The sequence below is a fragment of the Salvelinus fontinalis genome, chromosome 24 (genome assembly GCF_029448725.1).
Source record: "Salvelinus fontinalis isolate EN_2023a chromosome 24, ASM2944872v1, whole genome shotgun sequence".
NCBI lineage: Eukaryota > Metazoa > Chordata > Actinopteri > Salmoniformes > Salmonidae > Salvelinus > Salvelinus fontinalis.
Window position 1 is genome coordinate 15629044 of NC_074688.1, and position 143070 is coordinate 15772113.

The following is a 143070-nucleotide window of genomic DNA, read 5'->3' on the forward strand; positions in this document are numbered from 1 at the left end:
CTGCCCTGGCCTGTCTCCCCCTGTCTGGTACAGGTACCTCCACCACACTCACCCCTCTCTCCCGAGCTTTCGCTCACCTCCAGCACACATGCACTGTTTGGGCGAGTGACTCTGAACTTACAATGGCTAGCCCCACATATTTTTTTTTTTCTTGTGCATCTTGCTATTTTGCTATTTGCCTCATGACTACTGTATACTTTGTTGACTACAAACTTTCTTTACCCCACTGTGGGACAGACTGTTTGTTCTCACACTCAGGACTCTGACTCTCTATTGGCTTTGTATTCATGTTACCTGATGAAATTGCTGTACAATATGATCTCGTTGCCATCTGATGCACATTCAGATGTCATACATCAGCATTGCAGAGCTGTCCCTGTCCTCTGCCTTGATTGTATTACTGTTGATGATATCTGGAAATGTGGATGTACTCCCTGGCACATCTACTGTTGCTAGCCCCAATTCTGTCTTGTGCTCTGATATCTGCTTCACTAACATGGATCAATTGAAAATGTGGGTTCATAACGCCAATCCAGATGTGTTGGTCATTACTGAGACGTGGTTAAGGAAGAGGGTTTTGAATACTGATGTTATCCTTTATGGTTATAAGCTTTTTCGGCAAGACAGATCTTCCAAAGGTGGGGGAGTGGCAATCTTTACCAAGGATCACCTTCAGTGCTTGGTTGTCTCTACCAAGTCTGTCCCCAAACAATTTGATTTGCTGGTTTTAAGTATTAAACTTTCAAATAGCTCTTTGTTGACTGTTGCTGGATGCTATCGTCCTCCATCAGCACCGGTCTGTACCCTACCTGCCCTAAGCTCTCTCCTGGCCCCTTACACTAAGTCTGAATTTGTCCTGCTAGGTGACCTAAACTGGGACACGCTTAAACCACCTGACCAAGTCCTAAAGCAATGGGACTCCCTAAATCTTTATCAGATTATCACCAATCCCACAAGGTATGACTCCAAAGGCTATTTTCCTCGATGTTATCCTCACAAATAGTCCTGATAGGTGTCAGTCCCGATGTTTTCTGTAATGACCTTAGTGATCACTGTTTTACAGCCTGTGTTCGTAATGGCTGCTCAGTGAAACGACCTGTCCTGATTTGTCATAGACGCTTGCTAAAAAATTTGAATGAGCAAGCCTTCCTTCATGAAGTGGCCTCTGTAAAATGGTATAGAATCAGGTTGATCCCCTCTGTCGAAGAAGCTTGGACCTTCGTTTTTGATTTTTTTCAGTGGTATTGTTAACAAACACGCCCCCATAAAGAAAATTAGAATTAAAAACAGGTTCAGCCCCTGGTATTACCGTGATCTTGCAGAATTACTCCACCTCAAGAATTGCACTTGGCGAAAGGCTCGGCACACGCATACTCAGGCTGACTGGCTATCGTTCAGGCAAATGAGAAATAAGTGCACTCAGGCTATCCGGAAGGCCAAAGTTAGTTACTTTAAGGAGCAGTTCTCTCTCTGTGGGTCTAACCCCAAGAAGTTCTGGAAAACGGTTAAAGACCTGAACAATAAAACTTCCTCCTCACAGCTGCCCATGTCCCTTAATGTTGATGATGTGTTTTTTACTGGCAAGAAGCACATGGCTGAGCTCTTTAATCACCACTTCATTAAGTTAGGATTCCTATTTGACTCAGCCATGCCTCATTGCCTGTCCAACATTTCCTCATCTCCCACCCCTTCTAATGCAACTATCCCTGATGCTTCTCCCTCTTTTTCCCCTGCCCCGCTACAAGGTTTCTCCCTTTGGACAGTCACTGAGTCCAAGGTGCTAAAGGAGCTCCTTAAACTTGACCCCAAAAAACCATCTGGGTCAGATGGTTTAGACCCTTTCTTCTTTAAGGTTGCTGCCCCTATCATCGCCACGCCTACATTCTCTACAAAAAAGCTTTCTTAGTGTCAAACAAGCTTTCTCTACCCTTAACCTTGTTCTGAACACCTCCAAAACAAAGGTCATGTGGTTTGGTAAGAAGAATGCCCCTCTTCCCACAGGTATTATTACTACCTCTGAGGGTTTTGAGCTTGAGGTAGTCACCTCATACAAGTACTTGGGAGTATGGCTAGACAGTGCACTGTCCTTCTCTCAGCACATATCAAAGCTGCAGGCTAGAGTTAAATCTAGACTTCATTTCCTCTATCGTAATTGCTCCTCTTTCACCCCAGCTGCCAAACTAACCCTGATTCAGATGACCATCACCATGCTAGATTACGGAGACATCATTTATAGATCGGCAGGTAAGGGTGCTCTCGGGCAGCTAGATGTTCTTTACCATTTGGCCATCAGATTTGCCACAAATGCTCCTAATAGGACACATCACTGCACTCTATACCCCTCTGTAAACTGGTCATCTCTGTATACCCGTCGCAAGACCCACTGGTTGATGCTTATTTATAAAACCCTCTTAGGCCTCACTCCCCCCATCTGAGATATCTACTGCAGCCCTCATTCGCCACATATGTCCATCAGCCATTCCTTGGGCTACAATATCTATTTTGCCAATTGGCCTCACCCCTTTTACTACATGAAGCCCAGCTAATTCATCACGACTGGACTACCGATGTAATCTGCCCAAGGGTTCTTTTTGCAACAGCCCCCTCCGTCGCGACGTCACCCTGAATGCCCATCTGCTAGCTGTCTAGAGCATATCGGACTGTTAACTGTTAGCTATACCTATTTTGCCAATTGGACTGGGTACCTTTATTACACGGAACACTACTAATCGATCACGGCTGGTCTGCAGACGGATCTGCACGAGGAGGCTACAACAGACTTCTTCTGTCGCAACGTAACTCTAAGGCCCTTCTGCTAGCTTGCTAGCCCCGGCCCGCTAGCTGTCTAAATCGCCGTGTCTCCAGCCAGCTTAACTACTCACTGGACCCCTATGATCACTCGGCTACGCATGCCTCTCCCTAAAGTCAATAGGCCTTGTCCATTGCTGTTCTGGTTAGTGATTATTGTCTTATTTCACTGTAGAGCCTCTAGCCCTGCTCAATATGCCTTAGCTACCCCTTCAGTTCCACCTCCCACACATGCAGTGACATCACCTGGTTTAAATTATGTTTCTCGAGACAATATCTCTCTCGTCGTCACTCTATGCCTAGGTTTACCTCCACTGTATTCACATCCTACCATACCTTTGTCTGTACATTATGCCTTGAATTTATTGTATCGCGCCCAGAAACCTGCTCCTTTTACTCTCTGTACCGATAGCCTTTAGCCGTACCCTTATCCTACTCCTCCTCTGTTCCTCTGGTGATGTAGAGGTTAATCCAGGCCCAGCAGTGCCTAGCTCCACTCCCATTCCCCTTGGCGCTCTCATTTTTTGACTTCTGTAATCGTAAAAGCCTTGGTTTCATGGATGTTAACGTTAGAAGCCTACTCAACCAAGTTTGTTTTATTCACTGCCTTAGCACACTGCCAACCCGGATGTCCTAGCCGTGTCTGAATCCTAATTTAGGAAGACCACCAAAAACCCTGAAATTTCCATCCCTAACTATAACATTTTACGACAAGATAGAACTGCCAAAGGGGGCGGAGTGGCAACCTACTGCAGAGATAGCCTGCAGAGTTCTGTCATACTATCCAGGTCTGTGCCTAAACAATTCGAGCTTTACTTCTAAAAATCTACCTTTCCAGAAAGCCCCCAGCTGTGCCCTGGACACCATATGTGAATTGATTGCCCCCCATCTATCTTCAGAGCTCGTGCTGCTAGGTGACCTAAACTGGGACATGCTTAACACCCCGGCCATCCTACAATCTAAGCTCGATGCCCTCAATCTCACACAAATTATCAATGAACCTACCAGGTACAACCCCAAACCTGTAAACACGGGCACCCTCGTAGATATCATCCTAACCAACTTGCCCTCCAAATACACCACTGCTGTCTTCAACAAAGATCTCAGCGATCACTGCCTCATTGCCTGCATCCGTAATGGGTTTGCGGTTAAATGACCACCCCTCATCCCTGTCAAACGCTCCCTGTGTTACGTCCGTCGTCGGAAGGAGACCAAAGCGCAGCGTGGAAAGTATACATATTCATTTATTTTAGAATGAACACCAAAAACAACAAAAGATCAACGAACGTAAAGTTCTGCAGGGCTATACAGCTACTGTGAAAAAACAAGATCCCACAAACTCAGGTGGAAAACAGGCTGCCTAAGTATGATTCCCAATCAGAGACAACGAAAGACAGCTGCCTCTGATTGGGAATCATACCCGGCCAACAAAGAAATAGAAAACTAGAATGCCCACCCAAATCACACCCTGACCTAACCAAATAGAGAAATAAACAGTCTCTCTAAGGTCAGGGCGTGACACCCTGAAACGCTTCAGCGAGCAGGCCTTTCTAATCGACCTGGCCCGGGTATCATGGAAGGATATTGACCTCATCCCGTCAGTAGAGGATTCCTTGTTATTCTTTAAAAGTGCCTTCCTCACCATCATAAATAAGCATACCCCATTCAAAAAATGTAGAACCAGGAACCCTTGACCAGCACAAAAACATCCTGTGGCGTACTGCATTAGCATCAAATAGCCCCTGTGATATGCAACTTTTCAGGAAAGTTAGGAACCAATATATACAGGCAGTTAGGAAAGCTAAGGCTAGCTTTTTCAATCAGAAATTTGCATCCTGTAGTACAAACTCAAAAAAGTTCTGGGACACTGTAAAGTCCATGGAGAATAAGAGCACCTCCTCCCAGCTGCCCACTGCACTGAGACTAGGAAACACTGTCACCGCCGATAAATCCACGATAATTGAGAATTTCAATAAGCATTTTTCTACGGCTGGCCATGCTTTCCACCTGGCTACCCCTACCCCGGTCAACTGCCCCACACCCCCCACAGCAACTCGCCCAAGCCTCCCCCATTTCGCCTTCACCCAAATCCAGATAGCTGATGATCTTAAAGAGCTGCAAAATCTGGACCCCTACAAATCAGCCAGGCTAGACAATCTGGATCCTCTCTTTCTAAAATTATCTGCCGAAATTGTTGCAACCCCTATTACTAGCCAACCTCTCTTTCGTATCATCTGAGATCCCCAAAGATTGGAAAGCTGCCGCGGTCATCCCCCTCTTCAAAGGGGGAGACATTCTCGACCCAAACAGCTACAGACCAATATCTATCCTACCCTGCCTTTCTAAGGTCTTCGAAAGCCAAGTTAACAAACAGATCACCGACCATTTCGAATCCCATGTACCTTCTCCTGACTTCCGAGCTGGTCATAGGTGCACCTCAGCCACGCTCAAGGTCCCAAACAATATCATAACTGCCATCGATAAGAGACAATACTGTACAGCCGTATTCATCGACCTGGCCAAGGCTTTCGACTCTGTCAATCACCACATTCTTATTGGCAGACTCAACAGCCTTGGTTTCTCAAATTACTGACTGGTTCACCAACTACTTCTCTGATAGAGTTCAGTGTGTCAAATTGGAGGGCCTGTTGTCCGGACCTCTGGCAGTCTCTATGGGGGTGCTACACGGTTCAATTCTCGGGCCGACTCTCTTCTCTGTATACATCAATGATGTCGCTCTTGCTGCTGGTGATTCTCTAATCCACCTCTACGCAGACGACACCATTCTGTATACTTCTGGCCCTTCTTTGGACACTGTGCTAACTAACCTCCAGACGAGCTTCAATGCCATACAACTCTCTTTCCGTGGCCTCCAACTGCTCTTAAATGCAAGTAAAACGAAATGCATGCTCTTCAACCGATCGCTGCCCGCACCTGCCCTCCCATCCAGCATCACTACTCTGGACGGTTCTGACCTAGAATATGTGGACAACTACAAATACCTAGGTGTCTGGTTAGACTGTAAACTCTCCTTCCAGACCCACATTAAGCATCTCCAATACAAAATTAAATCTAGAATCGGCTTCCTATTTCACAACAAAGCATCCTTCACTCATGCTGCCAAACATACCCTCGTAAAACTGACTATCCTACCGATCCTCGACTTCGGCGATGTCATTTACAAAATCACCTCCAACAATCTACTCAACAAATTGGATGCTGTCTATCACAGTGCCATCCGTTTTGTCACCAAAGTCCCATATACTACGATCTATACACTCTCGTTGGCTGGCCCTCGCTTCATACTTGTCACCAAACCCACTGGCTCCAGGTCATCTACAAATATTTGCTAGGTAAAGCCCTGCCTTATCTCAGTTCACTGGTCACCATAGCAGCACCCACCTGCAGCACGCGCTCCAGCAGGTATATTTCACTGGTCACCCCCAAAGCCAATTCCAGCCACCCCCAAAGCCAATTCCTTCTTTGGCCGCCTTTCCTTCCAGTTCTCTGCTGCCAATGACTGGAACAAACTGCAAAAATTGCTGAAGCTGGAGACTCTTATCTCCCTCACTAACTTCAAGCACCAGCTGTCTGAGCAGCTCACAGATCATTGCACCTGTACATAGCCATCTGTAAATAGCCCATCCAACTACCTCATCCCCATACTGTATTTATTTATTTTGCTCCTTTGTACCCCAGTATCTCTACTTGCACATTCATCTTCTGCACATCGAATCACCCCAGTGTTTAATTGCTATATTGTAATTACCTAGCCACTATGGCCTATTTTATTGCCTTACCAACAAAGGTTTTGTTGGGCTTTTTTTTAATATAGAAAAAATTAACCTTATCTTACCTCATTTGCACACACTGTATATATACTTTTTTTCTACTGTATTATTGACTGTATGTTTGTTTATTTCATGTGTAACTCTGTGTTGTTGTATGTGTAGTAGGATGTCCCTTGGGGGTATCCGTACCTATGTATGACATGCGAGGGTTAGGTTAATAAACAGGCTGGAGCTAGAACCACGTCGTCGCGCGTCCTTATTTTAGATCATACTACAGTATGTGTCGAACTGCTTTGCTTTATCTTGGCCAGGTCGCAGTTGTAATTGAGAACTTGTTCTCAACTGGCCTACCTGGTTAAATAAAGGTGAATCAAAAAATATATATAAATAAAAAATACAACACCCGTTCTGCCAGTCACATTCTGTTAAAGGTCCCCAAAGCGCACACGTCCCTGGGTCGCTCCTCTTTTCAGGTCGCTGCAGCTAGTGACTGGAACGGGCTGCAACAAACACTCAAACTGGAAAGTTCTATCTCAATCTCTTCATTCAAAGTCTCAATCATGGACACTTACTGACAGTTGTGGCTGCTTTGTAGGGTGTATTGTTGTCTATACCTTTGTGCTGTTGACTTTCCCCAATAATGTATGAACCATGTTTTTGTGCTGCTACCATGTTGTGTTGCTACCATGTTGTTGTCATGCGTTGCTGCCTTGTTATGTTGTTGTCTTAGGTCTCTCTTTATGTAGTGTTGTGTCTATCTTGTTGTGATGTATGTTTTGTCCTATATGTATATTGTATTTATTTTTTAAATCCCAGGCAGGAGGCATTTTGGTAGGCCGTCATTGTAAATAAGAATTTGTTTTTAAATGACTTGCCTAGTTAAATAAAGGTTAAATAAGAACTAAATAAATATGCATTATAGTTCTATGTTTGGGCCGTAAAGAATGACCTCATTACGCCGTTCTTGGATTGTTTTCTGCGTGCGAAGGGAGGGAGTGGGTGACACCGATTTAACCCCTCGAACGTGGTCAGTGGATTCAACAGATGCAAACAACGTTCACTTTACGATACTTCATATGATCAACACTATACAGGCATATGTCAACCTAAATGATAAAATGCGGATGACACTAGCTGTAAAAACCGCGGATATTAAATCATTCGGGATCTAGCTAGTGAGTAGTAGCTGTGTTGTTATCGTATAGCTAACGTTAGTTTACGTCGCAGTACCGAGGAGTGGTTAGCTTGCCAGTTGGTGATGGTGAAACAGGAGGAGCGGTGTGAATGTAATACATTAATCATTAGCAAGCAAATGTAGCTAGCTGGCTAGATTATCTCACTAGCTAGTCGTTCGCTATCAACTGTCCTGTTGTTGTGAATGATACATTACAACTGAGCTCTCTAGTCTAGTTAGCTAGGTAGGTTTGCCATTCATTGCTATTATTATCATCCAACGTGTCAGTAAGTGCATTTAGGTCGTTTTGATCAGCTAGCACAGCTATTGTTGACAAATCGCAAGGAAATGGTTTTGAGGAGCTGTTGTAAATTTGGCCCCGTTTTAGTCTTGTTCCAGCTTGGTTATGTGGCCCTGTTGTTGTTATGTGTGACCCACTTGCGGTGCGCACGGGCAGAAACTAAAACGGTGGTCCAAAAGGATGCAGAGTTTGACGTTACCTACAACGATACAGTTACGAGTGACAACCAAACCATCTACGCCTTCAATCACACCGTCTCCCGAAATAAGGTGAGTACATAGTTCAGGTCACAAATCCCACTTTGTTCTTCGAAACTGCTTTTGCACAGACCCCCACATTATGGTGTTTGTTGCTGCCTATTGCTAACACACCTGTTTCATCTAATCATGTTCGTACTGGGCTGGAATTAAACGTGCGCATTCCGTCCCCAGTACTAGGATTGAAGAACACTGAACAACTGTCTTGCTATGAGTAGCCTAATTTGGTTTGATGGTAAAATAGGATTGCAAAAAGTGATCAATACAAAACCTGAGTGTGCAGGTTTATGCTTGTGATGGGTGTGTGCGTATGTATGTACTGTATGTCGTTTTACTTAGATTCTGTGAGTTTCTCTAACCCTCTCCCCCTCTCTCTCCCTGCCCTGGCAGACGGAGGGGGTCCGTGTGACTGTGGACGTACTGTCGGAGGGGGCAGAGAGCAGTCCCATCCTGTTTGTGGTCAGACAGAAGCAGGCCGTGCTGTCCTTCCAGGTCCCCCTCATACTGCGTGGACTGTGAGTAGCCTACCCTACTGGCACACCTGGGGGCGCGTTCAGTAGGACACAATGTTGTGGAACGTTCAGACAGAAGCCATGTGTTATGTAGAACAAACATGCATCGTTGACATGCAGAATAAGGACTCAAGTCGGCTCTATACAGGACATTTCTATCTACAACGTTGTGCCCTACTGAACGCAACCCTGGCACATCCTGGTCCTGTCCCTGTATTATGTCACCACATTTTATTATGTCAATATACAGCTGGCCATATTCATCTAGAGTGGAAGGGAAGCGTGATACGTGGTTATGCTTTGGTATTAAATTGTTCATTCAAAGAAAACAACTGAAGTTGTGTAGCCTAGATGTTGTAGAGGTTTTGTTTCTCCTTGGGTCTGTTTTTGCTGTGTTTCTCTTCATTATGTAGGCTAGATATTGGCTTGGTCACGGGTGAAGATACAATGAGCTCCAAAAGTATTGGGACAGTGACACATTTTTTGTTTGTTTTGGCTCTCTTCTCCAGCACTTTGGATTTGAAATGATACATGAAGTTCAGACTGTCAGCTTTCATTTGAGTGTATTTTCATCCATATCAGGTGAACCGTTTAGAAAAATGACAGCACTTGTTGTACATAGTCCCCCCTTTTTAAGTATTGAGATAAATTCACTTATGTCTATTAAAGTAGTCAAAAGTTTAGTATTTGTTCCCATTTTCCTAGCACGCAATGATTACATCCAGCTTGTGACTCTATAAACTTGTTGAATGCATTTGCTGTTTGTTTTGGTTTCAGATTATTTTGTGGCCAAGAAATGAATGGTAAATAATGTATTGTGTCATTTTCAAGTCAGTTTTATTGTAAATAAGAATAGAATATGTTTCTAAACACTACATTAGTGTGGCTGATACCATGATTACGGATCATCTTGAATGAATTGTGAATAATGATGAGTGAGAAAGTTACAGATGCACAAATATCACCCCCCCCCCACAAAAACGCTAACCTCCCCTGTTATTATAATGATGAGAGGTTATCATGTCTTGGGAGTATGGTATTTGTGTGTCGCACTCATCAGTATTCACGATTCATCTGTAATCGTAGTCGCATTCACATTAACGTAGGTGTTTAAAAACATATTATATTCTTAAAAGTGACTCCAAAATAACACAGTACATTATTAACATTAAATTCTATTGGGCAGAAAATAATCTGAAACACAACCAACACAAACCGCAAATGCATCCAACAAGTTTGTAGAGTCACAAGCTTGATGTAATCATTGTATGCTAGGAATATGGCACCAAATACTAAACTTTTGACTTCTTTAATACATTAGTGAATTTGTACCAATACTTTTGGTCCCCTCAAATGAGGAGACTATGTACAAAAAGTGCCTTCATTTCTAAACTGTTCACCCAATATGGATGAAAATACCCTACAATTAAAGCTGACAGTCTGCACTTTAACCTCATAGTCAATGTATCATTTCCACATTGCTGGAGTACTGAGCCAAAACAAAAAAGTGTCACTGTCCCTAAACTTTTGGAGCTCACTGTATTATAAACAGTACAGAGAGATGTGCAGTAGAAGTACTGAATGGGTTAACTGAAGGGAGTGGTGGCAGGGCAATAAGACATGAAAAGAAAACCGCAAATCCTGTTTCGGCCAGTAACTGAAAGGCTGCTGTTTGAATCCCCGAGCCGACAAGGTAAAATCTGCCATTCTTCCCTTGAGCAAGGCAATTAGCCCTAATTACTCCAAAGTTGCCGTCAATAATGGCTGATCCCTGGCCGTGACCCCACTCTCCGTGAGTGTCTCAGTGGGATATGCAAAAAAAAAAACTTTTCTACTTCACACCTGTACAGGTTACCCACTTGTACATACAGTCAAACAGGACTATATAAGCATTCCCTAATTATTATATGATATAGCCTGGGTCTAAGTGTTTAGCCTGCATGCAGAACCTACCTGTTGGATCAGTGTATCATGTGTTCTATTATACAGTAGCCCAGGGTTTTTCCAAACTCGGTACTCTGGACCTCAAGTGGTGCACGTTTTGTTTTTGTTTTTAAACGTAACATGCATCCCTTTGGGGTCGCGAGGACCGTGTTTGGGGAATAACACAGTAGCCTGTCTTTCATGGCGTAACATAATCCACGGACTTGCGCAATACCAGAACACCTGTGTCAGGTGGAAAAGCCATCTAGTTGAGAGTGAGTCATCATTGAACCTTGAGCTTTCACTTCCACATAAAGCATAGGCCTAATTTCCCATAGACACTAGCCAGAATTACAGTACTAGCTAGGTCGTTGTGTTTTGGGAAGTTGTTGGTTTTTCTGTCATTAACACCGTTTTTTGTGGGACTGTAGTTGACACAATTCAACAGGCCAATTCAGTCCCCTTTTTAGCAGTGGTTCTTCTTATCATCCTGTTCTAATACAGGCCTTTTCTGTTCTATGAGCCCAAGTATGTGATCATGATTTGATACTGAGCTACCCTCTGGGGTAGGTCTCCCTTATAAAAGACCTCAATGAAAATGAGTGGAGAAGTGATACCCCCCCCTCCCCCGCCACAGGTACCAGAGGAAGTACCCCTATGCCCATGTGGGCCGAACGCTTTGCCAGCCCCCCACCCGCACCCTCATCGAGACCCAGTACTTCTTTGTGGACGTGTCCACCCTGTCCAGCTTGGGCACCCACTACCAGCTGAGGATCAGCCGCGTGGACAGCTTCACCCTGCAGTGAGTCATCTTCATCAGGGATCATTACCTTCATGCTAGTTAGCCGAGCGAATACATGATATCTGGTTGTAGAGCTACATGCCTTACACAGCCTCCCACAGCAGTACGTATTCAATACTCTGAGTCATCATATTTTATATCACTATTATGCAACTGTGTAGAGCTTGTCTAATTTGCATTGAATGCGGCCTTTTTGCATACACACAATCGTGACTGCCTATTTCTACAGCAAGCCAAGACACACCCTGTGTAGCAGCATCACTCATACAGTACGCCATCTCTACTCTATATGTGACCTGACTGGCTAATGTGGCTGTTGTATTTGTTGAGTGTTTCTTGTCTTCTTCATTACAGTACAGACAAAAAGTTCAGCTTCACTGCCTCACCATCCCAACCCCAGGTAAGAAACATAGCCACTCACACCGATGCACACGTGCGTACATACGCACATAGCATATTTCCCGTGAAACCCTTATACTGTACGTGACCATGAGAGGGTGGAGAAGACGGTTGGGTACTACCTCTTTACTGTGCCTATGTGTAAAGGCCAGGGCCAAGAAGGGGATTGATATTAAAGAACAAATGTGTGTGCCTGATCTTTTGAGCTGTTGCGTGAAAGAGACGGAGAGAAAGAGACGGGAGAAAATGTATATTGTTACGGCATACATTTTGTGTGTGCACATGTTGGGCATTTGTATTCGACGCAAGATTTGCCCTTTCAAAACGGTAGATCTATCAACGTAATAGAATAGTATTGTTAGGAAGATTGCTTGAATTTTTTAAAATATTTTTACAATATTTCTTTCACTCCACTGATTTAGGACTTAGTTCCAATAAATGTGATCCTTTTTGTTACTCTAACTCTGTTTTTCTCTCTCAGTACTTCAAATATGTGTTCCCTGACGGAGTGGACACGGCCATCGTCAAGGTCAACTCTGAGATGACCTTCCCGTGCTCTGTCATGTCCATCCAGGACATCCAGGTAAACTAACTTGACCAAACCTGTTCATTAGGCACCAGAGGTGGGACCAAGTCACAAGCAAGTCACAAGGTCCGAGTCTCAAGTCGAGTCCCAAGTAGAACAGGTCAAGTCCAAGTTGTGCGTTCTAAGAGCAAGTCATACATTTTCAAGTCAAGTAAAAAAAAATCTATACATGCAATGACTTGTTCAGCTACAAATATTTGTATATTTATTGAGGCTACCAGACAACCATTTTCATTATTTAGTCTACGACACGTTTTAATTATCCCATGTCATTGCAAAATAGAGACCTTGTAGCAGTCGTGAGGGCATGCCATCATCAGAAGGCAAGGCAGGTTGACGTGTTCAGAGTGTACATTTATTAACAGGTCTTGGTGATCCTGTGGTGAAAGTGCCATATCATACAAAATATACAAGTAGATTGACCAAATATACATGGGCAATAGTCCAAAAGAAATAGCCTCAGGACAGGTTAAGCCTGATACAATCTGAATGGACACAGGTAGAGGGCAAGACTGTACCCCTTGAGAAACCAAGTAAATTCTGTCTAACAGGAGCTCACAGGTAGGCCTGCATAAATAATATAAGCACTTGGCCCCCAGGACCATACAATTACCCAATTGGCAATTACAACCAGTAAACTGGTTCTACAATGTAAAAGGCAATTTCCACATCCATTTCCACATTACTACATTCCTCTTACTCAGAATTAATGATATTCCAACAGCATGCATACATGGAACAGTCATTTGATCTTATTCAACGTTCTGACTCCAAAGCCTATTTTATGAGGCCTGCACGCTCCTATTAGGCACAACCAGAATGACAGAGAATAATGGTGCTTTCAAGACAACTGGGAACTCAAAAAAATCTGAGGTCAAATCATGATGTCAGTGAAAGAGGCCCGAGTTCCCAATTGTCTTGAACGCACTGAAGTCGGAGAGTTCCGAGTTCCCAGTTGTTTTGAACGAGGCCATAGGACACAGATACGGAACTCCGACATAACCGGGAAAATATGAACCAAGGAAACCATACATTGACTTAAATTAACATCACTCCGCTGAGGGTAAGAAATGGTTGGCTAAATGAAAATGTATCGTAGTCCTATCAAACATAGGCCGTCATTATAAGTAAATAAGAATTTGTTCTTAACTGACTTGCCTAGTTAAATAAAGGTTAAATTATAAATGAAAATAAATAAACATGAAAAAATGTCTACGTGTTGTAACGTTGAAGAAACGCTAGCAATTATTGTTGGGCCGATGCATTTAGACGTGTGAAAGGCAGAGGAAACATTTCAATAATGGGGGAAAAAAGCACTCTCCATTGGCGTGAGTTTGGAGAGCCGCGCCTATGGTGCGTCTTCGCCACAGTAATAGTTAATTTTAACAACAAATTCCAAATGCAAACTTCATAAGTTAAAGCAATTGTTCCATACCTAAAGACCTGTAGGCTTATGCTAGTAATTGTTGCCCCATTACTGATTAGCTTGCGATATAAACAGTTCATATTCTTGATCACCGAACAATTTTTGGAGCTGCAGATTTATTTATTTACAGTTTGATGTTTGCGCTGCACCCGGTCCTATAGCTTGTACAGCAAATCAGCAATATGTTTGCTAGCTCACCCAACCTGTGTTGATTGACAGTTTACTGATCCAGTCAGAGTGTCGAGTGTGCGTTTCACTAGCCAATCTGAGGCAGGGTTTTTTGCAAGGGCGATGCTGCGGGTACTGTCTCTGCCTGCATGTGGAATAATCGACGTAGACTCTCTTCCACAAAATGAGTGACAGACAAGTCAGTCTCAAGTCAAAGTTGAGTCCCGAGTCTTGAGGCTCCAAGTCAAGTCTCAAGTTATTTTACTTTATATAGTCTCAAGTCATGTGACTTCGAGTCCACAACTCTGTTAGACACCAATCGGAAGTAAGCAAACTGAAACGGGGAGGGACTGTTCAGAAACGCTAAAATAAACAGTACATTTTCTGTTGCAAAACGTTTTGCTATGGTGTACCCTAATGAATACGTCCATGACGTAACATCTACCTGCATCCACTGACCTCACATGACATCACTGAACTGTGGTTCCCTCAGCCTGTCTCCAATGGCTAGCGTCCGATTCACCACACAAGGGCAGTGTTGAGTTCATTCTGAGCACCCCAGCAACCACTAGACAGCTGTGAATGAACTTGGGAAATGCACAGGATTTACCCTAAAGCAGCTTAAAGCTGTGAAAGAGAGGTGTTACTAAAACGCTATGTAAAGCTCTGTCTGGTGTGTAATAGCTCACATTGGGGGTGTCCCTGAAATGTAGGCCAATATAGAAATCTCCATTCCACACACTTGATGGGTAGTGCAGAGGTGCCTGTTGCCGTGGAAACCACATTAGCCATGGTTGCACCTGTTCTTTCCACAGACAGACAGGCAGACACACACACACACACACACACACACACTGACAGACACTCGTTCCTCTCTGATTGCTAAATGCTGTGTTCTACCTTATCAGTGCCCAGTGTATGACTTGGATAACAACGTCGCCTTCATTGGAATGTATCAAACCATGACCAAGACAGCTGCCATCACTGTCCAGGTAAAATACACACACACACACACACACACACACACACACACACACACACACACACACACACTGGAGAGATCAGGTAATTGATCAATAAATACATATTTTACAACTCACTTGCCACAATCGGCAACCATTTCATCTACTCTCTCTCTCTCTCTCGTTCCCCTTCTCCCCTTTTCTCTCGTGGCTCTCAGAGGAAGGACTTCCCCAGTAACAGTTTCTATGTGGTGGTGGTGGTGAAGACGGAGGACGAGGCATGTGGGGGTCCCCTGCGCTTTTACCCCCTCCGTCCAGATGAACTCATTGATGCCGGCAACCGCAGTAAAACTCTGGACGTGGTCGTCTCGCCCGCCATCAGCTGTGAGTCACTCAGCCAGGCGGGCCAAACAGTACATCATTCCCAATGTAGCAGAGAGAAGTGTTCATGTCTCTCTCTCTTTCCCTTTCTATTTCTCTCTGTTTCTCTCTAACATCTCTTCCTCTCTCCTTCCTTTATCCCTCCTCTCCCTCTTTCCCCTCTCTCTACACCCCCTCTCTCCGTCTCAGCGGATGTGTACGTGATGGGCATGCTGTTCTGCCTGGGCATCTTCCTCTCCTTCTACCTGCTCACCTTCCTGGTGGCCTGTGTGGAGAACAAGAGGTCTGTCGATCGCTTCACTGTCGTATACAGTAAGTACATTATTTCATACACTGTCATATAGAAGCTTTGGAACTCAAGTGTCTCTCTCTCTGGGTCTTTTCTCTGGTCAGGATGCACAGGAGGAGGGAGGGGCTTCTGAACCCAGCGGACATGTCGCCCGCGGAGACAGGTATCCCAGCAACCCACTACAACGGCACACTCCGTTGTATTTTTTTTTCCAGAGAGGTGTACAGTGAAGAACTGTGTATTTAAGATTTAAAACGAGTTTAAGATGGATGCGAAACATTAACAGTTGCCGCATCGGATGTAGGAATACTGATCTATTCCTCTAGGTTTTCTATGTCTTTGTGTGTTGAATTTGTCTCGCTTTCTCCTCATGCTTTCTCCCCATGCTACTCTTTGGCTCAGCCTCTCTACTGGGTAAGAATGGAGTTGGAGTAGTGAGATGTTGCCTGTGTCTGAGCTTCTCTCACAATGTCACACTACTTATTACCCTTCGTGCACGCTATATAAATAGTTACACCCATCTCACAGTCATTATCACCAGTATGATCTGGGTGGATGAGGAATCATCAACATGCATGTCTAATGAATGGCCTTCACCACGGTTGGGTGTCAATTTGAAATCGGGAAGTGATTTCAATTTAAAATATGGGAAAACATTTGAAATAAATGTATTCTCCTTCGCAGTTTTATTGAGGAGTCATTGAAAATAGAACCCACTTTTTCAATTATTGAATTGGAATTTCAGTTTACTTCCTGAGTTGGCTGACTTCACAGCATTGTCCAGTCACAAACACTTGTCATGGTGGGGGATGCCTAATATGATTCAACCATGCCCATGGCCATGCATTGGATGATATTATGGTTACTGTGGTTTGGTTCCAATGGGAGTTTGACTGAAATTGACTTATTTTTCTCCCATTGGACTCACACCCTAGGGTACTGATTAGCACCCGTGCATTAACCCTTGCCTCACTTTCAACATTGTCTCTGAACCCACAGGGCATGGTGTGTCCTCTCTGACTAACCATTCATCTAGATGCTGTGGTTGTGTGTAGACTACTAACTGTTATGGTGGCATGTGTCTGGTGTGTGTTTGTGACATTATCTCTACCTGTTACCACAGGAAAGCCAGGTGTGACTCCAGTCTCCCCCTATGAATATGGCTCCTTTGGTGAGTGTGTGTGTGTGTGTGCTCATGTACATTACAAGTGTGACTAAGTTTGAAAGGTTTTGAGTTAAATATTGACAACCAATGTAGCTAACTGGGTAAGACAGGGTTTTCAATGTTCCAGTTCTGTCGTTTGTCTCATTGACTTGTTTCTGCACATGAGTCTCCTCGTGAATGTGCACTCCTTCACTACTTCCCACAATTCTAAAAGCATTGGATTGGGGGAGTCATGGACTAGTTGCACTTTTCACCATATTTATTTTACCAGTCATTTCCGTTAAATCAGTGAAGGGAAGTGAACACTTTGGGAGGAAGGAGAGAGAATTGGGACACAGCCAAAGTGAATACGTACACCACTTCAAGCACTCTTTTTAATGTTGTTTCTCTCTGCTATTGTTTCTACAGCGGACAACGCCAGCACGTTGAGCTCAGAGGCCATAACAGACAGCATAGCATCAGATACCAACTACGGATACATGGGTATGGAGCAAGATGACCAAATACAGACGCATAATTACACACATACACTCTAATACTGTACACACACAGATGTGCAAATACACACAATGGGGTCCACATGGCACAAAATCTGTCTTCAAGTAATGTTGCACAGCATTTCACCACCAAACTAGCTCTTGATTGGAGGGCTGCAGAGTGCTCTTGTTTCTTATTGGTTTATCTGTGTTTGTTTATCAGGACAGGAGACTTTGAAACGCAGACCATTCCTAACTGCCATCCACCACGTAGCCATCTGCATTGGTGACACTCACTGCCTTAATCAGCCAGCCAATCGCATCGCTTCACTGTATAAATCAGCACCATGTCAATCAATTCGGAATGTGTTCAAGATCTATCTGCCTTTTGATGTAATTTAATGCTCTGATGACCACAGACGGAGACCAAAACGATCACGTGGTCAACAATCCTGTTTGACTGTACGCAGAGATAATGATGGAATGTCGAGAACAATTTCAATTATAGATTTTGTGATTATCAGGAATGCGTCATTGGCCAGAACCACCAATCTATTGAATACGTCCCAAATCATATAAAAACAAATCCAAGCTGTAAAACCAACAAAAACGATCAAATCGAGAAATATAACCCTCAGTCACTGACATACTGTAAAGGTAGTTACTGTTCTCTCTGTCCTCCTCTCAGAGCGTTCGTTGGAGAGCGTTACGGGTCGTAGTCGACAGGAGTCTCTGAGCTCTATAGAGGAGGATGACTATGACACGTTGGCCGACATTGACTCAGACAAGAACATCGTCCGTACCAAGGTCTAGCCCATCCGTCCTCCATCCCTCCCCCTCTACCTCTCATCCATCCCTTCCCCCTCTACCTCTCCTCCCCTGTGCATCACTCAATATTATCCTTATTCTCTGTTGTTTTTATTTAGTTTTTGCCTCCCTATGAAACTCATGTGGTCGCTTGTCCTTTTGCAGAAGTACCTGTGTGTGTCGGACCTCGCTCGCAAGGACAAGAGGGTTCTGAGTAAAAAGTACCAGATCTATTTCTGGTGAGTGGGACGGAGAGTTGCCTTAAAATCTGTACACCAATGCTGTGGGCTATAACCCTATGGCACCCTCCACTCTAGCAGTACTTTAGTCAAATGCATGATAACAATTGCTTCTTTGGATAGGGTGTAGGTTTGTTTTGCAGCATACCACCCTGCATACCACTGCTGGCTTGCTTCTGAAGCTAAGCAGGGTTGGTCCTGGTCAGTCCCTGGATGGGAGACCAGATGCTGCTGGAAGTGGTGTTGGAGGGCCAGTAGGAGGCACTCTTTTCTCTGGTCTAAAAAATATCCCAATGCCCCAGGGCAGTGAATGACACTGCCCTGTGTAGGGTGCCGTCTTTCGGGTGGGACGTTAAATGGGTGTCCTGACTCTCTGAGGTCATTAAAGATCCCATGGCACTTATCGTAAGAGTAGGGGTGTTAACCCCGGTGTCCTGGCTAAATTCCCAATCTGGCCCTCAAACCATCACGGTCACCTAATAATCCCCAGTTTACGATTGGCTCAGTCATCCCCCTCCTCTCCCCTGTAACTATTCCCCAGGTCGTTGCTGTAAATGAGAACGTGTTCTCAGTCAACTTACCTGGTAAAATAACGGATAAATAAAATTAAAAAATCAGTCTGATTGTACAGTAATCATACAACTGTCAGTGTCATGGCAGTTAATGTCAGTGTTCCTCTCCTCAGGAATATTGCCACCATAGGTGTGTTCTACGCCCTCCCTGTCATCCAGCTGGTCATCACTTATCAAACGGTACTGTGTGCTACCCTCACTCACAATCCAACTGCGGATTTACTACATTATTACAGAATTATAACGAGCGCATTTGTAAGGAATTGGCTTCGAGTGAGTAGATATGACTAGAATCCACACGTGGTGGGTGGGTGGGTGGGTGGGTAGTGGGCTGTTGTTGACATTCTCCTCTCTCCTCCAGGTTGTCAACGTGACAGGAAATCAGGACATCTGCTACTACAACTTCCTGTGTGCACACCCCCTGGGGAATCTGAGGTGTGTGTGTGTGGGTGATAAGGGGAAACACCTATGGCTGTGCATGTAATGTATGACTTGTATCATTCATGACATCCATTCTCTACCCTCTGGTGTGCAGTGCCTTCAACAACATACTGAGTAACCTTGGTTACGTGATGCTGGGCCTCCTCTTCTTGCTCATCGTGCTGCAGAGAGACATCATCCACAGCAGAGCGTTGGACCGCAACGACCTCAACGCACTGGTGAGAGATCAAACTGAGATGGTGCTTTTGTTTTTACATATTTTGGGGGGATATTTTGTTTTTTTGGATGACGGAGGGCGTAGAACACACCTATGGTGGCAATAATCCTAGGTTTTTTTATTGACAGGTGTAGATTAGAGTATGTGATGTGTAGAAAGATGACGGGGATGAAGTGCAGAGTGTGAGTGGCGGAACTGGGGGATCGAACCGCTACCTCCAGGGGAAATATGTGTTCCAGGGGTGGCAACACAACCTCTAAACCAACCCCTGGTACAGATAGGGTATTATATCAGTGGGAGAAACAATAGAACATGAAATGCTCATATTGGTATTTCCATGTATGGAATTCATATCACCACCCATGATGTTGACGCGAGGGTTTTGTCCAAAATGATATTTACTATACACTAAGGAACGTTCCGTACCAGTAAGAAGGTTTCCATCCAAACTTAAGTACATGTGGTAGAAAACATTTCATGACATGCCTGATGTAAACTGAACATTTGTCAAACTTTCCAAACGTCGACAAAACTACAGTTGAAGTCGGGAAGTTTACATACACTTAGGTTGGATTTATTAAAACGTTGTCTTTCAACAATTCCACAAATTTCTTGTTAACAAACCATAGTTTTGGCAAGTCGGTTAGGACATCTGCTTTGTGCATGACAAGTAATTTTTCAAACAATTGTTTACAAACAGATTACTTGATTTATAATTCACTGTATCACAATTCCAGTGGGTCAGAAGTTTACATACACTAAGTTGACTGTGCCTTCAAACAGCTTGGAAAATTCCCTAAAAATGATGGCATGGCTTTAGGAGCTTCTGATAGTCTAATTGACATAATTTGAGTCAATTGGAGGTGTACCTGAGGATGTATTTAAAGGCCTACCTTCAAACTCAGTGCCTCTTTGCTTGACATCATGGGGAAATCAAAAGAAATCAGCCCAGACCTCAGTCTGATTCATCCTTGGGAGCAATTTCCAAACGCCTGAAGGTACCACGTTCATTTGTACAAACAATAGTACGTAAGTATAAACACCATGGGACCACGCAGCCGTCATACCGCTCAGGAAGGAGACGCGTTCTGTCTCCTAGAGATGAACGGACTTTGGTGCGAAAATTGCAAATCAATCCCAGAACAACAGCAAAGGACCTATTGAAGATGCTGGAGGAAACAGGTACCAAAGTATCTATATCCACAGTTAAACAAGTCCTATATCAGCTTAACCTGAAAGGCCACTCAGCAAGGAAGAAGCCACTGCTCCAAAAACGCCATAAAAAAAAGTCGGTTTGCAACTGCACATGGGACAAAGATCGTACTTTATGGAGAAATGTCCTCTGGTCTGATGAAACAAAAATAGAACTGTTTGGCCATAATGACCATCATTATGTTTGGAGGAAAAAGGGGGACGGCTTGCAAGCCAAAGAACACTATCCCAACCGTGAAGCACAGGGGTGGCAGCATCATGTTGTGGGGGTGCTTTGCTGCAGGAGGGACTGGTGCACTTCACAAAATAGATGGCCTCATGAGGAAAGAAAATTATGTGGATATATTGAAGCAACATCTCAAGACATCGGTCAGGAAGTTAAAGCTTGGTCGCAAATGGGTCTTCCAAATGGACAATGACCCCAAGCATACTTCCAAAGTTGTGGCAAAATGGCTTAAGGACAACAAAGTCAAGATATTGGAGTGGCCATCATAAAGCCCTGACCTCAATCCTATAGAAAATCTGTGGGCAGAACTGAAAAAGTGTGTGCGAGCAAGGAGGCCTATACAAACCTGACTCAGTTACACCAGCTCTGTCAGGAGGAATGGGCCAAAATTCACCCAACTTATTGTGGGAAGCTTGTGAAAGGCTACCCGAAACGTTTGACCCAGGTTAAACTATTTAAAGGCAATGCTACCAAATACTAATTGAGTGTATGTAAACTTCTGACCCACTGGGAATGTGATGAAAGAAATAAAAGCTGAAATAAATAATTCTCTCTACTATTATTCTGACATTTCACATTCTTAAAATAAAGTGGTGATCGTAACTGACCTAAGACAGGGAATTTTTACTCGGATTAAATGTCAGGAATTGTGAAACTGAGCTTAAATGTATTTGGCTAAGGTGTATGTAAACTTCTGACTTCAACTGTAAATACACTAGATAAGGTGAATTTTGTGGTAATTTTGTGTAGGTAAAATTAATTATGCAGGAAAAATTGCGGTAGAAGTTCACATCATATCGAAGTAAACTTGGAGTCATGCAATGATATATTGTGTGCTCCTCCCACTATGATTAAGGAAAGCATGTGGTTTATTAGGCTACGGGTTAAATAAGTTATGAACTTCACAGGGTAGTGAAAGTGCACGGTGATGAGCTTGAGGCTCTTTTCCAATAAATATCTTATTCTGGTGACATGATGATCGATGTGTGGCTGCCATTTGACAAATACAAATGATCACTCTTTTGTCCACAAAATCTCATGTAGGTTATGCCCGCACTGTATCTGCAAGCTGTTGGCTACAGCACTCGTGCCAAGACCGGAGTGGGCACATTCGCTATATAACGCAAACATTTTTTGTGACAAAACCATCAGTAGGGTTGAAAATGCAATAGAAAGTCATTTTAACTTGGATTTTTTATTCCGAACATGGGAATTTAACCGCAAAATACTTATTTTTATGTGTACTACATTATCAAAGAAAAAAAGAATGTCCAGAACTCTGGTATGCTCCTAGGGTGAGTTAATCAGACGCTCAATAAAGAATGTCCAGAACTCTGGTATGCTCCTAGGGTGAGTTAATCAGACACTCAATAAAGAATGTCCAGAACTCTGATATGCTCCTAGGGTGAGTTAATCAGACGCTCAATAAAGACAACGTTTCGATCCGAGTTGGATCTTTGTCAGGCCATACACCACGTTGAAACACACCTACTTAAATAACCTCTAGAGGCATGAACATTGGATGTGAATATTTTTCTCTTTTCACTACATTATCATACAAAAGCCTTTTATATCCGCAACAAGTCAGTTTGATGGAAACTGATCTCTGGTGGGAAAATGCACATATTGAATATTTGCATGAACATTTTTGAATATTTGCATGAAAATCTGTCGCCATTTGGATGGGAACCTAGCTAGTGACAATTTATTTATAGAATTTTGAGCCTCTGTCTCTCCCTCTCTGCCGGTCTCCAGGAGTGTGGCATCCCTAAGCACTTTGGGCTGTTCTACGCCATGGGCACAGCTCTGATGATGGAGGGGCTGCTGAGTGCCTGCTACCACGTTTGCCCCAACTACACCAACTTCCAGTTCGGTGAGACTAATGTCATGGTTGGCTAATTGGGAGATCCTGAAGATACTGTAACACAGAGCCTCAATAGATGGGTTTCTCAATCAGTCCCAGATCGGTTCTTATTGTCATGCCAACTGCATTGCTGTGACTGCAGGACGGCACAAACAGATCTGGGACTCTGGCTACTTCCCAATAACTGTACTGGAAGATATTCTGTACTGTAAGAAATGTCATTAATGTCACCCTTTCCTCCTCGATCTCCCTGTCGGTCAGACACCTCCTTCATGTATATGATCGCTGGGCTGTGTGTGTTAAAACTGTACCAGAAGAGACACCCAGATATCAATGCCAGCGCTTACACTGCCTACGCCTGTCTGGCTGCTGTCATCTTCTTCTCTGTGCTAGGAGTGGTGAGTGACTAGGGACATACTCACCACTCATCACACACCACACAGAGACCAAGACAGAAACACAACAAACACCCAGCAGTAGACTGACGTACACAACCTATAGGGTGGGTTGCACCAACATGGATTAACTCTTAAACTGGGCTAAATCAAGGTTTATCTATTAATCTTGTTGCACCCAATTTTAAACCTAGTTTTAAATTAATCCTAGTTAAATTAAATCCTTCCTCTAATCTAAGTTTAGTTTTCACTTTAAACCTAGATTAATTTTAAGTCTGTTGTTCAATTAATAAAAAAAAACATTTCGATTGGAGATGAATTCTAAACTGCAACGGTAACGTTGTAGTGAAGTAGCATTTGTCGCATGAAATGGCCCAGGTGTCTTCCTTCTTTTTGACATTCGTGTTGTATGTCTTTTTATCCTCCAGTACGTTACTAAATTCCTCCATCAGCCCCGACAACTTAATTTTTTCATAAGCGGAGAAATTAGATCATCTTTGACGTGCCATGATCAGTTGGCTAGCGGACAAATAATAAATGGCTAAATAACGTTAAGTAATGGCAATAATAAATAATATTGTATGCTAGCTAGCTTGGTTTATAAACTAGCTAGCTACAGTAGCTAACGTTAGCTAACTAATTAATTTTCTGTCTAGTACTGGCAAATAACAGATTTTATTTCAAATCAGCCAAACCATGAGAACCTTTCACGATGGAGTTGCAGTAGTTCTAACGTCACATTGTTATTATTTTATCAAGGAACAGCAACTTTGTGGTCTCATTTGACAAGTAGGCTAGCTACTTCGTTTCAATTCACGAAATACCTCATATATTAGTGTAACATGTCACTAATCATAGTTTAAAACTGTTAATCATAGATTTACTGATCCAGATAAATTAAGTGGTACAACACTTCTCTGATTTAATTATAAACCTAGATTTACAAAACCTAGATTAGCTCTAATCCTAGATTAATTTAAACCATGTTGGTGCAACCTACCCATAGAATCATCATTCAGCAAGTGTAAAATTCCTGATGTATCCTGATGGGTGTGTCTACCTGTGTGTCTACCTGTGTGTCTACCTGTGTCTCTGTGTGTGTGTGTGTGTGTGTGTGTGTGTGTGTGTGTGTGTGTGTGTGTGTGTGTGTGTGTGTGTGTGTGTCTACCTGTGTCCAGGTGTTTGGGAAGGGCAACATGGTGTTCTGGATCGTCTTCTCTGTCCTCCACATCCTGGCCACCATGCTGCTCAGCACCCAGCTCTACTACATGGGTCGCTGGAGACTGGGTAAGGAGTCAATCAATCACATTTGTTATTTTTAAAAGCCCTTTTTTTTTTTTACATTGGCAGTTGTCACAAAGTCCTTTACAGATACCAACCCAAAACCCCAAGAGCTAGCACAGTAGCTAGGAAAAACAACCTAGAAGGAAGAAACCTAGGAGTAAGGGCTAGGAACAGGCCTGGGGTCAGGGTTAGCTTTTACCTTGTAATGTTACAGGGGCTATGGACAGGTGTCAGTCTATTCTACTTGTCTGTGTTTCAGATTCTGGCATCCTGCGCAGGATTGTGTATGTCATCTACACTGACTGTATCCGCCAGTGCAGTGGCCCCATGTATATTGTGAGTATACATCAGGGGAGAACTACTGCCCACTTATTGAAACCACGAAGGTTCAAGGCTGACCGTGGTACTGCAGGCATTGTTTGCATAAACAGGATCCCCCATTGTAGTAAATGGAAAAATAGCATTCTTTGTGTAAATAAAATAACAAAATGTTTAGAAGGCAATCATGGTACCAATAATTGCTTCTAATACACCCGATGTACAGTATGTCCTTGAACCAATTATTTTAAAATCGCACACATAAGAAGTTAAGGATAATTTAGTTGCTAATGGCAGCCTGCAGTACCACGGTCGGCCTTCCACTTGATTTACTCAATTTGAGGGGGGAGTACTGAGCTAGGCTGCAATGTCACTTCATAAAGCTCAAATTGCGTATTTTATGTCTCCATGAGACGCCATCTTAACAGCCTTCATTTGGCTTCAATACGCGATTGAGTCTTCACAGAAATGAATGGTGTCACGTGATCGATGGCTTTGTCCATTCATATATACAGTCATTGGTAGACTATACATACACATACTGTATGGAGACTCACTCTAATGTCGCGAAAGATTCATAAATCCACAAGTAAATGTTTCTCTCTCTGTTAGGACCGAATGGTTCTGCTAGTGATGGGAAACATAGTGAACTGGTCTCTGTGAGTATTTCCTTCATTCACTCACTATCTTATTCAGACTGGACTGCCCTTGCTGCAGTGTTCTATATATGTGATATCTGATATCTTAATTTGATCACTCTGTTGTCGCAGAGAATTTTCCTGCGCAGCATGAAATGCTAACTGTAGTGTATTAGGGTTTAAAAAGGCTTTAAAGTTTGTCATTTCCATTTTTAAATATCAGACTTGATTTGCCCTAACGAAAAATGTATCAACCCCTACAAAAATGTCCATTTAATATAATCCACGTAATAATTCACATTTCCTGTTGCTACAGGATTTTTTTCCTGCTGTGAGAAACGGGGTCAAATTAAGATGGCAGATCTGTACCTTGTTTGACATCATCATGCAGTGTTTAAAAATATATATTCTTTACCAAAGGTCTTTCACACCTACTTTAAGTGATTAATGTAAGTCCCTTTCTGTCAATGTGATTTATTGCGACCCACTCAGCCTGATGAGGCAAGGTATCCATTTAGTCTGTAGAATAGTCATTACTCAACCACAACCATGGGTGGAGAGTAGACAACTCATCACTGACAAACATTGTGTGGTTGTTGTTTGGTCTGTCCAGGGCTGCCTATGGGCTATTAAAGACACCCAATGACTTTGCCTCTTACCTGCTGGCCATCGCCATCTGCAACCTGCTACTCTACTTTGCCTTCTACATCATCATGAAGGTGTGTGTGTGTGTGTGTGTGTGTGTGTGTGTGTTTATTCACTTTCCATAGACAATTCTCACTCAAAAAAGACATGCAACAATATATTTTAAGTCATTAACCCGAGTCTAAACCCTGTCTAAGCTGGGGGAGTGAGTCTAAGCTAACATATGGAATTGTTTTAAGATGGTCATACCAAGAATCATTTAGCTATTTCATTTTGAACTTTAATACCACGGATAGTCCCCCAAAAAAATCTAAATAGAAGTTTGTTCTGAAGTGTCTGTCCCTATATCTGAGAGATATAAGTAAGATCAGGAAACTATTTTTTTTTTTTAAAGGCATGTATTTATCCCCATATTTTAGGCGCTAAACTATCCCGATACTGTATGTACCTCCATTATTGTTTTTTAACTGGTACCAGGGACCTTCAGGCCGTCTTGTGAGGCTTGTGGGCACCCTAGAGCAAAACGGAGAACACCATTGTGTTTGTGAGAGTTGTCTATAGAGTAGTCATAATACGTTCGGACACCACATACTTTTTTGTGAGAAGACCGATTTTTGGGATGTCAAATGGTCTGACTAACACCGCTCTAGCTCTGCCACCTTTCACCGCAGATGTGGAAGCGTGATATTGGCAGATGCAGTGGATTGAGACGCAGCCCATGCAAAAAAACAATATCTCTATCTTAAACAGATTATGTTAATTCTATTTTCGTGGGGGTGCGGAAATTGTAGGCTAATGGTTAAAAAATAGATAATAAATCGTATTTTAAACCCACTACAAAATAAAGATCTGTCAATCCGTGTGATTCGGAGGCAGACAAGAAGCCCTTCTCTGCAGTTCCAACACCCTCAGAATAGCTTCCAATTTCCTCCATCTCCTCATCAAAGAGCCACTGCTCGTCACTCCTCCCACACCAAAGCCTTAGTCCTCTCATGGTGTATGATGTTCAGGGTCTCTCTCACTGTCACTCTGTAAAAGATAAAACCTCACCTCCCTGTACAAGTCGAACAGGCTGCTCGCCTCCTGCTCAGGCAGGTGCTGGCTGTTCTCAAGGAACATGGCCATGTGTCTGAGCTGGTTTGTCCAGTACTGCTCGTACTCCCACAGACCCAGGCTGACCGCCTCCACCTGTGCTCTCCATGATGCCATCCATGGTACACCCCGGACAAGTCGCTGGATGTTGTCGCTCATTATTGAGAAATGGATCAATCTTTCAAAAGCAGGAGCAAGTCACACTTCTAGTATTGAGGTTCTTACCACCAAAACTGAGTTCCAAATCAACATTGGCACCTAACAACCGAACATTCTAAATTCACAACAGTTGCTCTATTCAATTGTGATATCATCATATTAAAATGTCAATGTATTCTTATGATTTAGAATCACCATGGGAATGAAAGAAGGATTTCAAATCATGAATGACTTTAACTCTTAGCAACAGACATTCTAATTCAAACATTCTACCAAATGTGCTTTGTTTGATTGTTGCCATATTCTAACAGTATTGGATATAGAAAGTGCACATCGGACACGTAAAATGATGTAGAACATGTTCCGCGTGTACAATCACAGATGATGTTGTGTTTCTGTGAATGTGTGTGTAGCTCCGCAGTGGTGAGAGGATCCAGTGCATGGCCATGTTGTGTATCCTCTTCACGGCCGTGGTGTGGGGCTTCGCTCTCTTCTTCTTCTTCCAGGGCCTCAGTACCTGGCAGGTCAGCACAACACAAACACAATGACCTAACAGATCAGTGGCTTCCACCACACGTCAGCCTTACACACCCCCATGGCAGGATGTTTTCAGACCTCTCCTCGGGGGACCCTCAGCCATTCCATGTATTCAAACTGTTCCAGAGCTAGTACACCTGATTCAACTAGTCATCAAGCCCTTGTCTGTGTAGGTAAGTTGATTCAGGTATGCTAGTTCAGGTCTACAACAAAATAGTTAAAGTTCTAGGGGTCTCTGACGAGAGGTTTGGGAACTCCTGCCCCAATGGGATTCATGGTATCTGTAGTACCACATTGAAAACATCATATGCTCACACACCACATGTCATGGTCACATAACCCCAACATTCTCACGTCCTCTTCCCCTGCCGTAGAAAACCCCTGCCGAGTCCCGGGAACACAACCGTGATTGCATCGTGCTCTCCTTCTTCGACGACCACGACATCTGGCACTTCCTGTCCTCCATTGCCATGTTTGGTTCCTTCCTGGTGAGTGTGTGTGTGCACGCCTCTGGGGAGGGCCATGTGACACTCATTTCATAGTATTATAAATTGGAGGGGAATACACAGATTTCACACCGTGGACATGGTTACTGCCCACGTCATTCAGCAATAGATCATATGTGGCTGAGCTTTGATGAAGACCTCCCATTCCTGACCCATACATACTCAGATAGTGACTGATTCCTCTGCGTTCTCTGCCAGGTTCTCCTCACCATGGATGATGACTTGGACGACGTCCAGAGAGACAAGATTTTCGTCTTCTGAAAAAGCAACTCTCTGGCTCTGCCTTAACGTTTCTTGCTGGCCAGTAGTGACACAGTGGCAACTGAGACACCCAATGGCATGTCTCCCTGACTGCAGGCGGGCTGGGCATCTCTCAGCCAATCAAAGAGCTGGGAAAGGACGGTGCACCCTCCCCAGAGTTGGAATCTGTATGGACACTTGGCGTGCCAATCAATGAGTCTTGTTCACCAGTACATGCTGACATTTCTCCTTACTGCCATCCAATATTACTGTGGTCGTTGTGTTTTCTTATTGCATTTAAACTTGTATAGTGTGTGTGCGCCTGTGTATATATGATTGTGTGGGGGAGAGTGAGAACACTCTATGTCCAGTCTGTCTGTGGCCTTTAATGTTCTGATCACGTGCGTGGTTTGTATTTCTATGGCTGTCTGATACTGGATGCATCTGTCCCAGAGAGATATCAACGATTGTATTTTAATTACTAACTACGTCCTTAGCTGGTGAGGATAATTTGCACTGTAGGATAAGAACTTGGGACTATGTGACTACTGAATAAAGTTTGTGTCCACGATGATAAAGGTGTAGTCTTAGCATTAGTACAATCTGTCTCTAGGTTTTACATTTTAAATAACTGACAAGAAGGATGAAGAGGAAATCCAGAACTGGGTTGTGTTCATTAGGCACCGAAACAGAAGGTAACTGACAACCTGAACTTGTCCAAGAAATTTTAGTTGCAAAAAGTCACAACACATTCTGTTGGGTGTCCCAATGAATACAACCCTGGTGATTCATTAAAAAGTAATATTTGACATTGGCATTATGAATATACACCACTTTACATTTATTAAAATGTTTCTTATAAAAAAATATGGTAAACATTACACGTCTAGCTGCACAGTAAAACACACTGGAAGAGTCCCTCTTACCAGAATTTCATAGACTGTGAATCCCTCAAGTCATTGTCTTGCTCTTGTAGTGGTTATGGTATGGCTTGAACTTCTCATACAGCGGAATGAGTGATATGTCTCTTATACAACCTGATACCATGACAATGATCTTTAGTCACTTATCACATCAGTTATGAGGCTTATGTCAGCTATCAACAGTATCTCACTCCAACCTCAAGATGTCTCTCCTAATAAGGTGAAGCACCTACTGTATATGTAACAACTATGCAATCTGCTTTTGAAACATTTAAATAGCTAGAGGCCAAAAAATTGGGAAACAAACTGATTTGTTGACTACGGGACTATTGTCTCCATACTCCCAAGCTATTCACCCTTGCATGCCAATGGAATAAAATGACAGAGTCCACTGAAACAGTCCCGTGTCCGCTCACTCTTCTGTAACACAATCACAGCTAAAGCGGAGTTCACCAGAGGACAGACGTCTTAAAAATATTTCTTACTGTAGTCTGATATGGAAATCTGGTTGTAGAGGAATCCTAGCTCTGGTCCAGGGTGTTCCTTTGGTCCACACATAGTCGAGGGGGTTCCTCTAATAACTCCCTGGACCAGAGCTAGAGGGATCCCTGCATTACTCAAAGTTAATTTTAAAAACCCACCCCTGTCCTTAGCCCTTTTTCAGTAACAGTACATCTTTATCTGCTTGTGTTGATCCTTGCGCCATATGTAACTTCACCCACCCCCCTTTAGTAATGGTACACTTTAATCTGGTTGTTGTCATCCAGGCTCAGCTGGACCAGTCCACTAATAGTTGGGGGGGTCCGATAACGCGTGAACAGAGGTCTGATGAAAACCTGTTAAGGACATTTACAAGACTGAACCAAGCTCCATTATAAGTTGTGCAATGTGGTAATGTGTGAGCATTTTTACAGAAGGATACACACTGGGGTCTTTCCTGCGTGTCTCCAGCCATCTCTTGTTGCCGTCGATCAGACCCTGTAGCCTCTGGCCATCCATCTCCACTGCCTTAGGCTGCATGGAGGACAGATTACGAGCCTGCTCACTAACACACACAAACACACATTTCTTTAGTACCTTCCTTCAACAAGACAGACTACTGTGAAAGGGATGAGTGACGGTTATAACAAATAATTTTCATATTTACCTTGCAGGACTGTACCCTGAATAAAGCGCATGTGTCCTCAAGGAACTGGTGGCTATGGACTCAATAGGAGCCCCTATGGAAGAAGGGACAAAGAGAAGTGAAGTCTTGTTAAACCAATAAACTAACAACTCACCCTGAACAGAGTTCTTCAGACCACATAATTAAATAGAACGCATATTTAATAAAACATATATGATATTGAATCTCTTTGGCTGAGATGTACCAGGGAAGAGCTTGGCCCAGCGGCTGTTGAGCAGGTCCTCAGAACCCCGTGGCTGGATGGAGGTGCTGTGAGGAGCCCACGCCCAGGAGGGCCCAGACAGAGGCATGGAGAGCTGTGAAAGAGGCATTGAGGTGGGGGTTCGTGGCTGGGAGAGGGGCAGGGGTAGGGGGAGAGGCTGGTAAGGGGTCTGGCGTTGGGTCAGGGAGCCCAGGGCCCCCAGGACTGTGCTGAGCTGGCCAGAGATGTGCTGGAGCGACTCGGCTAAGTGCTGCACCTTAGCTGGCACTGTGGGCTCCTCACCTGGAGAGGAGAGATAGAGAAGGAAAGACAGAGGGAGAGACAGCGCAAGAGAGAAAGGGAGGCAATGTCAGAAAACATGAAGAACAAGGGATGAGGTGTGAAAGAGAGAAAGGAGTGGGTGAAAGGGGGAGGAATGATAAAGAGGGAGAGAGAGTATGATAATAATTTGGCAGAGGAGGAGTACAGGCCTGCTATGAATATTCCAGTATGTCTGTCTCTCTCACCGGGGCCATCCAGGCCATTGCTGACGCTGCTCATATCTGATTCAGTCACATCGAAGGCCACCTTCCTATCAGTCGCCAGTCTGTCCTGGTCATCATAGTAGTGATGAGGGGAGACCTGGGCAAGATAAAGCAAGAGAAAAAACGAATTCCATACTTTTGTACTTGCCTCTAACTCTAACACTTGTTTTCTCTTACTATCATTGATTTCACTGATCATTGCTTAATTGAGGAAAGTTCTACTTACAATGACTGTGGTTTGCGATTGTCTTACCTAACTACCTTAAGTTGAATGCACTGACTAAGTTTCTCTGGATAGGAGTGTCTGCTAAATGACCAAAATGTTACGAAAAAATGTAAAAGCATACATACAGTGAGTGTTACAAAACATTAGGAACACCTTCCTAATAGCCCTCAGAATAGCCTCAATTCGTCAGGGCATGGATTCTACAAGGTGCTGAAAACGTTCCACAGGGATGCTGGCCCATGTTGACTCCAGGGCTTCGCACAGTTCTGTCAAGTTGGCGGGATGTCCTTTGAGTGGTGGACCATTCTTGATACACACAGGAAATTGTTGAGTGTGAAAAATTGCAGTTCTTGGCACACTTAAACCGGTGCGCCCGGCCCCTACTACCACACCCTGTTCAAAAGCACCTAAATATTTGTCTTGCCCAGCAACCCCGGGAGTGGCACACATACACAATCCATGTCTCAATTGTCTAAAGGCTTAAAAATCCTTCTTTAACCTGTCTCCTCCCCTTCATCTACACTGATTGAAGAGGATTTAACAGTCTCTCTTTTGGAGAGACTGGAAACCCAAATTGGTCTACACGGACAAGTTCTGGCCTGGTTTAGATCTTACCTGTCGGAAAGATATCAGTTTGTCTCTGTGAATGGTCTGTCCTCTGACAAATCAACTGTACATTTCGGTGTTCCTCAAGGTTCCGTTTTAGGACCACTATTGTTTTCACTATATATTTTACCTCTTGGGGATGTTATTCGAAAACATAATGTTAACTTTCACTGCTATGCGGATGACACACAGCTGTACATTTCAATGAAACATGGTGAAGCCCCAAAATTGCCCTCGCTAGAAGCCTGTGTTTCAGACATAAGGAAGTGGATGGCTGAAAACGTTCTACTTTTAAACTCGGACAAAACAGAGATGCTTGTTCTAGGTCCCAAGAAACAAAGAGATCTTCTGTTAAATCTGACAATTCATCTTGATGGTTGTAAAGTCGTCTCAAATAAAACTGTGAAGGACCTCGGCGTTACTCTTGACCCTGATCTCTCTTTTGACAAACATATCAAGACTGTTTCAAGGACAGCTTTTTTCCATCTACGTAACATTGCAAAAATCAGAAATTTTCTGTCCAAAAATGATGCAGAAAAATTAATCCATGCATTTGTTACTTCTAGGTTAGACTACTGCAATGCTCTACTTTCTGGCTACCCGGATAAAGCACTAAATAAACTTCAGTTAGTGCTAAATACGGCTGCTAGAATCCTGACTAGAACCAAGAAATTTGATCATATTACTCCAGTGCTAGCTTCCCTACACTGGCTTCCCGTTAAGGCAAGGGCTGATTTCAAGGTTTTACTGTTAACCTATAAAGCGTTACATGGGCTTGCTCCTACCTATCTTTCCGAGTTGGTCCTGCCGTACATACCTACACGTACGCTACGGTCACAAGACGCAGGCCTCCTAATTGTCCCTAAAATTTCTAAGCAAACAGCTGGAGGCAGGGCTTTCTCCTATAGATCTCCATTTTTATGGAACAGTCTGCCTACCCATGTGAGAGACGCAGACTCGGTCTCAACCTTTAAGTCCTTACTGAAGACTTATCTCTTCAGTAGGTCATATGATTGAGTGTAGTCTGGCCCAGGAGTGTGAAGGTGAACGGAAAGGCTCTGGAGCAACGAACCGCCCTTGCTGTCTCTCCAGGGCCGGTTCCCCTCTCTCCACTGGGATTCTCTGCCTCTAACCCTGTTACTGGGGCTGAGTCACTGGCTTGCTGGTGCTCTTTCATGCCGTCCCTAGGAGGGGTGCGTCACTTGAGTGGGTTGAGTTACTGACGTGAACTTCCTGTCTGGGTTGGCGCCCCCCCTTGGTTGTGCTGTGGTGGAGACCTTTGTGGGCTATACTCGGCCTTGTCTCAGGATTGTAAGTTGGTGGTTGAGGATTTCCCTCTAGTGGTGTGGGGGCTGTGCTTTGGCAGAGTGGGTGGGGTTATATCCTTCCTGTTTGGCCCTGTCCGGGGGTTCCTTCGGATGGGGCCACAGTGTCTCCTGACCGCTCCTGTCTCAGCCTCCAGTATTTATGCTGCAGTAGTTTATGTGTCGGGGGGCTAGGGTCAGTTGGTTATACCTGGAGTACTTCTCCTGTCTTATCCAGTGTCCTGTGTGAATTTAAGTATGCTCTCTCTAATTCTCTCGTTCTCTCTTTCTCTCTGAGAACCTGAGCCCTAGGACCATACGTCAGGACTACCGGGCATGCTGACACCTTGCTGTCCCCAGTCCGCCCGGCCTTGCTGCTATTCCAGTTTCAACTGTTTCTGCCTGCGGTTACGAAACCCCTACCTGTCCCAGACCTGCTGTTTTCAACTCTTAATGATCGGCTATGAAAAGCCAACTGAGATTTATTCCTGATTATTATTTGACCATGCTTGTCATTTATGAACATTTTGAAAATCTTGGCTCTCTCTAATTTTCTCCTTCTCTCTTTCTCTCGGAGGACCTGAGCCCTAGGACCATACGTCGGGACTACCGGCCGTGGTGACTCCTTGCTGCCCCCAGTCCGCCTGGCCTTGCTGCTATTCCAGTTTCAACTCTTCTGCCTGCGGTTATGGAACCCCTACCTGTCCCAGACCTGCTGTTTTCAACTCTTAATGATCGGCTATGAAAAGCCAACTGAGATTTATTCCTGATTATTATTTGACCATGCTTGTCATTTATGAACATTTTGAAAATCTTGGCTCTCTCTAATTTTCTCCTTCTCTCTTTCTTTCTCTCGGAGGACCTGGGCCCTAGGACCATGCGTCGGGACTGCCGCCCGTGGTGACTCCTTGCTGTCCCCAGTCCGCCTGGCCTTGCTGCTATTCCAGTTTCAGCTGTTCTGCCTGCGGTTATGGAACCGCCACCTGTCCCAGACCTGTTGTTTTTCAACTCTTAATGATCAGCTATGAAAAGCCAACTGAAAATTATTCATGATTATTATTTGACCATGCTTGTCACTTATGAACATTTTTGAACATCTTGGCATAGTTCTGTTATAATCTCCACCCGGCACAGCCAGAAGCGGACTGGCCACCCCTCATAGCCTGGTTCCTCTCTAGGTTTCTTCCTAGGTTTTGGCCTTTCTAGGGAGTTTTTCCTAGCCACCGTGCTTCTACACCTGCATTCTAGCTGTTTGGGGTTTTAGGCTGGGTTTCTGTACAGCACTTCAAGATATTATCTGATGTACGAAGGGCTATATAAAATAAAATTGATTGATTGATTGAACAAGTGACATCAATAAGGGATCATAGCTTTCACCTGGATTCACTTGGTCAGTCTATGTCATGGAAAGAGCAGGTGTTCTTAATGTTTTGTCCACTCAGTGTATAGTGTGTTTATTAGCTATTCCAGTATGTCTAACATTCTGGGCATGGTATGTAGTACAAGTGGTGTACAGGGGGCAGGATATGTGGTATATAAACGTGTTATGGTGTAGTACAACGGCACCTCTTCAGCTACGGAGCTCTCTAGCTGTTGCAGTCGCTCCTCCTTCCTGCGTAGCAGCGAGTTCCCCCTCTGCACAGTCACCCTCAACTCCTCCACATCACTGGCCTCCTGAGGAAGAGAAGAGGAAATGAGAGACAGAGTGGGGGAAAGAGAGAGAGAAAGATGATCCAGGGACAGTTACATACGGAGGTCATGCATACTCTCTCACTTCAAGAATGTTCAACACAAGGGCACTAGGGCCGAGTGTAGGAGTCTATAAGGGATAAGGAAGGGAGTCACACTTACACGTACCTGCTGCAGGTTCCTGTACATCTCCTGTGTGGCCTGGGCGTGGCTGGTGGTGCTGGGGTACTGAGAGGAGCTGGACTGGGCCTGAGCTGCCTGCAGCACTGCCTGTCTCTCACTCAGACGACCACTCTCCCTCTCCAGGAAGCGCCGGGCTTTCTGCAGGGACAGCCCCTCAGAGGAGATATACTGACGCAAGCTGGGAGAGGGAAGAGAGAGACACACACACACACATAGAAGTTAGTCAGGATAGAAGGGTGCAACATGCATGCTCTCACACACACACACACACACACACACACACACACACACACACACACATACTCGTCTAAGACAGGAGGTTCTTTCAGATCTTCCACATGCAGCACTTTCTCCCGTCCAGCAGTAGAGGGCGGTGCCTCGCTATCCTTCTCCTCCTTCCTCTCCTCTTTTGTTCTGTCCAGTCTAGTAGTAGGCCTCTTGATCTCACTCTGCTCTAGATCACTGCAATAAAATCATATGTTAGTAACTGAAATAGTACTGGCATTGGAATAACATTGAACCATTAGTATGACTAAGGTGACCTGCCTAAATGACTACCGACTCGTAGCAATCACGTCTGTAGCCATGAAGTGCTTTGAAAGGATGGTCATGGCTCACACCAACACCATTATCCCAGAAACCCTAGACCCACTCCAATTTGCATACTGTCCTAACAGATCCACAGATGATGCACTCTCTATTACACTAAACACTGCTCTTTCCCATCTGGACAAAAGGAACACCTTTGTAAGAATGCTATTCATTGACTACAGCTCAGCGTTCAACACCATAGTGCCCTCAAAGCTAATCCATAAACTAAGGACCCTGGGACTAGAGGTCAACCGATTATGATTTTTCAACGCCGACACAGATTATTGGAGGACCAAAAAAAGACAATACCAATTAATTGGACAATTTATATATATATATATATTTGTAATAATGACAATTACAACAATACTGAATGAACACTTTGTTAATATATAAGTTAATATAATACATGAATAAAATCTATTTTGTCTCAAATAAATAATGAAACATGCTCAATTTGGTTTAAATAATGCAAAAACACAGTGTTGGAGAAGAAAGTAAAAGTGCAATATGTGCCATGTAAAAAAGCTAACGTTTAAGTTCCTTGCTCAGAACATATGAAAGCTGGTGGTTCAATATTCCCAGTTCTTCAATATTCCCAGTTAAGAAGTTTTAGGTTGTAGTTGTTATGGGACTATTTCTCTCTATACCATTTGTATTTCATTGACCTTTGACTATTGGATTTTCTAATAGGCACTATATAGTATTGCCAGCCTAATCTCAGGAGTTGATAGGCTTGATAAACAGCGCTGTGTGTCAAGCATCGCTAAGAGCTGCTGGCAAACACAGTAAAGTGTGAATGAATGCTTACGAGCCTGCTGCTGCCTACCACCGCTCAGTCAGACTGCTCTATCAAATATCAAATCATAGACTTAATTATAATAAACACAGAAATACGAGCCTTTGGTCATTAATATGGTCAAATCCGGAAACTATCATTTTGAAAACAAAACGTTTATTCTTTCAGTGAAATACGGAACCGCTCTGTATTTTATCGAACGGGTGGTATCCCTAAGTCTAAATATTGCTGTTACACTGCACAACCTTCAATGTTATATCATAATGACACAAAATTCTGGCAAATTTGTTCGCAATGAGCCAGTCGGCCCAAACTGTTGCATATACCCTGACTCTGTGTGCAATGAACGCAAGAGAAATGACACAATTTCCCTAGTTAATATTGCCTGCTAACATGAATTTCTTTTAACTAAATATGCAGGTTTAAAAATATATACTTCTGTGTATTGATTTTATGAAAGGCATTGATGTTGATGGTTAGGTACATTCGTGCAACGATTGTGCTTTTGTTAAATCATCCCCTGTTTGGTGAAGTAGGCTGTGATTCGATGATAAATTAACAGGCACCACATTGATTATATGCAACGCAGGACAAGCTCAGTCCCCTCCTATACTCCCTGTTCACTCATGACTGCATGGCCAGGCACGACTCCAACACCGTCCACATCAACAACAAACTAACATGGTCCAAACACACTAAGACACTTGTGAAGAGGGCACAACAAAAACCTATTCCCCCCCAGGAGACTGAAAATATTTGTCATGGGTCCTCAGATCCTCAAAAGGTTTAACAGCTGCACCATCGAGAGCATTCTGACGGGTTGCATCACTGCCTGGCATGGCAACTGCTCGGCCTCCGACCGCAAGGCACTACAGAGGGTGGTGCGTACAGACCAGTACATCACTGGGGCCAAGCTTCCTGCCATCCAGGACCTTTATACCAGGCGGTGTCAGAGGAAGGCCCTAAAAAGTGTCAGAGACTCCAGCCACCCTAGTCATAGACTGTTCTCTCTGCTACCACACAGCAAGCAGTACCGGAGCGCCAAGTCTAGGTCCAAGAGGCTTCTAAACAGCTTCTACCCCCAAGCCATAAGACTCCTGAACATCTAATCAAATGGCTACATTTGGCTACATTGCCCCCCCCAAATGGCTACATTGCCCCCCCCCCACCCCCTCTTTTACACCGCTGCTACTCTCTGTTATTATCTATGCATACTCACTTGAATAACTCTACCTACATGTACAAATTACCTCAATTACCCGGAGCCCCCAAACATTGACTCTGTACCGGTACCACCTGTTTATAGTCTCTCTATTGTTATTTTACTGCTGCTCTGTAATTACTTGTTCCTTTTATTTCTTATTCTTATTCATATTTTTTGAACTACATTGTTGGTTAGGGGCTTGGAAGTAAGCATTTCACTGAAAGGTCTACACATGTATTCGGCGCATGTGACTAGTCGCTCTGGATAAGAGCGTCTGCTAAATGACTTAAATGTAATGTAATGTAAATGTAACACAGTTTGATTTGATGACTAGATCAACCGCTTGACAAAGAGCTCAGTAGTCTGGCAAGCTAGACATGAAGTCTCCCAATAAGTCTGAAAGACATGCTACTGTCAGCTGCAAGTTGACAATAAAACAGGAATGAACGGAGGTTGACCCCAACTAACAGGCCAGGTGTGTGTGTGTGTGTACCTGACTCTGCGGCACAGCCGATCACAGCGCTCCTGCAGCAGCTCCACCTTGCTCTCCAGCCGGTCCCGCTCCTCCTTCATCCTCCTGCTCTCCTCCTTCGCTTTGTCCCTCTCCCCCCTAATTCTCTCCAACTCGTCTCTCACTTTGGTCATCTCCTCCCTCGTTCTCTCCGCCTCCTGCCTCGCCCTGTCCCTCTGTCCTTCCACCCTCTCCAGATCCTCTCGCAGTCCATCTCTCTCCTGCATGACTCCAGGCAGAGCCTGAAAACATCACAGGCTTAACATCTACAGCATGACGAAGACAGAGGTGATGACGATGATGATGAATCCTCACCTCTATTCCTCTGTCTATCTCATCCTCTTCCTCCCCAAGCTGCTGCCGCCTCTTCTTCAAATTCGCTGCCTGAAAAGTGGCAAACGTGTATGTCCGTTAATCAACAGCGCCCAACCACACACATACAGTTCATTCCATTCCATTCCATAGCCTAGGCCATCCCTACGTCTCCCAGGTAGTCATGAATACACATATCATTGCAACAGTGATTGATTGACTACCTGGGTCTTCAGTATTGCCTCCTGGGTCTTCAGTTCTCTGGCCCTCAGCTCCAGCTTGTCCCCCAGCTCCTGAATCTCTACCTCCTAAGGGATGACATAGGTGTTTGGAGATGATACACGGTGTGTGTGTGTGTGTTCGTGCCGCACGTGTGTGTCTCTCTGTCCTCACCTTGCGCGTGTGTGTCTGGCGGGTCTTGGAGAGCTGGGAGTCTAGCTGTGTACGGAGTCTCTCCAGCTGGGCGCTGTGGGTGGCCAGCAGGCGATCTCTCTCCTCCTGCAGGGCACACAGCAACTGCTCCCTTTGGACAGCCTCCTGGAGGACAAACACACACACATCCAGACGCACAGACACACACACACACACACACAAATAGATAATGAGTTAGCAGCAGGCCTGTTACAAGAAGCTGTGACCTTTGAACTGTGTCTCACCTGGTCCAGATGATTGTCTCTGATTGAGTTGAGTTCTCTGCGGTGGGCGTCTTTGAGCTGCTCCAGCTTCCTGCCGTGGTCACGCTGCACTTCCTCCCTCACTTCCTGGAGCACGTCTCCCAACTGGACCAAGACAGTGAGTGGGAGGGATACATAATGCCACAACACTCTATAGGGTTTAGACTGACATACTGTTTGGGTAATATGTGTATATGCAGTCAGTGAGAAGAGGGGCTAAGGTTTTGTGTACCAAAGGTGGGAAGTAGTGTGTGTGTGTGTGTGTGTGTGTGTGTGTGTGTGTGTGTGTGTGTGTGTGTGTGTGTGTGTGTGTGTGTGTGTGTGTGTGTGTGTGTGTGTGTTCTATCACCTCTTTTTGGTACTCTGCTAGATGCTGCTCTGGGCTACGAGGGCTCTTAGACTCCCTCCGCCTCTCACTGGCACTGCTTCTCCCCTAAGACAACAACACATTGTCTTCAACCATCATCTGTGTGACACACACACCACACTATCCTAGACTCCCTCCACGTATTCCCCAAACAAAAACCCAAACACATGAGTCCAGACAGTACACATGTGTATTGGAAGGCCCCTCTCCTATACCTCCACCCCTCCCTTCTCCGATCCCCATCGCCACTCTCCCACCTCCCCTTCCCCCACCTCCTGTTTGAGGGAGTCGAGTTGCTCCTCCCGCTCCCCAAGCAGTCTCCGCTTCTCCGCATGTAGCTCCTCCTCTGACTCCTCCCTCAGTCGCTCTAGGTCCCGCCTCCTCTGGGCCTCTATCCTCTCTCGCTCCGCCTCCAGGGTGGCACACAGCTGCCTTAGCATCGCCTCGCCCTCCTCCCTGATAAAAACAACACACACACACGCGAACGTAGCAAGCACGCACACACAATCATTTCTAGCTCAAATATTTTTTTGTCTTGTTTTTCTCCAGTGGCCAAGCGGTATGGTATACCTACTGTATGTGTAGTGAGAATAGTATTGCCTTAGCACAGAAAAGTTCTGTGAAGTAGTGTCATATTAATACGGCTATGGTCGCTGGGCATGTGATCTAAGGGTCACTGGAGCACTCCAGGGCGATTGCTGTCATGCGAATAAGTGTGTGCGTGTGTGTGTGTGTGCTTAAGCAGATGGATGAATTGTAGAGAGAGATGAGTCACCTGACGTTGCGTTGCTGGTTCTCTCTCTCCCTCCGGGCCATCTCCCTCAGCTCCAGTAGCCTGCTTTCAGACTCCACACTCAGCCTGCTCTCCTCTTCCCTCCCCTTACTCTGGAGCCTCTCCCTCAGGCTCCTGGAAGACCGGTCAGGACCAGAACACACACACAGCAGCGGGTGAGATAACCAGCACTGTCACACAGCCCTAAGTGTCAACACTGAGTCATATCCTCTCACAATCACAGGGAGCATCACAGCTCACAAATACTACTATAAAAGTGGACATTAGTGGAGATTGAGGGAGGTTGACCACTCCATGGCCTGCTGCTTAGATGCCTACCTGACCCTCTCCTCGCTCTCCTCCTTCAGCCTCTGTTCCTCCTCTTCCTCCTCCCGCCTCAGCTCCTCCTGAAGTAGGCGCACCTTCTCCTGCCTCTCCCGCAGTGCACGCTCCTTCTCCTCCTCCATCTCCCTCTCAGTCTCCCTCCTCTCCTTGTCCCTCTCCTCCTCCTGGGCCCTTCTGCTGTCCTCCCCCTGTCTGGGGGCTTCCTCCTTGTAGTGGGCGTGGGGGCTCCTAACCAGGCGGCCTCTGGTGGTGTCAGGCCGCTTGACCCCCTGGACCCCCGGCACCCCTAGGCTGGCGCTGGTGCTGACCCCCTCGGCCCGCGGCCGGGGCTCCGGCTCAGAATGGGAGGATCCTGTGTCCTGTTGGGATTCACTGGACTGGCTGAGGTGCCTGTCCTCCATTGCTGGATCCTCCCTGCCTGCAGCTTGAAGACGCCTGCAGAGTGGGGGCCGGGAGAGAGAGAGAGAGAGAGAGAGAGAGAGAGAGGGAGGGAGGGAGGGAGGGAGGGAGGGAGGGAGGGAGGTCAGATAAATGATTTGGCTCAGCTCTAGACTGCAGATCTGCGAGAGACATACTACTGCACCAGTGACAGTGACAATAGGCTTGTATCACAATGTGTGTTTCAAATTCAGAGAGGACATTCCACTGAAGTATGGGCATTTATCAGAATCAGAAAGTCTTGACTGCCAACCTCTCTGCAGCTTCTGCCCTCTTCCTCCGTTCCTTCTCCTCTGCCACACAGACTTTCACTTTGCCCTCTTTTCCCTGCGGAAAATAGATACTTTTTTAGATGAATAGCAAATGCTAACAGCAAATGCTAACATCTAACTCTACGTGGCATGATGTGAGTGTTACTCTCAAAATAAAACAACGGTACTAACTGTGCCTACAGACTCTACAGAAAACCACCGTGACTGAGAACATCCAAGTGAGGAAGGAGAGACTGTAGCTGAAGAGGAAGGAGGTGAAGAGAGCCAGGGTGAAGAGGGGCGAGCGAGGGAGAAAAAGGAGAGGAAGAGGAGGAGAGAGTGTGGTACCTGCAAGAGTGGACTAACAGCAGGGGAGAGATCCTTCAGGTCCAGGACGTTCTCTGACAACTTGGAGCCAAAACCAGACTAAAGGGAAAATGGAACACAACACTGTTAGTCTTTACTAAACACACCCCTTGATAATATCTGTTTAAATGTTACATTATAAAGCATGTTGTCAAGCCATAAAAAGTACCCTGAGGTCCTTGGTGGAGGATGATGCCACCTCCATGTGCTCGCTGGCCTCGGACTGCTGATGTAAACACACACTCAGTCACTGACAGGAAGCATAGTGCCACCGTATCACCTCAACACTGTACATACAGACAGACAGACAGACAGACAGACAGACAGACAGACAGACAGACAGACAGACAGACAGACAGACACAGACAGACAGACAACATGGATGTATGCTGCCATTCTCAGCAATGCACACCCAGTCACACAGGAGGACACACAGCAACTATGAAGGCTCTCGTAGTAGGGCAAAGCAAGTACAGCAGCAAAGGGACAAAACACTAGTCAACAGCACAGAGCAGACATTCCATGGCTTGATGAGCAAATCTTTGGCAGACAAGAGGCAAAGAGTTAGACAAAATTCCCATACCACGCAAACACATGGCTGGTCAAGCAGGTAGTAGAGACAGAGAAACAAAGGCTACAGTACTGCAAGTTTGGAATGAGAGGACGGGGCTGCCTTGCGGGCTGTCTGAGAGGGTAGGGGTGCCTTGGGGGCTGTCTGAGAGGGTGGGGGTGCCTTGGGGGCTGTCTGAGAGGGTAGGGGTGCCTTGGGGGCTATCTGAGAGGGTGGGGGTGCCATCTGAAAGGGTGGTGGTGCCTTGGGGGCTATCTGAGAGGGTAGGTGTGCCTTGGGGGCTATCTGAGAGGGTGGGGGTGCCTTGGGGGCTGGATGAAAGGATGAGTGCCTTGGTGGTAGACTTAGAGGATGGGGCTACATAGGGGGCTGTTTGAGACGATAGGGCTTGCTAGGGGGCTGACTGAGAGGATGGGGCTGCCTAGAGGTTTGTCTGAGAGGATAGGGCTGCCTAGAGGTTTGTCTGAGAGGATAGCGCTGCCTTTGGGGCTGGAGAAGAGGATGGGCCTGCCTTTGGGGCTGGCTGACAGGATGGGGCTGCAGTGCTCAGCTCTGGAGGAAGAGGGATGGAGGCAAAACTGGCAACAGGGGGCCAGACTATTCCAGTCCTCAGGGGCTGAAGTGTTAGAAGCCCAACGGCTGGAGGTTTACTGGACTGGAAAAAAATGTGTGTAAAGACCAAAGACCAATGTGATGTGCGAGGGAGACCATGGGGGGCTGGATTCACCAGGGTTGGGACGTGGGACAGACACAGCCCCTCAGGGAGTGGATCGGTGTCTCCTTTGGCTGAGAGAGGGGCGGAGGTGCATGCAGAGGGGGAGCACACAGGGCAGGGGCCACGACATGGTCAAAGCACACCAAACCCCTACCTCTGCTGGTAGAGGGCTTTGTTTGGGCACATTCTTCTTCTTCCCCACATACACCTCCATGTTGTCACTTCGTTTAAGGTCCGCTATCTTCTTTTTCAGCCCCAGTGACCCAACTTGAACCGTTTGTGGTTCAAATCTCTCGATTTCTTCGTCTGAGCTTGTGGATGTTTTAGGTTTCGGTGAGGCTTGCACTTCTTCCACCACCTCATCGCTGTCTTCTTCAAGTTTATCTCCTTCCTTTTCTTTTCGTTCGCTTTTGACGCACCCCTCCACCTCTTCCTCACTGCTCTTCACTCCTTCACTAGCTCGTTTCTCACTCAGCAAGCATCTCTCGAAGACCTTGTCACTTTCCTCCACTTCCTCGCTTTTCACACACCTCTCTACCGCCTCCTCACTCTCCAGCTCCTCAGGTTCATCTTTACCCTCCTCCACTTCCTCGCTTTTCACACACCTCTCTACCGCCTCCTCACTCTCCAGCTCCTCAGGTTCATCTTTACCCTCCTCCACTTCCTCGCTTTTCACACACCTCTCTACCGCCTCCTCACTCTCCAGCTCCTCAGGTTCATCTTTACCCTCCTCCACTTCCTCGCTTTTCACACACCTCTCTACCACCTCACTCTCACCGTCCTCTTTACCCTCTTCCTCACTTTTCACACACCTCTCTACCACCTCCCTCTCATCCTCCTCGTCCACCACTTCTTCACTTTTCACACACCTCTCTACCACCTCACTGTCACCCTCCTCTTTGCCTTCCTCCTCTTTCAACCACCTCTCAAACACTTCATCACTATCCTCATCTCCCTTCTCTTTCTTCTCCTCTACACTGTCTCTGACAGTCTCTTCCTTCCTTTCCACATGCTTGCTTTTCAAATATCTCTCCCCCACTATCTCACTTTCCTCTTCATCGCCTCCTTCCATCTCTTTCATATATCTCTCTACTACCTCATCACTCTCTTCCTCCTGTTCCCACTCTTTTTCCTCTCCTTCTTCCTCACTTGTATTGCGTCTGTCAACTCCCTCATCACTCTCTTCTGCTTTTTGTTCTCCCTCACTTTTAACACAGCTCTCAACCAGCTCATTTCTTTCCTCTACCTGTTTATCAAGTTCTTCATTTAACACATTAACACATTTCTCTACTACCTCATCCCTCTCTTCTTGCTCTCCAAGATGTCTCTCTATCTTTTCATCACTTCCTTGTTCTTCCTCCTTTTTATTGACATTTTCCACACTTTTCTCAACTACGTCACCAGTCCCCTCTTCCTTCCCTTCCTCACTTTTTACACACCTCTTTATGACCTCATCACTTTGCTCCTCTCCCTCCTCCAACTTTTCTACACACTCTACCTCCTCATTGACCTCAGCCTCAACGTCCTTGCCCTCCTCCTCCTCCTCCTCTCCTTTCTTCTTCTCACTCGCTTGTCCCTCTTCTCCCTGGTTCTCCTCTTCACCTCCTTCCTCCTCAACCACACTATCTCCGTCCTCTCCCCACCCCTCCTCATAATCTTCCTCCTCCTCCTCTCCACTGTCTCTAGTTTTAGCATGCTGGGGGTCTGGGGTAGGGGGGCAGACCTCAGCACTACTGCAGTCCCTGCTGCCTCCGCATGGTGGGCAGGAGGGGAGGTGGCGTCCACGAAGGGAGTCCTTGGTTAGAAGAGGAGGATGGTGGCACCCGGAGAGAAAGAGAGGGAAGGCGTGCATAGACAAACACAAAAAGAAAGTAGGGGGGGACAAAATATTGTGACAAGGAGAAGACACAGGGACCTGAGCATCATGCAAACCACTCACGCATTCCGTAGGTAGAGGTAATCGAAAGAGAACAGTCATCTCAACAACAACAAACAACACAGAGAAGTGTGACAAAATCAGAGGAAGTACACAGTTAAAGACACACATACACAGAAAGACCTAAGACCAAAGGGGAGGTGTGATCAAATGAACGACTCAGACGGCAAAGCAATAACAGTGACAGTATGAGGACAAGAGGACCAACAGAAAGAAACAGTGGCAGCCGTGACCATAGCACAGCTCCCACTGACACAGCAGCTACACAACCAGGAAGAGATCGAGACAAGAACCAAAACACGTGTTTAGAGTCACACACCCACACACTTATGAGAGTTGATAAATGACAAAGATGTTATGTCTCAATGAATGAACAGGCCTACATCGTTTCCCAATGATAGCTTACACTTTCCATCCCTCAAGTGTTGGTTTTGGTTCAAGGCAATCAATCTAGTACACAAGAGCAGTTCTATCTAGGTCTGCATCTTGTGATCTGATAGCATAGTCATGAGTTTGAGACGGTTCAATATATCTAAGTGTGTAGTTTAAACTGCTTGAAAGTCCTACAACGGACATACACCACAGGATTGACAGTGGGACGAAAAGAGAGAAAGAGACAGCGAGAGACGTAATAGATTGAGCCACATCAGTAGTGTTGGTGTTACCTGTTGAGGGTGGGGCTCAGGGCTGTGCTCCCCAGACAGGGCCAGGTCCCGTAGCTCTGCTTCTGTCCTCTCCTCTGGTGGGGCCACTCCACTGGCCTCGCTGTCCTGTTAGCCACACAACACACACAGAGAGGTTTTCTAATGTAATAATGACACGGGCTTGTCTGCACTGGTATCCCTGATGGAGTTGAAAGTAGGTGAAATGTCCTAAGGGGGTTATGCTATAAAATAGACATTTTCAGTGAAATGGTTCACAGTTGAAGGTGAGTGGTAGGTGCGCTATGTAACGTTCTGAGCATGGTGTGTGTTCTGTTATAAGTGTGGAATGACCCCTATTTGATGTTCTTGTGCTGTGTTGTTGTGCATGGTGAAGGTGGTGGTGTACCTCATACTGCAGCCCTCCTCCCAACGCATCCAAGTCCAGGTGCAAGTTCTGTAACAGTCTGGCCGAGCCAAGAGGACTCTGCAAACAGCGCCAACAAAATAGGAAAAACGCCAAGGGGGATGAATACTTTTGCAAGGCACCGTATACTCCACAAATGAAACACTTTTGTTATCCAAACATTCTGCTTCACAGTGCCCTGAACGGGCTGGTATGCACATTGCCAGTTGAAAGACGTACCAGCTGCTCATCCTCTGAGATGTTACCCTCATCATCCTCAAACCCAGGCAGAGAGAAAGACACGCGCTCCTCCTGTCGCCCTCCCAGTAGGCTGGACCCCAGGCTTGAGAGAGGACCCTTGGGGGAGGGAGGGAGGAAGTGGAGAGAGATAGCTAAAAGGTTAAGGACTCTGAACAGCACACTATAAACATAAAGGTAATACAGTACATAACTATCATTATTTTTCGTCAAGGTGAAAGCTCTTACCCCAAGCGGACTCTTCAGGGACTCCAGCCCTCCAGAGCTGCCCAGGGACCCCCTCAAGGCTGTGCCATCAAGACCTCGTAGAGGAGCAAGGCTCCCCAGGCTCCCCAATGGGGCCTGCAGAGGCCCAAGGGCCAAGCTCAACGGCTGAGAGAGACAGAGAGAGACACACCTGAACAAATCTGTTGTATAGAGAGTGGTCAGGTTCATAGTAATCATCATGATATTCAAGGATCATGGAGTCAAATTTGGTATACTGCTTCCATCATTCACCTGCTTCTACCAATCCTTCTCCTATGACCACAACAGTTCCTTTACGCTCTGAGCCTGTTTTACTATTGCCTGTCTGTAATCTGTGGTCCTACCTGCCGACTCCCTGCACTGCCCTGCCCTGCGGGATCAGCCATGCTCTCTCCCATCCCCTGTCTCTTGGCTGAGAGGTAGGGGGACATGGGCCCCGGGGAGAGACAGAGAGGGGCCAGGTAGGTAATGAGGCCCTGCTCACTGTCCCTGGCATCAAATAAGTGAACTCCTGGGATGAACTTTCCCTTCTGCTTGGCTTGGCTTTCTCTTCCCTCATATGTTTCGGTCATCACTGCCACAGGTGTAGAATGACCACATGAAGGCAATTGGGGTTCAATAGCCTTTCCTTCCTCTACCTCCACTTCCAAACAGACCACCTTGTCACTGAAATCACTACTGCTCTCCCTGCCCTCTTCTGCTGCCTCCCTCCATTCCACCACCTCCTCAGTGACAAAGCCCTCTGCTCCCCCCTCGATACTACCATGACTAACTGCATCAGCTTGGCTCTGCGTGTCATCAGTGGGCCCTAGGCCAAACCCCACTGCCCTGTCCCATTCCTCATCGTATGGCGCTAACCCCCAAGTCAGTTCGAACCCCCTCCCAGGGGTGTTGGGAGGGTGTGAGGAGGTAGGTGGAGGCTGAGTCTCTGGGACTGGGTCAGAGAAAGCTCTGGAGAAGCCAGGAGAAAGGCCAAGGATCTCTTGGGCGTCCGCTAGGGCCTTACTGCAGCGGACAGACCCACCCAGTGGGGAGAGAGGAGATACAGCCCAGGTGAGAGGAGGGAGGGTGGACAGGTGGGATAGTGGAGCCAAGCTGGGGGGTGCTGTATTAGAGAGGGCGTTCAGGGGGGAGAGAGGGGACTGGGTGGGTGCAGAGGGTCCCTGTAATCCGAGAGTGGCCTTCCCTGTTTCTGTCTGGCTCTCCTTCAATACAGGACTTTCCCCTTTGTTTACAAACTGTTAAGAAAGGATACACATAGGAAATGGAGAATGACTTAGGACAATTACTTGTTTACAACTCTATTATCACTACGACAATCCATATAAATCGGTATAACTCTATCACCTAGCAACTCAGGGCCATGAAGCAACCAAGCATGAGTATGTGACTGTCGTGTTGATGACCAAGACAATAATATAATAATGTATTGGTTCAGCCAAGCCATTCTAAAGGCCTCATCTTTGTACTTTGTTTCCTTTCTACTATTTACAGTATTTTCTGCTACGCCTCATTGACTATGTGGAATAGCCATGCTTCTTTGACATTATTTAGAGTTGAAGTTATTTCCAGACCAATACATCTACACACAACAGCACTGCAGAGTTCTGAGACATCTGTGACTCACTTCATGCGCTTGGTGTATTTCAGAACATAACAACACCCACTCACTCCTGGTGGCTTCAGGAGCTCTTGGTCTTTCGCCTTCTTCTTTGGCTCCTTCTTGTCTTTTTTCTTCTTCTTCTCCTTCTTAGTGGCGGTGGTGGGGGGCCCGTGGGGCTGGGTGCCAGCTCGTTCGCGCTCCTGTTTTACCAGGCTGCGGTATTGCTCGTCACACGGGTGGTCCCAGGTGGACTGGCCCGAGGAGAAGTTGAAGTAGTACACGTCCCCCGACACGTCCTGACTGCGAGAGGAGGGAGAGGAGGGGGTCACTTCAGCACCTCAGAACCCAGAGAAGGGAGAAGAGACCAGAGAACGTTAAAATAACAGTGGGACTAATAGGTGGGATTTGAGAAACCACTTCCTGAACTAGGCCGGCTAGGAAGGATCTAGAGAGTAAGAGGTTTTCCTTTGACAGGTAGATTGTAGGTGTATATGGTGTCTGGGAATACTGGGCAGTCTACCACTGTTGATACACTGCTAGGGGCCAGAGATGGAGTCAATGTCAGGTGTCTTCAAACTCAGATCACAGTAAAAAAAAGACTGTGAATCGAGACCCCGACCAAGACACAACTGATCCATGCAAGAGAAAGGTGAAATTGTGACTAGTCAGTATGACCAAATCTGTGTTATTTTTGCTTAATGAATCACCATCAAAAAAGTACTGTTAAAAATAAAATAAAAAGTACTGTTTTACTGCAATTAATTGGGGTAGCACAAAAAGCATCCCCCCTCTACAAATATGTTGACCATCCACACACAAATTCACCACACAGGTGAGAATACTTGTGTTCGGTTTAAAATTCACTTGAGTGGATGTTACCGACCGACGCCACCAGGTTCAGACTCCATTTCTGGTATAGTGGCAGACGCCTGCCTGCTTACCAGGGTTTCCATTCGGGAGGCAGTGGGGCAACAATGCCCTCCCTGGCCAGCCATAGGAGCTCCGGCTCCTGATTGGGATCAATGCCAATCTCTCGTGCGTACTCGTGGATCTCTGACAGGGGAGGGAAAGAAAGCAGTGAGGAAAATATCCAGCTAACATTACATGACTTCTCACACAACCAAAATAAGTTAGTGAATGTGTCATGAAGCACAGCATGTCTATGTAAAACAGAGCATTGCTTGGTTTTGAGACGTGCCTATGTGTTTGATGCCCACTACAATAATTTGCACCATGCTGGTGTAGTTCTGTTTCAGAAATGCAGTGTACAGTCTACTGATCTGTCAACTAGAAAGGGAGCCATACTGCCCCTTCTGTATCATTCCTCTCTACCTTGTTGAGAGGGGATATAGTTCTCATCGTAGTCCTCTTCCAGGATCAGCTGGTCTCCAATCTGTAGAGCAGCAGCTGCTGTCATGGTTACTAAGGGGGGAAATAGTCATGTTGTAGATGCCATTTGAACATTTTAGCTAGGTTGAATTGCATTTGCAAGTAGCACATGCATCACTACAAACCAAATCCCATATGGGACCTCTATGTGTGTACAGTCCTATGGGCAGTGGTGGAACTTGAGTAAAAGTAAAGAAAGATACCTTAATAGAAAATGACTCAAGTAAAAGTGAAAGTCACCCAGTAAAAAAAATACTTGAGTAAAAGTATAAAGGTATTTGGTTTTAAATATACTCTTAAGGATCGGAGCCTTTTTTTCAATTTTCGCCTAAAATGACATACCCAAATCTAACTACCTGTAGCTCATTTACAAATGAAGCATTTGTGTTTAATGAGTCCACCAGATCAGAGGCAGTATGGGTGACATGGGATCTTAATAAGTGCGTGAATTTGGCCATTTTCCAGTCATGCTAAGCATTCTTTAGGAATGTAGTTTAGTAAAAGTTGTCAAAAATATAAATAGTAAAGTACAGATTACCCAAAAAACTACTTAAGTAGTTGGAGGGCCAATAGGAGGCATCATTTCCTCTGGTCTAAAATAAATATCCCAATGCCCCAGGGAGGTGATTGGGGACATTGCCCTGTGTAGGGTGCCGTTTTTCGGATGGGACGTTGAAACGGGTGTCCTGACTATGTGGTCACTAAAGATCCCATGGCACTTATCGTAAGCGTAGGCGTGTTAACCCCGGTGTCCTGGCTAAATTCCCAATCTGGCCACCTAATCACACCCCCTCTCCACTGTAACTATTCCCCAGGTCGTTGCTGTACATGAGAATGTGTTCTCAGCTTACTTGGTAAAATACGTATTTTTTTTAAATATCAATAAATATATATATATTTAAAACAAAATGTAAATACTTTACACCAGTGCCTATATAGGTCTATGCTATTATTGGGTTTTGCAAACTCTATCCACGTAACGTTAGCTATAGTAGTTGGCTAGCTAGCTAAGTGTATCTAGTCAGAATGAAGAACCCTTTACCACAGTTAAAAGGGGAAAACTTTTCAATATAAAACTAAACGAGGTAGCGGGAGTTAACATTAATTAGCTAACTTAGCGAGTTAAAACTACAGTATAGTAGTTTTAACTTTGCTTTTTAGCTAGCTAGTACGTTAATGTAGTTGGCTAAAGTCAGTTTAGCTACCTAACGAGCTAGTTAGCTACATTAGCTCGTTGGCCGTTTAAATTAGAATAACTAGCTAGATAGCTGGCTAACGTTAAATTCCCTGACAGATCAAGGCAGGATGGTGTCATCTCAGAGGAAAACGTTAGCTAGCTAACGTTACTGTAGTTAGCTATCGTTAGCATATTAGCTAGCTAGAAACTTAAACTTGGACAAAAAAATTATACGATTTACCTTTCTAACTACAAGTTCTTCCCCTGTCCCAGTAAGGGTAAGATCAATCAAGTGCGATTATAATCGACATTTTCCCTTACAAATTAGTATAATAGTTGCACTGGGTCTGCTACATAAACAACCACAACATATCAAAACAGAATCCGCTGATGGAGCTTCCAGGGACGCTTTATTCAGTTTCCGGTTCTAACACCCCTAGCAACCACGTAGACTTCTTCTTCTTCTTCAATGAGGATTAACGGCGGTTGGCGTTCAACATATGTTGCATTACCGCTACCTACTACACTGGAGTATCAAATCAAATTGTATTTGTCACATGCGCCGAATATACAACAGGTGTAAACCTTAAAGTGAAATGTTTACTTACAAACTTACAAGAGTTATTAAAGTGAGTATGTGTAGATAATAACATAGTGGGGGGGGGGGGGGGGGGGGGTTGCAAATAGTCTGGGTATCCATTTGATTAGCTGTTCAGGAGTCTTATTGCTTGGGGATAGAAGCTGTTTAGAAGCTTCTTGGACCTAGACATGGCGCTCCGGTACCACTTGCCATGTGGTAGCAGAGAGAACAGTCTATGACTAGGGTGGCTGGAGTCGTTGACAAATTTTAGGGCCTTCCTCTGACACCGCCTGGTATAGAGGTCCTGGATGGCAGGAGGCTTGGCTCCGGAGATGTACTGGGCCGTACGCACTACCCTCTGTAGTGGCTTGCGGTCGGAGGCCGAACAGTTGCCATACCAGGCAGTGATGCAACCCATCAGGATGCTCTCGATGATGCAGCCGTAAAACCTTATGAGGATCTGAGGACCCATGCTAAATCATTTCAGTCTCCTGAGGGGGAATAGGCTTTGTCGTGCCCTCTTCACGACTGTCTTGGTGTGCTTGGACCATGTTAGTTTGTTGGTGATGTGGACGCCAAGGAACTTGAAGCTCTCAACCTGCTCCACGACAGCACTGTCGATGAGAATGGGGGCGTGCTCGGTCCTCCTTTTCCTGTAGTCCACAATCATCTCCTTTGTCTTGATCACATTGAGGGAGAGGTTGTTGTCCTTGCACCACACAGTCAGGTCTCTGACCTCCTCCCTATAGGCTGTCTCATCGTTGTCGGTGATCAGGCCTACTACCACTGTTGTGTCATCAGCAAAATTAATGATGGTGTTGGAGTCGTGCCTGGCCTTGTAGTCATGAGTGAACAGGGAGTACAGGAGGGCACTGAGCACGCACCCCTGAGGGGCCCCCCTGTTGAGGATCGGCGTGGTGGATGTCTTGTTACCTCCCCTTACCACCTGGGGATGGCCCGTCAGGAAGTACAGGATCCAGTTGCAGAGGGAGGTGTTTAGTCCCAGGGTTAGTGATGAGTCCTTAGCTTAGTGATGAGCTTTGAGGGCACTATGGTGTTGAACGCTGAGCTGTAGTCAATGAATAGTATTCTCACATAGGTGTTCCTTTTGTTCAGGTGTGAAAGGGCAGTGTGGAGTGCAATAGAGATTGCATCATCTGTGCATATGTTGGTGCGGTATGTATAACTCCATGATACTTTGCTAAATATATATATATATTCAACAAATACCTTACCATCTAACACTACACTCACAAAAAGTATTAATAAATACCATATTTAGTCCTACTTCAGGCCAACAGCCTGAAAGGATGGAACACCACCACTTAACACACCCTGTAATTATTTTGATGTCCCGAGTGGAGCAGCAGTCTAAGGCACTGCATCTCAGTGCTTGAGGTGTCACTACAGACACTCTGGTTCGAATCCAGGCTGTATCACAACCGCCTGTGATTGGGAGTCCCGTAGGGCGTCTGGGTTTGGCCGGAATAGGCCGTCATTGTAAATAAGAATTTGTTCTTAACTGACTTGCCTAGTTAAATAAAAAACATTTTTTTAAAGTCTCACACGCCCAAATACCTCTCTGCAGCTGCCACCATAACATCTATTTTTTGCGACTTACATTCCATCCCTGCAGTACAGTTGATAACCATTACTATAAATGCCAAAAAGCCAATCTTACTGAAACATATATCACTTGATGGTTTATCCCTCTGTACTGGTACAGATCTGCTACTCACACCACTTCTCTCACGATCCCTCCCCCTTGACCCATCTTCCTCTACTTTCTTCCCTGCCTCACATATGACAACTTCTGCACTACTCTAACCCGGGAAACTTCAACCTGCCTCTCTCGCACCGAGCATTTCTGATCTCCATCCCCATGGGCACCCCTACAATTAATCTAGAGGCGAAAGAAACGCACACCTATTTAGGCGAGGTGCTAGCTAGCGGAATTGAACACTTGAAAAATTAAAGGAGAGCCGCACACTCTAGGAGCTCATTTCTCCACATGTCTTCAACTCACTCTGCTTACGCTTTCTACCATTGTTCTTTAACAAACCATCTCCCTTTTTTCCACCATTTTTAACCGACTCAAGCTCACCCTCTTCCTCCCTCTCTCTCTCTTAGACCTCATCTGCCTCTTTTTTTCCCTCCATTCCTCCTCCGTATTCCAAGTATAACTCTCCTTATGATAATACTGCACTTCTCCTGACATACATCTTGTTCTTGCCTTGTCAAGGGACACCATTTAACCGGCTGTTACAATCTCCGTACAATCACCACAAACCTATCACTCCACTCCATTTCAACCACGTAGCACCCGCCTACCACTCAGAAATATCGCAGTACTAGTAGATTGGACAACAGTGATGCAGAGGACACCTCTCATTGGACCTAATCACTGCCCCTCAAATTATTTACAGTACTGTAATTTATTAGCTAGTACAGTATAATCCCATTAGCAGGTAATCTCATAGTGTAATATGCTAGTGCTTTCATATTTCCACATTCTCATTGGAAACATGAATGCATTTGGCAGAAAATGTAATAAAACATGAATAAACTTAGATAAATATAAATACATGTAACCACAATCTATTGGTCAGTCCATGTAACAAATGATTGGTCGAATTTCTGCAATGTAACCAATCACATCAGGGGGTTTTGTATTACCACTGTGATTGGTCCCTGAGCCCCTAGTAGGCCATTCGAAAATGTATTTTCTCTTTCTGTAAAACCCAACCTTTATCCAAGTGTTAGTTCAATTCATGCACCTTGGTTAGAGAGTGAGGTAGTGGTAGTGTTTCTCTCTTAAACACAGGTCAAATTAGTTATAATTGAAGACTCTAATTTGCATGCAATTAATACATTATTGCAGTGCCACTTCCACATGACATCAACAACAGTGCAACAACAATAGGAGCCTTCCAGTATGAGGAGGTGTCAAACAGTTGTCATGAAACGTCTTCTCAATGAAGTGGTTCCTTGACGAATGCATCCTGCTTTGTAGTGCGCAAAGTGATGTTATTGACAGCAAGCAAAAAGTATATGCACTCAGTTTAGCCTCCATTCATTTGTCACCAAAATTACACCTTTGTTTTTACTGTAGTTACAGTATATTCTGCATTGCAACACTATAGATTGGTTTGTCTTTTCTGAATCCAGGAATTGGGGCTTCCTTTTCAATAATAACAATACTATAGTTTTAAACTATCTTTTGATTTCAAAAACATTGTCACAATATCTACTGAAAAAAACAGCGTAGGCCAGCATATGCTTGACCAGTTAAGACCAGCTTGACCAGCTAGGCTGTTTGACTACAGAGGTAGCAAAACTGTACTTCAAATCTATGATACTCCCCCACTTAACATACTGCTTGACTAGTTGGGCCCAAGCTTGCTGTACAACATTAAAACCTATTTAGTCTGTCTACAAACAGGCTCTCAAAGTGCTTGATAGGGAAGCCCAATAGCCATCATCACTGTTACATCCTCAGAAAGCATGAGCTAGCCTGGCTCCCCCTCCACTCAGTATTTTTGTTAAACAGAAAACCCAAACATATGGCAGCAGATCCACAAGGTCTGCCATGAGAGGTGACTGTATAGTTCCCTTAAGGAAAAGGACCTTTAGTAAATCCCCTTTCTCTGTGAGAGCTTCCCATGTCTGGAATACACTGCCATCAGACACACATAACTGCACCACATATCACACTTTCACAAAATGCATGAAGACATGGCTAAAGGTCAATCAGATTTGTGAACATAATCCCTAGCTGTGTATTGCCACTTTCCATGTTGTCTGTTGTCTGTAGCTTGTGAGGTGTGGAAACACTTTGCTGCTTTTATGAATTTTGTCTTGCTGCTTTTTGTTCTATGTTTCTCTGTCTGTATGCTACGTCTTGCTTGTCCTATGTTGCTCTGTCTGTATGCTATGTCTTGCTTGTCCTATGTTGCTCTGTCTGTGTGCTATGTCTTGCTTGTCTGCGTGTGCTCACTGCTCAATGATTGTCTATATTGTAATTGTTTTTAATAACCTGCCCAGGGACTGCGATTGAAAATTAGCCGGCTGGCTAAAACTGCCACTTTTACTGAAACGTTGATTAAGGTGCAGTGTACCTGTAAAAATAAAATAAATCAACTTAACTAGGCAATGTTGTTCCAACCAACTTGACCAGCATCAGACCAGCACTGACCAGCGTTGACCACCATAGAGCAGCATGGACAAGCTTGAAATGTATATTGGTCTGTGTAGTTTTTATTTTGCAGGGTATTGCTACGTTCAGTATGTTTGGCCCCTAATGCAACACATGCATTTTCCATAAGGTGGCAGCAAATCAATCAGAGAAATCCTCTGCTTTCGCCACTGAGCAGTGACTTTTCATTGGCTTTGCTACTAATGAAAATCTGAAAGATGCTCCAGTGTGTCATCATCACTTTCCGTCATTGCCTAGTTTCTCTGCAACAAAAAAAACACCCACCGGCCATTTCTGACGTGAGACCCTCCTAAAATTACAGAAGACAAATCAATGAGCTAATCGTTTATAGGCCTTGTTTGTCACGGATCCCCCCAGTACCGCTGCTCATTCTGTTCACCAGTTCCAGAGGTCTACGTCACCGGCTTTCTAGGCTTCACTGAACGGGATTCATTATCATCAACCCCGGACTGTCTTGTCTGATTACACACACCTGCTTCCCATTTCCCCTGATCAGTATGTTATATATGTGCCCTCTGTTCTCTCTGTCGGTTATTGTTCCCATGTCCGTTGGTGGTGTGAGCACCTATGTGTTGGTGCAACTGTTATGCTGCAAGCTTTATATATTGTGTATTACGGGTATCGTCCCGTGTCGTTCAACAAGGTTTACCCTCCTCTTTTGTTTGGGTACAGCCCAGTGTTTTTGTATACGTGTTTGTTTTGGGTGGATTAAAAAAAAACATTGTGTATTCCTGCGCCTGTCTCCAAGTCCTTTATACCAGCGTGACATTGTATGTCAAGACAGCAGAGAATTTAGGCATGAATGCCAATCACATTTTCAGAAATATTATGATTATGTAGCTGTCTTTGAACATGTCCTCCATGAACATGAACGTGAGATGTTATCTACACAGTAGCCTAATCTACACAGTAATTGAATTCTTGACTTTGCAGTCCTCTGTTGCTATGAGAAATAGATAAAGATCTTGAAATAGCCTAGATCACTCTGGTGGAATGAAAGCATCACACCCAGTTGGCATGACTGGTTCAGTTTGTGTGGTAGATGTTTATTTGTTTAATGCCTGGAGATTTTTTTTTTTGCGTTAATGTTAACCCTCCACTGGTATTTTCAGCATATCCCTGATCTAGTATCGGCCAAATCTTAAAGTCAATGACTGATGGTCAATGAAACGGTTGTGTAAGATCTGTGGCAAAGTTGGCCAAATTGTTTCCAAAATGGAGAGGTGGCATCTACACTCTTAGAAAAAAAGGTTCCCAAAGGGTTCTTCAGCTTTTCCCATAGTAGAACCATTTTGGGTTCCTTGTAGAACCCTCTGTAAAAAAAATGGGTTCTACATGGAACCCAAAATGGTTCTTCAAAGGATTCTCCTAAGGTTCTAGATAGCAACATTTTTTTTAACAGTATATGAATTTTGCATTGCTGTATTTTGGCCCCTGAATTGGGCACTGCTTTATCTTTATTTTCTGTACTAAGTATTGTGTAGGTGGTTTGGCCGAGGTCCTAGGTGAATGCCCCCTAATTCCCGGCAGTGATAGGCACTAGTACACAAACACGGGCCTTGGAACTTAAATAACAACATCTACACAGCTAAATAAACAGCATCTCTTACTTATAAATTTGAGTTCTTGCATCTCGAGTACTCAGACATCAAGGAATTTAAAAAATCAGATTGATTTAAAAAAGTAATGCGTAAATTCAAATCAAATGTATGGGTCACGTGCCAAATATAACAGGTGTAGACTTTACAGTGAAATGCTTACTTACGAGCCCATTCCCAACAATGCAGAGTGAAAAGTAAGACAATTATTTGCACACAAAAAAGGAAATAGTAACACAAAATGAAAAGAACGAGGCTATATACAAGGAGTACCAGTACTGAGTCAATGTGGAGGGGTATGAGGTAGTTGAGGTCATTGAGGTAATACAGTATGTACATGTAGATATGGGTAAAAGTGATTAGGCAATCACGGGGTGGCAGGTAGCCTAGTGGTTGGAGCGTTGGACTAGTAACTGAAAGTTTGCAAGTTCGAATCTCCAAGCTGACAAGGTACAATCTGTCAATCTGCCCTTGAACAGACAGTTAACCTGCTGTCATTGAAAACAAGAGTTTGTTCTTAACTGACCTGCCTGGTAAAATACATTTTAAAAATCAGGGTAGCAGCAGCAGCTTATGTGAAGAGTGTGAAAGTGTCTCGATGTATGTGTGTGTTGCGTGTGTATGTTGGAGTGTCAGTGTAGTACGTGTGGGTAGAGTCTAGTGAGTGTGCATAGAACCAGTGCAAGAGTGTTGTAAAGAAAGGTTTAAAAAAAATAGCAAGAAGGGTGATTTTGTGTTGTTGAACGGCATCTGAAGGAGATAATAGTTGGACCCACTGACTCACAACCATAACTTCCACACAAAGAAGATATCAGTTGAAGATACAGAAAACTCCACTGTGAGTCGTTGGAACCGAGGTTGCTCTGGTCGTGTCCTTATTTACATTATTTACACTTCACAGATACGTGTTACCAAATGCAAGTTCAGTCTTCCTACAGTGGCCTGTGAAAGTATTCACCCCCCTTGGCATTTTTCCTATTTTGTTGCCTTACAACCTGGAATTAAAATAGATTTTGGGGGGATTTGTATCATTTGATTTACACGACATGCCTACCACCTTTTTAAAATTGTGAAACAAACAAGAAATAAGACAAAACAAAAGCATGCATAACTATTCACCCCCCCCCCCCCCCCCCAAAGTCAATACTTTGTAGAGCCACCTTTTACAGCTGCAAGTCTCTTGGGGTATGTCTCTATCAGCTTGGCACATCTAGCCATTGGGATTATTGCCATATTATCCAGCTCCTTCAACTTGGATTGTTTCCTCTGGTGTACAGCCACCTTTAAGTCATACCACAGATTCTCAATTGGATTGAGGTCTGGGCTTTGACTAGGCCATTCCAATACGTTTATATCTATCCCCTTAAACCACTCGAGTGTTGCTTTAGCAGTATGCTTAGGATCATTGTCCTGCTGGAAGGTGAACCTCCATCCCAGTCTCAAATCTCTGGAAGACAAACAGTTTCCCTCAAGAATTTCCCTGTATTTAGCGCCATCCATCATTCCTTAAATTCTGACCAGTTTCCCAGTCCCTGCCGATGAAAATCATCCCCACAGCATGATGCTACCACCACCATGCTTCACTGGGATGGTATTCTTGGGGTGATGAGAGGTGCTGGGTTTGCGCCAGACATAGCATTTTCCTTGATGGCCAAAAAACTCAATTTTAGTCTCATCTGACCAGAGTACTTTCTTCCATATGTTTGAGGAGTCTCCCACATGCGTTTTGGCAATCACCAAAAGTGTTTGCTTATTTTTTTCTTTAAGCAATAGCTTATTTCTTGCCACTCTTCTGTAAAGACATTTACATTTACATTTAAGTCATTTAGCAGACGCTCTTATCCAGAGCGACTTACAAATTGGTGCATTCACCTTAAGATATCCAGTGGAACAGCCACTTTACAATAGTGCATCTAAATCTTTTAAGGGGGGGGGGGGGGTCAGAAGGATTACTTTATCCTATCCTAGGTATTCCTTAAAGAGGTGGGGTTTCAGGTGTCTCCGGAAGGTGGTGATTGACTCCGCTGTCCTGGCGTCGTGAGGGAGTTTGTTCCACCATTGGGGTGCCAGAGCAGCGAACAGTTTTGACTGGGCTGAGCGGGAACTGTACTTCCTCAGTGGTAGGGAGGCGAGCAGGCCAGAGGTGGATGAACGCAGTGCCCTTGTTTGGGTGTAGGGCCTGATCAGAGCCTGAAGGTACGGAGGTGCCGTTCCCCTCACAGCTCCGTAGGCAAGCACCATGGTCTTGTAGCAGATGCGAGCTTCAACTGGAAGCCAGTGGAGAGAGCGGAGGAGCGGGGTGACGTGAGAGAACTTGGGAAGGTTGAACACCAGACGGGCTGCGGCGTTCTGGATGAGTTGTAGGGGTTTAATGGCACAGGCAGGGAGCCCAGCCAACAGCGAGTTGCAGTAATGCCCAGCGTTGTGGAGTGTACGGCTTAAAGTGGTTCTATGGACAAATACTCCACTCTCCGCTGTGGAGCTTTGCAGCTCCTTCAGGGTTATTTTTAGTCTCTTTGTTGCCTCTCTGATAAATACCCTCCTTGCCTGGTCTGTGAGTTTTGGTGGGCAGCCCTCTCGGCAGGTTTGTTGTGGTGCCATATTCTTTCCATTTTTGAACAATGGATTTAATGGTGCTCCGTGGGATGTTCAAAGTTTCTGATATTTTTTTATAACCCAACCCTGATTTGTACTTCTCAAGATCTTTGTCCCTGACCTGTTTGGCGAGCTCCTTGGGTCTTCATGGTGCCGCTTGCTTGGTGGTGCCCTTTCTTAGTGGTGTTGCAGACTCTGAGAACTTTCAGAACATGTGTATATATACTGAGATCATGTAACACTTAGATTGCACACAGGTGGACTTTATTTAGCTAATTATGTGACTTCTGAAGGTAATTGGTTGCACCAGATCTTATTTAGGGGCTTCATAGCAAAGGGGGGAATACATATGCACTCACCACTTTTCTGTTTTATTTATTATTTTTATTTTTTTAACAAGTCATTTTTTTCATTTCACTTCACCAATTTGGACTATTTTGGGTATGTCCGTTACATGAAATCCAAATACAAATCTATTTAAATTACAGGTTGTAATGCAACAAAATAGGAAAAACACCAAGGGGGATGAATACTTTTGCAAGGCACTGTATGTGATCGTATCTCCTCCTAAAGTCTCCTTATCGCCAACACCTGTCTGGGCAAAAACTGGTTGAATCAACGTTATTTCCACGTCATTTCAACCCAAAAATTCAATGCGATGACGTTAAATCAAAGTGGAAAACTGATTGATCACCAACGTCTGGGAATTTTGTCTTTTCTTTCACCCAACTTTTAACCCAAATTCAATGACATGGTGACTTTTTTTGTTTATTTCACGTTAACTTCACATTAGTTGACAACTCAACTAAATGTAAATCAAAACTAGATGTTGAACTGACTTCTGTTCCCAGTGGGGATCCTACCATTCAAGAGGTTATTCAAGTGCAGGGTGGATACAACTTCTGTTGCTTTGCTTCTGTTATCTCTACATGTTGATAAACTTATAGGGAAAAGGGGGATTCAAATCTCTTCTGAAGTCTAAGATGTCACCTGGTCTCCAACAGATGCGTGGTTGAAATGCTACTTGTCACAGTGAAGATCAATCAGTAAAAAGTGAGGGAGGGGGTCACCATTCAGCCATATGTTCAGTTTAGTGGGAAAACCTTCCCTGCTGGTTCTGAGCAATGCTCAATCACAGGGACAGCTGGATGGAGCAGATCAAACAACTTGACCTTCGAACTCAGGCCAACATCTGATGAAGTGATGATTGGCTAACTAAATATTTATAGCATATGGCAATTTTACCCCATGTGCTGTAGTACGACAGTGGAAATACCCCTGACAGAGTTACCCTGTCATTTGTCACTGTGCTTATAGTTGCTCTTACAGATGTCACTTCTAATAGAATGATATTATTATATTCTACTATCTTGTTCTAAGCCTGCTATCATAAATTACCTAGCTGAATAATTGTGGCAGTAAATGCAGAGGTTACTTAGATAAAGTCGTTATGGCCCTGTAATCTCGACGGCAACCTCTGTCAGGATAAATGTGGTGCAATGATAGCAGTTTCAAAGGTTGTTAAGATAACGCTCATTCAATGAACATCCATGTCTTGTTTATCTGGGCCGCACAGCTTATACAGAGTAGAACGTTTGCTGTGATAGTCTACCATCAATGCCAATAAAAGGTTGGTCCTTGTGCTCAGCTAAAGCCAGCTCAGTGCCCTAGGATAGTGAACTGACTGTGGGCTTCTGCAGACCACTAGTACAAGTTCAAAGTTGATTTGTTGTACGCACAGGATACACATACTGTAGCATACACACAGTCCAATGAAACGCTTACTTGCAGGTTCCCGCTCGATAATGCAACAACAATAAGAAATAGTAAAAAATCTGAATAAAAAACAAAAAACTAAATGAGCTCAGTAGAAATACAGGAGCAAACAAAGTAATGATTCAGGCAAAAATAGACATTAAAAAAGTAATGTCGAGTGGGAAGATGTTCACCCTACCCACCGTCTCATCTTACATCTAATACAAAGCCAGTTTAGTTTGCATTGTTGTCCATAGGCATATGAAGCAGCATAAGATGTGTGTTACGTGAATGGATTTGAAAAAAGGTGTGATGGGTTAGTCTTATAAAGCTAAATGTATAAAAAAGATACATCATATGACCATGCAATACTTGTACTTCTGACAGAGTGACGATGAAAGGAATGTCTCAGCTATTCGTAGTTATTGCAAGAGGTTCTAAAGGGTTAGGTTTGTATTGGCTGAGGTTATAAACGGTTAGGTTTGTATAGGCTGAGGTTATAAACGGTTAGGTTTGTATAGGCTGAGGTTATAAACGGTTAGGTTTGTATAGGCTGAGGTTATAAACGGTTAGGTTTGTATAGGCTGAGATTCTAGGGGTTAGGTTTGTATAGGCTGAGATTCTAGGGGTTAGGTTTGTATAGGCTGAGGTTATAAACGGTTAGGTTTGTATAGGCTGAGGTTATAAACGGTTAGGTTTGTATAGGCTGAGGTTCTAAACGGTTGGGTTTGTATAGGCTGAGGTTATAAACGGTTAGGTTTGTATAGGCTGAGGTTATAAACGGTTGGGTTTGTATATGCTACTAAGGATCCCACTGGGCACAGAAGTCAGTTCAATGTCTATTTTTTTATATACATTTAGTTATGTTGTCAGCTAATTTGAATTCAATGTGAAATCAACAAAAAATGTCACAATGACATTTGATTTAGGTTAAACATTGGGTGAAAAAAATATGAAATTCCCTTACATTGATGTCTCTGCAAATCCAATCAGTTTCCCACAATGAATCAATGTCATCATCAATAGATTTTTGGGGGTTGAAATTATATGCAAACAACATTGATTCAACCAGTTTTTGGGCAGTGGGAAGATTTTGATACTAATATTGTTATTTCCTATTTTATTTCATCTCATATCAGGTAACAAATGGTTAAACAGTCCAAGGCCCAGTTTCCTAGGTGGCGTCATGCAGGTGTCAAGTGACAAGACAGGAGACAGGCCCCATCAGCCACTCTGTCTTCAACCACTCATAAAGCTCAATGGGGTTTCAGTGACCAACAGGGGGGAGTGATCCAGTATGAATAAATTAAATGAGGGAGAGGTGGGGGTAAAAGAGGACACGGGGGAGTGAGTTTGAAAATATGCATAAAAAAATAAGAAATGCGAACAGGAAATAGGGAATCTGAATAGGCTGAGAAAGAATAGATGTTCAGTAGAATAACAATACAGAGGTTGGGAAGGAAACACATGTCTGATACAGAGTGTGATATGAGCCATTACATGCAGAAGAAAGTCATCTCACTGATTTTGGGGGGCACAATGGGTGCTGAGAGCCACGATTGTCAAAGGAAGTGTAATTCCATGCAACTCAACAATTACAATGTGTTGAAATTAGGGCTGTCAGAGTTAATCAAATAACTCTAGTTCATTTTAGTGCAAAACTATTTTTTTATTGTGATTGTCTGAAAGCTTTGAAAATACACTGAAAATATCCAAAGTACATCTATAGAGCTAAAACAATCAGACCAAGGTGATGTCAAAACAAGTTGACATTGAGGTTAAAGAAATTATACTTTGTAAAATGTACCTCATTTTTATAAGCGTTACTTTGGACAAAATCAAGACGTCAATATTCTTGTAATGCTTTTTGTATAAAAAAGTCATAAATTACAGTTCAATTTGAGCAAATTCTGAATTTGCGATTAATCATGATGAATCACAGCAAATCCAGCGATTAACTCAATTCTTTTTTTAAATAATTTGACAGCCCTGGTTGAAATACATTGCATGTTGCATGAGAAGCTGTGCTGGAGTCGCCATCTCTCTATCAAGCTTTGAATTGTTTTGAGGGAGATAGTGGGATGACATCCCACTGGGCACAGACGTCAGTCAGTTCAACGTCTAGTTTTGATTTACATTTGGTTGAGTTGTCAACTAACGTGTATTCAATGAGAAATCAACAAAACAATATTAATTGGATTTAGGTTAAGTGTTGGGTGAAATAAGGCAGAAATGCCCTGATGTTGATGACTTTTGGCAAATCTAATCAGTTTTCCACATCGATTCAACCTGTTTTTTCCCAGTGGTATTGTATTATTAATTATACTTAATTCCTAAATAGCAACGCTGAACTAATTTACAGTGCATTGCACACATGTGCAAGACTGCTCTGGACCTTTCCAGATAGCAGCCACCTATTGGAGCTGTAATGTTAGCTACCCAATGTAACCCTCAGTTGTGTCATTATAATCTACTCTAGTCTAGACAAAGTGCATTCCAGCACATTTCTCCTGTTTTACATAATTGACCATTCTGAGAAAAGAGAGATATGGATTAAATATCTTTCCTTAGCACACTGATTTGGCATTCAACAAATTACTATGAATCTTGGTGTATTCATCTGAGAAGTATATACAGAGCATTCGGAAAGTATTCAGAGCCCTTGACTTTTTCCACATTACGTTACATCCTTATTCTAGATTTGATTAAATATTTTTTTTCCCTCATCATTTATACACAATAGCCCATAATGACAAAGCAAAAAACAGATGTAGAAATGTTTGCACATTTATTAAAAAGAAAAAATGGAAATATTACATTTACATAAGTATTCAGACCCTTTACTCATTACTTTGTTGAAACACCTTTGGCAGTGATTACAGCATCGATTCTTCTTGGGTATGATGCTACAAGCTTGGCACATCTGTGTTTGGGGAGTTTCTTCCATTCTTTTCTGTAGCTCCTCTCAAGCTGTCAGGTTAGATGTAGTTCGTCGCTGCACAGCTATTTTCAGGTCTCTCCAGAGATGTTCGATCGGGTTCAAGTCCGGGCTCTGGCTGGGCCACTCAAAGACATTCAGAGACTTGTCCCGAAGCCACTCCTGCGTTGTCTTGGCTGTGTGATTAGGGTCATTGTCCTGTTGGAAGGTGAACCTTCACCCCAGTCTGAGGTCCTGAGCACTCTGGAGCAGGTTTTCATGCTTCACCGTAGGGATTGTGCCAGGTTTCTTCCAGACGCGACGCTTGGCATTTAGGCCAAAGAGTTCAATCTTGGTTTCATCAGACCAGAGAATCTTGTTTCTCATGGTCTGAGAGTCCTGTAGGGGCCTTTTGACAAACTCCAAGCGGACTGTCGTGCCTTTTACTGAGGAATGGCTTCCGTCTGGCCACCATAAAGGCCTGATTGGTGGAGTGCTGCAGAGATGGAAGAACCTTCCAGAAAGACAACCAGCTCCACAGAGAAACTCTGGAGCTCTGTCAGAGTGACCATCGGGTTCATGGTCACCTCTCTGACCAAGGCCCTTCTCCCCCGATTGCTCAGTTTGGCCGGGCGGTCAGCTCTAGGAAGAGTCTTGCTGGTTCCAAATTTCTTCTATTTAAGTATGATGGAGTCCACTGTGTTCTTGGGGACCTTCAAAGTTGTAGACATTTTTTGGTACCCTTCCCCAGATCTGTGCCTCGACACAATCCTGTCTAGGAGCTCTACGGACAAATCCTTCAACCTCATGGCTTGGTTTTTGCTCTGACATGCATTGTCAACTGTGGGACCTTATATAGACAGGAGTGTGCCTTTCCAAATCATGTCCAATCAATTAAATTAAAAGTTTTAGAAACATCTCAAGGATGATCAATGGAAACAGGATGCACCTGAGCTTAATTTCAAGTCTCATAGCAAAGTGTCTGAATACTTATGTAAATAAGATATTTCTGTTTTTCATTTTTTATAAATTAGCGATGAAAAAAAACTGCTTTCACTTTGTCATTATGGGGTATTGTGTGTAGATTAATGATGAGGTTTTTTATTTATTTAATAGATTTTAGAATTAGGCTGTAACGTAACAAAATGTGGAAAATGTCTCGGGGTTTGAATACTTTCCGAATGCACTGTGTCCAACGCTAGTCAAGTTGTTTTAGAATTCATATTCTTCATGAACTGTTTTCATACCACAGAACGCTCAAATGTCAGCTAGAACTCAAGCCCAGGATCTGCATGGTTGTCTCACTAATCCAGGGTGGAAAACTTAAAGTTCAAATCAACTGAAAATGTTTGAATTTTATTTGACCTTCATTTAACTAGGCAAGTCAGTTAAGAACAAATGTTTATTTACAATGACAGCCAACCGGGGAGCAGTGGGTTAATAACTGCCTTGTTCAGGGGCAGAACAACAGATTTTTACCATGTCAGCTAGAGAATTCGATCCAGCAACCTTTTGGTTACAGGCACAACGCTCTAACCACTAGGCTACCTGTCACCAAATGTATTGGTTACATTTGCAGAATACAACAGGTGTAGACTTTACAGTGAAATGCTAACTTATGAGCCCATTCCCAACAATACAGAGTTAAAAAAGTAAGACAAATGTTTTCTAAGTAAAAAGGAAATAGTAACACAATAAAAACAATAACGAGGCCATATACAAGTTTGCTTACAATATATGAATGGATATCTGATGACACACAAACACTATGATGACACACTCAATCCTCTATCCCAAGGAAATTCCAATTCCTCCGATTGACATGAAGCCATAGTGACAAAGTCCGTCGATGACGGAACAAGTTACAGCTCAACACTGAACCTTTAACCTATTAATCACCATGGAACATGCAGCACACACACACACTCTCTCTCTCTCTCTCTCTCTCTCTCTCTCTCTCTCTCTCTCTCTCACACACACACACACACACCCACCCACACCCACCCACACACACACAACTGGCAACACTTTTAATGGAGTGATACAGAAACACTGTGTTCCAATAGAAATTACAACATAGTCTATGACACTGGGGTTTATGGCCCTGGACCTGATGCCCTCTCTGTGTGTCTTATCAGTGATCTCAATCAAGCCAGCAAACGCCGTCCCACCCCCACACAGGCTCCAACGCAACAGCCACCACACAAGAGAAGGAGTCAGAATTGATAGCAGAATGTTATTAGGTTGATTGCATTCAACTAACTCTCTTCTCTTTGACACGGTTGCCAAAGTTCTACCAGATTTAAATAGCTGGTACCTAAAAGAAAGGAAGAAAGCGATACATATACACTCTGACGTACTGTAGGTCTCCACAAATCAAACCATGGAGGCAACCAATAGTAAAAATGCAGTATTTTAAACTTTTAAGCATTTAAAACTAGACAATTCTCACGTATCTCTTTAAAATCGTATTATATATAAGTATGTTTCTTTTTGCTCCATTTCATTGTTGAATCAGGGACAAATCTCATGTGTCCCTCATTTGGTACCCTAATCCCTCCAATAATGCATAATCCATTCTCTTTTTAGTGAACAATGCAGTGAACAAATGAGCAAGATAGCTTGAGACTAGTTAAGTTTAGTTAAAAAAAAACAGCAAACATAAAACTTGAAAAAGCCATTAAAGTCTCAATATCACAATAAAGTCTGGGACTTATTTCCATTATGGTCCTCTTGAGACATCCAGGCTGTATCACATCCGGCCGTGATTGGGAGTCCCACAGGGTGGCACACAGTTTGGCCGGGGTAGACCGTTATTGTAAATAAGAATTTGTTCTTAACTGGCTTGCCTAGTTAAATAAAGGTTCAATAAAATACAAATAAAAGACAAGATGGCTAGGCAAGTTCCAACGCGGTTGAACACGGTATGACACAAAGAAGAAGAACGTCTATCTCATCATTGCAGTTACATCGTAGGGTACAGATGTTCCTCCTTGAATGGTGAATGTTCTTTGGTAGCATCAAGATGCTAACGCATCCTCAGGGTGCTCCTGTCACCTCTCTCTCCCATGCTGTCTGGCCCGTCTCCCTGGCTCCTGCTCAGTATGACTGGCCCTTTCATGTCTCACAGTAATGCCACAGGAGATAGCAGCTCAGGTAGACCAGCAAGACCAGGCAAGAATGGCCATTGTCCTGGAGGCCAAATGTCCCAAGCAATCATGGAGCACATGGTGGTTGTATTGTGTGTGAAAGTTTTACCATCACACAAGGTGATTGAGTTGAATGTGGAATTGGGAGCACAGCCAGAGTGGAGATTGCAATTATTTACCTGAAAATTAAACCATATGCCAATTAGAATAGATAGCCATTTAGAAAGACACAAGAACATTTGATTATCCAAGATAATGCACACACAGACAAGTATGTGTGCAAACGAGTGTGTGTGTGCGCGTACACTAGCGTGGGAGTGTGTGTCCACAGCATTTCACTTTGCTGACTCCCCTTGAATGCACTCAGCAGGTGACCATTGTACCCGGCTCCTCCCTGTGAGACGGTGTGGGGGTGAGGTCCACCTCCACGGAGGCACACAACCTCTCACACCTCTCCCCCCTCCTGCTGCTCCAGCCCTATAAAAAAACAGAGCTGGCTCTCCTGTTCCCCAGTCTCATAACGACCAATCACCCACCAGGTAAGAGAACAGACTGGGAGAGCTAAGAGCTGCGCCTAGAGGCCAAGGACTTGGTCTGCATACGCAGAGGACTGAGGAACTAGGAGAGGGAAATGCAGACTAGAATTTTTCAGGAAACTTTTTTTGTCTCTTATTTTGAATGCTTATTACCACTTTGATATGAACTGTTACAAATAGATTAGGCAGCAGTTATCACTTTAGCAATACTTCTTTCAGACAGTTTACTATAATTTACTAGAGAAATGGAGGGGAACAATGGAGAAATAATGTTATTAAATGTCCTAGAAAAAAAGATGTCGCTCATTTTCTTCCTATGCCAATAGCTTTAAATTCATCTGGAATTACTCTCAGCAACTGTGGAAGTGTAACCTCGGTGCGGGCCACAGTGATCCAGCGATGTGTCTGTCTTAGTGCAGGGATTGGGGATTAGGTGGTAGGAGTTGAGGGTTAATCTCTTTGTAGGAACGGTATAACTCTATCCAGCTCTGTGTAATCTGACCAGAGGTCCTTTTAATAGGCTGACATATGGCATGGGGTGAACTGATTGAGGGCAGCCTGGAGTTGCGTGTCTTTGTGGGTTTGCTCCATGTGATTCTCCAAATCACTGGAGAATAACTTTGAATTATTGGCTTGTTTGGTTTTGGTGACATTTAAAGTTTGATTTAGAATGTTTTGCAATTAGTAATTTGTTGCACTGTTCAAATATTGTTAGCTCTAAATTTCTTTTTAACCATTCAATCTTGACTTCCCATGGTTTACCATTTCAATTGCGAATATTGGGATTCTTGTCGGGCTCATTGCTCACCATCCGTTCTCTTTTTTCCTCTCAGACCTCCATCATGAAATTCCTGGCTCTCGCACTAACCATCCTGCTGGCCGCAGGTTAGTATCCCAGCCTTGTCATAGTGCCGCCGAATGGATAATGTAGTAATGACATTTTAATGCATCGTGTGTGTGTACCATGCTCTGGTATATTGAACAATTCAAAATGAAATCTTACTCAATTCTTTTAAAGTGCTGGGCCATTTACCACTGTTTCCCAACCAATGCCTGACCCTCTCCCCCTCTCTCTCCTCTCCCAGGTACCCAGGCTTTTCCTATGCAGGCTGATGCTCCCTCTCAGCTGGAGCATGTGAAGGCAGCCTTGAGCATGTACATAGCTCAGGTGAAGTTGACCGCACAGAGGTCCATCGACCTTCTGGATGACACAGAGTACAAAGATTACAAGTAAGGACATGTTTCATTTAGTCTTCTCTATCTTCTCGCTCCCTCTTCACTCTCACTCACTCACTCACTCACTCACTCACTCACTCACTCACTCACTCACTCACTCACTCACTCACTCACTCCATTTAAATGTAAAAGGTTCAATTCAATGGTGTCCAACCTCCACAGATAACTAAACCAATATATCCCTCCCTCCCTCCCTCCCTCCCTCCCTCCCTCCCTCCCTCCCTCCCGTCCTCTCTCTCTCTCTCTCTCTCTCTCTCTCTCTCTCCCCCTCCTCTTCTTGGTGTTCCTCTCAGGATGCAGCTGACCCAGAGCCTTGAGAACCTCCAGCAGTATGCTGATGCCACCTCCCAGTCCCTGGCCCCCTACAGCGAGGCCTTCGGCACCCAGTTGACTGACGCCACTGCCGCCGTGCGCGCTGAGGTCATGAAGGACGTGGAGGAGCTGCGCTCCCAGCTGGAGCCCAAGCGCGCCGAGCTTAAGGAAGTCCTGGACAAGCACATAGATGAGTATCGCAAGAAGCTGGAGCCCCTGATCAAGGAGCACATCGAACTGCGCCGCACCGAGATGGAGGCCTTCAGGGCCAAGATTGAGCCCGTTGTGGAGGAGATGCGCGTCAAGGTGGCCGCCAACGTGGAGGAGACCAAGACCAAGCTCATGCCCATTGTGGAGATTGTCCGTGCCAAGCTGACCGAGCGTCTGGAGGAGCTGAGGACCCTGGCCGCCCCCTACGCTGAGGAGTACAAGGAGCAGATGCTCAAGGCTGTTGGAGAGGTGCGTGAGAAGGTGGCTCCCCTGTCTGAGGACTTCAAGGGCCAGGTGGGCCCCGCCGCCGAGCAGGCCAAGCAAAAGTTCCTGGCTTTCTACGAGACCATCAGCCAGGCCATGAAGGCATAAACACACTCTCAGCCGGACCCTCCCTCCCTTCCCGTCTCACTCACACTGACTCACACACCATACGTACCACGCCAATGCCAAACTGATGCACTTCCTCTGCAGCGACATGGCAGGACTCTTGCTCTCTCTAACGCACCACCATATGCGCTCAAGCACACGCAAGCGCAGACACTAACGCACTATTGCATACATTCAGTTTTGAGTTGTTTTCAGGGCCTCTGTGCACAATTTTGACTGTACTATGAACATAAAGTGTGAATATTCTAGTGTTGCTGCTTGTTCAAGATAGCTGTGTGCTTCAAAACAGCTCAATAAACACCATACTGTTTCATACTATTTCATTCTCTGAGTTTGACTTATTTGTATTGTATTGTTTAGAATAAGCTTTTACATGTGGCTCTCACAACTAACATGGCGCTCTGTGACAAAACAGCCATGTTGGGTTTATGTATGAACGTCTCGTATCACACACTTCTGTGTTCTAAAACGATATGCGTTCTATGATTTTTCAATTTTCTATGATCGCAACATGATCAAAATGAAGTGATTACTATTATCACTTCTTAAGCATGCAATGAAATGAACGAACGTCTCTTACACGGGTATCATGTCACTGTAACATTATTCGCATTGGTTTAAAAGAATGGTTCGTCTGAAAATTAGATTTTTTTAACAAATGGACTTTTCTAATAATTTTCTCTGAAAACCACCAACCATTTATGGAGATCATGGGAGTTCATATGAGTCGTAGTGTTAATGGCCATAGAAGGTTGATGAATGGGTTAATAAGGAGGAGGTGTCAGTGTGTTGGCAGGCTGTGACCCGTAGAGTTTCATTAGAGACGGTGTTAGATGGATGGGGAGCTACTCAGCACCTCTCAGGCTGAGCCCCATCAACACCCTCCCATCACAGAGTACGTACACACACACACACACACACACACACACACACACACACACACACACACACACACACACACACACACACACACACACACACACACACACACACACACACACACACACACACACACACTGGAGCATTGGGAGGGGTATGACTGTGGAGAAAAAAACAAAACTTCTTGAGTTGATACTTGAATTCTACATTCTACGGTTGTTTATCAGTCATGCCATCTAAACATAAGTTGGTTCTTTATAGAGTAGACTTCTGCCACCAATGCCAACTTCTGTGCCCTCACATGTAACAATCCTTGATAATAAGCAAGAGGGTAGGACTGGGCCTTTAACGGCTGAGTGGGTAGAGTATGGTGCTTCTAACATCAGGATTGTGGGTGCTGTTATCCGCACCAACAGTATTATCAAATAATATCTGCTGCTATCTACTGCTGAGTTGTAATAGTTTTGATAATAAACCTATACTAACTGGACTATAAACTTGTATCCACTGCTATTTGGTTTTGGTTTGTTGGTTTTGGTTTGTTTTTAAATGTGTTTTGCAACGTGATTCTCTTATTGTTTTCATGGTTTGTCTTAACGGTTCTTTTTGTTGTTGTTAATGACTGAGTTCGATTCCCCAGACCGCCCATACGAAAAATATATATGCGCATGACTGTAAGTTGCTTTGGATAAAAGCATCTTTTAAATGACAGATGTTGTTATTATATTATTCCTATGGATACGGCACGTATAAGAACTCTTCCCAGACGAGACACGGTGAAGCTCTTTTGGTGAACATCTCAAGGCAACTTTAGATTAGAGTTGAAGATTGCAATTAGCATGGTGTTGAAGAGATTTCTTTTTTATCAATAGCAGCAGCGGCTCTCTGTCGGATGTCTGTCCTCACTCAATAACGGAGGACATCTAGTGTAATTAATGACCTACTTCTAAAAAGTGAAGTGCATCTCACTGAAAATAACACATTGTGCATCCTATTATGGTATAAAACTGTAAAGAATTGTCTGAAAGCAGTAGTAAATGTTTTCATTCCTCCTCTGTCACATCTCATGTGCATGTATCTATGTATATGTGCAGAGTGTGTGTTTTACCCCTCTCAGTGTGTGTGTGTGTGTGTGTGTGTGTGTGTGTGTCCTTGTGTGTGTGAGTATGTTAATATTGCATGTCAGTTGCTTTTTTACAGTGTAATGGATGAGGTGGGATCGAGGGTCCCTTGAGTGTCCCAGCCTGTATAAAGCCTGCTTGGTGTTCCAGTCCTCTGTGTCCCAGACCCAGTCAGTGGTACCCTCAACCACACAGACACTCTGCTTCTCCAAGGACAGCTAACGGTCTGAGACTAAAGCAGGGGATTTGATGTGGTCAAAGTTCTACTCTAAACTGGACATCAGACTGGTCAGTGAACAGTGGAACAGAAGACCAATTGATGGAAATTGAACGGGGAGAAATCTGAAGCATTTCCCACCACTGGAGATTCTGACTGTAACACAAACAGTATGGATGGTACTGGAGCTTCACTGCATTAGTTTGAATTCATGGTTCCTACCTGACTTTTCTTGTGAAATCCCGTTTTTCATGTGTTTTTTCCTCCTCTCCTCTCCAGTTCCCCAGCTGTCTCACAGGTGTACCCTCACGCTGCCCTGCTGTGCAGAAGCTGGTGGGGCCACCTGTGCCAAAGCCCCCCAGGTCACAGGGGTCACAGTTCAGCTGGAGATGCACACGCTGTGGCAACAGTTTGACCAGCTGGGCACAGAGATGATCGTCACCAAGGCTGGGAGGTAGGAACATGCTAACACAAATGGACACACACACACACACGTAAACACACACACACACACACATAAACACACACACTCACTGTGGTTGAACTAATCACATATCACTGTGTTGCTGCTGAGTCATGCATGGTCCTTGTAGGAGGATGTTCCCTACCTTCCAGGTGAGTATCTCAGGGATGGACCCTGCAGTGGAGTATGTGCTGCTCATGGACTTCATCCCTGTGGATGACAAGAGATACAGGTGAGTTTTCTCCATAGAGTTACATAAAATGTGATTTATAGGCTCTCTGCCAGCATAAGAGACATACACTAGATCTACACATAATAGTGTTTGTGTGGAATCATCATACGGTATATTGTGGTTATGATGTACAGTACATACCCTGGCAGCCTCTTCTTGATTGTACTATATAATATGTACCAGATAATCCACAAAATCTTAATCAGCGCCAATTGAGAATGTATTGAGTAGAACTTTCAGCCTGATGTAACAGAACTTTCAATAGTGGAGTGACACAACTTGCAACCAATGAATATAATATCTTTGCTCTCCTGTATTTAGATATGCGTTCCACAGCTCCTCGTGGCTGGTGGCAGGCCGGGCCGACGTGGCGGCCCCGGGGAGGATGCACTTCCACCCAGACTCCCCCGCCAGAGGGTCCCAGTGGATGAAACAGATGGTCTCCTTCGACGCACTCAAACTGACCAACAACCTGCTGGATGACAATGGACATGTAAGACAAGCACACACACATACACACACACACACCGACCAGTCCAGACGCAGACACACACACCGACCAGTCCAGACACAGACACACATGCATGCACACACACACACATCTTTACAATCAGTACTTGCTTGTGTTCTTTATACATTCTTTGTATTTCTGAGTCTTTGTACCTGTGTGTGGATGTAATGTGCATTGTGATTGTTTGTCAAACACCCAGATGATCTTGAACTCCATGCATCGTTACCAGCCTCGATTCCATGTGGTGTATGTGGACCCACGGCGGGATAGCCAGCTTCATGCCCACCGCAACTTCTGCACTTTCTCCTTCCCTGAAACACGCTTCATAGCCGTCACTGCCTACCAGAACCACAGGGTAATGTAATGACTATGTTATGCCACTATGTCACTTCCTATGACGTTGCAGAGACAAAATAGTCCAGTCTTGTATGAATTATGTCTATTGGAGATTCACCCTACATACTGCCTTGATATTGATGACAGATAATGTTCTCTCTCTCTCTCTCTCTCTCTCTCTCTCTCTCTCTCTCTTGCTCTCTACCTAGGAAAGGGCAAAAAATACCCCATATTAATATATGTAGCCTTAGAAATAATGTGAATGCTTGATAGAGTACGTGATGTAAACAGAGAGGTCTACTTTCATGGGGACCTGAATATTGACAGACTTTCATCAAGCTGTCTGTCCACTCAATGGGAAGATTCTCACTGTAACCAGTGCCTGTAATCTGGTTCAGGTGATTAATCAATTTACCAGGTTGTTTACAAACACAACAGGAACTATGTCATCCACATTTTTACTAATACTGTAGAACTTTGTTCTAAAGCTGTATCTGTACCCATTGGATGCAGTGATCACAATACAGTGGCTATATCCAGGAAAGCCACAGTTCCAAAAACTGGGCCTAAAATATTGTGTAAGAGGTCATACAAAAGATTTAGCTGACTCTTATGTGGATGATGTTAAAAATATTTGTTGGTCTGATGTGAAAAATAAGGAGCATCCAGACGCTGCACTTGATGAATTTCTGAAATTGCTCCTTACAATTATTGATAAACGTCCACTTGTTAAGAAACTGTTAGAACTGTTAAGGCTTCATGGATTGACGAGGAATTTAAAAACTGTAAGGTTGAAAGAGATGGGGCAAAAGGAGTGGCTAATAAGTCTGGCTAACTTACTGCAAATTGAGAAATGATATGACTAAACTTAACAAAAAGAAGAAGAAACGGTATTATGACGCCAAGATCAATGATGTAAAGATGATCACATTATTTAAAATGAAATTATGGGCAGAAAGACAAATTCAACTCCATCTTTCATCTAATCAGATGCCTTATTCATCACAAAACCATTTGATGTTGCCAATTACTTTACTGATTACTTAATTGGTGAAGTGGGCAAACGTAGGCAGGAAATGCCAACAACAAACAGTAAGACATTGTATTCATGCATAAAACATTTATAATGAATGAAAAGCATTATACGTTTGTATTTGGTCAAGTTTGTGAGGGAGAGGTGGGAAAATGATTGCTATCAATCAATAATGTCAAACCTCCTATCTGTCATATATTTAATCTGAGCCTAGCGGAAAGTGTTTGTCCTCAGGCCTGGAGGGAAGCCAAAGTCATTCCGCTACCAAAGAATGTACCTTTACTGGTTCTAACAGCTTGCTGCCAGCTCTTAGCAAACTGTAGGAAAAAACTGTGTTTGACCAAATACAATGCTATTTCTCTGTAAACAAATTAACAACAGACTTTTAGCATATCGTGGATTCAGAGCTATCTAACAGAACACAGTGGGTTTTCTTTAATGGAAGCTTCTCTAATGTTAAACAGTGTTGTAAAATGACCTGCCACTGGCATTAAACAAAGCCTGTGTGTCCATGTATGCTGATGATTCCTCCTGTACGTGTCAGCAACCCCAGCTAGTCAAATCACTGCAACCCTAAACAAAGAGTTACAGTCAGTTTTAGAATGGGTGGCCAGTAATAAACTGGTCCTGAACATCTCCAAAACTAAGAGCATTCTATTTGGTACATGTATATCATTCCCTGTTCTAAACCTCAGCTGAATCTGAATGGCATGGCTGTTTAGCAAATTGAGTAGACTAAATTACTTAGTGTTTGTTACCTTAGATTGATTCAATGGTTGTAAAGATGGGGAGTGTCTGTCCGTGGTAAAGAGATGCTCAGATTTTTGGAGACCACACTCCACACTCCTGCAGACTCTAGTTTAATCTTATCTTGATTATTGTCCAGTCATATGGTCAAGTGCCGCAAAGAAGGATCTTGTTAAGCTGCAGCTGGTCCAGAACAGAGCGGCACGTTTTGCTCTTCATTGTAATCAGAGGGCTAATATCAATACTATGCATGCCAGTCTATCTTGGTTAAGACTTGAGGAAAGACTGACTGCATCACTTCAAGTTTTTATAAGAAATAATGTATTGGAAATTCCAAACTGTTTTCATAGTCAACTTATATACAACACTGACACACAAACTTACCCCACCAGACATGCCACCAGGGGTCTTTTCACAGTCCCCAGGTCCAGAACAAATTCAAGGAAACGTACAGTATTATACAGAGCCATGATTGCATGGAACTCCCTCCCATCTCATATTGCTCAAGTGAACAGCAAACCTGGTTTCAAAAAGCGAATAAAGAAACACCTCTCGGCAAAACGACTGCCTCCCATGTGACCTACTTTTTGTGTGTATGTGCTGAAATGTTTGTGTAACTGATAGATACACACACACACACGCACACTACATGTTAATGTTTTTAAATGTATGTACATTATAAAGTCTTTTGTCTATAATATCTTTTTCATTATGTGTCATACTCCAGTAAGACTAGCTGTCGCAATTGGCGAGGGATCCTGTTCAAATCACAAATCTCTCTCTCTCTCAGATCACCCAGTTGAAGATAGCCAGTAACCCGTTTGCCAAGGGCTTCCGAACTACTGATCCTGACGCCTGGTAAAATAAATAAACATGTTCTTTGTTCGTTAGTGTCTAAAATATCAGAATGGTTTTGGTGATACGTTGAACATAAAAGTCAAAGGACAACAACCATATTCAGACATTGAGAACTGATTGTTGGATTCAGGGGGTTTCCCTCCTACAAGTAATATCAAATCTAGATTGTTCCATGAAAACGCTCAATTAAATAATAACTGCACCATTGTTATTTCTCTCTCTCTTATCACCTGATATTCGGGTTAAGGATCAATCGCAATATGATACCTGAACTTTGACTCTGGCCTCTACGTATGACAACACAGCAGACACTCAATTAGGCTTGATAAAGTAAGACATTGGTTATTAAAGCCAAGCGTACCATGATAGGATAAAAGGTGACTAATGGTGGTAACCTGTTTTTAACCTGTTGTAATTCTAACTGTCCTTTGATTGTAATGTGACTGTGTGTTGTTGTGTGTTCAGGGTGGGCAGTGCCAGGCCCCTGCGTCACTCTCTGCCCACCTGGCAGCCACCGGAGGGCAGCCATGAGCCTGGCAGTATGTCGGGAGAGCAGCGAGCACAGAACCTAAAGAGTCTATCAAGTGAGCGACTGAGACCCAGGAATGAAATACTGAGCTTTTTTAAGGCAATATACAGCCCTTAATACATCACTGTCACTCCACAATGTGAACTAATCTTGGTCAGAGAAATTATATTTTACATAGGTGCTCTTGGTTTCTTCCTTAGGATTAGAGGATTAAAACATTGTCTCTCTATCAACAGCGCATCGTGAACTAGGCCACCACTGCAGGGAAGACATCAGCTGTACCAGTGAGAGAAAGGATGTGGAGAATAATATTTTTCCACCCTTGACTTTCATCCCCCTTCCCACTCTCTGGGAATGTCCAGGTATTTCAGAGAGACTGAACCTGGGATGAGAGGAGGGAATTTCTTACATAGTTCCATTACTAAAGATCTTCCTACAGTAGCCCACATTCTCCTTCAATATGTGAATATCTCTCTTCATTATTTCTCAAAGGAACCAAGTGAAAATGTTCTATTATGAGCTCAATCATTTAGCCTATTTTCTTTGATTGTTTCATCTTGGGCTGGTGATTTTAGATATTATTTTTTACACAAAGCACACAAGGCAATATAGGGGGATTAATTGTTTAAAGTGGAAAATATTGTTATTCAAATTATGTCAATAAAGACCTATTTAAAATAATTTGCTCTTTTGCTTTATGATTTATTATAAGCTATTTTTATTAAAGGCAATTTTTTTATGCCAATGATTAAATAGAAAAACTACTATACCCACAATGCCCTGTGCGCTCCTATTTCCCAACTGAGGTTGCGCTTGCAAGGAGATGCTCCGCTCAGTTACAAGATGATGCAGGATTGATGGAGGAGGCGGGCGAATGCGGGAAGGTAGCGGAGAGAATGCACAGAAGAGTGATGCGGATCATGTTGGTCTATTTGACTGGGATTTTTGGTCGTGAGACAGAACGATGATCGGACGGGTAACGAGCCTCTAGATAGTTGATATTGGGACTACAGACTTTTTTGGACAATCTCTAATTCAGGCGTTCTCTGTTTTCTTTTATTATCGGCCTATTTGCGCAGTTGTTGATTTTATTATACTGAATTGGATTGTTTTGTCGACAACTATAGATTATTGGCACATGGAAATTTCTATCGTTTATCAAAGATTTTGTAAATTATTGTTATTTTTCTTATAAGGTGTGGACAAGGTATATGGTCGCGGCAGCAAAGCGCTCGATACGACAGCATCTGCACAGGGACAGATCTCCGCTGTATTTCAATAAAGATGTCAACATTATTGCATTATGGCTGCAACTGTCAATTGTTTTGCAGCATCAGCGTTTGATCTTGGTGCTATAAACAACAATTCTGCAGCATTTCTAATGATGCCAAACCGAAAGGAGACGGTCGAGCTCGCAAATTAAGTGTCCTAAAATATAAAGCCTAAAATAACATTTCAAAATGGAGGCACTTTGTCCTCGCTGGATGGTATTTTTATGGACGATTTTCGGCCTGTTTGTGGGTGTCAGCCTCGACACCAACGAGGCTGAAGTTGAACCAACCCCCGGCCCACTGAACACCTCTGGCCCACTGACTATCCACTTCCCACTGCGGCAGGGCCCTCTCTCCGAAACCCAACCCCCGCCCGTAGCCCCGCAGCGCTCCTGGAGGGCTGCGCGAAGGCGCAGAGGGGTCAGGGGCATTAGTTTCGTGGACATGATCGACAACCTCCGTGGGAAATCTGGACAGGGCTACTACGTGGAGATGGCAGTGGGTTCACCGCCACAGAAGGTGACTGACTGACTGACTGACTCTCTCGCTCTCTCTCGCTCTCTCTCTGTCTCTCTCTCTCTTATTGAGACGCCCATTCCGTTGACCCTGTATGACGTTTTGCGCACCTGTGCCCTATATCCTCTGCATTGTGGCACGTCAAACCTACCCTATCAAACTTTTGATTAGTGGAATCAGGTGATGAGTAGTAGGGAAAAAACATGTACACCTCTTTGGGTCCCCAGGACCAGAATGAAGAAACACTGGCCTTCGTAAACCTTGGTAACATGGCCTTTAAAATGACAGACAGTGAAGAAGGAGAAGAACAAGAATAAATGTGTGTGTCTGTGCCTGTGTGCTTGCATGTGAGAGAAGGAGAGAATGAAGCCTTTAATTCTGCAGAGAGAGAGAGAGGGGAGGGGTAAGCTGCTAAGCAGCTGCAGGGTACAGACTGGCACACCACAGGGATTACTGTGTGACAGAGCCAATGTTATGCCCTGCCTAGGACATTATGCCACTAGGAGGATAAACCATCACTGGCCTCCATCCACTCACTAACATTTAGAGACATTGATACAAATACAGCCATAGAGATGAATCCAGTATTAATAACTATTTATACGACACACTTAAATACACTCAAAAGGAATCTATAACCCTGTCTTTCAAAGATAATTCGTAAAAATCCAAATAACTTCACAGATCTTCATTGTAAAGGGTTTAAACACTGTTTCCCATGCTTGTTCAACGAACCATAAACAATTAATGAACATGCACCTGTGGAACGGTCATTAAGACACTAACAGCTTACAGACGGTAGACAATTAAGGTCACAGTTATGAAAACTTGGGACACTAAAGAGGTCTTTATACTGACTCTGAAATCACCAAAAGAAAGATGCCCAGAGTCCCTGCTCATCTGCATGAGTACTGCAATTGTGGCCAGGGCAATAAATTGCAATGTCCGTACTGTGAGACGCCTAAGACAGCGCTACAGGGAGACAGGACAGACAGCTGATCTCCCTCGCAGTGGTAGACCACGTGTAACAGCACCTGCACAGGATTGGTACATCCGAACATCACACCTGCAGGACAGGTACAGGATGACAACAACAACTGCATGAGTTACACCAGGAACGCACAATCCCTCCATCAGTGCTCAGACTGTCTGGCATAGGCTGAGAGAGGCTGGACTGAGAGCTTGTAGGCCTGTTGTAAGGCAGGTCCTCACCAGACATCACCGGCAACAACGTCACCTATGGGCACAAACCCACCCTCGCTGGACCAGACAGGACTGTAAATTGTGCTCTTCACTGACGTGAGTCGCGGTTTTGTCTCACCAGGGGTGATGGTCGGATTTGCGTTTATCGTCATAGGAATGAGCGTTACACAGAGGCCTGTACTCTGGAGCGGGATCGATTTGGAGTTGGAGGGTCCGTCATGGTCTGGGGCGGTGTGTCACAGTATCATCGGACTGAGCTTATTGTCATTGCAGGCAATCTCAACGCTGTGCATTACAGGGAAGACATCCTCCTCCCTCATGTGGTACCCTTCCTGCAGGCTCATCCTGACATGACCCTCCAGCAAGACAATGCCACCAGCCATACTGCTCGTTCTGCGCATGATTTCCTGCAAGACAGGAATGTCAGTGTTCTGCCATGGCCAGCGAAGAGCCCGGATCTCAATCCCATTGAGCACGTCTGGGACCTGTTGGATCGGAGGTCTGGGACCTGTCCGGGAACTTGCAGGTGCCTTGGTGGAAGAGCGGGGTACATCTCACAATCCATGAGGAGGAGATGCACTGCAGCTGGTGACCACACCAGATACTGACTGTTACTTTTGATTTTGACCCCCACTTTGTTCAGGAACACATTATTCAATTTCTGTTAGTCACATGTCTGTGGAACTTGTTCAGTTTATGTCTCAGTTGTTGAATCTAGTTATGTTCATGCAAATATTTACACATGTTAAGTTTGCTGAAAAGAAATACAGTTGACAGTGAGAGGACGTTTCTTTTTTTGCTGAGTTTATAAGACTCAAATGTGTGACTGTTAAATCAACTTCAAGATGTAAACCGGGGGCTGTATGTATCAATCATCACAGAGTAGAAGTGCTGATCTAGGATCAGGTCCCCCCCAGTAATCTTATTCATGATCTAAAAGGCTCAACTGATCCGAAATCAGCACTCCTCTGAGATGCTTCATACAGACAGCCCCTAAAATAATAGATGAGGTTTGCAACAGGGATTCTAGGCTTCTGCCAGCTAGAGGAAGTGTAGAAGGGTCGTAGCAAGAGTGAAGTGTGTGTGTGTGTGTGTGTGTGTGTGTGTGTGTCAGGATGCAGTCGCGGGCCAAGCGTCTCGGGTGGTGTGTCTGAAGGGAAGCAGGATGCGGGCAGGACAAATCAATTGTGAGCCGTCAGCGTATTCCTCACCAAAATACACCCGCTACACTACAATCAGAGAGAGAAAGGGAAGAGAGTGGGCCAAGAGGCTGACTGAGGGAGAGTTTATGCATGTTAAAGTTAAATCACTCTTTACAGTACTACCTCATAATGCTAAGGTGATTCTTTATTTATTTCAATATCATAGAACATGCAAATTGATCCACACAGACTGTTATGCACAATCTCCCTCGTAACCCTCTTTAATTTACATTTGATTTGGGTTTCCCCCACAATTCATTGCAATGTATCTGTGTTTGAATGGCTTAGTGTTTTGATGTGATGTGTGTACATTGTAGAACATAATGTCAGCTACTGTAAACCTAGGGAATGGATGGTAAAGGGACATGCTCCTCCAAGCAATGTTAAGAAAACTGAAGCTCCTTTGCTGTATTTCTACAAAATGTACAAATTCTAAAATGCATTTGGAGCACAGCAAAAACAAGCTAACATGACTCCAGACATGATCACCTTGTTGCTGTAGCTTCATTCACCTCAGTCAATAGGGGACTGAACATTCTAGAAACCAGTGGAGGCTGCTGAGGGGAGGACGGCTCATTTTAACGGCTGGAATGGAGCAAATGGAATGGCATCAAACACATGGAAACGTGTTGGATGTATTCGATGCCATTCCACCAATTCCGCTGAAGCCATTACCACGAGCCCGTCCTCCCCAATTAAGGTGTCACCAACCTCCTGTGCTACAAACACGTCATACAAGAATTAGCTGCTACTCACTAGCTCAGCACCGGGATTAAAACTCTAGTTTAGTTTCATGTCAAGTCAAACAGCAGTTGACTAGCCAAAGCCATCCACTACAGCCATCTGTACCTCTGCACTGTTTTGAGAAAAGTGGCGCTGTTCCCTGCAGCTGCGTGATGCTCTCTCCATAAAGCCAGCCAGCCACCCATACAAACAGCCTTCCCTCCTGCTCCCAGGTGTCTGCATGGTCCTAAAGTTAGCCTGCTAGTTCCGGAAAACTGCATTTGCCTTCTAATCGGGATTGAAATTATTTTAATAGCCTATTTTAAATTGTTTGTGTTTTAGGGTAGGGCGACTGCCATATCCAATTAACACTTCTGTGATAGAGGGTTAGAAGATGACATGGATATGTTATGGAACAGCAGGGTGCATGTGATGAGTGTATCTCAAGTGACATGTTTCTGTTAGTGGGAGTGTGTGTGCGCATGTGGCATTTGTGTGGAGAGTGTGTGTGAGACCGGGTGAGAGACTAAGGCAGGCTGGTGGTTCTTCCATGCACACAGTCCTTCAGGCTCTTGGCTCTGCCACTGAGAAGAATAACTTTCCTAGGCTATGTCCCAAATGGCACCCTATTCCCTACATAGTGCCTTACTTGGGCTCTGGTTAAAAGTAGTGCACTATATAGGGAATATGGTGCCAGCTGAGGATGCATCCCTGGATATTTCTGGAGCAGATCTATTATTGATCAGGTTCCTGCTGGTCACCAGAGAGACAACATGGCTGCCAGTCTGATTGACCGACTGCGCAAAATGTGATACTCACACTGAAAGGAGAGGGAAGGTGGGAGACAGAGAGAGAGAGAGAGAGGGCAATCCGAGAACAGCCTAGGGGTTGGATGCAGAGGGAAAGGAAAAGAGAAGGACATTTGGAGCAAAAGAAACCAATACATAGCAACTGCCAGTACCGTAATGCCAGGAGGTGAGGGAGAGAGAAAGTGACTCCAAATGGCTGAAATGAAGCAGTGCTTTCAGCAGCAGCTGCAGGGAATCATTTTATGAATAGGCATGGTTGTCTCCAAGGTAACCGAGATAATGTCCTTATCATCAGTGTATTTCAATGTATTCTGTCCTTTAACACTGGAAGACTCAAAAATGCACACACACACACACACACCTACATACACCACATATACCTACGGAATACCTGTCACAAAATATAGGCCTAGCATTGGAAAAATGTCCAGTGAATATGTAATATGGTTTCATAATAATGACAACTATGTTGTGTTTGTGTGTTTGGGAATCAGTTGAATATTCTGGTGGACACAGGCAGCAGTAACTTTGCAGTTGGGGCAGCTGCTCACCCTTTCCTCTGCAGATACTACCATCGCTCACTGTGAGTACCGCGGGATAGTATTACAATACACTGAAAGTGCTCTTTCTTGAAAACTTTACTGCTGACATGCGCAATGCTTTGGGACCCTATCAACAGTGGCCTGATGAGCAAAATACTAAAATAGGTTTTTTGAGTAAACTGCCCCTTTAAATATAATATTAAATATGAATCCCATTGAAGAGTGAACCTCAGTGGGATCTCTCCCTTTTAAATGACTCTGCACATACTTCCCTTGGTGGGCTTGTATAGTAAGCCCCTTTTCTCCGCTGCTGTTCATAGGTCTAACTCCTACCGCGACCTTGGGCGCAGTGTCTATGTACCCTACACCCAGGGCCGCTGGGAGGGCGAGCTGGGCACTGACCTGGTGTCTGTGCCGCACGGCCCCAATGCCTCGCTCCGTGCCAACATCGCTGCCATTACCCAGTCGGACCGCTTCTTCATCAACGGATCCAACTGGGAGGGCATCCTGGGCCTGGCCTACGCCGAAATTGCACGGGTGAGAGGAGGGCAGAGAGAAGGAGGGAAAGGGAAATGGTCTGGGTAGAAAACACATGGGTGAGAGGGGGGAAGAGGGAGATGGAAAGGGAGGGTGAGAGTGATCAGCTAGAGGGTCACTGGTGAGAGACAGCACTATTCAGTAATGTGGAAATGATGGATTTGTGGAGATACAATATCAGTTTAGGCTTGTTGTCAACAAGATAGCTAAAATGTAGTTATCCTTTTCCCATCTTTAAATCCTTTAACCCCCCCCCCCCCTTTTCTGTTTAGCCTGATGAGACGCTGGAGCCTTTCTTTGACTCGCTGGTGCGCCAGACCCCCGTGCCCAACCTGTTCTCCCTGCAGATGTGTGGCGCAGGGTTCACCCAGAACTACAGCCTGGGCAGTGCCACCGTGGGTGGCAGCATGGTGAGATGAGAGAGATAGAGCAAGAGAAATAGACATACAGTAGATAGGAAAAGGCACAGACACATTTTCTGTTTTAGGGAAATACACAGAAGCGGTGTGTTGTGTTAGTGTAACCAAGAGTGTTATAAACTCAGCAAAAAAAGAAACGTCCCCTTTTTCAGGACCCTATCTTTCAAAGATATTTTGTAAAAATCCAAATAACTTCACAGATCTTCATTGTAGAGGGTTTAAACACTGTTTCCCATGCTTGTTCAATGAACCGTAAACAATTAATGAACATGCACCTGTGGAACGGTCGTTAAGACACTAACAGCTTACAGACGGTAGGCAACTATGGTCACAGTTATGAAAACTTAGGACACTAAAGTGGCCTTTCTACTGACTCTGAAAAACACCAAATGAAAGATGCCCAGGGACCCTGCTCATCTGTATGAATGTGCCTTAGGCATGCTGCAGGGAGGCATGAGGACTGCAGATGTGGCCAGGGCAAAAAATTGCAATGTCCGTACTGTGAGATGCCTAAGACAGCGCTACAGGGAGACAGGACAGACAGCTGATCGTCCTCGCAGTGGTAGACCACGTGTAACAGCACCTGTACAGGATTGGTACATCCGAACATCACACCTGCGTGACAGGTAAAGGATGGCAACAACAACTGCCCGAGTTACACCAGGAACGCACAATCCCTCCATCAGTGCTCAGACTGTCCGCAATAGGCTGAGAGAGGCTGGACTGAGAGCTTGCAGGCCTGTTGTAAGGCAAGTCCTCATCAGACATCACCGGCAACAACGTCGCCTATGGGCACAAACCCACCCTCGCTGGACCAGACTGGACTGTAAAAAGTGCTCTTCACTGACGTGAGTCACAGTTTTGTCTCACCAGGTGTGATGGTCGGATTCGCGTTTATCGTCAAAGGAATGAGCGTTACACCGAGGCCTGTACTCTGGAGCGGGATCGATTTGGAGGTGGAGGGTCCGTCAAGGTCTGGGGTAGTGTGTCACAGCATCATCAGACTGAGTTTGTTGTCATTCCAGGCAATCTCAAATCTGTGCGTTACAGGGAAGACATCCTCCTCCCTCATGTGGTACCCTTCCTGCAGGCTCATCCTGACATGACCTTCCAGCATAACAATGCCACCAGCCATACTGCATGTTCTGTGTGTGATTTCCTGCAAGACAGGAATGTCAGTGTTCTGCCATGGCCAGCGAAGAGCCCGGATCTCAATCCCATTGAGCACGTCTGGGACCTGTTGGATCGGAGGGTGAGGGCTAGGGCCATTCTCCCCAGAAATGTCTAGGAACTTGCAGGTGCCTTGGTGGAAGAGTGGGGTAACATCTCACAGCAAGAACTGGCAAATCTGGTGCAGTCCATAAGGAGGAAATGCACTGCAGTACTTAATGAAGCTGGTGGCCAGACCAGATACTGACTGTTACTTTTTGATTTTGACCCCCCCCCCCTTTGTTATTCCATTTCTGTTAGTCACATGTCTGTGGAACTTGTTCAGTTTATGTCTCAGTTGTTGAATCTTGTTATGTTCATACAAATATTTACACATGTTAAGTTTGCTGAAAAGAAACGCAGTTGACAGTGAGAGGACATTTCTTTTTTTTGCTGAGTTTATATAGAGATGGTATGTGCCTAGTAGGTATGTCGGTATTGTTTAGTTATAAACTGTATTGCAAAGGCAATATGAGATGGAAAGTGTGTTGAGAGTTTGGACCCATCCTATGATACTGTTTGATTGCTGTTTTCTTAGATCATTGGTGGAGTGGATTCTTCTCTCTATGTTGGGGACCTGTGGTACACCCCAATCCGCCGGGAGTGGTATTATGAGGTCATCATTGTGCGCATTGAGGTCAATGGTCAGGATCTCAACATGGACTGCAAGGAGGTACTGGAGCTAACGGTTTTGCTGATAGCATTTTTTATAATCTGTGTTTTTCTGATGATCCTTTAATCAGCATTTTCCTCTCTATTTCATTCAATTTTTCTCTTTAATATGATAATATAATATATGCCATTTAGTAGATGCTTTTATCCAAAACGACGTATAGGCAAGTGTGCGTACATTTTAAGTATGAGTGGTCCCTTCTCTTTTTCTCTTTAGTTAACTCTGAATATCTGTCTGTTTACCATTTATCACTAATACTGGTGCGGTAAGTGACAGTGAATAAAGAATGACAATTTGTTTCCTCTCTTGGCATGTGGTTCTATCAGTACAACTATGATAAGAGCATTGTGGACAGTGGCACCACTAACCTCCGGCTCCCTCGTAAAGTGTTCCAGGCAGCTGTGAAGGCCATCGAGGCAGCCTCGTCTGTGAGTCCCTCCACATACATTTTCTCCTCTCTCTCGCACTCACCCTCTCTGTTGTTTTGTTCTTTCTCATCTTTCTAGCTGCCAGTTTCAGCTAGTGTCATGTGATATCCCCTTTCTCAGGTCTAATGTCTGTAATACTTTCATGGCTATCAACTTTCCCTAGTTTCTAGTTTCCGCAATTGCTAAATATTCTTTCTATCCCTCTCTTCCACACACACACACACACACACACACACACACACACACACACACACACACACACACACACACACACACACACACACACACACACACACACACACACACACACACACACACACACACACACACACACACAAACATACACAAACCCCATGTCTCCCTGTCAGACAGAGCAGTTTCCCTCTGGGTTCTGGTTGGGGGAGCAGCTGGTGTGCTGGCAGGCTGGCACCACCCCGTGGCACATCTTCCCTGTCATCTCGCTCTACCTAATGAGTGAGAACCGCAACCAGTCCTTCCGCATCTCCATTCTCCCACAGGTAACAGTGTCTGTCTGTGTACTTACCTTCAATTCATCAATTCAATGAGCTAGTGATGATCCTCTCTTAAACTCCTTTCACTGTTCATTCAATTTAGATGTGTTGAGAACGTCAGAGAGTATTTGATGTATGTTATTCCTGTGAGATAGTGGGGATTAATAGAATCACTGTTTCAATGGAAATGAGATAGAAGTGGAGAGCAGCTTGTATTGGGACAGTAGAGGCTGCCAGCGCTGGCTTTGAACCTTCGACTAGCAACAGTTAACATTGATAATATGCTTGTATAATAATATGAAAGTAATGGGTAAATTCCTCACTCATGCATGGACTGGTTAATTCATGCTTACACCAAACCCAAACTGCATAGACGGGCACAAAACAGTGCTGTGAGTTTAATAGCCTATTGCTGTATTTTCCTGGTTTATACTTAACATACATTGTAGGTGTTCTCTACTGACTGATGTCCGCTGTTTCTTTGTGCCCCCTGCAGCAGTACCTGCGACCCGTGGAGGACATGGCCTCGGCCCAGGAGGACTGCTATAAGTTTGCCGTGTCCCAGTCCAGCACGGGCACCGTCATGGGCGCCGTCATCATGGAGGGCTTCTATGTGGTGTTCGACCGCCAGAGGAAACGCATCGGATTTGCAGTCAGCACCTGCCATGGTGAGGGAGGATGGAGAGTATGAGAAGGAGGGAGAGGGGGAGATGAGATATATATATATATATATATATATATATATATATATATATATATATATATATATATATATATATATATACACTGCTCAAAAAAATAAAGGGAACACTTAAACAACACAATGTAACTCCAAGTCAATCACACTTCTGTGAAATCAAACTGTCCACTTAGGAAGCAACACTGATTGATAATAAATTTCACATGCTGTTGTGCAAATGGAATAGACAAAAGGTGGAAATTATAGGCAATTAGCAAGACACCCCCAATAAAGGAGTGATTCTGCAGGTGGTGACCACAGACCACTTCTCAGTTCCTATGCTTCCTGGCTGATGTTTTGGTCACTTTTGAATGCTGGCGGTGCTCTCACTCTAGTGGTAGCATGAGACGGAGTCTACAACCCACACAAGTGGCTCAGGTAGTGCAGCTCATCCAGGATGGCACATCAATGCGAGCTGTGGCAAGAAGGTTTGCTGTGTCTGTCAGCGTAGTGTCCAGAGCATGGAGGCGCTACCAGGAGACAGGCCAGTACATCAGGAGACGTGGAGGAGGCCGTAGGAGGGCAGCAACCCAGCAGCAGGACCGCTACCTCCGCCTTTGTGCAAGGTGGTGCACTGCCAGCGCCCTGCAAAATGACCTCCAGCAGGCCACAAATGTGCATGTGTCAGCATATGGTCTCACAAGGGCTCTGAGGATCTCATCTTGGTACCTAATGGCAGTCAGATTATCTCTGGCGAGCACATGGAGGGCTGTGCGGCCCCACAAAGAAATGCCACCCCACACCATGACTGACCCACCGCCAAACCGGTCATGCTGGAGGATGTTGCAGGGAGCAGAACGTTCTCCACGGCGTCTCCAGACTCTGTCACGTCTGTCACATGTGCTCAGTGTGAACCTGCTTTCATCTGTGAAGAGCACAGGGCGCCTGTGGCGAATTTGCCAATCTGGTGTTCTCTGGCAAATGCCAAACGTCCTGCACGGTGTTGGGCTGTAAGCACAACCCCCACCTGTGGACTCGGGCCCTCATACCACCCTCATGGAGTCTGCTTCTGACCGTTTGAGCAGACACATGCACATTTGTGGCCTGCTGGAGGTCATTTTGCAGGGCTCTGGCAGTGCTACTCCTTGCACAAAGGCGGAGGTAGCGGTCCTGCTGCTGGGTTGTTGCCCTCCTACGGCCTCCTCCACGTCTCCTGATGTACTGGCCTGTCTCCTGGTAGCGCCTCCATGCTCTGGACACTACGCTGACAGACACAGCAAACCTTCTTGCCACAGCTCGCATTGATGTGCCATCCTGGATGAGCTGCACTACCTGAGCCACTTGTGTGGGTTGTAGACTCCGTCTCATGTTACCACTAGAGTGAGAGCACCACCAGCATTCAAAAGTGACCAAAACATCAGCCAGGAAGCATAGGAACTGAGAAGTGGTCTGTGGTCACCACCTGCAGAATCACTCCTTTTTGGGGGGTGTCTTGCTAATTGCCTATAATTTCCACCTTTTGTCTATTCCATTTGCACAACAGCATGTGAAATTTATTGTCAGTCAGTGTTGCTTCCTAAGTGGACAGTTTGATTTCACAGAAGTGTGATTGACTTGGAGTTACATTGTGTTGTTTAAGTGTTCCCTTTATTTTTTTGAGCAGTGTATATAAACTCAGCAAAAAAAGAAATGTCCTCTCACTGTCAACTGCGTTGATTTTCAGCAAACTTAACATGTGTAAATATTTATAAGAACATAACAAGATTCAACAACTGAGACATAAACTGAACAAGTTCCACAGACATTTGACTAACAGAAATGGAATAATGTGTCCCTGAACAAAGGGGGGGTCAAAATCAAAAGTAACAGTCAGTATCTAGTGTGGCCACCAGCTGCATTAACTTCTTCTGGCTGCAAGCCCGAGGCCGCCCACAATATGACAACAGCCACTTCAAGTGCAGGGCGCGAAATTCAAAATATATTTTTTTGAAATATTTAACTTTCACACATTAACAAGTCCAATACAGCAAATGAAAGGTACACATCTTGTGAATCCAGCCAACATATCCGATTTTTAAAATGTTTTACAGCGAAAACAGCACGTATATTTATGTTAGCTCACCACCAAATACAAAAAAGGACAGATATTTTTCACAGCACAGGTAGCATGCACAAAGCCAACCTAACTAACCAAGAACCAACCAAACTAACCAAGAAACAACTTCATCAGATGACAGTCTTATAACATGTTATACAATAAATCTATGTTTTGTTCGAAAAATGTGCATATTTCAGGTATAAATCATAGTTTACATTGCAGCTACAATCAGAAATTGCACCGAAAGCAGCCATAATAATTACAGACACCAACGTCAAATACCTAAATACTCATCATAAAACATTTCTGAAAAATACATAGTGTACAGCAAATGAAAGACAGGCATCTTGTGATTCCAGCCAATATTTCCGATTTATTAAGTGTTTTACAGCGAAAACACAATATAGCGTTATATTAGCTTAACACAATAGCCAGAAACACAAGCCATTTCCCAGCAGCAAAAGTTAGTGATCGTAACAAACAAGCAAAAGATATATAATTTTTGACTAACCTTGATATACTTCATCAGATGACAGTCCTATAACATCAGGTTATACATACACTTATGTTTTGTTCGAAAATGTGCATATTTAGAGCTGAAATCAGTGGTTATACATTGTGCTAACGTAGCTACTTTTTCCCACAACGTCCGGATATTTTTCTGACACTTTTTCTGACACACATATTCTGACCAAATAGCTATTCATAAACATAACTAAAAAATACATGTTGTATAGGAAATGATAGATCCATTAGTTCTTAATGAAATCGCCGTGTTAGAATTCTAAAAATAACTTCATTACGACATACAGCTTCGGTATAGCTAGAGAGTACCCAAAAGCTGGGCGCCGATGACTAGTTCACATGTACGACAGATATATAAAATAGCATCATAAAATGTTTCCTACTTTTGCTGATCTTTCATCAGAATGTTGGACAAGGGGTCCTTTGTCAAGAACAATCGTTGTTTGGATTTAGAACGGCCTCTTTCCCTTTCGATTTAGCAAGCACACTAGCCAAGTGGCACGAATCTCTCCATGTCAACAAACGGAAGAGAACGGAACACGGCAAAACTCTCGAAAAAATTTCAATAATCTGATTAAACTATATTGAAAAAACATACTTTACGAGGATATGGTCACATGTATCAAATAAAATCAAAGCCGGAGATAGTAGTCGCCTATAACGAAAGCTTTTCATAAGGCAAATCCAGGTCCCTCCTCGCGCCTTCCTGAAAACAGGAAATGGGTGACACGTCATTCCAAGAGCTTTTATTCCACTTCAGACCAAGATAAACACTTCATTTCTTCTCCCACCGCCTCTTGACATCCAGGGGAAGGTGTATGACGTGCATGTATACTAATACGTATCATGCCCATTTATAGGCAGGACCTAGAACAGAGCCTCAATTTCAGACTTTCCACTTCCTGGTCAGGAAGTTTGTGCCAAATGAGTTCTGTTTTACTCACAGATATAATTCAAACGGTTTTAGAAACTAGAGAGTGTTTTCTATCCAATAGTAATAATAATATGCATATTGTACGAGCAAGAATTGAGTACGAGGCCGTTTGAAATGGGCACCTTTTATCTGGCTACTCAATACTGCCCCTGCAGCCCAAACAGGTTTTAAGTACTGCAGTGTATCTCCTCCTCATGGACTGCACCAGATTTGCCAGTTCTTGTTGTGAGATGTTACCCCACTCTTCCACCAAGGCAGTTGCAAGTTCCCGGGCTCTTCGCTGGCCATGGCAGAACACTGACATTCCTGCCTTGCAGGAAATCACGCACAGAACGAGCAGTATGGCTGGTGGCATTGTCATGCTGGAGGGTCATGTCAGGATGAGCCTGCAGGAAGGGTACCACATGAGGGAGGAGGATGTCTTCCCTGTAATGCACAGCGTTGAGATTGCCTGCAATGACAACAAACTCAGTCCGATGATGCTGTGACACACCGCCCCAAACCATGACGGGCCCTCCACCTACAAATCGATCCCGCTCCTGAGTACAGGCCTCAGTGTAACGCTCATTCCTTTGACGATAAACGCGAATCCGACCATCACCCCTGGTGAGACAAATTCCGCGACTCGTCAGTGAAGAGCACTTTTTGCCCGTCCTGTCTCGTCCAGCGACGGTGGGTTTGTGCCCATAGGCGACGTTGTTGCCGATGATGTCTGGTGAGGACCTGCCTTACAACAGGCCTACACGCCCTCAGTCCAGCCTCTCTCAGCCTATGCCGGACAGTCTGAGCACTGATGGAGGGATTGTGCGTTCTTGGTGTAACTTGGGCAGTTGTTGTTGCCATCCTTTACCTGTCCCGCAGGTGTGATGTTCGGATCTACTGATCCTGTGCAGGTGTTGTTACACGTGGTCTGCCACTGCGAGGACGATCAGCTGTCCACCCTGTCTCCCTGTAGCGCTGTCTTAGGCGTCTCACAGTACATACGCTGCAATTTATTGCCCTGGCCACATCTGCAGTCCTCATGCAGACGAGCAGGGACCCTGGGCATCTTTCTTTTGGTGTTTTTCAGAGTCAGTGGAAAGGCCTCTTTAGTGTCCCAAGTTTTCATAACTGTGACCTTAATTGCCTACCGTCTGTAAGTTGTTAGTTTCTTAACGAGCAAAGTTAATAAACAGATCACTGACCATTTCGAATCCCACCGTACCTTCTCCGCTGTGCAATCCGGTTTCCGAGCTGGTCACGGGTGCACCTCAGCCACACTCAAGGTACTAAATTATATCATAACCGCCATCGATAAAAGACAGTACTGTGCAGCCGTCTTCATCGACCTGGCCAAGGCTTTCGACTATGTCAATCACCGTATTCTTATTGGCAGACTCAATAGCCTTGGTTTCTCAAATGACTGCCTCTTCTGGTTCACCAACTACTTTGCAGATAGAGTTCAGTGTGTAAAATCGGAGGGCCTGTTGTCCGGACCTCTGGCAGTCTCTAGGGGGGTACCACAGGGTTAAATTCTCGGGCCAACTCTTCTCTGTATATATCAACGTTGTCGCTCTTGCTGCGGGTGATTCCCTGATCCACCTCTACGCAGACGACACCATTCTGTATACATCTGGTCCTTCTTTGGACACTGTGTTAACTAACCTCCAAACGAGCTTCAATGCCATACAACACTCCTTCCATGGCCTCCAACTGCTCTTAAACGCTAGCAAAACCAAATGCATGCTTTTCAACCGTTCGCTGCCCGCACCTGCCCGCCCGACTAGCATCACTACTCTGGACGGTTCTGACCTAGAATACGTGGACAACTACAATTACCTAGGTGTCTGGCTAGACTGTAAACTCTCCTTCCAGACTCATATCAAACATCTCCAATCCAAAATCAAATCTAGAATCGTCTTTCTATTTCGCAACAAAGCCTCCTTCACTCACGCCGCCAAACTTACCCAAGTAAAACTGACTAACCTACCGATCCTCGACTTCGGCAATGTCATCTACAAAATAGCTTCCAATACTCTACTCAGCAAATTGGATGCAGTCTATCACAGTACCATCCGTTTTGTTACCAAAGCGCCTTATACCACCCACCACTCGACCTGTATGCTCTAGTCGCCTGGCCCTCGCTCCATATTCGTCGCCAGACCCACTGGCTCCAGGTCATCTACATGTCTATGCTAAAGCTATGGTAAAGCTCCGCCTTATCTCAGCTCACTGGTCACGATAACAACACCCACCCGTAGCACGCCCTCCAGCAGGTATATCTCACTGGTTATCCCCAAAGCCAACACCTCCTTTAGCCGCCTTTCCTTCCAGTTCTCTGCTGCCAGTGACTGGAACGAATTGCAAAAATCGCTGAAGCTGGAGACTTACATTTCCCTTACTAACTTTAAAAATCAGCTATCTGAGCAGCTAACCGATCAGTGCAGCTGTACATAGTCCATCTGTAAATTGCCCACCCAATATACCTACCTCATCCCCATATTCCTGTTTTTATTTGCTTGACTGCTCTTTTGCACACCAATATCACTACTTACACACCATAATCTGCTCATCATCATCTGCTCATCTATCACTCCAGTGTTAATCTGCTAAATTGTATTTACTTTGCTACTATGGCCTATTTATTGCCATACCTCCTCATGCCATTTGCACACAATGTATATAGACTTTCACACTGTATATAGACTTTCACACTGTATATAGACGCTTGTTTATTCCATGTAACTCTGTGTTGTTGTTTCTGTCGCACTGCTTTGCTTTATCTTGGCCAGGTCGCAGTTGTAAATGAGAACTTGTTCTCAACTAGCTTACCTGGTTAAATAAAGGTGAAATATATATATTTTTTAATGACTGTTCCACAGGTGCATGTTCATTAATTGTTTAGCATGGGAAAAACAGTGTTTAAACCCTTCACAATGAAGATCTGTGAAGTTATTTGGATTTTTACTGAAAAAATATAAACGCAACATGCAACAATTTCAATTATTTTACTGTTATAGCTCCTAGTTGCCAGGGATTTTAATGTAGGGGAACTTAAATCCATTTTACCTCATTTCATGTGGTGTACTCCTCAATGCCACCGGAAGAATCCCAGAACATGTTCCAGTCTGTGATAGCAAAACAGTCCTGTAGTTTAGCATCTGCTTCATCTGACCACTTTTTTATAGACCGAGTCACCGATGCTTCATTGCCTCAATTTTTGCTTGTAAGCAGGAATCAGGAGGATAGAGCCTGTTGAAAAGCTTTTCCTGCTTTTCAACAGGAAAAGCGTCAATACAGGATTAAGATTGAATCCTACTACACCGGCTCCGATGTTCGTCGGATGTATGTAGCAGGGCTTACAAACTATTACGGACTACAAAGGGAAGCCCAGCCACAAGCTGCCTAGTGACACAAGCCTACCAGATGAGCTAAATGACTTCTATGCGTGCTTCGAGGCAAGCAACACTGAAGCATGCATGAGAGCACCAGCTGTTCTGGACGACTGTGTGATCACGCTCTCCATAGCCGATGTGAGTAAGACCTTTAAACAGGTCAACCTTCTCAAGGCCCCAGGTCCAGAAGGATAACCAGGATGTGTACTCCGAGCATGCACTGACCAACTGGCAAGTGTCTTCACTGACGTTTTCCACCTGTCATTGACCGAGTCTGTAATACCTACACGTTTCAAGCAGACCACAATGGTCCCTGTGCCCAAGAATGTGAAGGTAACCTGCCTAAATGACTACCGCCCCGTAGTCCCAGAAACCTTAGGCCCACCCCAAGATTTGCATGGGTCCTCAGATCCTCAACAAGTTCTACAGCTGCACCATCGAGAGCATCCTGACTGGTTGCATCAACGCCAGGTATGGCAACTGCTCGGCCTTCAACCGCAAGGCGCTACAAAGGGTAGTGCGTACGGCCCAGTACATCACTGGGGCCAAGCTTCCAACCATCCAGGACTTCAATACCAGGCGGTGTCATTGGAAGGCCCTAAAAATTGCCAAAGACTCCAGCCATCCTAGTCCTATATAGCCTCTGTATGTAGCCTCGTTATAGTTACTTTATTGTTGCTCTTTTATTTTTTTACTTTAGTTTATTTAGTAAATATTTTCTTAACTCTTATTTTTCTTAAAATTGCATTGTTGGTTTAGGGCTTATAAGTAATCATTTCACCGTATTCAGCGCATATGACAAATAGAATTTGATTTGATATGAGGAAATCAGTCAATTTAATTAAATTCATTAGGCCCTAATCTATGGATTTCACATGACTGGGCAGGGGCGCAGCCATGGACTTTATTATGCCCTCCCAGGCCCACCCATGGCTGCACCCCTGCCCACCCACTGGGGAGCCAGGACCAGCCAATCAGAATGGGTTTTTCCCCACGAAAGGGCTTTATTACAGACAGAAATACTCCTCAGTTTCATCAGCTGTCGAGGTGGCTGGTCTTAGACGATCCCGCAGGTGAAGAAGCCGGAGGTGGAGGTCCTGGGCTGTCCTAGTTACAGGTCCTGGGCTGTCCTAGTCTGCGGTTGTGAGCAGTGGTGTAAAGTACTTAAGTAAATATACTTTTAAGTACTACTTAAGTTGTTTTTTGGGGTATCTGTACTTTACTTTACTATTTATATTTTTTACTACTTTTACTTTACTATATTCCTAAAGACACCAAAAAGTACTCATTACATTTTGAATGTTTAGCAGGACAGGAATATGGTCTAATTCACACACTTATCAAGAGAACATCCCTGGTCATCCCTTCTGCCTCTGACCTGGCAGACTCACTAAACATAAATGATTTGTTTGTAAATTACGTCTGAGTGTTGAACTGTGCCCCTGGCTATCCATATATATATTTTTTTAATAATAAATTGTGTCGTCTGGTTTGCTGAATATAAGACATTTTAAATTATTTTTACTTTTAATTTTGATACTTAAGTACATATAAAACCAAATACTTTTAGGCTGCTACTCAAGTATTATTTTACTGGGTGACTTTCACTTTTACTTGAGTAATTTTCTTTTAAGGTATCTTTACTTTTACTTAAGTATGAAAATTGGGTACTTTTTCCACCGCTGGTTGTGAGGCCAGTTGAACATACTGCCAAATTCTCTTAAACGACATTGGAGGCGGCTTATGGTAGAGAAATGAACATTAAATGATCTAGCAACTTCTCTGGTGGACATTCCTGCAGTCAGCATGCCAATTACATGCTCCCTCAAAACTTGAGACATCTATGTCATTGTGTTGTGTGACAAAACTGCACATTTTAGAGTGGCCTTTTATTGTCCCCAGCACAAGTGCACCTGTGTAATGATCATGCTGTTTAATCAGCTTCTTGATATGCCACACCTGTACGGTGGATGGACTATCTTGGAAAAGGAGAAATTCTCACGAACAGAGATGTAAACAAATTTGTGCACAAAATTGGAGAGAAATAAGCTTTTGTGCGTATGGAAAATTTCTGGGATCTTTTATTTCAGCGCATGAAACATGGGTCCAACACTTTACATGTTGCGTTTGTATTTTTGTTCAGTACATATACACTGAGTGAACAAAACATTATGAACACCTGCTCTTTCTATGACAGACTGACCAGGTGAATCCAGATGAAAGCTATGGTCCCTTATTGATGTCATTTGTTAAATCCACTTCAATCAGTGTAGATGAAGTGGAGACAGATTAAAGATGGATTTATGTGTGTGTGTGCCTGTATGTTGCTGATCTATGTGTATTTCTATGCCACAGTGCACGATGAGTTCCGTACGGCCTCCGTCGAGGGGCCGTTCCATGGCGTGGATCTGGAGGACTGCGGCTACAACATCCCGCAGACGGACGAGTCCACCCTGATGACCATTGCCTACATCATGGCAGGCATCTGTGCCCTCTTCATGCTGCCACTGTGCCTCATGCTGTGCCAGTGGCGCTTCTCCCGCTGCCTCCGCCCACCTGGAGCTGGGGACTTTGCTGATAATATCTCACTCCTCAAATGATAGAAAGGCATGGAAATACAGTACACAGGAGAGGCAAGCCTACCAGAAATGGAGATGGAGGCTTTTCTAATTGTTGTTGAGGACGCATCAGCCTCATTGAGTAATGCAGAAACAGATTAACATGTAGGATGGTGTTGGTTGTGGCTTGGGTGGGTAGCACAATGACCAAACAAGCCAATGGCCACTTACTTTGGATTCATCAAAGGTGGATATACCAGCAAGCTGGGGTAAATGGCTTCCTGGATTCAGTGGATGACTTTATTGATAGAAGGGCATGATATAAATATACAGTATTTATAGATGTGTGTGAGTGTTCGTGATTGTATGAGGTGTATGTGTGTGTATGTATGTATGTATGTATGTATGTATGTATGTATGTATGTATGTATGTATGTATGTACAGCACCAGTCAAAAGTTTGGGCACACCTACACATTCAAGGGTTTTTCTTTATTTTTTATATTTTCTACATTGTAGAATAATAGTGAAGACATCAAAACAATTAAATAACACATGGAATCATGTAGTAACCAAAAAAGTATTAAACAAATCAAAATATAATTTATATTTTAAATTCTTCAAATTAGCCAACCTTTGCCTTCATTACAGCTTTGCACACTCTTGGCATTCTCTCAACCAGCTTCACCTGAAATGCTTTTCCAACAGTCTTGAAGGAGTTCCCACATATGCTGAGCACTTGTTGGCTGCTTTTCCTTTACTCTGCGGTCCAACTCATCCCAAACCATCTCAATTGGGATGAGGTCAGGTGATTGTGGAGGCCAGGTCATCTGATGCAGCACTCCATCGCTCTCCTTCTTGGTCAAATAGCCCTTACACAGCCTGGAGGTGTGTTGGGTCATTGTCCTGTTGAAAAACAAATGATAGTCCCACTAAGCGCAAACCAGATGGGATGGCATATCGCTGCAGAATGCTGTGGTAGCCATGCTGGTTAAGTGTGACTTGAATTCTAAATAAATCACAGTGTCACCAGCAAAGCACCCCCACACCATCACACCTCCTCCTCCATGCTTCATGGTGGGAACCACACATGCAGAGATCATCCGTTCGCCTACTCCGCGTCTCACAAAGACACGCCTGCTGGAACCAAAAATCTGAAATTTGCACTCATCAGACCAAAGGACAGATTTCCACTGGTCTAATGTCCATTGCACATGTTTTTTGACCCAAGCAAGTCTCTTCCTCTTATTGATGTCCTTTAGTAGTGGTTTCTTTGCAGCATTTAGATCATGAAGGCCTGATTCACGCAGTCTCCTCTGAACAGTTGACGTTGAGATGTGTCTGTTACTTGAACTCTGTGAAGCATTTATTTGGGCTGCAATTTCTGAGGCTGGTAACTCTAATGAACTTATCTTCTGTAGCAGAGGTAACTCTGGGTCTTTCTTTCCTGTGGCGGTCCTCATGAGAGCCAGGTTCATCATAGCGTTTGATGGTTTTTGCGACTGCACTTGAAGAAACTTTCAAAGTTCTTGAAATTTTCCGGATTGACTGACCGTCATGTCTTAAAGTGATGATGGACTGTCGTTTCTCTTTGCTTATTTGAGCTGTTCTTGTCATTATATGAACTTGGTCTTTTACCAAATAGGGCTATCTTCTGTATACCAACCCTACATTGTTACAACACAACTGATTGGCTCAAACACATTAAGGAAATAAATTCCACAAACTTTTAATAAGGCACACCTGTTAATTGAAATGCATTCCAGGTGACTACCGGAGCGTGCCAAGAGTGTACAAAGCTGTCAAGGCAAAGGGTGGCTACTTTAAGAGTCTCAAATATAAAATATACTTTGATTTAAGACTTTTTTTGTTACGACATAATTCCATGTGTTATTTCATAGTTTTGATGTCTTCACTATTATAGAATGTAGAAAAAACAAAAAATTCTGAAAAACTCTTGAATCAGGTGTGTCCAAACTTGACTGGTACTGTGTGTTTATCGATCACATATACATGAGGTGATCTAGAATTTAAGGATGGACCTGATTGAATATATTTGATTTTACATCAACAGCACCAGCTAAGCAACGCTAATCATAAGTGCTAATTGGGTGAACTTTTCAAGAGTGTAAAATTAGCACTCAAATATCCGATGCAGTGAAATTTATGGTGAAGCCATGTTACTTGGTGTACATTAAAAAGCTTAGATTATGTAATTAATACAGTTAATATCAGATATGACACTTTTATATGGCTCTTGAGTAAGTTCGTACCTCACTGCTAGTGAATGTACCAATTCACACAGAAAGAGACGCACGGACACACACAATCAATCTCCCACACATACAGAGGTCTTCAAAACCTCCAAACAGCTTGATCTCAGCCAACCCCTTAACAGCTTACATACAAAAACTCACCGGCACAGACCCGGACAGTAACACACATTCATGTGCCCCAGTCAACTGCACTATCCCCATGGTGTGCTTGAATATAAATCGTTTTGTGATGATTTTATGTAAATTAACACAATTGTAAAATTTCTCAATTACAGACAGATTCTTATTTCATAGACCTGCTGTAAATAAATATACACACCTGACACAGCACTGACCACCAATAAATAAAGTAACAAATATAATTGAATCTGTGTCATGACATGAATTCCCCTTCCCTGATGAGTGGGATACAGACATCTGGACCTATAATGTCACTATCAGCTTCTTGCAGGGCAGGCGGCATGGGAGGTTCCTGGTAGAAAGCCAGACACGATCCCCAGGGTGGTACACAGGAGTCTCACTGCAGTGGCAGTCTGCCTGCTCCTTTTGAAGCGCTGGAGTCTCACGTGAGAGTCGCTCCACACTTCTGCGAGCCTGAACCACTCATCAACCGCAGGAGCGTCAGTCTGGCCCGGGGTCCACGGAGCCAGGGTCAGCTGAAAACCCAGAACACACACTGGGAAATACCTGGATGTCCAACGACAGCTGTGTGTGCCCAGGTCAGCAGCCGATCCCTTATCCCTGTGGGAACATAGATGAGCTCGGGAGGACAGTTAGTGGGTGCGGGCTCCCTCTCCAGAGCCTGGCAAATGTCCATATCTACGTCCCAGCCCACAGGGGCTACGACTCGGGAGAATGGGATTATAGGTTGGTGAGGATGACGAATGTTTCCTTGGCGCCCTCCAGCCAGTGTCTCCACTCCTCTAATGCCAACTTCACCGCCAGGAGCTCTCGATCACCAACATCCTAATTCCTCTCTGCAGGGGACAGTTTCTTAGAGTAATATGCACACGGATACAATTTATGTGGATTACCCTGTCGTTGAGAGAACTGCCCCCACGCTCACCTCTGAAGCGTCCACCTCCACCACTAAGGAGATAGTGGGATCTGGGTGTTTGAGCAATGGGGCGGATGTGAAATGTCCCTTGAGTAGATGGAAGGCCCCGTAGGCTGCTGGACTCCACACCAACCTACGGGGACCACCCTTGAGGTGAGGGGTGGCGACGGAGCTGAAGTTCCTGATGAAACAGAGGTAGAACTTGGCAAACTCCAAAAAACGTTGTAACCCCTTTATGGTGGTTGGGACTGGCCGTGATCTGACCACATCTACCTTCATGTCGTCCATCCGCAATCGTTGCAGGCTGATTTGGTAGCCTAAGGAGACCACCTTCTGATGAAATTGGCGCTTCTCAGTCTTGACGAACAGGTGGTTAGCCAGGAGGCGTTCCAGGACTGCTCGGACGTGAGTGATGTGATCCTCCAGGGTAGCCGAGTAGACCAGGATGTCATCGATATACACGACCATCTGGCGTCCAAGCAGGTCCCTTAACACCTTGTTAACGAATGCCTAGAACACTGACGGAGCGTTGCTAAACCAAATGGCAACACCAAGTACTCGTAGTGACCAGACATCGTGCTGAACGCAGTCTTCCATTCATCCTTCTCCTGGATGCAGATGAGATTGTATGCACTCTGTAGGTCCAGTTTGGTAAAGAACCGGGCCCCGAGGAGCTGTTCTATAGCTGCCAGCACCAACGGGAGAGGGTAATGGTACTTTGTGGTGATTTCATTGAGTCCTCTAATCCTGCTTGGCCACGAATAAGAAACTAGCAGACGCAGGAGAAGTGGACATGCTCCATGGCCTGTGTCTCAGCCACCGACAGAGGGTAGATGCGTCTGCGCGGAGGCACAGCCCCTGCCAGCAGGTCAATGGCACAGTCCAAGGGGCGATGAGGAGGAAGACAAGTTGCGCGGGTCTTGGAGAATTCCTCCCGCAAGTCCTGGTAAACCTCCGGGGATGTTGGGCTGTAGGGGCAACCATAGGACCCTCAACCGACGTGGAACCACAGGGGATGGGGAAGCGAAGCATGTTCTCCGGCATTCAGGTGACCAGTCTGTGATTCTCATCCTCGACCATGAGATGGTGGGGATATGGCGTTGAAGCCAAGCCAGGCCAAGGATGATCTTGTGAACTGGTGATGTTCTCCTGATGAATGGACTCCACGGTGAGGGTGAGTGTTTGGGTGATGGTTCAGGATCCTAATGGCCAACTATTGAGGGCTTGAACTAGGAAAGGATCGTGGGTATGAGATGTTGAGAGGCGACAAGGGTCTGGTCAATAAAATTCCCCGCGGCACTGGAATCCACTAACGCTGTAGACACAGTACGTAAGGGACAGTCAACTAGTGTGATGATGCCAAAAAGAGCATAGCAGAAAGTGATGAAGATGGAATACTCACTCCTGCCCCAGGAGGTGGAAGATCCCGTGACTGTCCCTCTGCTCTTGTGGATCCCGAATTGGGAAGTGCCAGACAATGCTGGAGCTGGTCCCCTCCTTGACCACAATACAGACAGAGCCCCAGCTGTGTTGCTCCACCGCAGGGAGGTGTGTGACCCCTTACCTCCACGGGTTCAGGCTTTGATCGAGTGTTCACTGAGGGAGGGAGAGAAGCGATGAGAGTACTGAAGCTCCTGAATTAGATTGTCCAGGCAGCCGGCCATCGCAATGAGTGCGTCCAAGGAGAGGTTGTTGTCTTGACAGGCCAGTTCCATCTGGACCTCCTCGCGCAGACCTCTTCTGAATAGCGTAAGAAGCGCCGGCTTATTCCAGCCACTGGATGCGGCTACTGTCCAGAAAGTGAGCGTGTACTCAGCAGCCGTCTGGTCCCCCAGCCATAATTGAAGAGTGCTCACCCCCCTCTCTGCCCTCCGGAGGGATGATCGAAGGTTCACTGTAACAGAGCCATGAACCCCTCATTTGAATCTAGCGCTTCTCCCCCACAGTTGTGTCCCATTTCAACACCCACCTAGTCAGCAGAGAAATAACTGTGGCAACCTTAGACCTCTCGGTGGTGGTGCTCCCATCTGGAGTGTAAATTAGAGGGAGTACTGAAGGAGGAAGCCATGACTTTTAGATGGGGTACTGTCATATTTATCCAGGAGGGACAAATGGGCATTGCTGACCCGAGAGGGTTGCTGAATGGGCTCTCTCAACTGGTTGTAGAGTATCCTGTGCTAGTTGACGACAACGCCTTCCGGGCATGTTCGAGACGTTGCGCACTGTGAAGAGCCTCTTCCATAGCTGTCCCCAGTTGTGCCAGCTGGTCATGGCGTTGAAAGTTCCATTGTTGGAGTCAGTATTCTGTAACGTATACGCTGGGAGTCGAAGCAAGTGCAGGTGGTGAGTTTAATAATAAATGGACCATTAAACAATATCACAAGTCGCATATAGACATAAACAATACTGACTGGAGAAAGAACCTAAGGTAGTGCCAGATATAGGGGAGGTAATAAGTGAGGTGATGGAGTCCAGGTGTGCCTGATGATGACGTGCAGGTGCGTGTAATGATTGATGCCAGGTGTGCATAATGAGCCCAAGACCGGTGGTTAGTATACCTGCGACGTCGAACGCCGGAGGGGAGGAGTGGGAGTAGACGTGACAGTTACATTTTATGTAGGTTGGAAATACTCAAGGTCTCTAAGTGAAAGACCAAATACTGCAGTATCATGATTAGAATAACTTAAGTTATATTTTTCAAGAACACATGGGAATATTTAATTAATTTAAAAGTAAAAAAGTTTATGTAGCAACTAAAAAAAATTGATGTAGCAACATTCCTAGAGGTTATGATTATCTAGCTGTGAGAGATCTGTAAAAGGTTATTATATTTCACCTTACTTTTTACCTGGGTCCCAGTTTAGCTAACATTCCACTGCTTGTACTCCGTGTCATGTGCCAAAGATGTTTAGCATGACGAGGAACGCAATGACGGCTAAACATACTGGTACACATAATAAGACTAGATCTCCCCCAAGTGGAGAAACAAATTATAGACGGCCAAGTTGTTGCGGAAGTGACAACATTTCGGAAAACGACAGATGACAGCGAAATAGCTGTCGTAAATGAAATTGTTGTCCACAAATAAACTGTACAATAAAGACGTCGACGAAAAGGTAAAATACATAAATCAGTATGAAATTTAGCCATGTTATTATAGTACTATACTTGCTTGCGTGTTGTGGGCTAGCTCTGACTACAACATCCGCATGTCAAATGAGCCATACTGTCAGTTTATTGCTCGCTAACTAACTTTAGTAATGATCAGATTCACTAACTAGTTCTCTGGCTATTTACATAGCTAACTAGCTGTTGAATAAAAACAATACAGTAAGCTGTGTTTCAGTCGCTGTCGTATTATGAAACGAGCTTCCAAACTGCTTTACTGTAGCTAGGACTGTAACGTTAGCAAACTACAGTACTATAGCTAGCTAGCCAGCCTGCGTATACTGTACATGTGGCTACACTCTTGAAACAAGCAATATTGGGGTTTTACATCGGTGTATGATATCTAGCCATCTTACTAGCTGCTATGTCAAGTTGATTACATGTATTTTGGAATTGGGATATAAGAGGCTGAGTAAGCTAGTTAGTTTGGTAGAAGTAGGCCAAACACATAAATGACATAGTTAACGTTAGCTAACAAACATGTTTTTCTTAATTTGTGAATATCTGTCAACATTGATATCCATACTCAATTAATTTACTGCTGAGTAACTGGTTTAACTGGTCAAACGACCCAGAAATGACAACCCAAGTCTTTCCCTTTGTTGATGTAGCCTAGCTTATTCTGCTTTGTAGCTAAATTCACACATCTTAATTTACAAGCTTGACAGATTGTGTACAAGTGGGTTGAAATGGCCTCTGTCCACACCCAGTAAAAAACACAATGTGTGTGAATTGGTGACACAAGTCTGTGTGTGCTGTAACATGAATAACACGCATGGTTGTCTTAGTCGGGTTATAGTCCTATTATTTCCTAACAGAGAAAAAGGGCATGTCAATACTCTGCAAAATATGCGTTGTTGACTTAGGCATTTTGTAGAACTTGAGTTGATTCATATGCTACATGGCGTTGTCCTTGTATTCTGTGGTTAGACTAGCCTATAATTAGCAGGATCATAGTGTCACATGGATATGGTACAACATGTACCTGCCACCTCTCCAGTGTTAGTGTCATTAACAACACAATGTTATATAGGGAGGGTGCAGTGATTGGCTGGAGGTCTGATATGAACAGTGTGCCAATGAAGGGTGTGTACCAATGTGTTACTTTGAGGGCTGTTGAATATGAGAACTGGGCTGTTGTTGTGAAATATTGCTACTGCCTTTTGAATACCACACTGTAGTGGAGCCATCTCTCTTCTGTGTGTTCAGCTACCATCTCTACTCTTCCTCACCACACTGTGTCTCCTCAGGCTGCAGGTCCTAATGTGGAGGCAGAGCAGAACTTGCGTTGAGCACCTGCCTGTGTTGCCATGGGTTCACCCCCCTTGTTCCTGCTCCTCCTGGGCCTGACCCCTATGCTCCGTCTGACTGTTCATACCCTCCACACGTCCGCCCCTCCCGGGGCTCCTCCTCCCTCCTGTGGGCCGGGCCAGTCCTGGGCCGTCCGGCTGCACACAGACTCAGAGCTGCTGGAGGCTGACGGCTCCACCCTGCACGAGTTGGCCAGCATGGTGGCTGAGCAGGCTGGCCTGGAGAACAGGGGCCAGATAGGGCAGCTGGAGGGCCACTACCTGCTCTGTGCCGGCCCCAAGGAGGAGGGCAGACCGGGGGACGTGCTGGCAGCCCACCCTCATGTGCTCTGGCACTCCCAAGAGCAGGTCCTCAGCCGCTCCAAGAGGGCAATGTCCTTCAACGACCCCAGATACCCCTTACAGTGGCACCTGGTGAGAATTGGGCCTAATTTGTCTTTTATTATCTCTTCAGAACTGTTTCATAGCTAAGCAACATTTAGATCTACTTACTGCACACTTATAGCCTATAGACGATTCAGATCTGTAAGATTGCACAGTACTTTTTGAACTGAGTCGGCTATATGCCACGTTTATTTTCATTCCTAATTTGCAAACATTGTCTTGGACTCGAACCTTTGTCACTTCCCCGCTCTTCTCCTCCTCCATCCACGCTTTCTTCCTCCTCCTCTCCACCCACCCGCAGCATAACGATGTCAGGGAGGGCATGGACATCAATGTGACTGGTGTATGGGAGCGCAATATCACAGGGACAGGGGTGACAGTGGTGGTTGTGGATGATGGGGTTCAGCACACCCTCCAGGATATTCAACCAAACTATGTGAGTTTCATGCTGGCCACGTCTAGGTCTATTTCCTTTTTAGCTTTTTGCTGTTAAAAAGCACAAGATGACGCACACCCCAAAATATTTTGTAGAGATTCTGACTAACGGAGAGTAAACTATAAAAAGAAAGTAAGTAGCACACTCTAATTATGCTCCAAAACATTTTATGGGTATCACAACCAACGTTCCTGCACGCATTGCCTTCTTCAGTGTTAGGGTTCAGTGCCCTGAAAAAAGCACTGTGCCGAAACGTTGGTTGCGATACCCATAAAATATTTGGGAGAATAATTAGTGACTTTCTTTCTATCATGTATATGAATGTGGTTGTGCTTCGTTCTGTCCCTTTAGAGTCCAGAGGGCAGTTATGACTTGAACTCCAACGACCCGGACCCCATGCCCCACCCGGACGTCCTCAGTGACAACCACCACGGCACGCGCTGCGCCGGGGAGATCGCCGCCGTTTCCAACAACAGCTTCTGTGCTGTGGGCGTGGCCTATGGCAGTAAAGTGGCAGGTACGTTGTGTGTTTGGAAAGCTTGGTTATGGTGACTGGCAGAAGTTTTTCCAGGGTTGTGTTCATTAGTGCACACCGTAGCAAATAGTTTTGCACGGAAAATTAACATTTGTGTTGCTTATTGGACAAGATCATGTAATCCCTCCCTGTTTGTCTGTTTTCTTTAGTTTTGGGCCTAGAGGGGAATTCAGACCCAAGTTACGTGCACATAAATGGAACTTTATTCACTTTTTATGCACTTTTCTCTAAACAAGTATTCTGAACTTGAACATCAGGAAACGCATGTGACAGCCAGCTAAACGTTTGGGGTTGATATCATAGAAATTGAGGTGGCAGAGGTGTACGTCGTATTCTGACCTTGACTTAATTCCCTCATAACTCCACCACCTTAACGCGTAAGGAAGCCATGAATAAGGTCGAGCACCTGTCGGTTCAAAGTGGAAAAACATCTACTATTTCCGATAGATATAGCACCCTTCTCCATGCATGGTAATGTAGAAGTTGATCAATTTTACATGCCCTGTCAACTGTGGGACCTTATATAGACAGGTGTGTGCCTTTCCAAATCATATCCAATCAATTGAATTTACCAGAGGTGGACTCCAGTCAAGTTGTAGAAACATCTCAAGGATGATCAATGGAAACAGAATGCACGTGAGCTCAATTTCGAGTCTCATAGCAAAGGGTCTGAATACCTATGTATATAAGGTATTTCTGTTTTTTTATTTTTAATAAATTTGCAACAATTTCTAAAACCCTGTTTTCGCTTTGTCATTATAGGGTATTGTGTGTAGTAGATGAGGATTTTCTTTTATTTCATTCATTTTAGAATAAGGCTGTAACGAAATGTGGTAAAAGTCAAGGGGTCTGAATACTTTCCGAAGGCACTGTATACACTGAAGTAGGCTATAAATAGCTGTGCCATTATTCAGAATTTTATTGTAAGTCCTCAAAATGTGCAGGAATGAAATGGAGACCGGAGCTATAGGCTTCTGTATCACCAAACCTACTTAGTTGATGTACTGTATGCGCTCTAGAATGTTTTAATTATAAGCACAGGTTTTTCTTTTATTTGTATCACGCTAAATATTAGCCACTATCGGTAGCCACCGTCAGTAATTCCCACATACATTTTATAGCAGTCACTTTAGTGTCAGTGTTCTTCAATTTGTAGCTTACATTTTGCATCGTTCCGTTTACCTTTCTTTCCTCTGTCACGTCCGTGTAGTTGTTTCTGAGGATTGCGAGAAAGTGTGGAACATATTAGGCTAACGTGCAATAATTTGGGACATGTTCGCCTATTTCAGAGTTTCCCAAACTCGCTCTTCGGGACAAGGGGTGTACGTTTTGGTTTTTGCCTAGCACTACACAGCTGATTAAAATGATCAAAGCTTGCTCATTCGTTCATTATTTGAGTCAGCTGTGTTGTACTAGGTCAAAAACCAAAAGGTACACCCCTTGGGGTCCTGAGCACCGAGCTTGGGAAACCCTGGCCTATTTGAATCGTTATGGAACTCATACCACAGCCTGGTGCACAGTTCACAACGACTGGATCGTTATCATACAGTTCCATGATTAGTAGGGTAGATTTATACGACTATTGTTCAACCCCTATTGTGCACTTTTCTCACCTTCCAATATTTTATGGCTTGCACAATTCAATATGGCAACTTTGAGGATGAATCAAACCACTGTAATTTTCATTCATCAATATATTTTGTGCGTAAAGGCTCCAGACCATGATTTATAAATACTTTCCTAACCCTAAATTATCTACAAGATTAGAGTATTTTAAAATCAACCATTTGTTGTGGAAACGGAGACAAATATGCATATTTAATGTCTTTCTTTTATCTATCCCTAGTATTCTGAACCCATTCTCTCTATATATGATATTTTCAGTCAAGAATTCAAATTAAACGTACACCGAATGTAAACGGATGGCTTTAGATAAATGTACTGAAAACCCCATTGACTGAGAACTCCATGAGGAAATCTGTTGGCCAGCAAGTGGGAGGTTTTTCAGCAGTTTAATTAAATATATTCAGTGCGCATAATATGCCTCTCCCAAAGAGCTCGTTGCGCACCTGCATAAGGTAAGTCTGAATACCACATGCTGAAATCAAAATGTGTAGGAAATGTATGCCTTTCCTAAGTCTGAATCAGGCCCCTAGTGAATAAAACCTTGGTCTGGTCAGGTGCTGAGAAAAATCTCATGGCCCTAGTTATGTAGATGGTGCTATGAGATTCTTTTATGTTTTGAAGTCCTTTCTTCACGTCATGTTTTGTCTGTTCAGGTATCAGAGTCCTGGATGGTCCGCTCACAGACAGTATGGAGGCGGTGGCTTTCAACAAGCACTACCAGATCAACGACATCTACAGCTGCAGGTACAACAGCGAGCAGCTCAGACTCACAGGACTCTGAACATGCTTGGTTTGCTTATAATCTCAGCGTAAAGCAAACTACTAAGCGTAATATACAGCCAACCACCGCTCTAAGCATAGTTATAAAGATATGCCCTTCTCGCTCCAGATTCCCTTCCCCTGCTGCTATTCAGTGGCTGTAGGAAAAATGTGTCTGACTCAACTGTTCTCTCCTCTTCTCTTTCCTCCTCCTCAGTTGGGGTCCTGATGATGATGGCCGCACTGTTGATGGACCACACCCCTTGGGCAAGGTTGGTTTGGATACAACATACGTTACTACGCACAACTCATTTCTAACACGTGTTGCCAGTCCTGGTCTCTTTATAGAAATGCATTATGAGAATGCATTTTTGCACCACTCTTCTGTACCAGCAGAGGGCAGTATACTGTTGCACTCTACAGGGCACAGTTTGTGAGTGTCTTATGAGACCAAAAAAAAGAGAGAGAGAACGTCTCTCACACACACACACATTCTGAATCGAGACAGAGTGTCTGGCTTTTTCTGGTCATGTTCGTTGCCTAGGTGTTCCTCGCTCTCTGAATGGCTTTGGCAGGCACTGTGGAAATGAATCAGAACTACCAAATCCCCTCAGCCAGTCCTCATGGTCTAATAGAAATTCATGCTAGCTGCGGCTTCCAGCTTTTCACAAACCTAAGAATGGAGGTATACACACATAGTGATCATATAGTAATAGGATTATAGTGACATACACTGAGCATACCAAATATTAGAAACACCTTCCTATTATTGAGTTGCACCCCCTTTTGCCATCAGAATAGCCTCGTTGGGGCATGGACTCTACAAGGAGTCGAAAGCATTCCACAGGGACGCTGGCCCATGTTGACTCCAATGCTTCCCACAGTTGTCAAGATGGCTGGATGTCCTTTGGTTGGTGGAAAGAGGGGTACTTTTTACCCCTCTTTCTCCCCAATTTTGTGATATCCAATTGGTAGTTTGTCTTGTCCCATTGCTGCAATTCTCGTACGGATAGGCGAAGGTCGAGAGCCACGCGTCCTCCGAAACACGTTCCTGCCAAGCCGCACTGCTTCTTGACACACTGCTCGCCTAACCTGGAAGCCAGCCTCACCAATTTGTCAGAGGAAACACCGTCTAACTGGCGACCGTGTCAACGTGCATGCGCCCAGGCCGCCACAGGAGTCGATAGAGCGCGATGGGACAAGGACATCCCGGCCGGCCAAACCCTCCTCCAACCCAGACAACGCTGGGTCAATTGTGCGCCACCTCATGGGTCTCCCAGGCGCGGCCGGCTGTGACACAGCCCGGGATCAAACCCGGATCTGTAGTGACACCTCTAGCACTGCGATGCAGTGTCTTAGACCGCTGCGCCACTCAGGAGGCCCGGTGGACCATTTTTGATACACACAGAAAACTGTTGAGCGTGAAAAGCCCCAGCAGCGTTGCAAATCTTGACATAAACTAGTGCGCCTGGCACCTACTACCGTACCCCGTTCAAAAGCACATAAATCTTATGTCTTACCCATTCACGCCCTGAATGGCACCCATGCACGATCAATAACTCAAGGCTTAAAAGGTCTCCTCCCCTTTATCTACACTGATTTGAAGTGGATTTAACAAGTGACAGCAGTAAGGGATTATAACTTTCACCTGGTTAGTCTATATAATGGAAAGAGCATGTGTTTTGTATACTCAATATTGAATATTCAGGTATGACTAGGCCTGAGAATGCTGCTCACCAATGAGCACCATTGTTAACCATTTAAAAATGTTACTATATACTCTGGTTGGCTGTATAAGTCTACAAGAAGTTACTAGGTGTGACTGAAGCGAATGTTTCCTTGTTTTGCATGTAGGCGGCGCTGCAGCACGGAGTGATTGCTGGCAGAAGGGGCTTCGGCAGTATCTTTGTCGTCGCCAGTGGCAACGGAGGCCAGTACGAGGACAACTGCAACTACGATGGCTATGCTAACTCAATCTACACTGTTACCATTGGTAAGTGAATAGGAGCAATGTTGTCTGTCTCTGTGTGTGTGTGGTGGTGAGTGTTTTCTAATTGTGTGTGTGTCTCTTGTAGGAGCAGTAAATGAGGAAGGGAAGATGCCCTTCTATGCTGAGGAGTGTGCCTCCATGTTGGCTGTCACATTCAGCAGTGGAGGCAGAACGCTACGCAGTATTGTGAGTCTGTACTATTTTTTATTTTTTATTTTTTTATTTCACCTTTATTTAACCAGGTAGGCTAGTTGAGAACAAGTTCTCATTTGCAACTGCGACCTGGGTAACAAACACACACACCATTTAGGGCGTTATCACACAGTTCTGAGTTATAGTTCGAATCAGAGTTCGATGTTATGTTGTATTTTTTTCATTTGGTCCGTTTGGTTTCACGTAGCCAAATGTCAAGAAGCATAACTTGTGTGTCCCAAACTTCATCACTAACTTAATTTCGTCACTAACTATATTCCATAGCCTATATCCCCGGGTATGGCCCCCTCCCCTCTCCACTAATCCGCATCGGATGCAATCAATCGCTGCTACTCACAGAATGTTTCAGCGATACCAAGTTAAAGTACTGCGTGCAATTCATCAAATGCTCTGTCAAACAGCCAATAATACTGCGCACCTCTAGTGCTTTTCCTGTGTTTGGGCCGGACTGCATTCTCACCTGCGGTGAACTGCACCATGGTACCGATGGAAATCCCCTTACAAAGACTTGTTGTGCCTTGCCCCTTAAGACAGCGATTGATGTGAAAGTTAGACAGTGGGATATTGACAGATGATACTGTGCCAATCAGACATCTTTGAATGAAGCAGAGAGGACATATTGATGGCTAGTGAGTTAAAGGAAAACCGCCCAAAAACGATCTTTTGGGTGCTTAGTCCATTGTTGATATAGTCCCAGAACGTTTTGCATGTCAGCAATCAAATTTTCAAGATACATAACTTTCAAAGTACAGAAATACAGTCGGTATGTTGTAACTTTAATGTGTTACAGAGTTAATGTTTAAGTTAATTCATTGAGCTGTATCTAAAGATATTTCTTTAGTTATTTACATATGTAATTGTATTGGTTAGTATTGAATTACGCTTTTGACTGCAAGTTCCAGAATGCCTTGCGACAGGAGGTAGAGAGTGAACGCGCTAGTTAAGGGCAATTAACAGGTGATTATTTGGCTCCTTTGCGCTAGCAGCTTGCTTGCATTGCTCTGTAGAATCTAAAGTTGTTAAATGTAACGTGATCAGGAATTATTACTAAAAGAAGCTTTCATATCAAACCCGACGTCCCGAGTCATTACTTTGAAGATAGTTATTCCATACGGTATGCTGCATTTTGCATCATGTGATGCTGCGTTTTGAGCGAGGGCAAAGGAGAGGGTTTTAGGAAGCTAGAGAGGAGATCTGTAAGGCAAAACTCTGTTTTCTGCTGTTTGTTGCCATCTCCTGGGTAACATGGTTTGGCCGGGTGATGTAAGCCCCGGGTTAAAACCATCAGACTCTCAACTGGCATCCGTGACTTCCTGAAAAGCCAAATCCACCACTTAACACCAGGCCAAGTGGTTTTATTGCTAGGCTCTAGCTCTTCTACCCTGTCGCACGAGTGCTCTGCACATACTGTGTGTATCCCACACGGCACCCTATTTCCTATATAGTACACTTCTTTTGACCAGTAGTGCGCTATAAACGCAACAGGGTGACATTTGGGATACAGCCACTGAATCCACCCACCATCCCAACTGCCTCTAGCTGCCATGTGCTATGCTGCAGTGCCACCACTGCTATGCACCATTCCCTCATCACATTCACAACACATGGGTCCCATTTGATGTTGAGCAGTGCTGCATTCTGTGAGCTCTCTCCTCCGCTCTGTGCTTTCATGGCTTTGCTTTAAATTAGAGAAGGCATTCTAGTTGACATATGTCTGTGGATTCTTCCTCCGTCCCTATCCCTCTACAGCAGAGAGGCCGCATGTCGTGTTCCCGTCAGACTCTCTCCTCTCGGTGTCCGACCAGGCCTGTCGTCACCTATGATCAAACACCCCTAGCTGTATGTCTGTGTCACCAACGCTCCAGAGAGGTCCCTTACTCCTCTGGAAGACGGGCTGTTTAGACGGCTCTGTTTGGATCTGTACTGCAATTCTGCGTCCCAAATGGATCCCGATTTGTTTTCCTTTTTTATAGTGCATTATATATTTTATTTAATTTTGACAGGGAGTCGATGCTGAGACCAAGGTCTCTTTTTCCAGGTGAGGCCTGTATAGCACCACCATGCACAATACAATAAACACATTAAACTACACATTCATATAAACATTATTGTACACGAAAAGCCAAACACAATCATAAGAAACCGACACAATCTTCAGTGAAAAGGTCCCCTTTGGCAGGAAAGGCTCCTGCCATGGTGCTGCCATGGTGCTAGACTGGACGCCGTGCCTGGACTGGGCACCGGCGCAGAGGAAGGTTCCTGCCCTGGAGCGGGACTGGACACCGTACGTCCAACCCAGCTCCTAAGCCAGAGCCTTCCTCTGTGCCGGCCTCTTCAGTGAAAAGGTCCCGCTCGTACGTCTGTAGGTTAACAATGAGACAAGGTATGGCGGAAGTCTATGCAACAGGGCTTTATAGACGAAAAGAGAGCAATGCATCGATCTTCAGAGGGCCAGGCTACTTTCTGATGCGAAATGAAATGATATGTACTGAACCTATTGCCCATAATAAAGCGCATAGCGCTATGATAAACTGTATCCAATGGCTTCAATACAGTGGCGGCTGCATTCATATAAACGTGTATACGGGTCATTTGAATGCTGCGCACCTCAGTACATACCATTGTCAGGCATATTATGCTCATAAGCTAGTACATATGCAACAATACACCCTATACTCTAATCCAAAAGTACACACATCACAAAGCTCGTACGTTCTTCTCTCTTTGTTTACGTCAAATATTGAGCCCATGACTATCCAGGGTATTTCCCACTGAAGTATAATAGGGAATAGGCTCTCGTTTGGGACGCAACCATAGTAGTTACTCTCCATTGGAAGGGCTGTGGGATCTATGCTAGTATGCAGGTCTGAAATGCTTGAGCATGTCAGTGATCATTCAGTAAGGCTGAAACGGTGTCTATAGAGCTGGTAGAAATACATGTGAAGGGAGAAAATGGCATCTTTATCTGTTAACCCCCCCCCCCCCCCCTTCCTGGCAGAGATCATGTTTATCAGTGACTCCCATCATCAGCCTTTTTCTCCCTGCTGTCTCCCTGTCCCTGTATTCCTATCAATCTCTCTCCCTCCTTCACCACTTCCTGTCTGTCTGTTTTAGCACTTCTCTACTTTCCCTCCACCTTAAGACCCTCCAACTCTCTCCATGTTTTATTTTCCTCCCTAGTCGTCACATAGCTCCTTACCACTGGCTGTTTGTAATAGTGTGAGAGTGTTTTGTCTGCATACATGTTTATGACTATTCTGTCTCTGTGTGTGTAGGTGACGTCAGACTGGTCACTGCAGCAGGGCACGGGCTGTACTGACGGGCACACGGGCACCTCGGCGGCGGCACCCCTGGCGGCTGGCATGGTGGCTCTGATGCTGCAGGTCCGGCCCTGTCTCACCTGGAGAGACGTGCAGCACGTCATCACCTACACAGCCACACAGGTACAATCTACATGACAACAGAGTGACATCACCACCTACACAGGTACAATCTACATGACAACATAGTGACTTCACCACCTACACAGCCACACAGGTACAATCTACATGACAACAGGGTGACATCACCACCTACACAGGTACAATCTACATGACAACAGAGTGACGTCACCACCTACACAGGTACAATATACATGACAGAGTGACATCACCACCTACACAGCCACACAGGTACAATCTACATGACAACAGAGTGATGTCACCAACTACACAGACACAGGTACAATATACATGACAACAGAGTGACATCACCACCTACACAGCCACACAGGTACGATATACATGACAACAGAGTGACGTCACCACCTACACAGACACACAGGTACAATCTACATGACAACAGGGTGACATCACCACCTACACAGGTACAATCTACATGACAACAGAGTGACATCAACACCCACACAGGTACAATCTACATGACAACAGAGTGACGTCACCACCTACACAGACACACAGGTACAATATACATGACAACAGAGTGACATCACCACCTACACAGCCACACAGGTACAATATACATGACAACAGAGTGACATCACCACCTACACAGCCACACAGGTACAATCTACATGACAACAGAGTGACATCACCACCTACACAGCCACACAGGTACAATATACATGACAACAGAGTGACATCACCACCTACACAGACACACAGGTACAATCTACATGACAACAAGAGTGACATCACCACCTACACAGGTACAATATACATGACAGAGTGACATCACCACCTACACAGCCACACAGGTACAATCTACATGACAACAGAGTGACATCAACACCTACACAGGTACAATCTAAATGCACGTCACAGTCATGTAGACATACAGTGAGCTCTAAAAGTATTGGAACATTGACATACTAACCTCTCCCCGTTATAATAACAGTGGAGGTTAGCATTTTTGGGGGTATGATATTTGTCCCAATACTTTTGGTCCCCTAAAATGGTAGGATTATGTCCAAACAGTGCTCTGGTTTCTAAACGGTTCACCTGATATGGATGAAAATGCCCTCCAATGAAAGCTGACAGTCTGGTATCATTTCAAATCCAGAGTGCTGGAGTACAGAGCCAAAAGAACAAAACAGTCACTGACCCAATATCATTTTGGACCTCCCTGTATGACTCCCCTTTATGTACTGTATAATGAATCACTGCTACACAAGCACATACAGTTCCTAATTGTGTGTGTGTCTGTAGTATGATGTGCAAGGGGACTGGAAAATCAATGGAGCAGGCTTCCACCACAGTCACCAGCACGGCTTCGGCCTGCTCAACGCCTGGCGGCTGGTCAACGCTGCCAAGGTACTTCTCCACCTCACCCACTCCCTTCCTAATGTCTCAGAAGCACACTAATGTCAAGCTTTACCAACTACACTACTGACACCGTTAGGAGTGGTAGGGATTTTCTTTCAGCTAATTCAATATTCTGCTCATTTAAAATAGACTGAGGAAATACATGTGAAAGTTTTTTGTTTTGTGCGTGTGTATTAATCAGGTGTGGGAGATGGTGCCGTTCCTAGTGTCCTATCAGAGCCCAGTGCTGAAGGAGGAGGAGCTTATCCCAGCCTATCCGGATCAACTCAACCTAACCTGGAACGGTTGGTAGAGTTTGTGTGTGTGAGAATGAGCAAGCAAGCGAGTCTGAATATTTGCAGTTTCTCCTCTCTGCCAGTGCTCTCCAGAGAGACCCTCCCAACAGGCAATCAGCAGTCTACCCTTATTAGGCAATGTTCTTCAGAGTCTCTCTGTCACTGGGTACACTGACTAAACTATGGAGGAGAGAACACATCCCTGCGTTCCCGCTCTCTCCCTCTCTGACACACACACAGTGTCACAGCAGAGATGTCTGTATTCCTCCCTCCCTCCCTCTCTTCTTCCCTCCTAGCCCAGCGTATGCAGCCTGTGTGTTGCCTGTTCTGTGGTCAGCAGCAGAGCCAGAAGCACTGTTTCCCTGCTGCTGCACAGCCGTGTGTGTGTGTACAGTCTCACGTGACTAGGGTTTCTAAGGACAAAGCAGAGGAGGAGTTGTTGACAAAGGCTAAATGTTTTAGTCCAAGTGAGACATGCGTTTAGAATGAATGAAATTCGAGATGTAAATCGACTTTGTATTTATACATGTAAATGATATTTCCGCTCATTGAAAAGTAAGCTAGTTTTGGTTATTCCCAACGATACATGAAGCAGGTTGTTATGTTAAACTACTCCATCGCTAGGCTATTTGTTGTCCTTGTTGCTATGTGTTTTGGCCGGTCCATTAGCTTAAGGTCCAGTGGTTAGTATGATCACTATTTCCTTCCCATGTGAAAAGGGAAGACTAGAGTGTTCGGTCCCAAACGTTGGATTCCCAAACGATAGGCGCGTGTTGTTGTTGAAAAGAAAAGCCGCTGTTAAAATCGTCTTAAGATGTTTGTCAGGAGAGGAATGTATGGGGTGCACGCCAGGCCAGCGCTGATTAAAACCTCTGCCATTCAAACTGTGCATCGTAAATGGCACTCTGTTCTTATAGTGCACGAAGTCTGACCCGGGCTCATAAGGCTGTGATCAAACGTCATGCAAATATCTAGGGGACCACTTGGGATGCAGATACAATCTCTGGCTTATTAATCTTCCCGTGTGTCGGAGAGGGAGAGAACAATAGAAGCAAAGCATAGCCGTTGTGTTGATTTAGCGTCATTGAGTTGAGTATGCAGACCTCCATATTGGTGAAAAAGATTCTATCATTTCAGAGCTTGGAGCATTTGGTTTGCAACAAGTTTATGCATCATTTAATATGAAACGTGTATGAAAAGGCAGTAACACACTCTTAAGACACACCAGTCGTGATTATGTGGATGAGGAGTGAGATTCTCATTAAAGGTCACTGTGTGGGAGGGTCTCTGAGGAACTCTTACCAGTCCTGTATGTTTGGAAGATGATTGGACTCCAGGAAGAGTCCATACTTTCCCCCTCCCTCCATCCATCCTGCTCTACCCCTATACACTCTGCCCCTCTCTCTGCACCCCTTCACCACCAGTCTCTCTTCCTCCACACCTTTGTTTATCCCTCCCTCTAGCTCTCCTTCCTTGGCCTGGGGAAGTGTTTTTCCCTAGATGGTAATGGAGCATTAAGGCCCATTAGCAAACAGGGGGTGAGGAAATGCCAGTGAATTACAGTATGCTGCTGCTGCAGGTCAGGAATCCAGAGTGAAACGGAGGCTCCGCTGTGAGGGACTACAAGTCTGTCTGCTCTTTGCATGTTCTACGACTGAGACATATTGTATTCCTCTGGGGGCGTGAACATTTTACTCTACTTGTGAGTACCAGATGTCCTCTCAAGAATTGGCAGTAGAATATCAGCAAGAGAGCACAGTGGATGGTGTAGTGACACTGTTAAAGGCTTCGGGGGGAGATTTGGGTGTAAAAGGAGACCATTCAGACAGCAGTCAAGTTCCGAAAATGTAATTGAATGTCCCAACAGGCACCTGATACAATTGCTAAAACAATATATAGTCATTCTGAATGAAGAAGACATGGATCATTACAGACACTGGGTAATATAAGACTGATGACACTTTCAACAACGTTCCAATTAAACATGAAGGACAGTGATACATGATCTTGAACAGAGGCGAAAACAAGATTGCAGGTGTCTGGGACAGACGCATATACAAAGAACTTATCGGGAAATACAGTTTCACACTAAATGGAATGGCCTTAAATTAAGATTTGACCTATGGGCAACCAGAGTAAAGGTCAATCACGTGTGGCCACAGCCGACCCTTCACTGTTTATATGTAGTTTTCATTGGCTCCTCTGCTCTTCCCCTCACTCTGCCATTGTTATAGAAAGACATATAGTCATTCATTAGGATCTCTGTGCTCCTCTCACCCCAGTCACGGCAGCTGACCTCAGGCATTCCGGGATGCAGACCTTGGAGCACGTGTCTGTCACCTTGACGATGGTCCATACTCGCCGCGGCAACGTGGAGATTGTACTACTCTGCCCCAGTGGCATGACCTCACTCATCGGGGCGCGCCGTACTCTTGACATGTGAGTTTGCGCACGCACACAAATCGAATGAAAAGCTTATTAGTCACGTACATAGATGTGTATAATGTTATCGCAGGTGCAGCGAAATGCTTGTTTCTAGCTCCAACAGTGCAGTAATAACTAGGGATGCACGAAAACTCGGTGAACATATCGGAATCGGCCGATATTAGCTACAAATGCCGGCATCGGCCTGATGTCTAGTTTTACGTCGATGTGAAAAACCGATGTCAAAGCTGACGTGCATACCTATATAACGTAGGTACATGACGTAATGACGCCACGTAACATTTAGCGCTACACGTGCAACACAGCATTCCTCACCTAGCCCACAATGTCTGGTGTGTGGATTGAACAGTCAACAAGTTGAGCAGTCATTTGAAAGAGTAAGAACATTTCAGCGAGACAACTCGATGGCGAGATCCATTAACGCCAAGATAATGGAATTCATTGCTCTTGACAATCAACCGTTTTCTGTTGTGGGTGATGTTGGCTTTCGCCGACTGGTCGAGCACCAGTACACACTACCTAGTACTCTATTTTTCAGAAGTCCCTGCAGCGGTGTCCCTTCCAACATCTAGTGGAAAGCCTTCCCAGAAAAGTAGAGGCTGTTATAGCAGCAAAGGGGGAACCAACTCTATATTAATGGCCATGAATTTGGAATGAGATGTTCAATGAGAAGGTGTCCACATACTTTTGGTCATGTAGTGCATGTACACACTGATTTTAGTTTTACATTTTATTCACTTACTCTAAAAAAAAAACATTGCACAAAATATGACATCCTTGCCTCTGCCCTTTTTGTGTGTTACTCCAGGGATACCTCTGGTTACTCAGACTGGACATTCTCCACTGTGCGCTGCTGGGGGGAGAGAGCCGAGGGCCAGTACAGGCTGCAAGTCTCTGACCACAGTAAGGACCAGTCTTTGTCTCTGTCATTCACCTGTTTGCCACTGACTACTACATGACCCTGGCTACAGTATGAGCTCTCTGCTGCTCAGTCTTCACCCCCCCCCCCCCCCCCCCCTCTCTGTCCTTGTCCCTTTCTTTCTTTTAGAAGACCCTGTGTTGACCCTGGGCTCTCTGAAGCACTGGAAGCTCACTCTGTACGGCTCCTCTCTGTCCTTCGAAGAGGTCAAGGAGAGACAGAGGTCAGGAGACACATCACTGTTAAAACAGCAGCCTGCGATAATATAAATAGAAAATATGTATAATTATATTTATTATGCATTTCTGGATGCTCTATTTTTAAAGGGAAGGGATGTTTTGTCATTGGTGCTCCCTTATTGGATGTGAGCATTGATTTGGTTGTGTGTTTTGATTGACAGTGTAGTGGAGGAGGCTATGGGGGGGCAGTATCTGGACAGCAGTTTCTCCCTGCCCTGTCCTGCAGGCATGGACATCCCCTCTGAGACGGTCAGCCCGTTCACCTCCAAGAGCCTCAAGGTATGTTACACACACTCACACAAAATAAATATGCCTAATTTTGTAATTCCCTCCCCTCACCCATCACCATGTCTCTGTGTAGTCTCTGCTACTGCTGGGCTGCTTTGCTCTCTTCTGGTCCCTGTACTACACCCTGGAGGTGACCCTGGCCAACCTGGACTTTAGGGGACTGTGTCGGCGGGGCAGGGGGACGCGAGGCTCCCGCGGGGGACGGGGGAGAGGCACTGGAACTCTGGGGGACAGCTCTGAGTTGGAGATGCAGAGTGTGTTGGACTCAGAGTACAAGGTGCCCTTCATCACTGGAGACACTGCCACATAACACTGGAGAGAACCTCTGTCCTTTCTCCTTACGACATCCCACCCGCTGCTCAACAGTCTGGGCCTGGCACCAGTGGGGCCAAGTGAGCTGAACTGGAGACTGAACTATGTGGGCTGGAACTGTGTGCTCACTGGCCAACCCATTGCTCCCCAAGCCTGTGGCCTTTTATCAGTGTTGCAGTGCCCCATGGTGTGTGTGAGTAAGTGTATTGCGGTGGAGCAACCTAAACCTCCTGGATCTCTCAGGACCCTCCGGTCTCACCTAGCAGTGCTATAGAGGTGGTAGTTTGGCTTGGTCTTTGGGTTGGAGTATATATCACTAGTTTGGTTCAGTCCCATACCTGGGTCTTTTAGTGTGGGACTAGGTGTGCCAGACAACCAGACAGAGCATCACTCCCGGGGCGGTTTCCTGGACAACCAGACAGCATCACTCCCGGGGCGGTTTCCTGGACAACCAGACAGAGCATCACTCCCGGGGCGGTTTCCTGGACAACCAGACAGCATCACTCCCGGGGCGGTTTCCTGGACAACCAGACAGAGCATCACTCCCGGGGCGGTTTCCTGGACAACGATTAAGGCTAATCTTGGTCAGGATTAGGTTTAGTCTGGGTTTATGTCAAACTTCTAAAGTTTTTTTAGGTGTGTACCATGGGAAGGCATTACAATGCTGTGTGTGTGAATTTGTTTTAAAATGTCAATTGTGTTTGGTTTTGAGGATGTGTGTGAGTGATGGAGTGCTCTTGATTATGGTTACTTTTTAAGTTATTTTTTAATTAAAGGTGTTACTCATAGGATTTTATAAAAATGTTGCATTGTAATTTCAGAAAATGTCCATAATACACTGTGTACAAAACAAACACTTTCCTAATATTGAGTTGCACCCTCCCGTTTGCCCTCAAAACAGCCTCATTTTGTCGGGGCATGGACTCTACAAGGTGTCAAGCATTCCACAGGGATGATGGCACATGTTGATGCCAATTATTCCCACAGTTGTCAAGTTGACTGGATGTCCTTTGGGTTGTAGAACAAGTTGGTTTCAGTTTTGGTCCACCAGCTTCAAACAGCTGTAAAAAATAAAATATATACCGTTTATTTTTTGTTATTGAAAATATATTTTGCAATGATTTAGATGGTACAATGATTCCCAACACTATTCAATGCTTGTTTTCGCACATAAATTGAGCGAACAGTGTTGAATTTGAGGAACTAGGAAATAAGCAATTTCCACTAGATAAGTCAGAACAGCTTTCCTATTTTAACAACAGATGCCGTTCTGGTGGGAGAATATCACAGCCAATCACAACACTAGCTGGTAAGATAATACTGTGAAACACTAGCGACAGATATTTTATGGACATTTTCTGAAATTACAATACAAAAAATAAATTGTATGTGTAGAATCTTTAAAGCTACAATATGTAACTATTTGGGCGACCTGACCAAGTTCACATAGAAATGTGAGCTATTTAATTCCTATTGAAAGCAGTATAAGAAGCAGTAGATCTGTTCTATGTGTGCTATTTCTATGCTTCCCGTTCTGAAGTTTTGTTTTGGCTTCTTTTGGTTTTGTACACCAACTTCAAACAGCTGAATATACAATATTTTTGGTTATGGAAAATATATTTCACAACGACTTAGATGGTACAATGATTCTCTACACAATGACTGTTTGTTTTGTCACAAACTGAAATTAGGCGAACTATTCTAATTTTAGCAAACAGGAAATGGTGGAGCGATTTCTGCATAGTGCACCTTTTAACTTAATTATTTTGTAAACAGACCTCCCGTTTGTGCGTGGTGGTTTTGGAATGTTATTTTGTGCAGACTATATACATTTTTCTGGTACTTGAGCTTGATTTGGGATCAATGTTAGGTTGAATGTGTTTTTGTATCAACTGTAATATGTTACAATCAACAATATTTCGGAGTTAGATTTTTTTACTGAACTGAAACAAAGATTGTATTTGTCTTTACTGGACTGAACTGGAAGCCTGTTCCACTGTGCAAGTCACAGCTTGACTGAGTAAAATGAATTAGTTTCAGGCTGGATCATTCCCATAATTTCCCTTGAAATCATACTACAGGAATTTAGGATGAAGTCAGTACTATCGTCGGCGTGTTTTGGACTTCTAACCCCTTTTTAAACATTGTCTGACCTACAACAGCTGGGTGGTTGCATTAGTCTGTGTGACTAACGGGGGTTGAGGTAGAGTGGTGTTTGAGACAAGGGCGGATCCCGAAAAATGGTTATTCTCACAAAAACGTGTGTAAAGTCCGAACGGTTTGAGCTACAAACTATTATGACCATCTATTAAAAGCTGGCGCTAGTCGTTAGAGGGCAAGAGGTTCTTCTACATAGAAGATCATTGGAAATCCCAGGACATAGTCTTTTAATACTGTAATAAGCTCCTATATTTTCTGTCACAAACTCTAAACTCCACACAATTTTCACTGACTAATTGGATATTCATTTCCCACTGAGCAAACTATTTCTGTACTTACAGCATTCTTATAAATTCATTTGTTTTTTTGCTTACCGGACCTTATTTGTGCATTGACATTTGTCAATAAAACACATGGATGCAAGTATTTATGTCAAATTGTTATTTCTACTTGAAGCCCTGGTTATCCTGAAAAGACACTGGTAAAACACTTCAATGTGAGGCTAAATATGAGGGCAGAGCAAGCAGATAAGTTTAGTTTTTTCACTGTGGGAGGCCTAGGACAAATGGAGTCAATAAGACTATGTACAAAAATATGGGTCTGTTAAAGGTCATAGCAGCTGTCCGGGATGGGTACATACAGTATTGCACTGTTAACTTAAGTCATCCATGACACAATGAAGACACAATGAACTTCAACCTAATTTCCTTCCTTTTTATTTGTTATTTTTCAAACGATCTCTCAAGCAATCTCTCATGTTTCTACATTTGGATAGAATGTCCTTGTTCTAAGAAGACGTTGCTTCAGTGCCTTCTCTATGATTCAAATATCAGTCTCATGTAAACATGAGAATTGCATTTGAGGATGAGTGATTGACAGCTGTATATGCATGGTGTCCCTTTCACCTTAAGCCTCACATTTCACATATGGCATTTGTAGTGTAGATTTGGGTTGTAATAGATTGGGCTGGTCAAGTTTGGTCATAGTGGTGTGTGTGATACTAGTGAGACTGTTCCTACTACACTGGGGTAAGGTTGAGTTGAGGCATTAAGACAATCTGTTGGGCCTGTTGTAGCTGCAGTGAGTGGGGAGGAGAGGGGAGGAGGGCAGTGCAGGGCGTGGTGGAGAAGGGAGGGGAAAGGACAAGGGTCAGTGGTTTGGGATTTATTATTGAATCTGTCGAGTGGCCCCGTACGACATGCCAGTTTGGCTGGCCCCTTTGTTAGAGCCCATCTGCAGGCCAATCACACCCTTCCCCGCCTTCAGCTGGTCGTCTGTGAACTCCCTCCGGTTCTCCTGGGCTTTCCTGCAAGGGCACATGGACAATGAACTCAAAAACACACACTGGCACAGCCCAATACACACCCCAGCTTTAAACAGCCACAGCACTGGCTGAATACACAAGCAATGCAACATCAGCATTGTTCACATTCTTCTAACTCACTTGAAGAACCAGTTGGGGTCGCCGTGGTAGTTGCCGTCATCCTTGGTGACAGCCACACTGCCGAGGGACATCAGTGTCCTCTGGACTGCAGCTAAATCCTTCCCTGTCACCACAAAATCACAGCAGGGTTTATAAGTCTCCACACCATAGCGACAGCACACAACACCGTTGTATGTGTCCACCACTACATCCGCTGTTATCTGTGGCATATGTAATGCCCTGTGTTGTCATTGTGATTGTTTGATGATATGCGAGATGGACATGCTTTGCGAACCTTCCCAGAGGTCCACGGTCTGGAACATGTCGGTCTTGATGACACCGTAGCTCTCGGCAGCAGTCAGGAACTGTGAGATCTGCTCCATCTGTTTGAAGGCCATGCTTGAGCTGGCTATCTTCTTGATGGGCTTGTTGTCCTTATGCAGGCTGTTAATGAGCTCACTCAGGACCTGGGGAATAGGAACATAAAGACAAGGGTAAGAGTATGTTTGCAGAAAATAACCATCTGTACTGTCATATACTCTTGTGGGGTCCCCCAAGGTTCGATACTTGGCCCATTGTTGTTTTAAATTGTATATGATCATCATCTGATTTCCAAAGTGTGTGTTTCTCCATTCTCTACACAAATCTTTAGATCGAATAAAGATGGTCCAAATAAATGGCTCATATGAATTCTGAATGCTGTTAAGTTAAAATGTATGTTTCAGTCTCAGGGTCTTAGGCATTAGGTTGGTACTCACACATCCGTCCTTGAGCCAGTCCTGGAAGCCCAGTTTGCCAGCCTCAGGCTTCCCAACTCCAGATCCACACTGGGCCACAATCCACTGCACCAAAAGCTCCTCCACCTCAGCGTCGTACTTCTTGTCAATCTTGTCCTGCACCACCCGGCTCATGCCATAAGATGGACCTTTGTTGGCCATGCCTACCTGAGGTCCCTTTTCCACCGAAAGGGAGAGAAGGATTGAGGGAAAGACGGAGTGGAGTAGAACAGATATTAAATAGAGGAAATATGGATATTTATTTTAGGAAAGGAAGTTGTTATATGATAGGATTCCCCAACTGGTGTTTTCTGAGCATTTTTTGTTATTAGTTTATTGTTGGACATAAAAGACTAAAAACACCAGTGATTTTAATTTTGGAAATCTGTTCCTGAGTATTCCCACGAATAATAGAGAGATATAAAGTATGTAATTGTATACAACTGTAATTATGCTCCGGCTCCCTGATCATCCACTCAAGAAAAAAATCGTCCTGCGCCTGAATCTAGTTAATGATCCCTGTTCTATAATATCTGAGAACATCTTGATCTGGTATTAGACCTGAAAGTATTCCATGGTTAAGATTACATTGTGACATTGACTATGTGCTATAATCTGCTATCATAACTAATACAAAGGTACTCCTTTTTCCATTGGCCCTTGACTGAAACAGATATTACCTTAGTTGCAAGTCAAGCCATTTCCAACAGCTTTGTGGATATATATGCAGATTCGCATGCGGACACATTAAGACATTGGACAAATGGCACATTCACTCACAAATACACCTGCGAACACTTACACACATATAGATGTCATGCATTTATAAAGGCGTGTATTTGAGCCGCTCCCTCCCAAAGACGATTGTCTCCGAATGCACACCAGTTCAGCCATCTGCATTAATTACAGAACTAAATATCAGGAGCCAAAGTGCTGTACAATGGGAGCCCTAGAATCAGCAGAATCACTCTCTTTTTGTGTCTCTCTGCCTCTCTCAAACACACTAGGCGCCACCAACACCATTGCTTGCAAAACTGTTGCTTTTGGGCCAAGCTGCCAAGTGCAAAGCTCATATCAATGCACACGTATCACCTTGTTAGCCATCTTGATGTCAGGATACCACGACCTGGGGGTTAAAGGTCAAATGTTAAATGTTACCACCTGGAGTTTATCTTCATCCTGATTGGAGGTCAAGTCAGTCCTTCCCCAGACTGCTGTTGGGTGGAGTAGCCAATGGCAATAGTAAGATCTGGTCACTTCATGTGTCTCAAGGAGCCAGTTGCCTTATCTACACAAAATAGCTCCAAAGGGTTTCTTCGGCTGTCCCCATAGGAGAACCCTTTTTGGCTCCAGGTAGAACCCTTTTGGATTCTATGTAGAACTCTCTGTGGAAAGCGTTCTACATTGAACCCAAAAGGGTTCTACCAAACGGGTTCTCCTATACAGTAGATACAGCCGAAGAACCCCTTTAGATTCTAGATAGCACCTTTTTTTCTAAGTGTGTATTTGCATAGTTTTAGTTGGACCCAACTACTCACACTCCACCACAAGGTCAGCATGGACACTTCCATGCCTAGTATTTGAATAATGACCTATAGCAAGCTCAAAAAACCTTACTAGCAGCAACACAAGCAACAAATGGAAGACAATATTTATTCTTCAATCTTCATTCTTATTTCTTTCTTGTGTTTCTACAAAAAGATTCATTTGAAACTCAGCTCCCATTTTTTTTTCTCTCCAAGAGTTTCTTAATCCACGTTATGTGGCTCCACTTCCTCATTCACATATTGACTCATCAGTTTAAGTCAGGCAACACTTAAGAGAAAATGTATCGATCAGCTGCCATTAACCTAGTTTTCTGAGTCAGCAGTCATTTGTTGAACATTGGCATTAAGAGCATGCATCTCTCACCACATTGTGTTGGATTGGCAGCCATCAACACATAGCCCTGGACTGTCTGGCACTGGGCCCAGTCAAACATTAGTGCTGCTCCATCATGCAAAGAAGTAGACCAAGCCACAGTCCTTCTAGACACTATTTGCCAACAATCCAGTCACACGAATATGAAGCCTTCAAAATACAGAAACTTGAGAGGTTCTTTAGTGTTTCAAGCTGCTCAGTTGTTTCATGGAACCTTATTGACAGACTGCTGTAGTTCACAGGTGATCAAATGGACTCTTAACCATAAAGACAAGAAACGTGCCTAATATGCCCCACATCCTCCTCCTCAGAGTAGCACCACAATAAGCTCCCAACCTCACCCTAACACACACTCAGTCAAACCCTTGCACGGTGCATAATTATAGAAACATTACAGAGGAATGTGAGGAATGTCGGGCTGCTAGCCATGTCATTACTTTTTCACTCCAGTTGGTCTAGACCTATGCTTCATAAACAAGCATTTTGACCAACAGAAATTAGACTGATGTTCCTCCAATGTGGAAAGCCGCTTTCTTCTCTGTGCTACTGCCAGTACAGGTCACAGCCCTCCACAGAGGTGAAATGGATGGCCTGAGAGGTCAGTTCACATGGGACGGGACCCTGGTTCCATTATGGTATTTATGTATGCTTAGGGACCTACTGTACTGTTGGGTTTGGCATCAAGCCCTGTTTCTGACATCTCCAGTCCAGAACAGTATGTCAGGCTGGCCTGTTGGTTGGCGTCAGTCTGGGATGTCTCTCTGTGTGTGTGTGTGTGTGTGTGTGTGTGTGTGTGTGTGTGTGTGTGTGTGTGTGTGTGTGTGTGTGTGTGTGTGTGTGTGTGTGTGTGTGTGTGTGTGGTGGGGGGGTCTGTATGTGTGTTAATTACATAGCTATGTTTCTATTTTGACCTGATTATAGTGAGTTCTACATTTGGTAGGACATGTAGACTATGTGTTTGGACTACTGGTACTACAGTATGAAACAGTGTCCACTTATCCTCATGAACATTTGACATCACCATCCATCTCTCCTTTCATGTCTGTTTTACTTCTGTGTTTCTGTCTCGCCATGGTAACACAGCTGGCTGTCTCACCATAAAGCAGTTTGAAAGCTGTGGTCTGTGAACTGTGGCTAAAGCCATGATGTACTGCCAGCGGCGCTGCAGTGCCACTGAAACGGAGCTCAAGATAGTCTTATCTCCTGCTGCTGGTCAGCTATCCTCTGGGACTTTACTCCTGCTAGGCATACGGTACTGTAGATAACTCCACAGCTACTGAAGCTGCTGCTGTAGGTCTCCAGTGTTATCTCTCTGTCTCTCAAACACACACTTCCGCTCACCCACAGAAAACATTAGGCTGAGAAACGGAATTGATTAATCCCATATGATCAATGAAAGCCGCTGTGTTACTTGTTTGCATCTTTGTCTGTGTGTGTGCGTGTGTTTTTCTTCTTCGGAAAGTGTGTCTGCCGTGGACTTTAGTTGGCTATTGAATTCCTAGCCAAAGCTAACGTATGGCACTCAGTCATTTGCAAGTGAAAACTGAGCTATGCAAGTGTGTCTCTTACAAGAGGAGCTGCTGTGCTGCCTATCCCAGATCTCTCTCTATGACCAAGCTGGTCAAACTTTTTATGTTACCTTTACATCGTTGGGACTGATTTGGATGGTTATTCTACAGTAGAAACACGCTAGCTCATATCAGAACTACATATCCCATCCGTCTAGCACCTGGTAACCCATTGAGCAAGACACCATTAGTATTTGTGTGTCTATTCACACCCAGTCACACACAGGATGGAGTATGAGACACACAGACATACAGTATGGATGATTAGTGAAACAATGAAAACATGGTTAGAGAAACACAATGCCAGTCTGACAAGGTTACTTTTCTCAAAGTCTTAACCGATGACATAGCTGACAGACAGCCATATGCGTCTTCTAGCTCTGTACACTCAGGATTCCATCACAGGACTGACAGACAGACAGACAACCCTCTCAGCAGGGTGTTCTTCTGACTGGAACCCAAAAGCAGCAACAGTAAAGAGATATACTCACTGTGTTAAAGTATGAAGCGAAGAGTCTTTCTTCTGTACAAGCGCTGGGTCAGGAGGTGTGTGTGTCCGTGTGTGTGACTGAGTGTTTGTATACTTCTAGCTCCAGCAAAGTCCTCCCTCGGAAAAGTGCTGGCTTAAAAGGACCAGGCGAGCTGAAATGACTTCACTTCTTGTAAGCCTTGTTTAAACCTTGTGCTAACATGTGAGTTTCATGATCTCATCAATATGATCCAACCACTATCTGATCAAGGTTTGTCACGTCTACACATTGTATTAAAATGTGTCTCCTATCCGTCCACTGTGTCCGCATTGTGACTATATTTGTTGGTGGCTCCCTGTATGCAAATTATTTGACAGAAATTATTTCAAAATAATATGATTTTATTTATTTTAAGACAATTACGGAAGCCATAAGTCAATGGTGCTACCTGTCAATGACGGTATAATGATCAGTTAAATGCTTTGACTACTCAGATCTGTTTACACTTGATTGATATCCAGACATGATGCATGTCTGACTACCTCCTAAAGTGGTCAGGAAGATCTGATCACTATCAGATCACAATGTGTCTTTTAATCTACACCTATCAAAACATTTGGGCACAATCGGAATGTGGACAAGAGCAGGACTCAGGGCACATGTTAGCACCATGTATAAACATGGATTTAGCTAAGGAGAGAGGGAGAGAGAGTAAATAGGAAACCACAGCCTTAAAAGGGCATGGGCTTTCTGTCTACTCTCCTTCCATCCCTCCCTCCTTTTGTCTAGTGCTTTCCCTCTCTCCTCCCCTGTCTTTCTTGATTTTTCTATTTTTTTCTTGTCTGTTAAAAAAGTGCATCCTTATTTGGGAAGGCCTGTTCAGTGCGAGGGGAGCTCTGCCAGGAGGCTCTGGTTTGGTCAGCAGGAATACTCCAAATACTTCACCACACCACTCCATCAGCAGAGGAGAGAGAGAGAGAGGCGCTGCCTGGGAAGAGAGAAAAAGAGAGGATGGAAAGGGAGGCTTGAGTAGAAGGAGGTGATGAATAGAGGTGGTCGTTAAGGGCCCATCAGGATATCAGGCCCGTGGATAGTGGCACAGATTGTTTCAACAGACCACATCTGTTCTTTCCCCCCTTCATATTTCCGAAAGTCTGTTATTGATGTCAGAAATTTGATGAGAGAGGAGAGGGGGGGATGTGTGACCACAGAGATGGGAGGGCCGTGCGAGAGGAGGTGGAGTAGTAAAGGGAGGAGGAGGAGAGGGAGTCTGAGGTTGAGAGAGATAAATGAGTGAAGACAAGAGTCATCTCACCACAGCAGACCTTTTATGTTCAGGATGCTCCTCAACTGGCCTGCTGAGTTGTGTTTGGGCGAACGTGTGTGTGTGTTTGTGTGTGGTGAGAGAGAAATGGGGGTGGGGAAGAGAGGATGCATGGATGTCATAGTTAGTAACACATTCCCTTCTTATTACCAACACTCCTTCTCTTGCCAGACTCCAGTAGTGTAAACTCACTTTGCCTCACACCCAATGCCAACCATTGTTTCCTACATTAAGTCAGTTGTTGTGGCTTCTGTCTCAATGTGTCTCCTCCCATCTCATCAAGGTATCACAAGCCCCTTTTAAACCTGGTGCTAACATGCACCCTTTGTTCTTATCTTGTCTACATTCTGAATGTGCACACATTTTTGGAGAGGTGTAGAAGATTAAACGATACATTGTGATCTGATTGTGATCGGATCTTCCTGACCACTTCTGGAAGTAGTCAGGCACGCATTGTGTCTGGAATCTGGAAATCAATCAAGTGGAATATTTCCAGAAAGATCACAAGTCTCAGTAACCAGACTTAGTAAAACACAAAGGCCTTCAGGTATGTACGTAAGCTTCGGACAAATTTACATTTTCAAATGTATTTATTTATAAAGCTCTTTTTACATCAGCAGTTGTCACAAAGTGGTTATACAGAAACCCAACCTAAAACCTCAAACAGCAAGCAATGCAGATGTAGAAGCACGGTGGCTCTGAAAAACTCCCTAGAAAGGCAGGAACCTAGGAAGGAACCTAGAGAGGAACCAGGCTCTGAGGGGTGGCCAGTCATATTCTGGCTGTGCCGGGTAGAGATTCTAAGATTGCATGGCCATTAGCCAGATAGTTCTTCAAGATGTTCGAGACATATGCGAGAATTAGAGGAAGCATATAAATTCACACAGGACACCAGATAAGACAGGAGAAATACACCCGATAGGACAGACTGACCCTAGCCCCCGGCACATAGGCTATTGCAGCATAGATACTGGAGAGTGAGACGGGGTCAGAGGACACTGTGGCCCCGTTCTACAATACCCCTGGACAGGGCAAACCAGGCAGGATATAACCCCACCTACTTTGCCAAAGCACAGCCCCAACACCACTAGAGGGATATCAACAGACCACCAACTTACTACCCTGAGACAAGGTTGAGTATAGCCCACGAAGATCTCCACCGCACGAGCCTGAGGGGGCAACCCACTCAAATCGAGCGAAAAAACCCTGGCATGAAGTGACGCACCACTCCTACAAGTAAGCTTCGTCCTAGCCAGAATGGCCCATATGGCAGTAGCCTACCTACCAATCCATCTCCTTAATGCTGATTGCCAAGCAGGTCCCATTTTTAGAGTCTGGTATGACTCGACCAGGGATCAAACCCCCAATCTTCCTGGGCGGTAACTAACCACAAGGCCAATGATAGTTACATATAAATACTTGGTTATTGCATAGTGACAAGTACCGTAAAACCTCAAAACGTGTGAGACGCATGGCCTCTCCACTCTCTTACACTATATCTATGTGAAGCAGTGCCGCAACGCGTTATATTTCAGCGTGAATGCTGCAGCAGAAAGTAAACTCCTTCGTCCCTGTGCGCCCACGTCAGTTTCCCGCCCAAATAATTGTACAAACCGCAACCGCTGACGAGTTTTGCTTGACTAAAAGACACGCAGCCTTTCTATGCAACCAGGGTGTTCTTACGGTTGTCATCGCCTTCTGAATGGTAAGCTTACAGGGGTGCCTTAGCATATGATACTGTACACTATGGATCTATTACCATTCAATAATCATCAATACATTTATTGAAACAAGACGAACCTGTAACAGTATGCATATTTTCATGTCAAAGCCGCACCCTCTCATTCACTTTAAATCCCTGTCCCCTGGAATGATCGCCATGTCTCAGTTTAAACCCTCACGCTCTGAGACTTTAATCTGATGTGTGTATGTGCGTGAGCATGTGCATGTGTGTGGATGTTCGGCATTTGTATATGCATGCGAGCATACGTGTGCGTAGGGTCATACGTCAGAGTGAGTTTATAAGAGTGGAGGAGTTTGCTTACATCCAGCCCCTCGCTGGTTTATAATAAATTAGGATAAGCAGTGAGAGAAGACATATGTTTACAGGGTTACACTATGCCGCCAGAGGCCATGTACAGTATGTCATCCAATATCCCCCATAATCTCGCTAAACTCAACATCGCTCAGTGCTTTTTTACATTTCAGGAAATACAGTATTTGGCGTTTCATGTGCCCTCTAGTGGGCAAAAGGAGTCAACAGTTAAACTGTGCACAGTGAGTGTATTATGTATCTGCGATGGCTACTAACATTACAGTCGGGCCTATTCAATCAAAGCTGGTTTCTGGGTTTGTCTGACATTCTTTTATACACTGCATGAATGGGCATTTTAATTATTTTTGTGAATAAAACAGTGTTAAATATGTTTAGGTTTACATTATTTTAGATTCTAAGATATACTTATTTTAACCAACTCAGTGGCCTTGTGGTTAGTGTCTGCCCTGAGATTGGAAGGTTGGAGGTTTCATACCCGGTTTGAGTCATACCAAATACTCTAAAAATGGTACCCGATGCCTTTCTGCTTGTCTCTCAGCATTAAGGAGATGGTTTGTTGGTAAGGCCCAGCGATAGTCTAGTGTCCTATCCAGGGAGTATACTTGTACCTCAAGCTGCCTCACGCTACAGAATCAAGAGATAGGGTTCATACCCTATGGACCATTCTGACTCAGGCAACGCTTACTTACTTATACCGTATCTGATTTAATAGGGCCGAAGGTGTTTCATCACACTTCGGTTCAAGCATACATTACCTTTAGAAGTCAAGTGCAGTGTGCTTGTTCGACAATGCTCCATTGATTGAATCCTGGAGTTGAAATTGCTTTCAATTATTATGATTCATTTATGTCCTGTTTTGTAGCCTATCACACATTTATCACACATGATTTGTGTATGTAATCGCCTCACATACCTGAATTTGGTACCAATGAACACTTTGATTATAAATTGTTGTTTTGGTTTGATCCGTTTTTTGAGAGAAATGAAAATGGTTCTACTTACATGTTGCGGTCCCTTTCACCAATATCTACATTCAATGCATCCCTCTTTTCAACCAGTTTACTGTAATACTCTCTCACGATGTCATGGGTCTCATCCCAGCTCTTGGTGGAATCCGCAACAGATCTGTAAAAGTCCTCCAGGCAGGTAGCCTAGTGGTTAGAGTGTTGGGCCAGTAACTGCAAGGTTGCTAGATCAAATCCCTGAGCTGATAAAGTGAAAATATGTTGTTCTGCCCCTGAACAAGACAGTTAACCCACTGTTCCTAGGTAACTAAGAATTTGTTCTTAACTGACTTGCCTAGTTAAATAATTTTTTACAAATAAAAACATGGTAGAGGCAACAACATCAAAATCATAGTCACTCTCCTCACTGGCAATAGTGAAGATCACAGTCTGAGATCTTCCAGTAGCTCCACAATGCTCATGAGGCAGTGAGTGGACTGTGTAACCATGCAAGGGGCCCTTACCAGGTACGGACAGCCAGGCCAGCTGACCCTGGGACTTGCATAGGGCAGAGAGGTCATAACATTATATTACCATCTATTACACATGGAATACATAAGAGGTATGAGCTGCATTATATTCCTTACCTGGTGGTTCTTTCTTGACTCAGGCTTAACTGTCAACATCCACAGGGCGGCGACAGAGTCCATCAGGCAGAACTTGGTGAATAAACTAGTCGTTCCATGGAGGCAATATCGTTTTATTTTTTATCCAACCAACTCTTTTCATTCAGACAACATTTGTTCTTTATTTGATCAAGTTGAATAAATGTTTGTATGATAAAATATTGCATTACTATTATAACTATTGTATGCCCAGCCTGATGGTCCCCAAGGTACAGTTCCACCGCTGCTGCTGTAGCGATTTTAGCAAACAGTGACAGTGCAACTCCTCTTGCAGATCTATTATGTAGGCAGACCTGCAAACCACTGCGACAATGACAGTTAATAACCCTTTCGTGGGAGGGATTGAAACAGGTTTCCTATGTATGGTTTGTTACACTATCCCCTCTGTTCGGTGGTGTGTGTTCCCATAGCAAGTCCCTACGTGGGCACACCACTCCAATGGCCCCGAAGAGACCATCCCACCACTGCCACCAGTGTAGCGATTTTAGCAAATAGCAATAGTGCAACAATCCTTGCGGATCTCTCAGCCCATAGGCATACCAGCTACCCACAATTGGAGCAGTGGCGGTAGCTATTAAAATAGTGTAGAAACGGGTTGCTGACTAATTTGTAAGCACGTTGGCTAAATGTAGGGTGAAGCAGTTACCTTATTTACAGTTAATTAGAAACCGCACCACTCTTTGCTAGGAAACACGACGCTTTATCACAAAAAATGCAACAACAAAAACATGTTGAGGTGTTCTATGATGTCTGGAGAGTTTGTCCCCACACTTCACTATAGCAAGTCGCTCACGTGAGCACACCTCTCCAATGCCCCCTAATAGACTAACTTCTCGCTGCCACACAGATAGCGATTTTAGCGTACACCAATAGTGCAACTCCCCTTGCGGATCTCAAACCTGGGTATCCCAGTACCGGGGGATTGTAACTGGCCTTCCAATCAAGTTATTGTTATGTAGCCTACTTTACATGATTTGATGTTTGTAATCACTACGGTGGAATCCACAACACATTTGTAAAACTCCTCCAATGAAATGGGAGAAGCAACATAACAATCATACTCACCTTACATTTACATTACATTTAAGTCATTTAGCAGACGCTCTTATCCAGAGCGACTTACAAATTGGTGCATTCACCTTATGATATCCAGTGGAACAACCACTTTACAATAGTGCATCTAACTCTTTTAAGGGGGGGGGGGGGGGGGTTAGAAGGATTACTTTATCCTATCCTAGGTATTCCTTAAAGAGGTGGGGTTTCAGGTGTCTCCGGAAGGTGGTGATTGACTCCGCTGACCTGGCGTCGTGAGGGAGTTTGTTCCACCATTGGGGTGCCAGAGCAGCGAACAGTTTTGACTGGGCTGAGCGGGAACTGTACTTCCTCAGAGGTAGGGAGGCGAGCAGGCCAGAGGTGGATGAACGCAGTGCCCTTGTTTGGGTGTAGGGCCTGATCAGAGCCTGAAGGTACGGAGGTGCCGTTCCCCTCACAGCTCCGTAGGCAAGCACCATGGTCTTGTAGCGGATGCGAGCTTCAACTGGAAGCCAGTGGAGAGAGCGGAGGAGCGGGGTGACGTGAGAGAACTTGGGAAAGTTGAACACCAGACGGGCTGCGGCGTTCTGGATGAGTTGTAGGGGTTTAATGGCACAGGCAGGGAGCCTAGTCAACAGCGAGTTGCAGTAATCCAGACGGGAGATGACAAGTGCCTGGATTAGGACCTGCGCCGCTTCCTGCGTGAGGCAGGGTCGTACTCTGCGAATGTTGTAGAGCATGAACCTACAGGAACGGGTCACCGCCTTGATGTTAGTTGAGAACGACAGGGTGTTGTCCAGGATTACGCCAAGGTTCTTAGCACTCTGGGAGGAGGACACAATGGAGTTGTCAACCGTGATGGCGAGATCATGGAACGGGCAGTCCTTCCCCGGGAGGAAGAGCAGCTCCGTCTTGCCGAGGTTCAGCTTGAGGTGGTGATCCGTCATCCACACTGATATGTCTGCCAGACATGCAGAGATGCGATTCACCACCTGGTTATCAGAGGGGGGAAAGGAGAAGATTAATTGTGTGTCGTCTGCATAGCAATGATAGGAGAGACCATGTGAGGATATGACAGAGCCAAGTGACTTGGTGTATAGCGAGAATAGGAGAGGGCCTAGAACAGAGCCCTGGGGACACCAGTGGTGAGAGCACGTGGTGCGGAGACAGATTCTCGCCACGCCACCTGGTAGGAGCGACCTGTCAGGTAGGACGCAATCCAAGCGTGGGCCGCGCCGGAGATGCCCAGCTCGGAGAGGGTGGAGAGGAGGATCTGATGGTTCACAGTATCAAAGGCAGCCGATAGGTCTAGAAGGATGAGAGCAGAGGAGAGAGAGTTAGCTTTAGCAGTGCGGAGCGCCTCCGTGACACAGAGAAGAGCAGTCTCAGTTGAATGACTAGTCTTGAAACCTGACTGATTTGGATCAAGAAGGTCATTCTGAGAGAGATAGCAGGAGAGCTGGCCAAGGACGGCACGTTCAAGAGTTTTGGAGAGAAAAGAAAGAAGGGATACTGGTCTGTAGTTGTTGACATCGGAGGGATCGAGTGTAGGTTTTTTCAGAAGGGGTGCAACTCTCGCTCTCTTGAAGACGGAAGGGACGTAGCCAGCGGTCAAGGATGAGTTGATGAGCGAGGTGAGGTAAGGGAGAAGGTCTCCGGAAATGGTCTGGAGAAGAGAGGAGGGGATAGGGTCAAGCGGGCAGGTTGTTGGGCGGCCGGCCGTCACAAGACGCGAGATTTCATCTGGAGAGAGAGGGGAGAAAGAGGTCAAAGCACAGGGTAGGGCAGTGTGAGCAGAACCAGCGGTGTCGTTTGACTTAGCAAACGAGGATCGGATGTCGTCGACCTTCTTTTCAAAATGGTTGACGAAGTCATCAGCAGAGAGGGAGGAGGGGGGAGGAGGGGGAGGAGGATTCAGGAGGGAGGAGAAGGTGGCAAAGAGCTTCCTAGGGTTAGAGGCAGATGCTTGGAATTTAGAGTGGTAGAAATTGGCTTTAGCAGCAGAGACAGAAGAGGAGAATGTAGAGAGGAGGGAGTGAAAGGATGCCAGGTCCGCAGGGAGGCGAGTTTTCCTCCATTTCCGCTCGGCTGCCCGGGGCCCTGTTCTGTGAGCTCGCAATGAGTCGTCGAGCCACGGAGCAGGAGGGGAGGACCGAGCTGGCCTGGAGGATAGGGGACATAGAGAGTCAAAGGATGCAGAAAGGGAGGAGAGGAGGGTTGAGGAGGCAGAATCAGGAGATAGGTTGGAGAAGGTTTGAGCAGAGGGAAGAGATGATAGGATGGAAGAGGAGAGACTAGCGGGGGAGAGAGAGCGAAGGTTGGGACGGCGCGATACTATCCGAGTAGGGGCAGTGTGGGAAGTGTTGGATGAGAGCGAGAGGGAAAAGGATACAAGGTACCTGTGCCAATGGTGAAGATCACAGGCTCAAACGTTCCAATGATGTTGAAATTTCAAGAACATAATTGATTCAAGTTGTTCCAATGAAGCTCTGTAATAATCCACCAGAGAGACTGAAAAGTCAGCTGAATATTAGCTTGCCCAGTGAGGTTGAATTCAGATTTCACAACTTCTCTGCTTTCCTCCGTGTTCTAGGCATGATGCAACAATGCTACTACCATGGCAACTATGAAGCGTCACAATGTGGGCCATTTGCTCTGATCAGATCTATTTCTATGGTTCTATGGGTCTTCGTCAATGAATTTCAATTTCAAGACTTTAATATTAACAAAATAATAAATAGATAAGTGTTTAGTCAATTCAAAATTATGATACCAAGTCCTATAGGCCATTCACTAAGATAAACTGCTAATTTGGCTAGCAGTATATACATATGTAACAGATGTATAATGTACTCTCCATGCGTTGTGTTTTCTCATAATAAATCACTTCGACCAGTGGTCCCAGTTGAGCATCATTTAATTCTGCTGTTGTTAAATGGGAAACAGCACATTAGTTGTGCAGGGCTTAACAGTGTTGATGGCTGTCGATGGCAAAATCTGTAGCATGAAGACAACTGTGTTAGCCGTGGCGTATGTGACCATGACATCGGTGTATGCTAGCTAACACAATTATTTACAGCAATCATATGCCAAAGCACATCCCAGAAAGCCCCTCAATCCCTAACAGGTACCATATACTCACACATGTATAAAATCAGTAACGTACAGCAAACTTGTACACATTGTAAAATAGAAAACAGTATTCAGAACGTGACCTACCCCTTGCATCACATTTTCATACTGGGAAGACCTGACGTTCGCGATCTCCCCCTATCTGCAAGCGGGGCCAATCACAACACCCCTTATTGTCATCAGAGTTGAACCAACCAATAAGAATGCTTGAACATCAAATACACATTTCTTTAGAGGCAAGTGGAAACATAACCAAAACTGTTACATTCTCCCCTGCTGAATTACACTTGCATACTACAAAGAAACTAAATGAGGTATGCAATACCTTGCGATACATATGTCACCAAATATTCCAGTGCAAAGACTATTCTCTAAAGAGAATTAGGGGAATTCAAAGACCCCGTAGGAAAACATGCCTGTTACATGTTCAGTACACTCAGTGACAACAAGAACCTCAGACAGAAAAACCTTGGCCTACATGACCCCTGACCCATTACCTATATAGGGTCTCTTGAACGTTAAAAGTAAAAAAAAAATTGTGGCTACAGACTTGGATTCTAATCCTACACCCACACAGGTACTCTAATGAATTCTGTATGAAAAACCCTCTGTGTCTGCATAGTCTCAATGAGTCTCACTGGGCGTTTCCTAACTCGACCAGCCCCTGACCTGACAGTCCTAACAGAGTTATCATTACGTTTAACCTGTTCAACTACAACCACCATTGGTGGGTCACTGTCCACAGTCGATGGGTAGTCAAGGTCAAGGGTTCTGTGACTGTTGCTGGAGCTTGTGCCACCAGTGGCATCTTCAGAATGCCTTTCTTCCTCAGAGGGTTCGGACATTTCTTCTCCAAAGGTTACCTCTGACATGCTTGTGCCACCAGTGGCACCCTCAGAATGTGGTGAGTTCTGAGGGTCCCTCGCCAGTGGCCCATCTTCCAGCACATCTAGGGTCTCTTTTTCAGAGGGCTCCGACTGTGTTTCCTCCGAGGTCTGTTCTGATACCCACACACTAGTCCTCTCACCGATGTCCATTTCTGGTATATCATTCATGGATGAGTCCTCCATCTCCTCACTCGGATCCTCACGGTTTCCCGTATTAGGTGTCTCTAAGGCAGTGTCAGGGAGAGGCAAGAAGTTTACAGGAATTATCAGATTACGGTGGACCGTTTTCTCCTGGCCAGTCGATATGTTCTGTATCTTGAAGATGTGGATGTCACTATTATTCTCCGTAACAATATAGAGGTTGTTCTCCCAGCGATCCGCCAGCTTCCTCTTTCCACGTTCACCCTTATTCGCCAGCAGCACCCGATCACCGACCTCCACTGGAGCTCCTCTGATCTTCCTGTTGTAGAGGCCCGCATGCCTCTTCAGCTGTTTGGTTGCCGACAACTGTACAGTCTCCATGGCCTCCCTCAGGGCTCTCGTTAGGGACTTGACGTACTCATCATAGTCTACAACATTTGAGTCTTGTAGCACCGTACCAAACATCATGTCGACAGGCAGAAGTGGGGTTCTCCCAAACATCAACTGGAAAGGGGCGTGGCCCGTGGTTTCATGGACTGTACAGTTGTAGGCGAAGGTCAACGACTTCAGCTTCTGGGGCCACCTGTGCTTCGCTCTCGTAGGTAAAGCCCTGATCATGTTTCCCAGCGTTCTATTGAACCTATCGACTCCCCCGTTCCCCATCGGATGGTAGGGAGTTGTGTGCGACTTCTGGACTCCTGCAGCACTCAACAACTCAGCAATAAATTTACTTTCAAAGTTGGCCCCTTGGTCGGAGTGGATACGACAAGGAAAACCATACACACAGAAGATGTTGTTCCACAGCTGAAGGGCCACTGCTTTAGCTGATTGGTTCGGACACAAGAAGGCATGGGCCATCTTAGTAAAATGATCAGTGACAACCAGAACGTCCAAGGACTTGTTGTTGGAGTCTTCAGCAGACCAGAAGTCCACACACACCAACTCGAGGGGCTCAGTCGTGATGATGTTCTCCAGTGGAGCTCTGGCCTCTGGCTCGGGGGCCTTACTGAACACACACCTCTTGCAGGTCTTGACATACTCTCTCACATCCGACTCCAGACCATGCCAGAAGAACCTCTGTCTCGTCAAGTACAAAGTCCGCTGTTGCCCCTAATGACCGGCTTCATCGTGGACACCCTTCAAAACTGTCGCCCTCATTGAGGTGGGTACTACATACTGGTAAGTCTTCCTCTTTGACAGCAAACTTTTGGTAACGCGATATAGTACACCCATTTTCAGAGTGAGCTTCTCCCAGGTCTTCAGAATCCGCAGAGCCTCGATTGGTTCATGGCCACGTTCCCTCCTAGAAGGTCTACGGCCCCTGTCCACGTAGAAGACAACTCTGGCGAGTGCATCATCCTGTCGCTGCTTTGATATCAGGTCGTCACGGGTCAGCACTCTCACATCTGACATCTCAGATGGCACCAGTGACTGAGTGAGCTGAGGCAGTAGCAGCGCACAGTTCTGTAGACCAGCCTCCTCTTGCGACCTCAGGACTGCTGACACCGCTTCCTTTGACAGAGAACCAGGAGAAGGATAGGAGGTAGTTTGGCAGTCCATGACAATTTCACAGGCATCTGCCTCAATTGACGGTGAGCAGCTTTCGAGGTCGAATGGGTGGTTCGACCAGCGGAACACATCTTGCACCTTCTCAGCATGTACTCCCGCAGCTTCTTCCAGCAAGGCCTTGTATGGAACCCTTGTGATGCGGTGGAGAGCGCTCGGCTGCACAAATGGCTGTGTACTGAGTGCATCAGCAATGACATTTTTGGGACCGGGGATGTACTTTATGTCAAACTCGAATGGAGCGAGTTTAGCAACCCATCTCTGTTCACAGGCGTCCAATATGGGCTTGAACATGATGTATGTTAATGGGTTGTTGTCTGTCCATACAGTAAAAGGCTTGCCCCTTAGCCAATGACTAAACTTCTCACAGACTGCCCAGCGTAAAGCAAAAATCTCTAACCTATGGGCAGAATACTTTGACTGTGCATAAGTAAGAGATTTGCTAGCGAATGCTACGGGTCTGGCTGCAGACCCATCCTCTGGCACTTGGGAGAGGACAGCACCTAATCCATTACTAGATGCGTCTACAGACAGCAAGAAAGGTCTACTAAAATCAGGGTGGGCTAGCATGACCTGATCGAGGAGAGCTTGTTTCAACTGACTAAAGGCCTGTTTGCACTCACCAGTCCAGTCTGCTGCTGTGAGTTTCCTATGTATTCTTCTTTTCCTCTTTCCTTTCCCATGGCGTGGTGCCTTCGTCCCAGTTGTCAGCCCATGCAGCGGCTTAGCGATGGTGGAGCACCCCTCAATGAACTGCTGATAATAGACTATCATTCCGAGAAAGGACCGAATCTTCCCCTGGGAGGGCACGTCCGTGTTATCCTCCATGAGATCCTTCTCTGTCATCCCTGCAATAGCCTTCACTTTTTCCGGGTCTGTGGCCACACCTCCTTCACTGATGATATGCCCCAAGAACCGCACTGACCTCTTCATGAAATGGCATTTCTTTGGAGCCAATTTCAGATTATGGGCCTTGAGACGCTCAAAAACTGACTCCAAGCGTTGCAATCCAAGTTCTTCAGTCGGGGAAAAAACCAGCACATCGTCCAGGTAGCATAGAAGGCTAGAAAACTTTTGATTCCCAAAAATGCTCAACATCATCCTCATGAATGTAGCTGGGCTGTTGCACAGTCCTTGTGGAAGACGGTTATATTCATATAACCCAAAAGGAGAAGTGAAGGCTGTAAACGTCTTGTCGTCTTCATGCACCTCCACATTGTAGTAGCCTGAGATCAAATCCGTTGTTGAGAAGAAGGCATTGCCACCCAGGGCCGCCAGAGCATCAGCTTGGTGAGGTAGAGGGTGAGCATCCTTTACGGTGCGAGCATTGAGCCATCGGAAGTCTGTACACAGTCTCAGATCGCCAGACTTCTTCCAGACCAGCACGAGCGGGGAGGCATACTCACTGCTGGATTTCCTGATTATCTCTCGCTCTTCCATCTCATCCAAGGCCTGCCTGAGCTTGTCATAATGGTTAGGGGAGAGCCTACGGTAAGGTAGCCTAAAGGGCTTAGTGTCACCGAGTCTGATGCGATGGACATATCCAGTAGCCTTCCCGCAATCTAGTTTGTTCCGGGAGAAGATACACTCGTAGCGGGCTATTAGCTGAAATAGCCGGGCCTTACACTGTTGTGACAACTGAGTGGACTCAATGTCAATGTCACCGTCACCTAGCCCTAACTCGTGCAACACCTCATTTGTCACTCTGTGCGGTTTGACGGCACTGTCAACGGTCAAGCTATCTCCACTACCATTGTCAAAGTCTTGATTGTCATCCATTTTGTGTACCTGCTGCACCAGGGAGACCGGTTCGACAGTGGGCCCATCTATGTAGTCAGTGTCAAAGTCCTCTAATGCCATGCAAGGAAAAACATCCGCTATCTTGGCATTGCGTCTCACTGTTACTGGCTTTGGTGAGGGATTGATAACTTTGACAGGGACCCAGCCATCGCTCCACAATGTCGCTACAGTTCTCCCCACTAGAATGTTTTTCGGTCTTGAGCGTGCCCTCGTAGGCTCAATAACGACAGCACTGTCCGCAGATACATTTAGAGGCGTACACAACCGGCCCC

At 44.8% G+C, this 143070-nt stretch overlaps 7 protein-coding genes across 18 annotated transcripts; 5 read left to right on the plus strand and 2 right to left on the minus strand.

The window, feature by feature from the left end:
- Positions 1-7572: 7572 nt before the first annotated feature.
- On the plus strand, positions 7573-29390 carry LOC129822003 (SID1 transmembrane family member 2-like). Of its 4 annotated transcripts, XM_055879830.1 has the most exons (26): positions 7573-8343; positions 8722-8846; positions 11404-11568; positions 11923-11968; positions 12449-12550; positions 15056-15139; positions 15328-15493; positions 15680-15773; positions 15884-15942; positions 16182-16193; positions 16903-16950; positions 17353-17427; positions 18109-18227; positions 18393-18466; positions 19152-19218; positions 19400-19473; positions 19574-19697; positions 22890-23007; positions 23260-23396; positions 24572-24680; positions 24937-25013; positions 25608-25654; positions 26247-26352; positions 27943-28053; positions 28441-28554; positions 28771-29390. In XM_055879830.1, exons 1-26 carry the CDS (start codon positions 8122-8124, stop codon positions 28831-28833), a joined length of 2538 nt encoding a protein of 845 aa, XP_055735805.1. In that variant the 5' UTR covers positions 7573-8121; the 3' UTR covers positions 28834-29390. The 4 variants fall into 4 exon arrangements, with proteins under 4 accessions (XP_055735805.1, XP_055735802.1, XP_055735803.1 ...); XM_055879827.1 differs by lacking the exon at positions 26247-26352; XM_055879828.1 differs by lacking the exons at positions 16182-16193; positions 26247-26352.
- A 239-nt stretch (positions 29391-29629) lies between these two features.
- Positions 29630-51646, minus strand: LOC129822002 (centrosomal protein of 164 kDa-like). Of its 6 annotated transcripts, none has more exons than XM_055879821.1 (29): positions 51469-51646; positions 49994-50083; positions 49603-49714; positions 48730-48961; positions 47041-47184; positions 46795-46911; positions 46558-46635; positions 46173-46277; positions 43726-45366; positions 42455-42508; positions 42268-42345; positions 41922-41995; positions 41225-41665; positions 40889-41020; positions 40386-40569; positions 40096-40179; positions 39729-39851; positions 39466-39609; positions 39297-39380; positions 39076-39144; positions 38743-39002; positions 35959-36117; positions 35635-35833; positions 35350-35457; positions 31630-31744; positions 31106-31405; positions 30883-30955; positions 30658-30780; positions 29630-30560 (listed from the first exon to the last, which is right to left on the minus strand). In XM_055879821.1, exons 2-29 carry the CDS (start codon positions 50076-50078, stop codon positions 30464-30466), a joined length of 5415 nt encoding a protein of 1804 aa, XP_055735796.1. In that variant the 5' UTR covers positions 50079-50083; positions 51469-51646; the 3' UTR covers positions 29630-30463. The 6 variants fall into 6 exon arrangements, with proteins under 6 accessions (XP_055735796.1, XP_055735797.1, XP_055735795.1 ...); XM_055879822.1 differs by having other exon boundaries at positions 35641-35833; positions 42455-42511; XM_055879820.1 differs by having other exon boundaries at positions 42455-42511.
- Positions 51647-68537: 16891 nt separating this feature from the next.
- LOC129822005 (apolipoprotein A-I-1) lies at positions 68538-71039 on the plus strand. The gene is made up of 4 exons (XM_055879833.1): positions 68538-68576; positions 69407-69458; positions 69659-69803; positions 70103-71039. Exons 2-4 carry the CDS (start codon positions 69416-69418, stop codon positions 70701-70703), a joined length of 789 nt encoding a protein of 262 aa, XP_055735808.1. The 5' UTR covers positions 68538-68576; positions 69407-69415; the 3' UTR covers positions 70704-71039.
- A 1157-nt stretch (positions 71040-72196) lies between these two features.
- LOC129822004 (T-box transcription factor TBX1) lies at positions 72197-78309 on the plus strand. Of its 2 annotated transcripts, XM_055879831.1 has the most exons (8): positions 72197-73117; positions 73218-73392; positions 73532-73633; positions 73955-74126; positions 74344-74499; positions 77051-77118; positions 77584-77702; positions 77884-78309. In XM_055879831.1, exons 1-8 carry the CDS (start codon positions 73111-73113, stop codon positions 78036-78038), a joined length of 954 nt encoding a protein of 317 aa, XP_055735806.1. In that variant the 5' UTR covers positions 72197-73110; the 3' UTR covers positions 78039-78309. The 2 variants fall into 2 exon arrangements, with proteins under 2 accessions (XP_055735806.1, XP_055735807.1); XM_055879832.1 differs by lacking the exon at positions 77884-78309 and having other exon boundaries at positions 77366-77676.
- A 135-nt stretch (positions 78310-78444) lies between these two features.
- LOC129822006 (beta-secretase 1-like) lies at positions 78445-100501 on the plus strand. Of its 2 annotated transcripts, XM_055879834.1 has the most exons (9): positions 78446-79437; positions 83866-83954; positions 84234-84450; positions 84723-84860; positions 86617-86751; positions 87078-87179; positions 87548-87697; positions 88188-88359; positions 97657-100501. In XM_055879834.1, exons 1-9 carry the CDS (start codon positions 79108-79110, stop codon positions 97899-97901), a joined length of 1578 nt encoding a protein of 525 aa, XP_055735809.1. In that variant the 5' UTR covers positions 78446-79107; the 3' UTR covers positions 97902-100501. The 2 variants fall into 2 exon arrangements, with proteins under 2 accessions (XP_055735811.1, XP_055735809.1); XM_055879836.1 differs by lacking the exons at positions 83866-83954; positions 84234-84450; positions 84723-84860 and having other exon boundaries at positions 78445-79437.
- A 3688-nt stretch (positions 100502-104189) lies between these two features.
- Positions 104190-123499, plus strand: pcsk7 (proprotein convertase subtilisin/kexin type 7). Its single transcript, XM_055879837.1, has 16 exons — positions 104190-104307; positions 105610-106083; positions 106355-106489; positions 106841-107006; positions 109304-109394; positions 109627-109681; positions 111264-111402; positions 111485-111585; positions 114888-115055; positions 116319-116423; positions 116617-116719; positions 118993-119149; positions 119964-120058; positions 120204-120297; positions 120475-120592; positions 120675-123499. Exons 2-16 carry the CDS (start codon positions 105670-105672, stop codon positions 120909-120911), a joined length of 2178 nt encoding a protein of 725 aa, XP_055735812.1. The 5' UTR covers positions 104190-104307; positions 105610-105669; the 3' UTR covers positions 120912-123499.
- A 274-nt stretch (positions 123500-123773) lies between these two features.
- tagln (transgelin) lies at positions 123774-129457 on the minus strand. Of its 2 annotated transcripts, XM_055879838.1 has the most exons (6): positions 129252-129457; positions 126365-126398; positions 125255-125449; positions 124792-124963; positions 124518-124620; positions 123774-124379 (listed from the first exon to the last, which is right to left on the minus strand). In XM_055879838.1, the coding sequence occupies exons 2-6, from the start codon at positions 126374-126376 to the stop codon at positions 124241-124243; spliced, it is 621 nt and encodes a 206-aa protein (XP_055735813.1). In that variant the 5' UTR covers positions 126377-126398; positions 129252-129457; the 3' UTR covers positions 123774-124240. The 2 variants fall into 2 exon arrangements, with proteins under 2 accessions (XP_055735813.1, XP_055735814.1); XM_055879839.1 differs by lacking the exon at positions 126365-126398 and having other exon boundaries at positions 129252-129447.
- Positions 129458-143070: the final 13613 nt, after the last annotated feature.

Excerpts from the sequence above, each read along its gene's own strand:
- pcsk7 (XM_055879837.1), top strand. The coding sequence starts at position 105,670 with ATGGGTTCACCCCCCTTGTTCCTGCTCCTCCTGGGCCTGACCCCTATG. Across the intron at positions 106,084-106,354 it reads ACCCCTTACAGTGGCACCTG|CATAACGATGTCAGGGAGGG; the intron begins GTGAGAATTGGG and ends ACCCACCCGCAG. Across the intron at positions 107,007-109,303 it reads CTATGGCAGTAAAGTGGCAG|GTATCAGAGTCCTGGATGGT; the intron begins GTACGTTGTGTG and ends TTGTCTGTTCAG.
- LOC129822002 (XM_055879820.1), bottom strand. The coding sequence starts at position 50,078 with ATGACAGCAGCTGCTGCTCTACAGATTGGAGACCAGCTGATCCTGGAA. Across the intron at positions 41,021-41,224 it reads GAGAGCGAGGAGAGGGTCAG|GAGCCTGAGGGAGAGGCTCC; the intron begins GTAGGCATCTAA and ends CCGGTCTTCCAG. Across the intron at positions 39,381-39,465 it reads GCCAGACACACACGCGCAAG|GAGGTAGAGATTCAGGAGCT; the intron begins GTGAGGACAGAG and ends GTCATCCCTTAG.
- LOC129822004 (XM_055879831.1), top strand. Across the intron at positions 74,127-74,343 it reads TGCTGGATGACAATGGACAT|ATGATCTTGAACTCCATGCA; the intron begins GTAAGACAAGCA and ends TCAAACACCCAG. Across the intron at positions 77,703-77,883 it reads GAACCTAAAGAGTCTATCAA|CGCATCGTGAACTAGGCCAC; the intron begins GTGAGCGACTGA and ends CTCTATCAACAG.
- LOC129822005 (XM_055879833.1), top strand. The coding sequence starts at position 69,416 with ATGAAATTCCTGGCTCTCGCACTAACCATCCTGCTGGCCGCAG. Across the intron at positions 69,459-69,658 it reads AACCATCCTGCTGGCCGCAG|GTACCCAGGCTTTTCCTATG; the intron begins GTTAGTATCCCA and ends CTCCTCTCCCAG. Across the intron at positions 69,804-70,102 it reads ACAGAGTACAAAGATTACAA|GATGCAGCTGACCCAGAGCC; the intron begins GTAAGGACATGT and ends TGTTCCTCTCAG.
- tagln (XM_055879838.1), bottom strand. Across the intron at positions 124,621-124,791 it reads GACCGTGGACCTCTGGGAAG|GGAAGGATTTAGCTGCAGTC; the intron begins GTTCGCAAAGCA and ends TTGTGGTGACAG. Across the intron at positions 124,380-124,517 it reads GACCCCAACTGGTTCTTCAA|GAAAGCCCAGGAGAACCGGA; the intron begins GTGAGTTAGAAG and ends GTGCCCTTGCAG.
- LOC129822003 (XM_055879827.1), top strand. The coding sequence starts at position 8,122 with ATGGTTTTGAGGAGCTGTTGTAAATTTGGCCCCGTTTTAGTCTTGTTC. Across the intron at positions 8,344-8,721 it reads ACACCGTCTCCCGAAATAAG|ACGGAGGGGGTCCGTGTGAC; the intron begins GTGAGTACATAG and ends CTGCCCTGGCAG. Across the intron at positions 18,228-18,392 it reads AGAACATCGTCCGTACCAAG|AAGTACCTGTGTGTGTCGGA; the intron begins GTCTAGCCCATC and ends GTCCTTTTGCAG.
- LOC129822006 (XM_055879834.1), top strand. The coding sequence starts at position 79,108 with ATGGAGGCACTTTGTCCTCGCTGGATGGTATTTTTATGGACGATTTTC. Across the intron at positions 83,955-84,233 it reads AGATACTACCATCGCTCACT|GTCTAACTCCTACCGCGACC; the intron begins GTGAGTACCGCG and ends TGCTGTTCATAG. Across the intron at positions 87,698-88,187 it reads GCATCTCCATTCTCCCACAG|CAGTACCTGCGACCCGTGGA; the intron begins GTAACAGTGTCT and ends TGCCCCCTGCAG.